General features: G+C 37.3%; 3 protein-coding genes across 11 annotated transcripts in view; all 3 read right to left on the bottom strand.

Annotated features, from left to right (window-relative positions):
- The window catches only part of TRIM36 (tripartite motif containing 36), a 60,173-nt gene extending 58,301 nt beyond the window's left edge, over positions 1 to 1,872 (bottom strand). For 2 of the 3 annotated variants that reach the window (XM_032156642.2, XM_032156641.2), the window contains exon 1: positions 1,527 to 1,872. In XM_032156642.2, coding sequence (XP_032012533.1) covers positions 1,527 to 1,589 — 63 coding nt within the window. In that variant the 5' untranslated portion in view covers positions 1,590 to 1,872. The remainder of the gene's footprint in view (positions 1 to 1,526) is intronic. The other variant, XM_032156643.2, reaches the window with a different exon arrangement.
- A 22,850-nt stretch (positions 1,873 to 24,722) lies between these two features.
- Positions 24,723 to 91,975, bottom strand: PGGT1B (protein geranylgeranyltransferase type I subunit beta). Of its 5 annotated transcripts, XM_032156633.2 has the most exons (11): positions 91,810 to 91,958; positions 76,098 to 76,216; positions 63,924 to 63,991; positions 60,287 to 60,438; positions 58,810 to 58,942; positions 56,331 to 56,378; positions 53,400 to 53,445; positions 44,232 to 44,416; positions 39,282 to 39,390; positions 34,790 to 34,953; positions 27,037 to 34,677 (listed from the first exon to the last, which is right to left on the bottom strand). In XM_032156633.2, exons 1-11 carry the CDS (start codon positions 91,947 to 91,949, stop codon positions 34,648 to 34,650), a joined length of 1,194 nt encoding a protein of 397 aa, XP_032012524.1. In that variant the 5' UTR covers positions 91,950 to 91,958; the 3' UTR covers positions 27,037 to 34,647. The 5 variants fall into 5 exon arrangements, with proteins under 5 accessions (XP_032012523.1, XP_032012525.1, XP_032012526.1 ...); XM_032156632.2 differs by lacking the exon at positions 56,331 to 56,378 and having other exon boundaries at positions 24,723 to 27,129; XM_032156634.2 differs by lacking the exon at positions 56,331 to 56,378 and having other exon boundaries at positions 24,723 to 34,953; positions 91,810 to 91,975.
- A 4,460-nt stretch (positions 91,976 to 96,435) lies between these two features.
- Positions 96,436 to 123,722, bottom strand: CCDC112 (coiled-coil domain containing 112). 3 transcript variants are annotated; one of them, XM_032156627.2, is made up of 10 exons: positions 123,460 to 123,720; positions 113,911 to 114,032; positions 108,758 to 108,879; positions 106,068 to 106,157; positions 105,055 to 105,130; positions 104,277 to 104,667; positions 100,263 to 100,676; positions 98,754 to 98,849; positions 97,934 to 98,052; positions 96,436 to 96,988 (listed from the first exon to the last, which is right to left on the bottom strand). In XM_032156627.2, exons 1-10 carry the CDS (start codon positions 123,574 to 123,576, stop codon positions 96,946 to 96,948), a joined length of 1,590 nt encoding a protein of 529 aa, XP_032012518.1. In that variant the 5' UTR covers positions 123,577 to 123,720; the 3' UTR covers positions 96,436 to 96,945. The 3 variants fall into 3 exon arrangements, with proteins under 3 accessions (XP_032012518.1, XP_058296582.1, XP_032012519.1); XM_058440599.1 differs by lacking the exon at positions 123,460 to 123,720 and adding an exon at positions 122,928 to 123,248; XM_032156628.2 differs by lacking the exon at positions 98,754 to 98,849 and having other exon boundaries at positions 123,460 to 123,722.
- Between the last annotated feature and the right edge of the window lie 20,457 nt (positions 123,723 to 144,179).

The raw sequence follows: 144,179 nt of genomic DNA, 5'->3' as shown, positions 1-144,179 counted from the left end.
CCCTCCTCTGGTTGCCTGCCTCTTTGCTCAGAGCCAGCCCTTTCTCGGGGACTTCTCTCCCCAGGGTCCATTCTTCAGAGGGAAGGGTGGGCCGCAATATGCACCCTAGGCCCGAAGGGTGGTCAAGGGGCTGCTGCTGGGGCGACAAAGAGTTCGGATATACTGGACAGTGGGTGCTGAAGGCCCCTTGAGGTGCAGGATGGTGCCTGGGCTTGGAAGAAAAGTGGAAGGAGGGTTCTCCATTTGTACTTCTGGCCCGGGGTTGTAAATGGTAGGGGAGGCCCAAGACACAGCTCCACTTTCGAAACGTTAATGAATATTCTGTTTCTGATGAATGTATTCAGTGCCTGTAGAACAAGAGAATTCAGAGAGGCGTAGGGTTCATTTGGGACTTTGTAGGCTAAGAGTGCATTAAACCAGCTCCCCAGCCCTGGGGCCATAGGACTGTCGGGCATGAAGCTAAAACTACTCTATATGCTATATCGGCGGCGTTGGAGTTAGTGGGGTGTGGGACTGCAGGGTTTCAGGTGCTCACATTAGGGCTACAGAATCATCCTCCTTCCTGTTAACCGCGCACAGGGAGTCCAGTGCTCCTTTGTGCCATCACCTCTTCTCGAAGCTCCAGGCGCAGAGGGCAAACGCTGACGCCCTTTCCCGCCTTCTCTCCGTCTGTGAGTCCCGGAGGGCAGTGCACTGTGCAGCCTCCGTATTTCCCGACACGTTCCGCCTGCAAACCACTTAGGAGCTTCTGCCGGCAATTTCTCGGATACAGCGCGGAGCCCAGCCTCCCGCACTGACTCAGGCCTGGCACCACCCCGCCCGCTGAGGGCGTGGTCGCGGGCGCCACCGACGGCGCCAGCCTGGGTTCCTAAAGGCTCCGGGACAGGTGTGGGGCAGAAATCCCGCTCCTCCAGCATCTTCCCCACCCTACCGAAAGAAGGCTGCTTTAAATATTCCCGGCCTGGAGCAGCAGCAGCTAAGGACGTGGAAAGAGGCCTGAAAAGGCCAGGGCAGGGCGAACGGAGGTGCTGTCCCTATTTACCCGCCACATGCTCTGACTGCGGGCTGACCCCAATCCCACACTCCGAGCCTATTCACTCGCTGGGCGGACCCTGCCTCCACGCTCCGCGCCCAGGCACGAAGAGGTCACCCACTCGAAGTCACTACGCTTGAGTAGCCCTGGTTGGTGGGGGAGAGCCCCCTTGGCCAACGCCCCGCCCTCCTCTCCATCTTCGGACGCTGGGCTCTCGCCCTTCGGTGTCCGGGAGCCCCTATTGCTGCCCAGCTGGCCCCAAAAGCGTCCGAAAGTCCCCTCTTGTCTTATTTCAGAGATGCCACGCAATAAAGAAAAGGCGGCTACTTTGCATTCCGCAGCTGCTGGGACGCCCGGGCTGCGAGCGCGGCTCCTGGATTCCAGCCTCCCGCCCTTCCCAGGCGCTGGAATGGACACGGACACCCACAGTGGCGGGCCAGGTAGTGCCGGAGTCGGGGGCCCAGGCCGCGGCGCCCCGCGCCTCATCACTTACCTTGCCTTTAGCTAGTAATTCCATGATGTAGCCAAATTCACTCATCTCCCCAGACTCCGACATGTTTACGCCCCTTCACAAACTCTGGAGGACCGACGCGGGTGTATCGAATTTGTCCTTTCTTTTCTCTTTTTAGTCTGAGTTTTGCCGAGCTCCCCGCCCATAAGCTGTTAACCAGGAAAAGTGAGGAAGCGCCGAGGAAAGCAAGAAGCGGGCTTGGGTGGAATGAAGGCCACCGAGGGCTCCCGGGCAGCCTCGCCCGGCTTGCTAGGATCTGGGTGCAGCGGTCGGGGCTGCGCGATCTAACGGAACAAACGAGGGCGGCGGCGGCGGCCGTGAAACCCTCACCAGGCGGAGCCGGGCGCGCGGAGGCTCCGCCTCCTCGGGGGTCGCGGCCGCGGTCGGACCGCAGCGGAGACAAACAAACGCGCACACAAAGCGGGTCCGCCGAGTGCGGCGCAGCCCCAGCTGGACATTCCCCGGCCTTTATCGCATGCCGGCAGGTTGGCCGTCCCCGGCTCTCGGCGCGAAGATCTGGAAAAAAGCCCCATCGCACTGTCTGGAGGTGCGAGGGCAGACAGAAATGAATACAGAGGAGGCGCAACAAAGGGGCTGGCTGCCAGAGCCGGAAAATAAATAAATAAATACATAAGCGAAGGCCAGGAAATGGCAACGGTGCATCTCAAGTCAGCCTTCCTGAAATCCAATAGGTAATAAAGACCAAGCCCCGCGCTTCTGAGATGAGAACAAATACAGGGATTGTATTTTAAACACTCTTAGTTGTGTAAGGTCTATTGTATCTCCATATCCTTTTGATACTCAACTTTCCTTTAACAACAACAAAAAAAAAAAAAGAAGAGGAAAGAAAAGAAAATAAAAAAAAATTGCCAGCCAGGTTCCTGGACACTCTCACCGTTAGTTACCACAAGTCCACTTTTCTAATTATTTGTTTCGTTTGTTGAGTTAAAGCATTCAGTGCAGGCTTCTCACATTTCTATACTTCTTTTTATAACAGCAGCTTCCCTAGGAGGCTACAGCTGAAGTGGCCTCAGACCATACCTGACAATCTTTGCTTCTCTTCAAAAGAAAACTTGGCTGAACAAAGTCAGTCCCAGGCCATCACTCTGCTCTAGGCAGTCTTTGCGATTAAAGGCTTGATGTTTTTTCTTTTTTAAAAAAAAAAAAAAGAAAAGAAAAAAGCTGCCAGCAATAATTAGATTAGACACGAATAAGATTTACTACAAGGTTCGTGAAACCACTTTCCTTAAGCAAGTTGGCGGAGTTTGCGTTGCGCTCAGCACCAGTGGGCAGGGTGATGTGTCGAAATGACCTATTTTACAGGTGTATAAGAGTTTTGCAGGCTTAATGAGACGTAGGGATTTTTCTTCTTTGCCTCTTCCTTTTGTCATTTTCTAATTTCTCCACTTTGGTCCAGAAATCCAGAAGCATACACATTTCTTTCGTTTTTCAGCACACCTCTCCGTAAAGCTCCAATAGTGTTGCTCTGTAACTGTTGTTCTACCAGAACTTTGCTTCTTCAGTGTTTTACTTTCCGGTATGAGCTGGTGCTGAAAACCTCTTAGAACAAGCAGCAAAAGTTAACATGCTGATGTTCACAGTTAGGGCTCTGTAGGAGGCAAGACACAATCATAATGCTTCTTGGATGTACAGCTAGAAGCTTCTTGTCCCTCTTAAGTTCTGTAGAACTTCATGTATACTCTTTGCGTCCATAGGAAAACTAGTAGAATTCAACTAAGGTCTGTAGCATCCATAAATGGGTTCTTGCCTACTATTAGCAACACTTGATGGATTACCAGAAAGAGATATTGCTATAAAAGTGAACAGTTTTTTCACACCCAGAATGGATTCTGGCACCTGATTAAAAACCACAGTGTTAGAACTGAACAACTAATCTTATGTCTGCATTACAAGCAGGAGGGAGGAAGGTAGAGACAAGCACACAGGGCATTTGTTTCCCCTTAAAAAGCTTCCCTCAACCCCATGCAGTGACCTTCACTTATACCTTTGTGAGAAACGGGTAATATGCATCCCCTAGCTCCAAGGAAGGCTGGGGAGGTGATTATTTTGTTCTGGGATCATTGCCACTCTAAACAAAATCAAGGATTTGTTACTAAGGAAGAAGAGGAGACAGATATCGGGTAGAAAGTTGTTAGTTTCTATTAACCTTGAGTAAGTCCATTCAACTTTCAGAGTTTCAGTTTTCTCTTCTATAAAATGACTGGTTTTGACTAAATGGTCTCTAACCCCTTCCTGTTCTTAACCCTAAGATCTCTGATCTGAGGATCCCTTTGCCATCTGGCAGCATTAGCTGCCATTCTCCTTCCTGAAAAAATTGCTGTTAAAAAAGGGCGGTCCACCTGATCACTTGCTACTAGAAAATACTCCAGGCAAAATATCCTTTTCAGTTGCCTAGATTCCTACCCAAGACCAAGAAAGTAGTGGAGGCAAGAGTTTTAGAGAACATAAGTTGGGTCCTGAGGATTTATTTACTCCAGTGCCTGGTGGTATTTACCAGTCTTTATTTTCCTTGTGTGAAGAACACTCTGGAGCATTAAAGACCTTTCAAAGAAGATAGGCATACAAAAATGAAGACCACATTGAAATTTCTTCTTAAATTCTATGCATGCACTTCAAAGACACAGGGTCAGAGTGTCAACAGGTACCAAATAAAAGTTGCTTTATTATTTCCCTTTCTGCTGAAAAAAAGATTAAAATCATATAAATTTAAAACTTCACTCCCTAAAAGAACCAAAATTAAGAAAAATGTTAATTCATATTTCTCTAAAAATAAGAATGAAATTAATGACAGACGCTGCTTCACAGGGGACTTCCCCACCTAAGAGGAAGATATTTAATAGAGGGATTATATGACATGTGAATTTTTCACACTGAGAAGACCAGCAATATTAAAGGGTCCCTTGCTGTGGAAAATCTGCTAATTGCCAACTTTCATCAAATGGAGAAAATTCTTCAACTGCTCTATTGCCATGCCAATTATTGAAATAAGTATAACTTATAGAGATTTACAACATTCTATTTTCTCCTTCTGATGGTAACCAGCATAATACACAATAGCTTTAACAAATAACATCAACAAAATACACAATCCCAAGTTTTCTTTTTAATGGTGACACATAAATTGTATTTTTGAAGGTTTTGAATTTAAAATCTGTGAAGAATGTTCAGCTTTTTAAGAGTTAGAGACTGAAGAAACCTAAAATATCTTACTTTTAAGAAACTCACATTTTCTTAGTTTTTATTTCAAAAATGTAAACCTAAAATTTGACTGATACCTGTACTCAAAAAGGTCATTTTAAAAAAAACCTTATTTTTTGAATAAGCTTTATTGAGGTACAATTTACATACCATAAAATTCACTAATTGTCAGTGTACTGCTTAGTTATTTTTAATAAATTATGGATTTGTAAAACCATCCCATAATCTGCTTTTACAATATTGGAATATTCATTTATTGAGATTTTCTTTAATTTTTCCAAGCAATGTTCTATCACTTTTAGTGTTCAGATATTGTACTTATTGTATTACATATTGCAAGGTACTCCTTTTAATATTATTGTGAATAAAATTGATTTCTTAGTGTCATTTTTTCGATTGTTAATTATTGTTATATAGAAACACAACTGATTTTTGCATAAGGTTGTGTTTTACAATGGGGCAAAATTCACTTATCAATTCCAGATTTTATTTTCAGATTCCTTATAATATCATCTGTAATTAAAGACAATTTTATTTCTTCCTTTCCAGTCTGTATGCCTTTATTTTTCTTGCCTTATTGCTCTGGTTAGAACCTCCAGTAAAACCTCCATTGAATGCATGCAGCAAGTGTGGGCATCCTTGCCTTATTCCCAATCTTGGAGAAAAAGCATTCATTCTTTCACCATTAAGTACTGATTGGTTTGGCTACATTTCATGACTTTTGATAATTTTTAAAATTAAATTAGAAATATTTTTAAAATTTCCTATTGTGATTTTTTTGACCCATGGGTTATTTACAAATGTGTTAATTTCCAAATTATTTCAAATTTCCAAATAGTGTAGATTTTCTATTGTTGTGTGTGTTGATTTCTAATCCAATTCTGTTTTGAGCAAAGATCATCCTTTGAATGATTTTAATGTTTTTAAATATATTCAGGCTTGTTAATTGTCTAATGTGGAAGTCAGCAACTTTTTCTTAAAGGGTAAGATATTAATGAACATTTCAGACTTGAAGCCATATAATTTCTATTACTACTTGTCTTAGTCTGTGTTGCTACAAAAGATTACCTGGGACTGGATAATTTATAAGGAAAAGAGGTTTATTTGGTTCATGGTTCTGCAGACTTTACAGGAAGCATGGTGCCAGCATATCCTTCCAGTAAGGCTTCAAGAAGATTCCACTTATGGCAGAAGGTGAAGGGAAGCTGGCATGTCACATGGCAAGAGGGAGCAAGAAAGAAAGGAGGGGGGTGTCATGCTCATTTTAACAATCCGTTCTCATGAGAACTAATAGAACAAGAACTTAACTCATTACCACAAGGACAATACCAAGATATTCATGAAGGATCCACCTCCATTACCAGAATAGCTCCCACTAGACCCCACCTCCAACACTGGGGATCAAATTTTAACAGTAAATTTGGTGGGGACATATATCCAAACTATATCACCGCTCAACTCTGCTGTTACAGGATGAAAGGGACCATTGACAATAGGTCCACAAATGACAATAGGTCCACAAATAGGTACACAAATGAATGTGGACATGTTTCAATAAACGTTTATTTATGAAAATAGGCAGCTGAATAAGCACATGAAAAGATGCTCAACATTATTAGTCATTAGGAAAATGCAAATCAAAACCACAATAAGATACTACCTCATACTCACTAGAATGGCTAGAATCAAAAACAGAGAGAATAACAAGTATTAATGACAATGTAGAGAAATTGGAACGCTCTTAGAATTCTTAGAACTTAGAATTAACATATGACTCAGCAATTCCACTCCTAGTTATATACCCAAACAACTTGATAACAGGGACTCAAACAGATACTGGTACACCAGGGTTCATTACTACATTTTTCACAATAACCAAAAGGTAGAAACAACTCAAGTATCTGTCAACAGATGGATAAACAAAATATATATACATATAATGGAATATTTTTCAGCCATAACATGTAATGAAGTTTTAACATATTCTACAATATGGATGAACATTGAAAACATTATGCTAAGTGAAATAAGCCAGAAATAAAAGGATAAATATTATATAGTTTCACTTATATGAAATATCTAGAATAGACAAACTCATAGAGACAGAAAGTAGAGGAGCTGGAGAGAGTCTGGAATGGATTATTTAATGGATAGAGTTTACATTGGGAGTGACGAAAAAGTTTTGGGTATAGATAGTGGTAATTGTTGTACAACGTTTTGAATATAATTAATGTCACTCAATTGAACACTTAAAAATGGTTTAACAAAAAACTAGGCAGCTGGCCCTTGGGCTGTAATTTACTAACCCATGGCCTGGAATATCACCTATTTTGGATGATATTCCATGTGTGCTTAAAAACAGTATATATTCTGCTGTGGTTGGATGAAGTATTCTACAAATGTCAGGTAAAGTTGATTATTTCTCTCTCTCTTTTTGTGACAGGGTCTTGCTCTATTGCCCAGGTTGAGTGCGGTGGTGCAATAACAGCTTACTGTAACCTCCACTTCCTGGGCTCAAGCCATCCTGCCACCTCAGCTTCCTGAGTAGCTGGGACTACAGGTGCATGCCACCACACCCAGCTAGTTTTTCTCTTTTTTTTGTAGACATAGGGGGTCTCACTATATTGCTTAGGCCGGTCTTGAACTCCTGGGCTCAAGCAATCCTCCAGCCTTGGCCTCCCAAAGTGCTGAGATCAAAGGCATGAGCCTCCATGCCCAGCCTTAACAGTGTGTTTTCTCCAGAAATTTATTACACACAATCTGTGGCCCAAAGAGAGCAACAAAATTCCTTGGGATTGTTTGTGTCACAACAATGGATCACTCCTTGTCTTAGAGTTGCTCAAATGGTAGAATTAGAACAGTGTGCATATATCCTAAAGCTATCCTCATTCTCAGGGGATGATATTTCTCTAGCAAGCAAGACTTTGCCCAGGAAGAAGCCTAGGATGGCCAGCCCAGGCTATCACAGGAGCCAGTGGCCTCCTAAGACATGCTGTTGATCACACGGCCTTACTGGCCCTCTGTGCCTGAATCTCAACTAGATCTATGGAATCCCAATGTGCCAATAGTATTCATTCATTAAATAGTCCATTAAATATAAGTCACCACCTACTGTGTGCCTGGCAGTGTCTGGCAATGGAGATTCAGCAGTAAACAAAATAAAGGAGACTTTTAAAATACAAATGTCCTTTTAATACCATGCTGTGTTTTGAAAGCTTTTATTTTGTATTGGGCTTTTTGATGCTAAGGCAATATGATCTTGGTAGGTAGGGCAGAACCTTTATTTCCCTGCAGGGTACACAGTGAAATGATATACCATTTCTTTCCTAGGAAATGAGATATGTGGAGATCATCAGGTTGTTTGTCATTAGATATGGTAGAACTATATTGGATAACTAGTGTTCTCTTAACTAAGGTCCTGACTAGCTATTCACCCACTCCCTCCCTCCACTTCTCTCTCCATCAACCCCCACACTTTCACATTAGGTTAAAAATTCTTTGGGCGATGACAACTTCTACAAGTACAAGGAAAGTAGGGTTAAGAGAGAAATCTGCCTCTGATCAATACAGTTGCGGCATCATTATAAATAATTTAACCACTTACTCTGTGTTTAGTTTCTTTGATCTGCTTCTCTTATCATACCTGGTTGTGTTACTGCCACAAAAGTTTGCTCTTTGAGAGGATGAAGAACCTTCTAGTCATACCTCAGTCATCATCCTGGGGCAAAGGCCCACTTTGTATTACTCCTCCTGCCTCATGCCTCATAGCTAAGCATCAATGTTTTTTACCATTCTGAAGCTTCCCGAGTGTTGCTTTGAAATGTTCTAAACCAGAAATAAATGAAGTTTCTTATTAGGCTAACCCTAAGAGCTATCATCCTGTTGTTCTTTATTTATTTTAGGAGATTGCTTGTTATGTGGGTGTAGATGGAGGCAAGCTAGAGAGAGGAAGAGGGATAATTTATAGGATCTCAGATTCAGTTCGAGTATTCCTTTTAGGGGCAATGAGTGAGGAGATAGGTATATTAGGAGGTAGTAATTAGTATACGGTTGGCTACTGTCTGATGGACAAACATGGAGTTCATTGGCTCCAGCAAAATAATAAATCATGTCTATTTTTCTATTTTGCCACTCACATATATTTTAAAAATCTTCTTGTTGTGCCAGGGTTCCTCAATAAAAGGTACAGCTCTTATCTCCATTAAATTGAAATTTAAAATGTTAATAACACCAGTATATGCTACTGACTTATTGATTAAACTGAGTATTTGGTAGAGCTTGAGCATTGTTGTTCTAGCTCTACCAAAAAGAGGAAAATACCTGGGAAGAAATTCACAGAATAGAAAAAAAGTGCTAAGAAAGGATTCTATACACATCACACCATAAAAATAACATTGACTTCGAGAAGCAGGAAGGACAAGTTCTTGGCAGAGAGGCCGGCATCTTTTCATCTGTCCCTAAATTACACACTGATCAGCCAATGTAAGGTGGGGAGCTATGATTTTTGTTTTTTTGAAATGGAGTCTCACTGTGTCACCTGGGCTGGAGTGCAGTGGCGTGAACTCGGCTCACTGCAAACTCTGCCTCCCAGGTTCAAGAGATTCTCCTGTCTCAGCCTCCTGAGTAGCTGGGATTACAGGTGCATGCCACCACGCCTGGCTAATTTTTGTATTTTTAGTAACGACAGGGTTTCACCATGTTGGTGATGCTGGTCTCGAACTCCTGACCTCGTGATCTGCCCACCTCAGCCTCCCAAAGTGCTGGGATTACAAGCGTGAGCCACTGCGCCCGGCCATTTGTTTGTTTTTAAATCACTTTTTTTCTGAGTAAAATCAAGGGTACAAACGGGAAAGTATGTTGGGAATTGTATTTATTAACTGATTTTCTGCCTAAAAAAAATAACTACCACATTCTCCTCCTAGAGAACTATCTTTTTCCAAGTCTTGCTGTTCTTGATGCTTCCCTTCTCACAGACTCTGCTTTACTTCATTAATTTCTTTTCTGAATCCATATTTGAAATGGAGACTTCTGTGTCTTTTGTAATTTTAAGTGAATATACTCTATTTTAAAGACTCAAACCACTTTTGTGGCTCGTTTCCCCAATGTCCACAACATTTAAGCACATCTCTGACTGGTGCTCTGCAGCTCCTAGGTGTTCTGAAGCTCTGTCGGCTGTGCACTCTGGCGAACAAAGATGAAGAGCTCAATAGTTTGAATGGCTTGTCTAGGGTCAGAAGGTAATCGGAATTAATAACAGACTGAATATAACCCACAACAGCCCAGCCACAGCCTGAGGCTCTTTTTCTGAATATATACCTCTTCATTTACTGTGACATGCATGGTTTTGAACGCTATCAGGGGAAACATTTTTATTATATTTTCCATTGCAGAAGAATCTTCTACTATGATTTTCTTCTCAACACATTTCTGGAATGCAGTAGCAATATTTATAAATATTTCCTTAGAGAAATGATATGGATACATTAATATAAGTGAGAAGCATATTTTCTGCAAATATATCTATTTCAGAATTTCACCAGCTTGCTAGGGGAGAACTTTGTGTTTCACAAGGCATTTTTTTAGTCTTGAAAAGGAAAATTGTTGACATTTTCCTTCCAATATGCTTATCTTTAAAGATTTATAATATAAAATATTCTCTGTGTGATAAGTATTTATTTGAACTATTTGAATTTCCTATAATTCCAAAAGGAATTTTACCTTTCTTTTTCAGTATTCTATTAAGACAAATTTGGTTTACCCTTATGAAAAGAAACACTTTTTATTTAACTGTAAAAGTACTCACTGAATAAGAGTAACAAGCTTTAAATAATTTGTTACATATTATCCCATTTTTTGGTTAATAATGAAACAAAAATGACTATCAAATATATAAAGTATTAATATCTAACACATATTTGAGTCCAAAAAGTGTTTACTCAATGAATAAATGAACAAATGAATAAATATACTTACTTTACAATGGGAGAAACTGAGGTCAAAAGAAAAGTGTTAGCCACAGTCTAGTATACTATAATCCAACTAAAAACTATCTAACCATCTAATTCGAATATTGTTTTCCCTTGTTTTATCTAGAAGACAAATGAAAGTTTTAGTACTGAACATTTTGAAAGAGAAACCCGAGAATAATGCCTTGTGGGGAGAAAAGCTTCAGATTAAAATTTCAGAATAAAAATAAGGAGAAAAATAATTTTACCCAAACACCACTTTGCCTTTCCTTTACTCTTAAATTCAAGAGTCTCAAATAACCATTTAAATACTATGAAGTTAAAGAATTTTCTTAATTATAAATAAATTGTGCTTAAGGGAAACCTGGAAGCTTCAGTAAGGTTCTAATTTTTAAAATTATGTGCACCACCTTATTTATATTTTCTAAATGACTATTCCAAGTGGGAAACAAACACAGTGATACAGTTATGTCTTCACCTGCCAACCAACACCACAGTTATAGTCCAAGAAACTGTATTTTATGGTATATGGGTTCAATATTCACTTTTCCTCCTTCTTTGTAACAGAACTTTGAGAAATGTGCCCAACTCAAAAAAAAAAAAAAAAGGAAAACTCATTTTGCAGCTGTCTTTGCAGAAAGGGTTGACCAGTGAGGTATCAATGGGAGTTTTTATGCCCAGCTTCTGGGAGAGCCCTTTTGCCCTCTCTTTCCTTTCCTTCTAACTGAGATACAGTTCTGATACCTGGCATCCAACCACCATCTTGGACTACTGAGGAGAACCTGAGGATAGAAGTCATTCACTAAAATGGCTGGAGAGGAAAGAAGGAGGAGCCTGAATCTAAGGATGGTGGAGCTTCCATTCCAACTGTTGACCACCTACCTTCTATCTTCATTTACTCCAGAGACAATTAAACTATAACTTGATTAATTGATTAAACCATGTTACTTGAGTTTTCTCTTACATACAACCAAGCCTAGTCACAACTAATATAGCCATGTTATAGCTATGAGACTTTTAGCAACTCATTTCTCTATACCTCAGTTTACTCATCTGTAAAAATGGAACCAATAACAGTATTGACTCGGAGGACTGTTATAAGGATTAAATGAGTTAATATATGTAAAGAGCTTAGAATTGTAGCCCACACAGACTAAAGGCTCAATGAATCCTCTATTGTTATTATTCACTTGTACCACCGGTAATATAATACCTGAAGAAAAAATGAGAAAAGGAATATGAAGAGGAGAAATCACATTTGTTTCCCACCATCTTCTTCAGAGATGAAAGACCTGGGTAAAGAGCATAACGGAACACATAATACATCATACTTCTCAATTAAAAACACTTTGCAGATTACAAGTCATTCTGTAAAGATACTCGAGTTGTTCTAATCCTTACCAGAGCTCTGAGATGAGGGTGAAAGTTGAAACTTGCTTGAGTCAACAGGTCATTTGCTTGCTGGCTCAAGAGCTGGAGCCCCAAGTTCACTGTTCCAATAAAGGACAAGTTGGCTTGGTTCTAGTTCATGACCCTAGACACTACAGTATACTTAGCTTTGGTTAATTGTCCTGTGAATAGGATTCTAAATTTAAATCGTGTGGGAGAAGACATGAGGAGGTCTGAGCTATGCTCCTGAGAAACTCCAGGCATCTTCCTTCTCCTGCTGTGAGTGGCTTCACCTGCCAGCAGGTGTGTGGGGGTTGTAACTAAGCCTTTTTGTTTGTTTTTTAAGGGAAATTTCCTGAATTTTTTCAAGAAATCTATTTTTCCCCCAGGTAATTTACTTAAAAGCCTTCTGAGCCTTTGGGTCTTAACTTTAGGATGACTCCCCAGTGAGCTCCGTTCACATCTTAATATAATAATGATAATAGCTAATATTTTTTAAGCACTCATTATAGGGGAGGCACCATTTTAAGTGCTTACTCATATCATCCTACTTAATCCTCACAAAACTCTGCAAGGTACTATTGTATTTGCCTTTTAGAGATAATCACCCTGAGGCACAAACAGTGGAGTGACCTACTTTCTCAAAGTCACTAGGAGGGGTGGTGGCAGAGCCAGGTGAGACTCCATGGTCCTAGCCACCACCCACTACTCTTGTCTCATGTTTAAAAACTCTCCACTATCTGCCTTTACTTTTCAAGCCTCAACCACTCAGAAGGGCCTGAGTGTGTTTCTTTGCTCAGGTGCCTTTGATTGTGGTCATATTTGAATCTTGTTATTCCACATGCCAGTCTTCCATTATTCATAAAAGATAAGAAAATCCCTTAGGTGATGTCTTCCACTGCATCAGCTACCCAGGTTGTTCTGTAACCTCAAACTCCTGGGCTCAAGCACCCCTCCTGCCTCAGCCTTCTCAGTGGTGGGGTATCCTTTTTCTTCCCCAAGCATTGTAAACTTACCCCTAGACTCCACTTTTTAAATCCTCGTCTGGACACTAGGGCCTTTTCATTGTGTTAGAGAGACTCACAAAAGGAAAATGTTATAAAAGATCAGTTTTCCCTGATGGCCAAAGAATTAGTGGTGTAATTTACCAAAGAATTGTAGCCTGTGAGAGACAAGGTGCTGAATAAAGCCAAGCAAATACTTTCTCTACTCTTCTTAGCTTAGGAAAGTGGATATGAAAGGAAGGATGTTAACTGTCTCAGAATATGTTGTGGGCATTTGCCTTTGACGGAAGGACCTCCTAGGATGAGGGAAGGGGAGGTGGTGCTGACAGCAAGCAGAAGGAAGAGGACCCAACAGCTGGCTGCTCTTCATCCCTCAGAGAATGGCATGGAAAGAGAGCAAATAATTTCAAAATATATGGAAAAACATTTAGATAGCACAGGCAATGTATTTGGAAACTCCATGTCAGAAAATTGCTTCTCTAATGCAGTGACTTACTACTGAAAAGAATGAAAAAAGTCTCTCATGTTTGCAGAACGGGCTTTGTACAGTGCCTCACACTGAGACCTAGAGGTCTAATGAGAATGTGGCTTATTAAATTTCTCACAGGGAGGAAAGGGGCCCAGGAAGTGTCTCCCAGATCTGGTTCACAGCCTAGGGAAAAAATGCCTATGCCTTACTATCAAAGGGTAGAAGAAAATAGCATTAATCTCCATTGTCCTGATTAATCACTCCTAAAGGTATAAACATAAAATTCAGGTCAGTTACCACCCTCCTAGGAGTGCCAGCATAATTTACAGTCCACAAAATCCGGCGCAAATCTCCCTTCCCCATTCATACTTCAGAGACACAAGAGTAAGCCAAGTTATTTGAACTATGATTTTGCTATTCGTATATATCAAAGTGCCTTCATGTTCTCACAAAACTTGAGCCCCCGAAAGTAAGATTTATGCCCGGCCAGGAAAACTGGCTTTAAAGTAGTCCCACTACTGCTACTGACTAAACCCTTCAGAATAGCCCTCAAGGCTTAAGAAATCAGACATAGCAGAGTCCCTACAGAACTAAAACACATTTCACCATAACCAGGATTCACCTGCACTTCAGGCTGAGACTTTTTTCCTAGGGCTCAATACTCACCTCCTGCCTGGTGAGGTATCTTTCCTCCCAAGCTCCCTCAACACCTTTTACACATCTGCCATGATACATAACTTCTTGTACTGAAATTGTCTGTTGATACATTTGTCTTTCCCCAATTACACCACACTGTCCTTAAGCAGGAAACAGAATCTTTTTCGGTTTTATTAGGTTGGTGCAAAAGTAATTGCGGTTTTGCACTGCAATTACTTTTGCACCAACTTAATAGCTTCCCAGTGCTTACAATACATAGTAGGTGCTAGTTAATATTTGTTGAATTGAATAGAATTGAATTCATCTGGCCAGTTTTCCTGCCCAGCCTGGAATGGCACTGGAACAAGTACCATACAAGGCTCCATTCCCAGCTGTGCTGCCATTCTGGTGACCTTTAGTAACCACTTCCCTATGGCAGATATCATTACTGTATAACCCAGGAGTCATAAAAGTTGCCACCTGGATAAGTATAAACAATAAAAACATATATCCCTGTCTATAATGTGCCCTAAGCTCTTCAGAGGAAGGAAGGATGTGTTTGGTTCAAGGTTTCTATAAAGAAGACGGTATATTAGCCAGCGCAGTAGAATCTCACAAATAGGACAGGACTTTACTACATGGTGTATACTTTTTTAAAAAAAATAATCTTTAGAAAAGTTTTAGGTTTACAGAAAAATTGCAAATATAGTACAGAGTTCTCAACTATTCTGCACCAGTTTCCCCTTTCATTGACATCTTACATTAGCATGGTAAATTTGCCACAGTTCATGAGCGAATACTAATGCATTATTATTAACTATATTCAGATTTCCTTAGGTTTTACCTGGTGTCCTTTTTCTTTCCAGGATCCCATCCAGGATACTACGTTACAAATAATTCTCATATCTCTTCTTGGCGGTGACACTTTCTCAGGCTTTCCTTGTTCTTGATTAGTGGTGACACTTCCTCAGGCTTTCGTTGTTCTTGATGACTGTGACAGTTTTAAGGAGTACTGGTCAGGTATTTTGTAGGATGCCCCTCTTTTTTCTTTTTTGAGATGGAGTTTTGCTCTTGTTGCCCATGCTGGAGTGTAATGGCGCGATCTCGGCTCACTGCAACCTCCGCCTCCCGGGATCAAGCGATTATCCTGCCTCAGCCTCCCGAGTAGCTGGGATTACAGATATGTGCCACCACACCTGGTTAATTTTTTTCTATTTTTAGTAGAAATGGGGTTTCTCCATGTTGGTCAGGCTGGTCTCGAACCCCCGACCTCAGGTGATCTGCCTGCCTCGGCCTCCCAAAGTGCTGGGATTACAGGTGTGAGCCACCGTGCCCAGCCAAGAACATGATTTTTAAAGTGGACATAGACCAGATAGGAATTAGAAAGAACTTCTTGGTATCTTAAAAAAAAAAAAAAAAAGACAGTGACCAATATCTACATTTTTGGCAGGTAAAAAGCACTGAACAACAATTTATTAGATGGTGTTCATATCAGAAGATGTCTTCTTCCATAACTTATTTTGACATGGTTTAGTTCCTCATTGCTATCACTTTATTATATAAACTGACCATTAAAATACATTAAACCTTCAAAAGATGGACCTTGATTTTATATCTGGTCTGAGTGATAAGAAATGGATTTATATGCTCTCTGGCATTTTGTGAAACTGGCCACAAATCAGAGGACTACAAACAATTATTTTGAAAGGACTTATAAATATTATATACATTATTCTTTTTAAGAGGAAGTAATTTTCCAGCAGAAATGGCCAACAAGATTACCTGATTTCTCCGATAAGCATGAATTGCCTACCTATCATGTACTGTGTTTACCTCCTAAAACTAAAAACTGAGTAAATCAAAGATGCTGACACCAAGAGCTCAGAGACTGCTTGGGAAAATAGAGAATAAACAGAATTATGGTACAATGTGGTAAGTACCGTAATAAAAGCACATAGTCAGAACTAGGAAGCAAGACGAAGCAAGGCTTTATAATAGGCTGGTCGCTCCTTCTGCCTAGATCTGCTGGGGCAGGTGAAGCTTGACTTTTAAATTGAGAGTTGAACGATAAGCAAGAGTTCAAAAGGGCAGGTAAACAGAATTAATTCTAGGCTAAGAACCACCTGTGTAAAGGCACGAGGGTAGAGAGTACAGTGCCCTCAGGTGTTAGATGCTTTACTATCATTGGGTTGGAGACAGGCAGTTACCAAAGACGAGGCTGGAAGAGTAGGTAGGGAGTAGATCTCCAAGGCCTTTTAAAGCATGCCACGGAGGTAGACATTACCCTGTAGACCAACACTTCTTAAATTTTAATGCTCATAGGACTCATTTGGGGACCTTGTTAAAATATAGATGCTAGCTGGGCACAGTGGCTTGCTCCTGTAGTCCCAGCTACTCAGGAGGCTGAGGCAGGAGGAGTGCTTGAGCCCAGGAGTTCAAGGCCCTATTACACTATGATCATGCCTGTGAACAGCCACTGCACTCCAGCCTGGGTAGCATAGATAGGTCTCAGGTGGGGCCTGAGCGTCAGCTTTTCAAAAATGCCCCAGATGATGTGCTGCTACAATAAAGTTGGTCTACAGACCATGTGTTAAGTAGCAAATATTTACAAATTACAAATTCTATTACATGGAATGAATTCTATGTACTAAGACATACCTTCAGCCCTTGAGAGGAACTGGGACATGATTCAACTAGAGCTTCCAGGATGGTGAATTCTGCCTATAAGTTACCTCCTGGGTTTACTGCGGGTGCCCTACAAATGCAATAATTTTTTTCTACATGTTCTATGATGTAAAGACAGTGGGGAAACAAGGTAGCACAAATAATCTAGTCAGTACTATAAGAACCACAATTTGGCTTTTTTGGCTGTGGGGAGAGGAGTTCGAACAGTCCCAGTTACCCAAAGCAGCTGATATTCATTGTCAGCATGGCCCAGGGCCTTTTTCTCCCGGCAGTAATCATTTGGAGATTGAAATCTTGGCTCCAGTTCACCTCTGCAGTGGGACTTAATTCATGCCAGACTGTGGTGGTTTCTGCAGCAGTCCAACTCTGCCAAGGCTCAAAGTCCAAAGATTCTGTCATGCAGTGGCAACAAACGAGGAGTAGAATTAAAACATAAAACTCTTGTTCTATGACCTTTCAGTTATTATTGCTTAATTATTTTTATGAGATTATCAGTAATTTTGCCAAGTCACTCCTTAGCCCTTTTTCAAACTGTGACAACAATTATTAACTTGGTCACTTTTCCTAATAACCTATAGTAGATATTTGGAATAGGAAAATGTCAGACTGTATCAAATGAAAGAAATGTGAATTTCTGTGGAGTCAGTTGTTCTTTAGGTTAACATTGTATATAAGTATGTGTGTAGGAACATAGTCACACATATGAGATTGTACCTGCAGGTCAATTTCTAGAAAAGAAACTGTTCACAGGTGTTGCCTCTGGAGAGAAGTTGGGAATGGGAGAAGGGTCAGCTCTGCGAGATCTTTTGGGCAATAGTACTTCTTTTATTCTGTTTTAAATTTTTTTCTAATATGATCGCTTAAAAATACAAAAGAAAGAACTGTCTCAATGACTGAAAAGTATAATACTTGCAGGTTTGGGTATACGCCATGTAGTAAAGTCTTGCAGGTCTGGGTCATCTAGTATTGAAACTCTTTTTGTACGGTGTTTAAGGAGAAAAGATTAATGCCTTTAGGTCTCCTGCAGTTTAAGCCCAGTTTAAACTAAATTACCTAAAGTTTGTTAGTAAGGAAACCAAATTTTGAAATAAAAAAATTCCCCGCAAGAATTTTTTTCAATTGTTTTCTCAATTGATGATTTTTGCCCTCTCTTCAGACAATGGTGAAACATAAAATGAGATGCAGCATTACAAAACGAAAAGAATTGGAGGGAAAAACATTTGTTTTTAATGCAGTCAAGCATGTTCATTGATGCCCCTCTCTCCACCTTCTCTCTCCCCCCAACTATAGTATCATACAATGCTGAAGGAAAGCACATTCCAGATACATGTTGTATAGACTAGCAACATTTAATGGATAACTTCCATTATGCTATTATAAATTTATAAGCATAGAAGCATTATCTTCCACAAATACTGAGTATTAAACATTCAACAGTCATAACCCAGTTTGCAATCTCCTATGGCTTACATAAAATTTCATCTTAATAAATTGCAGTGAAAATAGATGGCACACAGGAGGTAGGACTAAATTGCATCTCCAACTCAGAGCAGCATGCAGAGGCTCTCATCGTGAATTTTGCTCCAGAACGACTGCAAGAACAAACCAGCAATCCAGAGAGACCCACAAAACATCTGAAGAAAGTGGACTGCTCCTGCAGGACCCAGGAGACATCGAAATACTGTGCTGGAATCCATGGCTGAGAGACCTCTACACGGTTCACATCGCAGGACTCTGTGAAGACAACCTGAAGTACCAGCCCGGAGCCGGGTAGACTTGCTGCATGGCTAGACTCAGAAGAGAGATAACAATCACTGCAGCTCAGCTCACAGGAAGCTGCATCCATAGGAAAAGGGGAAGAGTACTACATCAAGGGAACACCCCATGGGACAAAAGAATCTGAACAGCCTTCAGTTCTAGACTTTCCCTCTGACAGAGCCTATCAAAATTAGAAGGAACCAGAAAACCAACTCTGGTAATATGGCAAAACAATGCTTTTTAATATCCCCCCCAAATCACACTAGCTCATCAGCAATGGCTCCAAACCAAAAATTTACCTGAAAAAGAATTCAGGAGGTTAGTTATTAAGCTAATCAGGGAGTCATGAGAGAAAGGCAAAGCCCAATGCAAGGAAATCCAAAAAACGATACAAGAAGTGAAGGAAGAAATGTTCAAGGAAATACTTAGCATAAAGAAAAATGTAATAAAAACTTTAGGAAACGCTGGACACACATAAAAATGCAAAATGCTCTAAAAAGTCTCAGCAATAGAATTGAAAAAGAAGAAGAAAGAAATTCAGAGCTTGAAGACAAGATCTTAGAATTAACCCAATCCAACAAAGACACAGAAGAAAAGAATAAGAAAATATGAACAAGGCTCCCAAGAAGTCTGGGATTATGTTAAATGACTAAACCTAAGAATAATTGGTGTTCCTGAGGAAGAAGAGAAATCTAAAATGTGGGAAAACATATTTGGGGGAATAATTGAGGAAAACTTCCCCAGCCTTGCTAGAGACCTAGACATCCAAATACAAGCAGCACAAAGAAGACCTGGGAAATTCACTGCAAAAGATCATTGCCTAGGCATGTTGTCATCAAGTTATCTAAAGTTAAGATGAAGGAAAGAATCTTAAGAGCTATGAGACAAAAGTATCAGGTAACCTACAGAGGAAAACCTATCAGATTAATAGCAGATTTCTCAGCAGAAACCCTGCAAGCTAGAAGGGATTGGGGCCCTATCTTCAGCCTCCTCGAACATAACAATTATCAGCCAAGAATTTTGTATCCAGCGAACTAAACTAAACGTCATATATGATGGAAAGATACAGTCTTTTTTAGACAAACAAATGCTGAGAGAATTTGCCACTACCAAGCCACCACTAAAAGAACTGCAAAAAGGAGCTCTAAATCTTGAAACAAATCCTGCAAACACATCAAAACAGAACCTCTTTAAAGCATAAGTCACACAGGACCTATAAAACAAAAATACAGTTTAAAAAGCAAAAACAAATAACAAAAAACACAAAGGTATACAGGCAACAAAGAGCAGGATGAATTCAATGGTACCTCACATCCAAAGTTGTTTGAAAAGACTTAAAAGCAGTGCTTCCTGAAACTCATTTTTCTACTTATATACTATAATCCTCCCATTTAGAAATTACTTTTTAAGGTTTCATCTATAAGGAAGGTAGAGATAAAATATAAACGTTTGGCTGGTCATGGTAGCTCATGCCTGTAATCCAAGCACTTTGGGAAGATGAGGTGGGTGAATCACTTGAGCCCAGGAGTTTGAGACCAGCCTGGGCAACATGGCAAAACCCTGTCTCTACAAAAAATGCAAAAAATTAGTCAGTGTTGTGGCATGTGCCTGTGGTCCCAGCTCAAGAAGCTGAGGTGAGAAGATCACTTGACCCTGAGGTCAAAGTTGAAGTGAGATGAGATTGCACCATTGCACTCCAGCCTGGGCAACAGAGCAAGACCCTGTCTCAATCAATCAATCAATCAATCAATCAATCAATCAGTGTTTTCAATATAACTAACATTGAACCAACCCCACTTCATAATTGTTTTCAATAAAAATATCTTCCTTCTCCAGTATTGAACATAGTAGTCTAGTTAGCTAGGCCTGAAGTAGACAGTCAAGAGCTGCTGGTCTTTACTTTTTTTTTTTTTTTTTTTTTAATCTTCAGGCTTCCTATTACTGATGAACCTCCTAGGAAAAAATACTTTTGACAGAAACTTAACTGCGTCCTAAAGACACTGCTTCAAACCGCTATTTAAGATGCATAATACACACAGTACAATAATTACCAGCCTGAAGTCACCTTAAGATCATGGACTCTCCATGCTAGAAAGGGCTTTATGAATTCTTTAATATAGTGATTCCTAAACTTGGCTTCTTACCACTATTACCTGTAGAACTTAAAAAAAAAATTTCTATCTCCACCATAGCCTTCTGAATAAAAAGCTTCAGAGGTGAGGCCTTGGAATCTGTATGTTTTATAAATTTACTAGGTGATTCTAATGAAACTAACCTTTCATTATGCAGATAGATGTTCAGAAATAATCAGTTCAAAATTTTAGCTGTTACATAAACTTACATGCCTTCAGTGGCCAGCCACTTAACAGAAGTGTGAGAGGCAGCCCTGCGTAAAACCCAAGAAAGTGGTAAAACTGAGACTGATGAGAGCCTGGATTCTAATACAATCAAATTAATATTTTCAAAACTTTGCAGTTATCAGAGTTTTCAAACAGATACAATAGTATAATGGTTGCCCATTCATGCAGATCACAGATAGAACTATTAACAATATTTTGCCATACTTGTTATATCAATCTCTTTTTTCTTCTCTCTCATTCTGTAGTCAGTTAAAAAGACATCTTCACTGGGTATAGAACTCTCAGCTAACAGTTTATTTTAGTACTTTAAAGATACTCTACCACTGTTTTCTCACTTGCATTGTTTCTGATGAGAAATCTGTCATACTTTGTTCTATACATAAGGTATTTTTCCTCTGGCTGTTTTTAAAATTTTCTCTTTATTACTGGATTTGTGCAATTTGTTTCTTGTGCTTGGAGTCTGTAGGATTCTTGGATCTGTGCACTTATACTTTTTAATAAAATTTGGGAATATTTTAGCCATTTCGAATATTCTTTTGAAACTCCAATTACATGTACACTAGGCTGCTTGAAGTTGTTCTGTAGCTCACTGATGTTTTCACTTTTTAAAAAATATTTTTTCTCTCCATTTCATTTTACATAATTTCTATTGTTATGCCTTTAGTTCCTCTAACCCTTTCTTCTGCAATATCTAATATCCTGAAAATAACATCAGTGTATTTTAAAAATCTCAGACACAATAGTTTTCACATCTAGAAGACTGATTTGGGTCTTTTTCATATTTTCCATGTTTCCACTTAACACGTTCAATCTTTCTTCCAGCTTTTAAAACATATGGAATATAGAAAAATGACTATGTTTATGTCCTTGTCTTCTAGTACTAACATCTGTGTCATTTCTGGGTCAGTTTCTATTGATTGATTTCCCTCCTCATTTGGGGTCATATTTTTCTACTTTGTATGTCTGATAATTTTTGACTGAATGCCAGAAACTGTTTTACCTTGTTGAATACTGGATATTTTTGTATTCCTACAGCTATTCTTGAGCTTCGTTCTGGGATGCAGTTAAATTGCTTGAAAACAGCTTGGGTGTTTGGTGGCTTATTTCTGAGGTTTATTGGGTGGAACTAGAGTAGCATTTAGTCAATAGCTAATTATTACCACCACTGAGTCAAGATCATTTGGAGTGTTCTACTCAATTCCCTGAGTTTGGAAGTTTTCCAGTCAGTCTGGTTGGAAAAGAAACTATTTCTAGACCTGGGTAAGCTGTAGGTAATGTTCCTTTTCTCTCTGGTCTTGGGTAGTCTTCTTCCCCCACACACTGAATTCTCAAAAAGGATTCCTTGCAGATATCCATATATGCTCTCTGTGCAGCTTTCTCCTGACACTTTGCCTTGTGAACACTAGCCACTTTGGATTCCCAGAACCCTTAGCGTCACCTTCTCCATCTGGGGTTCTTAGCCTTGTATTATGGCCTAGAAAATCTCTAGGCAGTAAACGAGGGCAATAATAGGGCTTACCTCATTTTTTCTCTGTCTCTCAGGGATCACTTTCCATTTCCTTATGTTCAATGTCTTGATAACCATTGGTTTATGTATTTAATCCAGGTTTTAACTTTTTTGTTTTTTTTTACAAGGGAGGAAAATCCAGTCCTGCCACTTCATCTTGGTTGGAAGTAGAAGTTCCACTACAGTCTTTGAAGTAAAGCTATGACATCATGCCAGTCCAAATTCTGATTGTTTCTAAAAATATGAGAAAATTTTCTTATATAATAGAAATGACTATAACAGCTAACAATTAAAAACAATTCTTTAATACCTAATAGCTAGGTCATATTTACATTTTCTTAATTATCTCAAAAGTGTTTCAGAAGTTGGTTCAAATTAAGACCCAAAGTCAACATGTTGTATTTGATTGCTGTGTCTCTTTTATTTTTAGAACAGTCTACCTTACTCCCCTCCATTTCTTTGTGATTAAGTCATTGAAGAAACCAGACTTGTCTTTAGCAGGTCTGCCTTTAGGATATGCCTGATTGCTTCCTCATGGTGTCATTTTACTTGATCCCATTTCACTTACTAAATCTAGACCAAACTTGTCAAACCCACATCCTGCGAGCTGCATGCAGCCCAGGATGGCTTTGAATGTGGCTCAACACAAATTCATAAACTTTCTTAAAACACTGGGTTTTTTTTTCTAGGTCATCAGCTATGATTAGTATCGGTATATTCTATGTGTGGGCCAAGACAGTTCTTCCAATGAGGCCCTGGCAAGCCAAAGATTGGACATCCCTGATCTAGATGTTAGATCTATCAGACTGACTAGATTCAGTCTCAACTTTTTTGATAAGGATATTTTATAGATGACCTGTGTACCTCACATTGCATTATAGCAGGAGGCATGCAATGTCTTGAGTCACTTTTAAGAGATGGCAGGATTGATCAGTGGATTCAGGTGGTGGCAGCTTGAGCCTTCCACTTTTAAGTTCTCCAACAACCTTTCTCCTGATGGTTTCAGTATCCATTGATTGTTGTAGCCTAAAAATCTATTAGCATTTGCGAGATAGTTATTTTCTAACCCGATTATTGCTTCTCCATTTATGAACTGAGACCTTTTGAAAAAGGAAACTTTCCCTTATCATTAGGATGATTTGTTTTCTCTGCAGATGCAGTTTCTTTAAAACGAGCAATATAATTTTTTTTTTTAGAGAAATGAGTTGATGCTGTATAGTGTGTGTGTGTGTGTGTGTGTGTGTGTGTGTGTGTGTGTGTAACATTGCCCTGCCAAAACCAAATGCCTTCTGAAAGTGAGTCAAGCCTGCCGTCTTCGTGCTCTTTTCCTGATTTCCAGAATGAGCCTCACCTTCTCCAGCAGCAGCAGTAGCAATGGAGAACTTGCTGTGGCTACCCATTCCGGCCTCATGAAGCTCTAATGTTGCAAAGTTCTTTATAGTTCTTAAATATGAGTTCATTTATTAATTCCTTTATTCAACAAATACTATTAGTTGTGCATGCTAAACATTTTGAGAAGTCCAGTTACTGATGAAGCCAAAGTGTGGCCATGGAAGGATGTATAATTAAGATTAACCTGTAATCCTCACCTGCTCTCTCAAAAGCCATCTCAAATGCACAATAAATAAGAAGTACAGTTATATGCAAATCACCTTCATGGCAAGCCCTCTAAGCCTCACTTTCTTACTGATGGCCGCCCCTAAGCCCCTCCCAAACAGGAATTCTAAAGTTGCCACTGAATGTAAACCTTCTTGCAGAGAACAGGCCATTATATATTTGAATGTGAAAAATATGGCCCATTTCTCCTTGCCCTCCTGGAAATCCTGATCTTCTCTGACCTTTTTAATGTGTGGCACCTTGAACCTACTGTGGTACCCGGACAGTACAGAGGACAGTGGGTATCATAACCCTCTTCATTTTAGCTACCCTACTTCTATTAATTTGGCAGGGATACTAAATTTGAAAAATTCGAATGTGCATTTTACCTCTGCATTTCCCATTCCATGAGAGGCATTCATTTACCTTGAGAGGTTTAGAATATTACAGCAAGGATAAAGTGAGGCAATATGCAGCTTCTGAGTTTGCAGCAAAACAAGAATCATAGTCAGACTTTGTCACTTGAGAAAGGATTTTTTAAGTTTCTTAAACTCCAACTAAAATGAAAATCAGTAGTAGAGAGAACTCAGGAAATAGAGAAAAAGGAAGAGTGGAAATCCTCCTACTCCCACCCCTGGAAAGTGTGGGAAGGATGAACGATGGGAAGAGGAGAGGATACGTGTGGAAGTAACAAGGTCTAGACAGCCATGAAGGAAACGAAGAACATAGAGGCTGGCGGCCTGCCAGTGCTGCCCTTAGATCTGGGCAAGAGGGTCTACTGCACTTGAGGATGCCACTCTGGTGCTTCTCTCCATAAGGTAAGGAATCAGTGGGACCCCTTTCTAGACTCTGCCCCACGTACCAGAGATCCTGGAATTCCCTATCTCAGTCCACTTACAGAACCTGCATGGGCTTCCTCCCTGGGTCATTTTTGATTAGGCTGCCAAAGTATGTGGACCCCTAGGTCCAAGGTATGATGAAGGAGCAGTTTGGGGGAGCTGGAGGTAATATGGAGCTCAGACAAAGGGGTTAGGATTCCTTCACCAATGTAAGGGAGCTCTCAAAGCATGGAAGGGGTTCTGGGATGGGAGTACAAGAGCCAGCAGTGGGCTGGGAACTTTATAAGGCCAAGATTTCTAAATGGGAACCTGGCCTTCTAACTTCCGGTTCCTTTAAAGCACCTGAAAGGGTGATGTTGGTGGGGGCTGGAGGCTGGGCACATATTGTGAGTGAAGATTGCCTGACTCGGGCTGGGTGGAGTATAAAGAGCCTGTGCTCAGATGGAGAGGGTGCAAGTGGGCAGAGAAAACTAAGCAGGAGAGAAGGGACCACACCACTGCTCCCTCTGTAAGAGGAAGCATGTTTATCTTGTGGATATGCCCAGTGACTATAGGGAGCCAGGGCTGGCAAGTCAACAAGCCAGGGAGAAATCTCTTCCCTTTGTCTACTCTGCTCCAGCCCAGCAGCAGCCACTGCCAAATCATGGCCTAGAGTGGAAAATGCAGTTAATTTTGAATTTGTGCTATTCCCAGTTATTTGATATGATTTGCTATTTTTTCAATTGTCATTATGAAGATATATTTGCCAACCTAAAAATAGAGAACATACGAATTTGCTAGTTTTATTTGTAACTTAAAAATTAGAATTTAGACGTGGTAATGTGGGGTGGCCTTGTGACCTGCTTCTCCAGGCATAGCCTAGAAAATGCTGTGTGCGGTCCTAAAAGAATCAGACTTTTGGCTTATATATCCAGGGTGTCCAGGTAGCATTAAAGTGGGAAGGGAGGTAGCTATAGGAAGAGGAGACAGTGTTCGAGCATAAACAAGATCTAAGAGTTTCTGCATTTGCCAGATAGTAAATGCGCATGGGGAGGGGAAGTGGGGGAGAGCAGAGGATACTGAGATGGAGTCACTAAGATCCGTTGAATAGAAAGAGGCCTGGGACTGGAGTGAAGAGGCCATAGAATTGAAATCAGAGGTAAATAGTAACCCACCTCAAAAGGCCACACTAGCAGCAGACACCTCAGTAGGCACCAGTCCAGGGACCAGACCAAAGCAGCACTGTGCAACAGAGACCCTCCCATGCCCCAAAAATACTCATATATACCCAGACAGCAAGGAGCAGGAAAAAAAGACACTGTTGAAATCGGAAGAGACTGAGATTGTTAGCGAACACATTCAAATGGCCCTTTTCCTTAGCCTCCCCCCATCCCTTAATAGCCAAAGATATGGGTAAATGAAAAATGAAATCCATTTGAGAAAACAAATGTTATATTTTCTTTGCATATCTGAGTATTTATTATGTTTTCGATCCTGCTACCACACACTAAAACCATATTAGTTTTTTGGGGGTAGGAGTAAAGATCACATTGTTGAATTATACAGAGCTTACTGTTAAGAATCCTTTCTTTTTAAAATAATTTGCAAATAATCAACTGTTTCTACCCAACCTGCTTTTTCTCTATCAGTGATTGGTTCTCAACTTTGAGTGTGCATTGAAACCACTTGGAGGGCTTGTTTAAAACACAAATGTCTAACCCTATCCCCAAAGTTTCTAATTCAGGGGTCTAAGGTACTGCCAGAGAATCTGCACTTTCTAACGAGTACCAGGTGATGCTGACGTTTCCATCTGTAGACCACATTTGGAAAACTAGTGGTCTAAGTCCTGCTTTAGTGGAGAGACATTATTCTGATTTCACTCTCACAGGCATACAGTTGGCATTAATTCATACAGCACATATAAAGAATTAACCTCCCCCCAAACTTATTAGAACCTGATTTCCACACATTATCAAAAACGGAATACCATTTTCACCCACCTAGAATGAAAAAACTTTAAGCTTGATAAAATCCAGTATCACAAAGGATATGAGGAAACAGGCACTCTCCTACCTTCTTGTTGAGTTTATGAATGGCTACACTGTTTCTGGATGGCAATTCTTGGCAGTAACTACCAATATTTTTAAAGCATAAATCCTTTAGTCCAGGAATTTCTTTCTAGGAACACCATAAAAATAAATAAGTGAATAAATGAATGATGTTCATGGCAACGTTTATGAGTTGTAAGTAACCTAAGTTTCTCTTAATATGATAAATATTAAAATGCATCAAGTCATAAAAGTGAAAAGCATCTTCTGATTATTTCTACACGCTAACCACTGAATAATTGTCTATAGTATGTTCTGTAGTAGAAAAAAGATACTCTGTAACAGAATCTCATTTGTGGGTGTTCTAGTGTGGTACTCAATTGCTGAAACTTAAATGACAAGATGAAAATCCATTAACAGACTACCATACTACTTAGTTGCACTTTATCAAATCGATTTTAGTGATTGTTTTCCTTCCATCTTTAGAGATTTCATAAAGCTCTACCAAACTCCTTGACTTGCTCAAGTAGGATTAAATGAGAGGGAAATTGGCTTCGAGCCTAAATTCATGATCTTTTACTTTTTCACAATTTCTCCAGTGAATTATATGTCTTTCATGATCCCACCCATACTTTAAGAAAACTTTTTGACTCATAAGTAGATGCAAACATACATGAGTGAGTTCCCATGTACCAATCACCAACTGCTTTAATGAAGACACCTTATATGCTAGTAGTGCATTACCAGTTGGTTCAGGGAATCCCACACACACTTTTAAGGGCCACGCTTAATTTAGTTAGAGCCTCAAGGTATTAAATGAAAAGTTAGAACAAACATGGAAAAACATGGAAAGAAGAGGGTGGAGAATGATCACCTCAGTTAAAAAAATGTGGCATAAAAAGAATGTTATTTCTGGAGACAGAAAACATGCACTCTAGTTACAGTACTGCTACTAATTGTTAAAGATCTTGTGTGAGTTAATTCATATTTGGAACTCAGATTTATAATTTGTAAATGAGTTTGAGGAAGGAAGCCACAAAGCTCTTTTCTAATACCACAATTATTACAAGTAGACAGTTTTACTATCAGAAACCCATTTTCTGATCATATTTAAAATCTTAGCGTCAAGATAAAAGTGTGCATTAGTACAACCTTCTTAAAAAGCAGTTTGGCAAAAACAAAAACATCAAATTTAAATTGTGCACACTTTTTGCCCCAGTAATTCCTTATCTATAAATTTAAAGAGACATGCAAATGGGCAATTATACATTTTCAAGGATCTCATGGCAATATTTTTGTAGCTGTGAAAAATAAGGCACTGATTAAATATAATCAGTGTCTCATTTGCCATTAAAATGGTAAAAAGTGCAATTACTTTTACACTGACCTAACACATTTATGCAATGTGACACTACGCAACTATTAAAGTATGGCTATTGAAAGGCATTCATAATATATTGTTGAATGAAAAAAATACCACGGAATATTTAGTACCTCAGATCTTTATGTATAGTATACATACGTGTATCTATTTGTGTAAGTATATATTGTATTGGGATGAGTAATACTTAAAAGTACAGATATTTAAAGAATATTCTCTATTTTTATCTCTCTATATACAGAGATTAAAGGTCTGAAAGATGTATGCAACAGTGGTGTTTACCTCCAGGAATATAGGCTGTGGGTATAGTATAGGCTGGGATGGGGAGAGAACTATCACTTTTTCTTTAAATTATAAAACTAAATGTCCATTTTAAAAATAAAAGGTTCAAAGTGAAATAAGCTATATATTTTTTTAAATGTAAATATCTGAATAATTAAGCACCAGTAATCTCAATAGCACTTACTTAAAAGTTCATTTTCTCACTAACTTGAGATGCTGCCTTTACTGTATTCTAAATGCCACTGAGTCTATTTCTGGAATTCCTGTTCTGTTCCATTGGACTTCCTATTTATGCGCCAGTACAAAACTTTTCTTCATTTATTCAACATTACCAATGCCTTCCAATATCCATACTTTAACAGTTGCATAGTATTGAGTTACATAAATGTATCATAATCAGCGTCTTATTTTTCACAATTACAAAAATGTGGCTGTGAGATCCTTGAAAATGTATCATTGCCTATTTGCATGTTTCTTTATGCTAAATCTATAGATACAGAGTATCTGGGCCAAAAAGTATGCACATTAAAAAAATTCTGATAGCTTCTGCCATGGAGGATTTAGAGTATCTTTTAGTGTCAGATATGGCTGGTCCCCTCTAATTCTTTTCAGTTTCCATGGTTATTCTAGTATGTTCTCTCAAATGACAATATAATTTTTATTGGAATGGCATTGAATTTATAAATCAACCTAAGTGGGGAAAGACATGTTTTGATATTGTCTTTCTATCTAAGAATATCATGTATCTTTTCATTTGGTGGAATCTACATTTTTGTCTCTCAAGAGTTTTTTTTAGTTTTCCTCATACAGATTTTAGATGTGTCTTAAATTTACACATTAAGCTTTCTTTTTACTTTCGCTATCACAAAGGTGGTCTTCTCTTCAAGTATCTTCTAACTAGTTTAGGTTTGCATATACATGTATATATATAGTCTTGTTACTCTTTTTAGTAAACACTTTTATTGAGCTATAATTATACATAAAGTGCACAAATCATATACAGCTTGATAAATATTCATAAGGTGAATGCACCTACGTAACCAGCACCTAGATCATGAAACAGAACACTACCAGCACCACAGAAGTCTCCTTTGTACCCTCTTTCAGTCCTACTGAGTTAAAGCCAGTTGAAAAATAATGTATACTATATGGTTCCACTCATACAAAATTCAAAAACAGACAAAACTAATTGATGGTGATTTTGATAGTGCTTACCTTTGGGAAGAGAGGTAGTGACTGAAAGGGGGTGCTGATTTCTGACACCATACATAAATGCTGTCTGTTTTGAACTTCACCGAAATGGAATCAAAGTATGCACTTGTGTCTGGTGAAGCCTACTGATATTTGTATGTAAATTGTATTTAATAGCTACTTTACTAAGTTCTTTTATTGTTTAGTTTTTCAACAAGTTCCTTTGGGCTTTCTAGATACATATTCATATCTGCAAATAGTTTTACCTCTTCCTTTCCAATTCACGTCTTTATTCTGTCTAACTTTATTGGCTATAACTCTCAACACATTGTTTAGCAGAGGAGTTAGTGGGCATGTCTTGTTCCTCACTTCAGCTGGAAAGTCTCTTTTGCTTTGAAATTTAAGATGCTGGCTTTTAGGTAGAGGTACAATGTTAATGGATTATTCATCAATTTCTACTTGTTATATTTAACACAAGTGAGTGCTCGATTCTATCATGTCTTTTCTGCAAAGACGAAGAAATTTTTTAACTCTTAATATGAATATTAACAGATTATCTAGTATTGAATTACTCTTGCATTCTTACAATAAACCCAACTTAGTCATAATTACCTTTTGAAAGTGCTGTTGGATTGTTTGCTAATGTTATCGTTAAAACTTTATTAATATTCATGAGATTGCTCTATAATTTTTTTTGGTACAATCTTTGTCAGGTTTTTGAATCAATGCTATTACATTCACTTTATACAATGAATTTAGCAGTTTTTCTTTCCTTTTTTTTTTTTTTTTGGCACTTTGAGGTTCAAGATTCTCTTCCTAGTGTCTGGAATTGTTTAAGCAAGAACGGGATTATTCAATCTTAAAAGGTTTGGTAGAAATCCCCTTGAAACAATCTGGGCTTGATGCTTCATTTGGTAAGGGGTACTTTTAACTATTTGTTTCTTCTATGGTAATTGGTTTGTTGTGACTTTGTCTACCTAGAGTAAATTTTGGCAATTTGCATTTTTCTCAAAATAGTTTTTTAATTTATTGTGTAAAATTGCTCAAAATAGTCAATTTAAACAAATTTCCTGTTTTACTATTTCCCCCTTGTCATTTAAATTTTTGTATTTGTGCTTCCTCCTTTTTTTCTTAAGTAGATTAGCTGGTAGTTTATCTCTCTCAACTCCCTGCACTACCCATCACCAACTTGGATTTATTATTGCCTCTATTGTTTTGGTTTTCTACTAGTAATTATTTTTTGCTTTTATTAATTCCTTCCTTCTGCTTTATTTTGCTTTTTACTCCAAGTGTTTGGTACTTGGTTAATTTTCACCTTTTCCTACTTTTACTGATAATTGTACTAATTGCTATAAATTTCCTGTCATATTTGCATTTTATTTTTTGGCAAATATTAGGTTTTTATCTATCTTGTGGTCATGTCCTTCCAGTGTGCTTTCATTGTCTGTGAGGATGTTGATCTATTTATTCTCTTATTTCTTATACTAACTTTGACTGGAGTTGGACTGTAATCCTGGCTCAGTTACTCTTTTTTTCCCTTAACTGAAACGAGTTTTTCTGTACTTTTAGGAGGGAGGAGTGGCTCTAGGATGACTTCACAGCCTTAGAGCTCCCATTTTCACAGTGATTTAAAAGAATATATATATATATGAAAATACATATATATATAATGTCTCTGTATCTTGGCCTTTCTTCCCAATACTTACCTAGATCTTCTTTCTTTTGTCCTATTTTACCCATCCTGCCCATTTGGATTCTAATTCTAGAAGTTTGTCCTCAGTGCTGGGCTTTGTCTCATAAGCTTCAAGAGGTACACAGTGTAAAACCCAGACTGCTCTAATGCAATCAGCAGACCTTATCATATTGCTTTAACATTCATCTGCAAATGGGATTCTGTAGTCACTTCCCAGTTTCAGTGTCTGTTCTTAGATTGGCCCACTGCACTTTGTAGTGAGACTGTGGGCAGTGTTGTAGTTCTCCAATTTGCAGAGCTGTCAGAAACCAGCTGCCTTCCTTCTACTTCCTCCCACAGATACTGAAACTATGTGGTTCAGTGGTTTGTCCTCACTTAGTTGTATTTTGAAGTTCATAGAGATACCTTGTCATCTAGCATTGTAATAGTGTCTGTGGCTATCCTAGTTGCTCTGTATTCTTATGGGGAGATTAGAAAACAACACTGTTGTCATCATTTTCCCTGAGGTTAAACTGTTAAGACCTCTTTCTGTTGTAGAAGAGAGGTTTTAACTACAAAAATAATTTTATGGTCATTATAAAGAACCTATAATTTGAAATTTGCTGTATTCCAGGTACTATCCTAAGTGCTTTATCTGTATTATCTCATTTAATCCTAAACTCTGTGTGTTAGGTTTTACCTATTTTCCTTATTTTATCCATGGCAGAATTAGGGTCCAAGATCATGCTGCTGAACTGGCAAATCTGGGATTTAAACCCAGGTCATCCGATTCCAGAGCACCTCCTCATTAACTGTCTCTCAAAAATGATCAGGTCCAACAGTTTTCAAATTACATACCACTGTCAGCAAGATTTCTATATGAATTTAGATTAAATATAAATAACTATTTAAAGATCTAATAACACATATATATTATAGATCAAATCTAAAAACACTGAAATGATAAACAGGTTAAATTATGCCATATGATCTGATTAATCTCATCTGTATGCAGATGCTCAAAATAAAGCTCCACCTCCTACCTTCTAAAAAAAAAATACCACAAAATTAGGGGGCGGGAAGGAGACAAGTATAGAGTAGGAAATAGAGCTTTTTGAGATTTCAGACTTCGTATTTTCCCTCATTATATCACTCCTGCTAAGGAATAAAGTGTATATGTGAAATATTGCTTATAATTTATTTAATCGATAAATACTTTTCTTGTAAATAACTATTTAGAAAAGTTAGAAATAGTTTCTCCACAATTCACACTGGCCTGCTATTTTCTGATCAATTCAGTTGCTGTGGAATGTGAATATTTATTAGTCCATAAAGTTTCACAAGAAAGTCTCCCACAAGTATATCAATTAGAAGCATACTAAAATTTATAATCTTATGGTATTAAATTATAAGGAGTTAGAAAATATTTAGCCTTATGAAACACTTTCAGATTGGAATTTTTCTCTAACTTACATTTATGAATATAGTCACTGTTACTACCTTTATTGCCTTCTAATCTTTCTTGGTGATATAGAAAAAACAATTTGGGCTTTTTATGTAGTCCTAAAGCCATTATATATATGCTACTTCAACTTCCAATGTCTAAGAGATGATTTAGTTTGAGATACAGATGTCTTAATCTGCCAGGATTTAAATAGTAGCAACTGGAATAACCCATAGAAGGATAACATCTGTTATTAAGCTTACTTTTTCCCCCACCAACAGAAGATTTATTTTATTTCTAATTAAAAAACATACAGTTGGCAAACTCAGGTTTAAAACTAAGCATGCCAGTAATAAATGAATCATTTCTCCAAGTACATAGTGTTTCCCTTGGGAAGGCCTGTTATTTCACAACATTTTTTTCCTCTGATTTAGAAAAAAAGATAACACTTAAAGTATTACAATGCCTAAACAGTGATACCAGTAATCCAGTTTTTATACTGATACTTGTATTTCAACATTTATTATCACCAAGACTAACTTAAAGCCAACTCCTTTAGTGAAGAGATTTATTTTCCCATTTCAGTACTAGACTCATAGTTCTGAATGTCACTGAGCAAGCAATGGATATGAGTTATTGATAAATTAATTACTAATGAAGAGTTTTTATACTACCTCCTTTATAATTAGCTAGTTCATAGACTTAAAACAATGAACAAAAACAAAACCCTATTTCTTACCCTCTAAATGGTCGCATTTCCCTTTCACCTACCTGAAAATATGAGAACAAAAATGACCATGTATAGAGTTACACCACTGAATCTATTTGAATGGTTCTGTTTTTGTATTTTTTTACTTATTTAATTTGAAAAAAATTATAAAAGTATTATTTTGAAATTAGAGCAGCTAACACACTGGGGCAACAAATTAAAAAATTCAAATGGCTAAAAATGAAAACACAAAGTATCTTTCCTTCTAGATAAAAAAGATTGTTTTCTTCCTAGAAAGCAAAAAAAAAAAAAAGGCAACTAATGATTTGAGAATAAAATCAAACATAACTGGTATTCACCACAGCAATGTCTAAATAAATGACCCACATAGCACAAAACTTTCTCATTCACAATCACATACAGTTAAGTTGCTTTTCCCTCAGTTACATAATAGTTGTCTTCAAACAATCTCCTTTTAGAAAATTATCATATTAGTTAAACCTATTTATTCTTACTATGAAGTTATTAATTTCATTTATATAGGCCACACAGGTTTAATTGGCTCACTTTACTTAAGAATAAGACAGAATAATTCACTCTTCTTTAAAAAAAATTATGGTCATCTGTTTTCAAAGAATAATCTCAGATACTTAATTCACTAAAGCAAATTTTCTACCACCAGCAGTGAGCTTTTTAAATGATCACTAAGTGTTCACCTGAAGATTATCAATGCTATATGAAGTGGAAACTTGAAAATTTGTGTCCATTTTATAATAAGATACAATTTGCACTGAAGAGTTTTTAAAAAGATAACCTACACACATACAGTTAATTTGCCTCAAACAACTTCTTAGAAATACGGTATAAACATTTAAGAACCACGACAAAGTTGTGGTTCAAACTTCAACAAAGATTTTCTTGAAACCCAGTATGAAGATTACTGGCTCAAGACCATATCCCAAAGTGACATCAGCAGGAGATTTGATTGTAAGACTCTACCTTTTAAAAAAAGAGCACACTTGGTTATACATGGCTTTTAAACTTGAGCTACAGTTATGCTACAAATCCCCCCACCCTCCCAATCTAAAATCAGTCATGTGGAGATATGTACATTCTCTGAGCATTGTTTAGAGTCCTTGGTTTTCCAGCTTTGATGGAGATCTAGAAGGCGTTCAGAAGTCCGTGTGCTTACATTCAGAGCAGGATGAACTTTACAAATTCCACTTTCCTCCATTAGTGACAGGCCACAGATCCCAAAGTATGCATGCAAAGCATCTGAAAATAAGGCATTTAAAACATCGTAACAGGCATTCTTAGTTGTACATTATACAGAATATTTTAGCCACATATTTACCAGCCCATCACTCCATTAAAAGTAAGTTTAGAGAAATGCTAATATAGTTTTAAAAATATTTGCTTTCTCAAAGTCTCAAACACCAATTTAAAAAAAAACCCAGATGATCAAAATAAAATATTTTATTCACGAAAATATCATTAACAAAGGAAAACAGTTTCCAGCTGAAAAGCTGATATTGTCCATAACCTCTGTGATTAAAAGACAGGAAAAGCAGCAGTTATATGTAAGACTTCTCACTTTGGGGAGTTTCCCTTTTTGCTTACTAGAGAACACGGAAACGAGTAGCTTCAATGCTATATCATTAAATTTTTTTTCTTTAAAACAAAAACAAAACTCTGAATCTAAGTTGCAATACCCCTCGCTCCACGTTTTACCTCTGAAAGTTCCTAAACCATATGCAGTACTATCCTAACACTGTGTTAAATAAAAGGAGCTTACACAAAAATAATCCATTCTGGAATGCTGTGCCATATTTAATCCTCCTATTTAGGGTAATGTCAGTCATTGTAAAAATATCTGATCTGATGATAAAAACAAACTCACATTCTATTTGGCTGAAATAATATGAGTGCTCATACCATGACAATTCTGAACTGGCTCACTAGTTTCCCATCTTTCAGGGGGCAGCAATCCTCTTCTATTACAGAGGCCAGTGAAATCACATGGCCATTCCTGCCTAGGAGTCTTATGTAGACTTCTGAAGAGCTCAGAGCTTTGCAGTTATAGGAACATTAAAAAGACAGCTTTGTACCAGCCAAAATTTTTTTCTATTTTTGAATTGGCCAACATTTATGGCCTTAAGAGCTATTAAAGTTCAAAACAGGCTGGGTGTGGTGGCTCACACCTGTAATCCCAGCACTTTGGGAGGCCGAGAAGGGCATATTGCTTGAGCCACAGGAGTTCGATACCCAGCCTGGGCAATACGGTGAAGCTCCATCTCTACAAAAAATACAAAAATTACCAGATATGGTGGTGTGCGCCTGCAGTTCCAGCTACTCAGGTGGCTGAGGTGGGACGCTCACCTGAGCCTAGGGAGGTCGAGGCTGCAGTGAGGCATGATTATATCACTGCACTCTAGCCTGGGCAAAATAATGAGACCCTGTCTCAAAACAACAACAACAAAAAGTTCAAAACATCTTAACATGTCAAACTTTGTCAAAAGAGTTACAGAAAAAGCTTTACTTACAAGAGTATCACTTATTTTTCAAAACAGAAATGACAAATAGCTGTGCTTACTCAATGTCATTGTGAAAATGCTATTTAACTAATGGAGGCCCATGTTGATCACCTTTTAGGCCTTTTCAGAAAATACTTAGGTTTCTTCTGGCTCACTTTCCTTTGACTTTCAGACTATAAAAAATAAATTTGATTTCACCTGTAATATTACATCATTCCATACAGCTATTCTAAAACTACAAAGGGTACAAAGCAACATTAAGCTTTGTTTTCTAGAAACTAGGAAACTTTTCTAGGAAAAAGTACAACAGAAAATATACATCCATAATAACATAAAATAGAACTGTGTAAAACTAAAATCTCTCTGGATAAAGTAACAAATAAAACTTATTTTTTTCTCAAAAAAATTTTTGTAACAGCCAATGAGATCAGAACTCAATTGTTTCAAGACTCATATTGTTTTTTTTAAAAAACTCCTTATCTGTAAGTGGCAACTTACAAGCACTTTAGATGTGGAAATATATGTTTACTCCATAATAAAGCACTTTAGATGATGAAATATATATTTACTCCATAATAAAAGGTCATTCTTTTGAAGTTTCTTTCATAAATGTATATAAAATCCCTTTGTGTCAAATGTGCCACTAAATTCACTAGAATGAAGAATAAGCTAAATTTTAAAGAATCTTGTTAAAATGATTATAAAGCTTCTGGGATCAGATCTTTACACATAAATTCAATTTAGCAAAGCCTTTCCATACTTTCTATTGCATACTCTGAAAACATTGTAATGTATCTGTAAAAAGTAAGTAGTACATCCAAATATTTACACAAATGTTAAAGTTAGCAACTGATCTCTCCAGAAAAAGCCTCAAGAACTTTCTTTTGAAAAAGCTATGGAAACACTGAATGTATTTCAAGTATGTTTACAGAAGAAATGTTTTCTAAGAGACTGTCATTTCCCTATTCCCATTATTTGTTAAAACAGTATCCTGCACTGATTGAAAAAACGGAATGAAGACCAAAATAATTCTCAGTTTTGAGGCACTAGAGATATCAAAAATTTCAAAATATAAGTATTCCTGCTCATTTCAAAATATTATTTGGAAATTTTGCTTGAGAAACTTCTGAAAACATACTTTGGCTTATGACTTTGAAAGCAATGTACACTTTCTCTAAGAAGACATGTTTTACTATTGATTGATTGATTGAGACAGAGTCTCGCTCTGTCGCCCAGGCTGGAGTGCAATGGTGAGATCTTGGCTCACTGCAACCTCCACCTCTCGGGTTCAAGCAATTCTCCTGCCTCAGCCTCCTGAGTAGCTGGGACTACAGGTGTGCATCACCATGCCTGGCTAGTTTTGTATTTTTGGTAGAGACGGGGTCTCACCATGTTGGCCAGGCTGGTCTTGAACTCCTGACTTCAAGTGATTCACCAGCATCAGCCTCTCAAAGCTGGGATTATAGGCGTGAGCCACTGCACCTGGCCATTTATTTTATTTTATTTTTTGAGACGTACTCTTGCTCTGTTGCCCAGGCTGGAGTGCAGTGGTGTGATCCTGGCTCACTGCAACCTCTGCCTCCCAGGTTCAGGGAATTCTTCTGCCCCAGCCTCCCGAGTAGCTGGGATTATAGGCACCCACCACCAGGCCTCGCTAATTATTGTATTTTCAGTAGACGCAATGTTTCACCATGTGGCCAGGCTAGTCTCAAACTCCTGACCTCAAGTGATCCGCCCACCTCAGCCTCCCAAACTGTTGGGATTACAGGCGTGAGCCAACGCACCAGGCCTAGGAAGCATGTTTTATTGGAAAATATAGGCAAGTAGGGGTGCAAGGAAGCATTCCTGCTCATTTCAAATACAAAAATATGATTTCATGAGCTCCTTATTTATATTCTGATTCAAGTACATATTCCAACCATAGCAGTTCTGTGATGGAAGATGAGTCGATGAGGCACTTTCCAGGCTGATAATAAAAACCACGACTCTATTGCAATACTGGCAAAAAAAATCATTCCTTGTGTCTAGTTTCATATTTGTAACTAAATCTTTAACTACTTGCTTATCAAAAGTGTCGGTATTTGAAATTATTTTAACACACACTTAAATGGATTTTTATAGGGAAGCTGTATATAGACTCATTTTGCTAGAGGTGAAAACATAAGTCGGGTGAGGTGTAGGCTACAGAATGATGCTAGAGGTGGGAGTGGAACCAAATTTTGGGAGGGCCTTGAGTGCCATGCCATTTATATTGTCTGAATCTGTTGAAATTTGGAGAACAAGAGTATGGGAAGTGAGAAACACATATATTCAGGATTTGAAATATTTTATTTAATGACTTTTTTTTTTTTTTTTTTGAGACAAAGAGTCTCGCTCTGTCACACAGGCTGGAGGGCAGTGGTGCAATCTCGGCTCACTGGAACCTCTGCTTCCTGGGTTTAAGTGACTCTCCTGCCTCAGACTCCCGCACAGCTGGGACTACAGACACGCATCAACACACCTGGCTAATTTTTGTATTTTTAGTAGAGTCGGGGTTTCAACACGTTGGCCAGGCTGGTCTTGAACTCCTGACTTCAAGTGATCCACCTGCCTTAACCTCCCAAAGTGTTGGGGTTACAGGCATGAGCCACTGCACCCGGCCTATTTAATGACTCCTGAAAAGAGTAAGAACTGATTCCCTTCAGGATTGGGAGTAATTTATTATACTTAGCTCAAGTCATGACTAATAATCCTAATGGCTTTGGATGGGCTAAATAATTCTCTTCTTTGGAAAGGACCCATTCAGACCATCTACATTATTGCTGCAAATGAAATAAAACATTACTAAGTAAAATATTTGTGAAAAAATGCACACTATTCCCATGCATCTTGATAATAAACTATTTCCTTTATACTCCCCAATACCCTAAATTTATCCTAAGCTTACACAATATACCTTTTAAAAAATATTATTTAATGTAACTCTGCAACTGTGGATATATTTTCTATCATATGCCTTTTCTGATAAAGATGCTTGAAGATCTATTCAGGAAATAAAGGTTGTTCTGGATTCACAAAGAAAATAATTACCTGGATGACTGTCTGGCCACTTGGCAAATCCCCCTACAAGGCGATCTTGAGTTGATAAGATGTAATTTCTATTTTTCTCAAAGTTAGTGTATTGGAAGATTTTTAGAAGCTGAAATGACATGACAAAAATTTACTGACATAAAACTCGTATTAACCTTCGGCTCAAATTTCAGATATGTGTCATTTAGATATGCTTTTCTTTAGCTAAAGTGCTCAGACCAAGTCTCTGGGGCCTTGAGCACTTGAAATGAGTAAATCACATTAACTTTAATTTTCTTTTCAAATCTACTCTCCTTTTCTCGACCCTCTATTTCCTTCTTCTTAACCAGGCCAACTGAACCCTTTGAAACACATTAAGCTAAATTCAAAAGACAACTCGAATGCACTCAACATAATCAGTCATTTGAAAAAGCATAATTTTATCTACCCATATTTTAACTCATGATAAGCTCTTGAGCTATTAGTTATAAACTAGTAATAATTGGAACTAAAAATATTTTTTAAAAAAAGAGCAAACAAAAATTACTAACCAGATGCTACAGACAGTTTTGAAAATAGTAAAAAAGTATAGCTCTTTAATTAGGAAAGAAAAAGGTAAGACAAAAATGATTGCAACATAAAAAACTATATAGTTTTTAATGGTTTACGACATGTACTTGGCTTTTCTCTCAAGATCCCATAAAAGTAAAATACAAATAAATAAATAATACTGTGAAGTTCAAGATGAGGTGCGCAGTAGGTAAGAGGGTTCAAGACATTTCTGACGATACAAAGCAATTTAATACATGTTAATGAACCAGAGAGAGCCACAGCTTTTAGTGACTGATGAAGAAGCATTATTTCTCAAAAAGAAAAGCTAAACTCATAAGACAGTTATGCTACAAACAAGAAACAAATTTATTCATTTACATTGATTTAATTAATAAAATATAAGAAAAAAACCTTTTTGAATCTTGATGTTAGGAATATTTTCCATCAGTGGCACGTTGGTCATTACATAAAAATGAAAAAACTATAACAGTAACACTGCACTTGGCTTAGCAATAAACAATATTTTCACTATCCCATAATAAGTGTTGATTACTGGTTTTCAAATTTTAGAATCAACCTATAGGCAAAGGCTGAAAGATGTGATTATTAATACTGAACAAAAATACGAATGTTTCCTAACTTGACAATATAAAAATAAAGGTAACGTTATATAGCATCGGAAGGTAGAAGATGAGGAAAAGATTCAGAACTAAATATAACGGGTAACAATCTGTTGGAAAAGTGAGAGGCTAAATCTTAATTTCTCATAGTTGGTAATCATCGATAATGTCTAAAGGTGATAAGAAGTCAGTCTGTGATTTAAAGTTATGGTAATGTCCACAAGAATTAAAACATTTTTAAAAAGTTTAAAAGTGGTTGCTTTCAGAAAGCTGTCAAAGATTACGGATGTCAAATAAAAAAGACTTGGGTCAACTTGAAAGGGTTCCTATAGACTAAAGATGGGACAATTTAAGCATAATATATATATATATATTTTAGTCATATATAACTAATATATATTACATATATGACTAAAAAATGTTAAAATCTATGTGTTCACAAAGATTCTCAAAAAAAAAAAAACAAAAAACAAAAAAACCCAAACTCTAAAATCTAATATTTTATTGGAAAGGCTGAGAGGCTGGTAGGGAACCAAGTCATTTTGTTGAATACTATTAAGGGAAAGAATGTGGTATTTATGTGTCCTTCTCTGCACAAAGTATATCTCAGGGTAAGGTAAAATTCTTCTTTAAAAAACAATGCTAGTTAATAAATTGAGAAGGAATGAAAGAATACCACTGTTTTGTAACCTCTTAATGCCATAATTGATTTAAGCAATGATCCTTAATGTCTGTTAAAACTATTCCATAAAAAGTTGATAGTTTCTATAGACTAGCAATGAACAATCCAAAAGGAAATTAAGAAAGCAATTTCATTTACAAGAGAATCTAAAATGATTAAATACTGAGAATTTAATCTTAACAAAAAGGTGAAAGATTTGTATGTTGAAAACTACAAAACACTGCTGAAAGAAATTGAAGACCACCTATATAAATGGAAAAGCATCCTGTGCTCATGGATAGGAACACTCAACAGTCTCAAGATATCACTACTACCCAAAGTGATCTACAGATTCAATGCAATTCCCATCAAAATTTCAAAAGACTTTTTTGCAGAAATGGGAAGTCAATTACCGGATTCATATCAAATTGCAAGGGGCTCCAAATAGCCAAAACAATCTTGAAAAAGAAAAGTTGGAAGTCTCAAACTTCTTGACTTTGAAACTTACTACAAAGCTACAGTAATTAAAACAGTACAGTACTGGCACAAGGGCAGCCATATAAAACAATGGAATAAAATACAAAGTCCAGAAACAAACCTCACATATATATAGTCAACTGACTTTTGACAAGGGTGCCAAAACCATTTAATGGAAAAGGACAGTCTTTTCAACAAATGGTGCTAGGAAAATTAGATATCCACATGTTAAAGAATGAGGTTGGATCTTACCTTACATCACATACAATAATTAACTCAAAATTGATGAAAGGCCCAACATTAAGGCCTAAAGCCATAAAATTATTAGAAGAAAACACTGGGGAAAATCTTTATGACAGTGGATTCAGCAATAATTTTATGGACATGACACCAGTAACACAAGCAATAAAAAAAAAATTTAGATAAAATTGGACTGCATCAAAAAACTTTTGCGCATTAAATGACACCATCAACAGAGTAAAAAGGCAACTCAAGGAATGAGAAAATATTTGCAAATCTTATATCTGAGAAGGGATTCATATCCAGAATATATGAAGAACTCCCACAACTTTATAACAACAAAAGAAACCAGATTTAAAAATAGGCAAAGGGCTTGAATAGATATTTCTCCCAAGAAGATATACAAATGACCACTAAGTACACAAAAAGACACTCAATATCATTAGAAAAAAACAAATCAAAACCACAATGAAATGACACTTCAGATCCATTAGGATGGCTATTATATTAATATACATACATAAAAACAAACAGAAAAAACAAATGTTGGTGAGGATGCAGAGAAAATGGAACTCTCATACATTGCTAGAGGGAATATAAAATGTTGTAGCTGCTGTGGAAAAGTTTGGCATTTCCTCAAAAAGTTAAATGAAGAACTACCACATGACCCAGCAATTCCACTCCTATATACATACAGTACCCCTCAAAAATGAAAGCAGGGACTTGAACATATATTTATACACCCATGTTTTCAGCAGTATTATTTGCAATAGCCAAAAGGTGAAAACAACGCAAGTGACCATCAACAGATAAATGAAGAAGGAAAATGTGGTATTTATATACAATGGAATATTATTATTCAGGCATTAAAAAATGAAATTTTGATATATGCCATGTCATAAATAAACCCTGAAACCATTATGCTAAGTGAAATAAGCCAGAAACAGAAGGACAAATATTGTATGATTTCACCTATATGAGGTACCTAGAATAGACAAATTCACAATGACAGAGAGTAGAGGAGAGGTTACCAGGCTGAGGGGAAAGAAGAACAGGGAATTATTGTTTAAGGTATACAGGATTTATGTTGGGTATAATGAAAAAGTTTTGCATGGTAGTGACGATTACACAACATTGTAAACGGGATTAATGCTAGTGAACTGTATACTTACAAATGTTTAAACTGGTAAGTATAATGTGCTACATATATTTTCAACTCCGGAGCTCTTTGATTAAAAGGAGAGATAATTGGATATTACATGCCTCTTGATGTGATACAATAGGAAATATACGTGATACAACAGGAAATCACTGGATATTTAATGATAATAAGCAATTATGGCTAATTGTTTAGATGTGATAATGACACTACGGTTCTGTTTTTTTTTTAAAAAGTTATTTTCATTTAGAGATTATATTAAAAAATTTCCAGAGAATATACAAAATGATATATGGGATCTGCTTTAAAATAATTCAGTGAATTGAAGGGAATTAGAGTATGGATGAAGAAAGGGTAGCTTTGGGTTGATAATTGTTGAGACTGGTTGATGGACACATGGGTGTTATTACACCTTTCTCTCTACTTTTGAATATGCTTGAAATTTCCCACAGTCAAAAAAAATTGAAATGCACCTGAGAAATGGTACTACAAGTGAGGAGAGACAGGGAGCCTACTGTCATCATTTTAAATCATCCTTTTCCAAATTTTTTTCAACTTTATACATAAATTTTAAGAGAAAAGATTAGGATATTATGGAGAAGACAAACATGGACTCCTCTAACAGACTCCTGTTAGACGGCAGAATATCAGAACAAAGTAACAATTCTTGAAGACGAAAAGGAAAGTTTAAGACAGAGAAAACTTGTGTGTATTTAGTGACTAAATAACCTTATGGAATTAGGTATATTAAAAGGTAGTAGAGATGGGAAAAAATGTGCTGGCATGTCAATTGATGAGTTTCAGAAGGTTTAAACAAATAAATAATAAAAAAGTCCTTACATGGTTTTTGAAGAAATGACCCATGGTTTGCCTTTTAAGATTAATACCTTCCCATAAAACCTTTACTGGTGTCATTTTCAGACAGCTCCCTTATTTATATGAACTAGTCAGTTCCAAGTTTTTTATTACCTTATACCCACAAGAAAGTAAGTATTTAATATGTTCTATGTAAGGTTTAAGTAGGCATAAAACTCAAGTTCTGGGTTACTTGAGTTTTCTAAGAATGAAAATTTTCAAGCAGCACAAGAGATCATTGAATTCTATGGAAAAACCATACAGAGACTAGCTTTGGCGGAGCAAAAGAGAAAATCCAGTAGCCTAAACCTAACAATATTTGATACACATTACAAAGATCAAACCTTTTTAGCACAATTTATATGAACACAGAATATAAGTTTCTCATTTTTTATTATTTCTCTTACCTTTAGAGTTGCTCCCACCCAAAAAGAATAACAGGTGTCTACAGGCTTATTAGGTCTTCCATGATAACCATTTTGTTGCCTCATTATACACCACCTCTTTATCCTGTTCAATTCTTTTTCTGAAAAAACTTCTTCTAGTTTACCCATCAGACATAGTGAGGCAATGCCACAAAAAGTAGATCCTCCTGTTAATCGAAACCACACAATGTTTTAAACTTCCAATTAGATGCTTATGAAAGTAGTACAAAATGTTTGAGGGGAAAAAGTGGTTATATAATTCTAGAAAATAGTGAAATAAAATTTAAATTTAAAAGATGAGATTTTAAAATAACCACTAAACACAAGTCTTCAATATGTGATAAAACAGAGAATATAAAGCTATAAGAAACATTTTACTTATGAAAAAAAGTAAGACTTGGAACAAGATTAAGGAACCTGTTTAAAATTACATGGTTAACGGCAGATTTGGAACTAAAGTCTGGGACTAGTAACTCCCTGTCCAGGACCCAATCACCTGAGACTGATTTTTAAGTCCCTTAAAGACAGTATATTGCTTATGAATTGAGGTTCCATCAACCCTAAGCTACAAACAAGTTTTCACAAATAACATAGACAAGTTAGAAGCTGATACACAGATATTACAACTAGTCAGCTTAAGAATTTTAAGGAAGTAGTTTACAGTCCCACCAACAGTATAAAAGTGTTATTTACTAGTTCAACCATTGTGGAAGACAGTGTGGCAATTTTTCAAGGATCTAGAACTAGAAATACCATTTGACCTAGCAATCCCATTACTGGGTATATACCCAAAGCATTATAAATCATGCTGCTATAAAGACACATGCACACATATGTTTATTGTGGCACTATTCACAATAGCAAAGACTTGGAACCAACCCAAACATCCATCAATGATAGACTGGATTAAGAAAATGCACACACCATGGAATACTATGCAGCCATAAAAACGGATGAGTTCATGTCCTTTGTAGGGACATGGATGAGGCTGGAAACCACCATTCTGAGCAAACTATCGCAAGGACAGAAAACCAAACACCCCATGTTCTCACTCATAGGTGGGAAATGAACAATGAGAACACCTGGACACAGAGTGGGGAACATCACACACTAGGGCCTGGTGTGGGGTGGGGGGAGTGGGGAGGGATAGAATTAGGAGAAATACCTAATGTAAATGACGAGTTAATGGGTGCAGCACACCAACATGGCACATGCATACATATGTAACAAACCTGCACGTTGTGCACACGTACCCTAGAACTTAAAGTATAAAAAAAAAAAAGAATTTTAAGGAAGAAAAGAATGGTGGGGGATGGGGGTGGTAGGAAAGAGGGAAACGAAATATGAAAGCTGATGCACAGCATTACTTCAAAACATATCCACACCCACTGTGTAGGCTGAATAATGCCTCCCCGATATTTAAGTCCTAATCCCTGGAACCTGTGAATGTTACTTTATATGGAGAAAGACGCTTTGCAAATGTGATTAAGTTAAATGATCTTGAAATGGGGGAGATTATTCGGTATTATCTGGGTGGGCCTTAATTGTACTCACAAGTGCCATTATAAGAGGAGAGAAGGAGATTAGACTAACAGAGAGGAGGTGGCAATGCAACTATAGTGCCAGAGATTTCAGTGTTGTAGCCAAAGGCAAGGAATGCCAGCAGCCACTAGAAGCTGGGAAGAGTCAAGGGACAGATTCTCCTCTGGAGACATTGTTGGCGAAAGGAGCTGTTGACATCTTGATTTTAGCACTGTAAGTCTCGGTTCAGACTTAGTCACAGATGTACAGCTCTGGCCGGAAATGGAGAGAATAAATTTGTGTTGCTTTACACCCCTATATTTGTGCTAAAATGTTATGGCAGCGATAGAAAACTAATACACTCACAAAGGCACTTTCCTCAGGAAATGAAAAGTCAGTATTTTTCCATATAAAAAAAGAAACAACACTTTTTACTGGCACTATTTGTTGTCAACTCCAAACAATTTGAAAATACTTATACTTGCAATTTATTATGACTTCACCTAGTGATTTTTATTAATTTCAGCAATTTAAATGTCTTGTTCCTAAAATATCTCTTGCCTTAACTTTCCTTTTGTTGTTACAAATCTTGAATGTATTCTCTGGCAAAGGAAAGGTGAGCATTCCCTCTAGAAAACTCAAGGTAGCTATCATATTAGAAGTGTTACTGTCAGTTAAGAACTATTTAATCTTCAGAATTAGTTGGGACATCTTTGTTAGTCTTGAGTGAATCAAAAGAAAAGCTAAAAAAAATTATTACAACCTTTTAAAATAATTTCTATTAAGCAACTAGTAATCTTATTTCCTTTTCAAATGACTCACTAGTTTCAATTTTTCTTTCATGATAACCAAGCCATGACTTCAAGTTTTATTATATCATTAAATATAAAGTCTCTAATAGACAGTAAGTAACCTTTCAAACTCCTGAAAAGTAAAAAGAGGTAATTAAGGATTACTCTTCAAACTACTTATTAGGATTACTTAATGCAAACTGGCACAACTCAAAGAAAAAACACTCTTTATTTTGTCCAAACTACTGGATTTTGAAAATACTAACTCTAGAAGTAAGTGTGGACTCTGGGTTGCCAGAAACATTTACAAAGTCTATGCTTTAGCATTCATTTACCAACAGGTAAGCCTGTTGCTCCTAAAGTCTCTTGTTTTACACAAATCTCTAAAAAACTAGTTATAAAACCCTGTATAAAAACTAGTATGTTAGGCTAGGCATGGTGGCTGATGCCTGTAATCCCACCACTTTGGGAGGCCAAAGTGAGAGAACTGCTTGAGCTCAGGAGTTCGAGAACAGCCTGGGCAACATAAGGAGACCCTGTCTCTACAAAAAAAATTTTAAAAATTGGCCAGGCATGGTGGTGTGCACCTGTGGTCCTAGCAACTCGGAAGGTGGAAGTAGGAGGATCGCTTGACTGCACCCCAGCCTGGGCGACAGAGTGAGACTATGTCTCAAAAAAGAAAAAAAAAAGTAGTAGTATGTTAGAAGAGTGTTACAGGCAGACATAAAAACAGGAAGAAAAGAAAAGTGACATCCTGATAATAAGTAGATTACAAAATTCTATTTAAAAACAGGCACAAGAACTAAAATGGAATATCTTTTTGGGGCTAAATGGGGTTAGATCAATGATCTGTACACACTTCAAAATACTTCAAGAATACTATATTATTACATTAAAAGTACAATACTAGAATTGTTCTTTATTATAATGATTTGAATTCACCAAGGAAAGGTGAAACTGTGCTCATTATGCCTTAGTTGAAGACACAGTATGAACAAAACTTTAAGGATAATAGTAAGAATATTAAGGCAAATACAAATAAAAGAACAAGAAAGATTTTCATCTGAAATGGTTAGAAGTTTGCCACCTACGTGATGTGCTTCAGTTATATGGAGAATTAGCATATGCAGAATACCTCAGTCATAAAACATCACAGATGAAAGGGACCATAGAGACTCTCTCTTAACCTACCCCAATTCTTCCAAGTGCAGGGTAAAGGAGGTGTTCCTGACTTCAGCTCTGTTATGTTATGATCTACTTATATTTTAACAGTGTAACAGTTATAACTTATTTTGCTCCCACAGGTTTTCCAGCTCAGTTTTAGAGATTCTCTTAGTACTTGTATATAATAAGTTATCAGAAGGAACCCATGTCCTCTGAAATTTATGGTAGTCAACAATCATATAGCTAAAGTAGAAAACTAAATAGGCACATAAATAAGTACATCATTTTACAATTAAACACCATATTAAAAAGGTGAAGTAAATTTTTTTTTCTTTTTTTTTTTTTTTTTTTTTTGAGACAGTCTTGCTCTGTCACCCAGGCTGGAGTGCAGTGGTGTGATCTCGGCTCACTGCAACCTCCGCCTCCTGGGTTCAAACAATTCTTGTGCCTTGCCTCCCGAGTAGCTAGGATTACAGGTGTGTGCCACCACGTTTCGCTAATTTTTTTTTGTATTTTTAGCAGAGATGGGGTTTCATCATGTTGGCCAGGCTGGTCCTGAACTCCTGACCTCAAGTGATTCACCCACATCGGCCTCCCAAAGTGCTGAGATTACAGGCAGAGCCACCATGCCCAGCCAAGTGAAGTAAATTCAAGGGAGTTGAATATTTAGATTTAACATTTACCTTTATAATTAAGAAGTAGAGATATTTTAAAAGAATCATGGAACCAAATTAATTTATCTGAACTTCTGCATTATGAATCCTGAGTTGGCGGGGGTGGGGGTGGGGGCAGCAAGAATAGTTTTATCTCTAACAAAGCAGGAAAATTCAATTCTTCCAAAACAAAAGGAACATTTTACCCTAAAACTGTACAAGATGAGTATCCCTAATCCAAAATTCTGAAATCTGAAATGCTCCCAAATCCGAAACTTTTTGAGCGCCTGCATGATACTCAAAGGAAATGTCCATTGGAACATTTCAAATTTCTGATTTCTAGATTAGGGAAGCTTAATTGGTAAATATAATGCAAATATTCCATAATCCAAAACACTTCTGGACCCAAGTATTTTGGATAAGGGATACTAAACATGTACTATCTCAAGGGAATCATGGGGATAAAGAGAATCACTACATTTGATGATCACAGCCTAAAAGGATAAAATACGTCTGTTTAATTTTCATGAAAAATGGGCTCCAAGCTAAGCAACAGTTGGAGAAGAGTAGTTAAATTAAAAAATATATATATTAAATAATATTTAAATTGGGGAATGAGAAGCGCACATGAAGAAACTAAATTAATAACAAACTAACAGAAGTACACATTCCAAATTCAACTTTCCAAGCAAGAGATGCAAAGTGGAATACAGGATAACTAATTCATCAAATAGTACATTGTACAAGGGCATATGGAATAAGACATATATGACCAGCTTACAATCCAGCAAAGATAAACAGAGGTAAGTATCATAAAAATGGCATGAATGAAGTATTATGGGAATACAGAAAAGGAAAATATTGCTCAGAACTAAGGGGGACAAAAGATGAAGAAATGTTTTATAGAGAAGGTGACACTTGAACCCCTGGAAACAGGTATAGTAAGATCGATTAAACTCTGACGGTTATGAAAAGAGAAACAAGCAGAAGCAGGTGGAAAGGAAGCATTTCAAGCAAAGGAAAAGGAATATTAGCAACGTCCAGAGGTGAAAAGCCATGTACAAATGTTTGGAGAGTATGTTTTCTTACAACCTAGAGTGCATGGAAGGGGTCACTCAGATGTGGGTCTACAAAGCTAGACTGGAATCAGATTACAGAGGAATAAACTAAGGGACTTAAATGTAGGCAGGATGAGATTACTGAGTAAGCACAGGGTTTTAAAGTGGGTTATAACACCTACCTGATATGTAACCCTACTAAGCAAGTGACTTCTCTGAGTGAAATAACAATAATTATTGTGGTTTTGTACTGTGTCAACTTGGCTAAGCTAGAATTCTGTTCCCCAGGATCCACTTCACTGTATGGTCAAAAGTTTGAGAAATCTGTGTGAGACTTTTAAGGTGGAAGTCAAGTAGCACTCATTACCCTGGTTATGGTTAGAGGAGGTAAGCAACAAAGGCAGTAGTGCTGGTACAGTCCAGCTTGCCCTCATTCTCCCATATACTTGGCATCCGAATTCTTCTTACTCTTGCCCTGGTTACGTCAGGACTACATACAGATGCAGGAGCACCAGCCCTTCACAGACTTATCCACCACAGTCACAATCTGGCAGGTGACTGTGTCTGGCTTTCTAGATTTCCCTGTATGGCCTGACTTGTCCACCTGTGCCACTGCTTCAGGGGGCTTTGTCAGTGATTTTCCCTGACCCTCCAACTACCCCTTTTAGGTTCTTCTCCATCTTCTTCCACAATTGTGTATAAAATCGTATTTCAGCCTTTATTCTTTAATACTCATAATGGTTTTACCTCTCTGAGTTCTGACTAAAACAAAAATGTCTATTCTCAGAGGGTTGATATGGGGATTCAATGAGACTGTATGTAAAGTATCAGATGGTAGTGGGCACACAGCCGCTGGTTAATAAATACATTATTTTCCTCTTAGTCTATAGATCAGGGATTATAAGTTGCTAATTTATGGAGGACAACTGGTGTAACTGGCAAATTAAAAACAAAAACAGAAAAGGAGATTAAAATTAAACTCAAAATTCCAGATTGCTGGCTTCCCCCAGGCCAAAAAAATTAAAAAAAAAAATCAATAAATCTACATTATTTCTGAATAGCAACAACGGGCTGAAGAGGAGAATGATGGTTTTAAAAATATACAGTTTGAGATACTGAAGTCACATCGAGAAAGATGCTTGGCAAGCAAATGGAAAGGGGGCTATGCAGCACAGAAGTAACAATACAGATTGGGAAACACAGTTTTGGGTGCCATCAACACAGAGATAATTAATAAAGAACCATCTGTTAGTTTGTTCAACTATCTGCCAAGCATGTTACAGGTGTAGAGGATACATCAGTGTGTAACATAGGCAAAAATCTCTGTTCTCATGAGGTTTAAGTGAGAAGAAGCAGACAATAAACAAACAGATAAAACATAGGTCACTTATAAAATAGTAAGTGATATGGAGAAAAATAAATCTAGAAAGGGGGTTAGCGAATGGGATGTGTACGTGTAGTTGGTTTCCAATTCTATTATAAATACTGCATGTGTATCTGGGTGGTTTGCAATTTTAAATCAGGAGCTTGAACCATGATCTGAAGGATGTGAAAGAAAACCAGGTGTATGCTGGGGGTGGAGGATGATGGAGGAAGATTCTATGTACAACGAACAGCATGTACAAAAGCCTTGAGATTTAGGAAGAACTATTCAAAGAAAAGAAAGCTGAACTGAGGTAAGGAAGTGACAGGAAGAAACAAAGACGGTGAAGGAACCAGAAGTAATTCATGAGGAAGTAGGGCAAGTGGAATGTGATGTTTTAAGAAAGAAGTGGGGAGGTTAATAGCTCAAATGCTTCAATAAATATAAGATGAGGAATGAGAAAAAGATACTGGATTTGAAATACAGATCACTCATGACTTTCAAAGACAAACTTCCTAAGTTGCTGAAGGCTTACACTGAGAATTACAGAACAAGTCATTTGTGAAGAAAGGTGAATAGTACATTTGGACAACTTTTCCAAAGACAGTAACAATAAAAAAGAAAAAGAGAGAACACAATGACTTGATGGGTTGCCAAATTGTAGGACCACTTTTTAGAAAGAGGTTTCACTTGCTAGTATAGGTAGTGATGAGAAGGGGAAAGAAAATTAAACCAAAATCCTTTAGGCTAGCACTTCCCAGCCTATCTAACCTCATAGCACACAAAGAAAATTATAATATTTGGTATTTGTAGGCCATACTGTAATACTGAGGAAGATGCTCCTGGTCAGAGACAACCTTAACCAGAGACTCCAGATACCCAGGTCCTGCTTGGTTGTTCCAAAGGCTGAAGGGGCTATACACTGGTATAATAACCTATTTAAGATATACAAATACACTGTGACACTATGATTAAAAGGCCTTCCTCTAGGGCTTTAGGCCTCAAACCTGCCAAGCCAAACTTACAGATAGAAAGAAGACATACATACGCTTTGGGCATGAACTATATAGCCCATCACTGATGATCCTAATGGGTAGAGCCTATTCAAGTCATACCAATTCAAAATCATGACTTGCATAACTCAGGAAGATTTTTTTCCTGACAGGACCCATTAAACAGTGTCATGTTTGGGCAGCCCCTCTGTTTCATATTCCAGAGAATATAATCCCAATGTCTTGGAAATAATATCAGCTGTCTCACAGGTGAGGTGACTCCTTAGCCAGAGTGTACATTAATACCACCTACAATAGTAAACACCAGATCCTGTCTTCTCAGAAATTCTTAGAGCCGCGAGATTTCCTCTTTGTACAACTATAACTATATCCCTCTTGATCATGTGGTGATGACTAGTAACATAATTGTTATTGCCAGCTCCTCCCACCCTCCATCTCATAGAGACTCAGGCATACACAAAAACTACAGTGTCATAATTATAGTATGGCTTCAGAGGAAACTCCAGGACAGTGTTCTATATACCCCCTAGAGACACATACTCTACAACTACCTAAATTGAAGGAGGGAGTGAACAGGTGAGAAGAGGAGGAAATACTTGATAGGACAAAATCGCAGAGTATATACAAGGCTGTGGGGTTAAGGAATATTTGTTAGAAATACCTTTTTATACAGGCTTATGATTTACCAACCACTTTCCCCCATATCTCTTTTAATACTAACAACAATCCTAAAGAAAGATGCAATTCTTTCTACTCTGTTGATGAGGAAACCCTCCGAGAAATTAAGTAAGGAGCCAAGGTAACTCAGTTGGTGTCAAGGCTGAGACGAGGACACTGATCTGTTCTTTCTGCTACATTATGCTAGCAAAGGGATGGAGGTAACAAATAATTATATGGAAAACTCCTGTGATGAGGAAGAAACTGAAATTCACTTAGAGAGGCTCCATGACCTGGCCTCTTTCTTTTTAGAAAAGAAGAATGGAAGCTTATTTATTTCCAAATGGAAATTTCAACTTGAGAGAATTCAGGCTATTGATGTGCTGACAAACTTGTGACTATCACATCATTATTCTAGTTCTGCCAAAAGTGGAAAAAAACATGAAAGAAAAGACTGTATTAATGTTTGCACTGAATATAAGCTAAGCAGCAAAATGTTTTACAACTATGACTAATAATAATTTTATTAAGGAAGGTAAATAAAAATGTTCATTTCTTCATGAACTTGTTCATTCATATTTAATATTCTATATTTGGTCTAGCCTTTTAGAGTTATGCCAAAGAAAACCTGTTGTTTTCTAACAATAGCGTAAGAAACAATCCCAAGATATTTTCATGCAGATAAAACATGAATAGATTACTAGAAAACATATGAACATCCCAGCCTGAATAATACCTGAATGATTACTGACCAAAGAGGCTTCAAATAGACAAAATGGTGACAAAAGAGAATCAGGAAAGTGACAAAGAAGAAAATTATGCTGCACCAAGGGTTGAGAAAAACTTCTGAGGTTTTCCATACTGAAGACACCAAGATGTTGTCTAAGGGAACAAAAGAAACTACATGTTCACTTATTTAAGATGTCTTACCATGAGATTCAAGTCCAGCTCCCTGTGCCAGTCCATTGTCATAGGACTGAAAAAGAAAAACATTGTTCAGTTTAATAGGGAAATAATAATAATAATAAATGAAAATAAGTTGCCATTGCACTAAGTTTTTTTGGTCTCTTCTAACTTTATTTCTCCTTTCTATCTTCCAAAATATGCATTTTTTCCCATGGAGAAGTAGAATTAGGCATTTTCAAATACCTGATTTTCTCTTCTTATTCACCAAGCCAAATCACTAAATGCACACACTAGGCACATTCTGAGAATACACTGCTCAAAGTTATCTACATATTCAATCTCTACTCAATAAAAGCTCCAAACCTTACTCCTTTCCCATTGCAAGTATACATGAGTTGGAGAAAATGTAAGGATTTCATACTGACGGAACATTATAAACATGAAACAAGTCTATTCTGAGGCAGTCTGGGGTCATTGAGAATAATGGTAGCCATTATTGGGTACCATTATTTGAATCTCCCCACATACACTCCAAAATCAAAACACAAGAAGAACAATAAAACTTTGAAATCTCAAACCTTAGCAAACCAAGAAGACAACACACTCAAGCTTCAGATTACCTGTCTACAGAAAAAGAAACATCAAATCCCAGCAAGCCATCTATTGCAACTCTACACACCTTTGCAGAGAGCAAGGGTGATTTATGAAAAATCATGAGAGGAGGGGAGCTAACAGTAGTTCTGAGATTGATCTAAAATCATTGCCTAAAAGAGGAAATCCACCCTAAATATGAGAAATACAGGCAGTTCTCACTTTGCACATTTCTCTTATGCACACATTTCAGTTGCCATGCTTTAGCTAAATAACACAACAAACTTCAGTAACCACAGCAGCATATTAACCATAATTGCAAAAAGTACAAAATTCTGTTGCTGGCTCTTCACTCTGCAAATCACTATATAAATAACAGATGTGCATCACGATCAGTGATCAATCATACCTTTTTCAAAGTCTGTTAGGAATTGGTCATTGCTCATGTTATTCAGTTCACACACAGATAGCAGACTGTGGTTGTGCTCTTTGTCTCTCAGTGATAAACCCACATGATGTTTTATTAAAAGACATAACAGAAAGAGGGGCTTGGCCAACAAAGATAAAGTGCAGTAAAGAAATAAAAAGCATTAACACTGGGTATTAACTTAAAATTAGAGTCATAGAAGAAAAAGCTATTACGGGAATGTTGATAATATTGCTGTTTGAGACTCTAGATATACCGTCAGAAGAACTAAGTGAAGGTGAAACATCTATAAGCAACGGAAGAGCTCGTGATAAAAAAAGATGAAGATGTTCTAGGGAACTGCTATGGGCAAAAAAACTTCACATAAAAGGAATTCTCAGAGATTTCACAACACTGAAAACACAAAACACACAATGCTGGAAGCTGATAGAAACTTAGATTGTGGTCATTTGCCAAGACACAGAAAAAATACTCCATGTTATAACTTATATAATGAGAAGAAGGCAATATTCTCAATATTTCTAATGTTTTAAATTATAGTATACCATACACTGATTTTACTATTTAAAACATTATAGTATACTATATACTGATTTTACTATTTAAAACATCATACAATTATATCTGGCAGGAAGAGTTTTCAATGTTTTGGCAAAAATTTTAAAGGTCACAAAACAATCATAATTTTTCCCACTGATGATTAAAATCACCTTGTATCATTTCAGCTTGTGTGGTTATCATTATAGTATGGCACTACCATGCAAAATGAGGATAGCCTGTTCAGAAAGAGGTAAACACAGCACTGCCTATATGGAAGGCACTTAAAAGAATGTGCAAGTCGAGGTGGCAGGGCTCAAAGAGTATAAATTTTGGTGAAGAAAGTTAAAAAATGAGGGAGAAGCCCTTTGAAAATCAGGTGATAAAGGAAAGCTCAAAAAAGCAAAATTTAGATACCTGAGAAACAAAAGAGAACCTTTATCCTACCAGAAAAATCATAAAACAACCCCAGCTACAAAAAAAAGCCACCATTAAAGAAAGCATACTTCGTTATAATGAAGAGAACAATCTTAAACTAGGAATTCTTATCAGAAAAAAAAAATTACTAACATACAAAGTAACTCTGAGATGAAAATACAGCAAATGAAACGCAAACACCTAAGTATATGAAAATCTGCCTCTACTCCCAAGAAATAGGCATGAATCAGAAGAAAACTGCAATGTAGCACTCCACACTCAAATGCATATTCTCAAACAAGCATTAGGAAATAAAAAAGGAAATAAAAACTTAAAAACAGATGAACAATAGAAATAAAAAGAGAAATATTGTTAAAAAAGAAATAGAAGAAAAAGACAAAATAAGAAATAAATTTTAAATTACAGGATGACTAAGGAAGAAAATCTCCAATGATAATACAACAAGGGACACTGAAAAAAGGAGAAAACATTCAAGAGAATGAAAATGAGATAAATAAGTCAAAAAGGACAAAGAGAAAGTGGCTGAAAAGAAGGACAGGCAAAAAAAAAAGAACAGACACTAAAATGGAATTCCTAAAAAGAAAAAAAAGAAGGAAAAAAAAAAAAAAAGCAAATGCAAAATAACGGACTAGAACTAGGGGTCAGCAATGGCCCAAAGGCTAACTCTGGCCTGCAGTCTGGATCTGTACGGCCCTCGAGTTAAGAAAATGGTCAATTACACTCATAATAAAAGAAATAATAAAATGAAAAATCATGAGAGGAGGGGAGCTAAATAAAAAATATACTGAAATATCACTTTTCGACTACCACAAAAAAAGGTAAAAACAAAAAAAGTATAACACTTTTTATTCGTGAGGCTATGTGAAAACAGGCACTCTCCTATATTGGTGGGAAAACAAACTGGTCTATCCTTTTTTGGAGAGAAAATGGGCAATCTCTAACAAAATTACATAGGCACTTACCTTTGGATCAAGCAATTCCACTACCAGAAATTTACCCTGAAGATGTATCTATAACAACATATAAATATATATGCAGAAAGTTATTAATTACAGCATTATTTGTAATTGCAAAATATATGCTCTAAATGTAGAATAGCTGAAAAAAACCATGGTATATCCACATATCCACACAGTGGAGTAATATAATAGGAAACTATAAGAAAAAGAGAAAAATCTCTCTGAACTGATAAGGAATAATCTTCACATTGTATTGGTGTTTTTTTTTTTCTCCCAAGCTATATTGTTAAGTGAAAAAAGCAAACAGCAAAAAAAAGAGTACGGTATGGCACCTTATGAAGAAGGGAAAAACATTCAAAATATCCATATCTTCTCATCAATAAGAAATGTAAGAAAGATAAACTGAAAACTAATGAGAATAGTTACCTACAGGGTGACAGGGAACAAGATGTTAAGTATGGGAGTTAAGAAGAGGGTGGAAGACAGGGAGGGTGAGGGGCAAGGAGTCACACTTCTCTGTATATATCTTTTTGTATAGTTCTGACCTTAAGAACCAAACTAGTTTTTCACATATTAAGTAAATAAATAAAGTCAACAAAGTTGTGGGCAGGAGAGAGCTAAGTGAAGGAAAAGTCTAAAATGGAATTCAAAGAGAAACAAATAACATAACTGTACTTCAAACAGATAACATAACCATATTAAAGGGGGGAAATAAAATAAGTAACTGGAGTACTTCTTAAATATAGTTTTCTGACTATATGCCCTCAGACTCAAAACAAAAAGAACCAATCTATTCTGGGTAATAGGAGCCAGGATTGCTTGTCACTATCAGAAATGGAGTCACAAATGAAAGGACGAAAGTTAAAATGAGCCCTGTGATGTTAAGACTGAAATCTGAGGCATCACGATAGATTCATGATGTTAATATATAGATATATAAATAGATACAGAAATACAGATTCTGTGTGTCTATAAGGGGATGCCTATGTACACATACATTTCCTATCTCTGCCTGAGAAAAGGCCTAGAAGTAATGACATCGCTATACCAATGAGCATACTTAGTACCCAGATTCTAGTTTCTAAACCCTATCCTCCAACAAGAATAACCAAGGCTCCTAAAAGAAATGACTGATTCCAGAGCTGAGGATGGAAAAGTAGAAGATAAACCTGGAATATCTTGTGCCAGAAAGCAAGGAGGTCTTCAAAGAATGAGGGTAACAGGTCAAAAGGGCATAGAGCCTACTAAAAGGGGTTCCACAGGCCTAATCTGGGACAATCTGAGCATCAAAATAATGACAGTAACAGATTACAACCCATTGAATAAAATAAGAAACTGAAGTCCATAGAGATATAAATAAGTAAGTATAAGCAAATAAATAAATGCAGAGAGAAAGTTCTTTTCAAACAGTAGAATTTTAACTGATATTTATAGGAAGGATGCTAGAGCTGGAAAATCATCAATGCATACTAACAACACTATTGGATAAAAATTTGATTAGGGACTCACTGAATATTTACAGTCTCCAGGTATCTCACCACAAGATATTCAGTAATTACAAAGGGAAAAGCACTAACTTTACAGAGAAAACTCTGGCATATGCCACCTTAACCAAGTGAGCAGACATAGGGCAAATCAACTTGCTCCACCTCCAAATACAGTGCACTGAGAAGACAATATTACTTCAGTACTATTCATACCAAAAATTCTTATCACCCACCCTCCTATCAAACATAAATCTCTTTTCCTCTTAAAACTCCTTTAATGGTCTCTTCTTTCTGTATCCAGAGGCTTTTTAAAATTTGTGCTGTTGTAGATTCTACAAAAATCTAACCCACAGTTACACACTCACTTAAACGCAACTCCATTCTTCTTAGGAACTCACAGATATTTTCATTTTGAAATATTGCCTATGAAAAGTTGAATTAACAGCCTAAAATATTCTAACAGCCTCAAAATAATCTATAAAATGAAAAACTTCATATTTGGGAAATAATAAACCTGGGAAGCAGTAGTTTTATTTCTCCTTTTATACAGAGATGACACAGTAGAGCAAAGGATAGTTCTGGCTAAGACTAAGCTTTCCTTACTAATGCCAATAAAAAGATTAGAGAAATAGTCTCACCAAAGATAACATAATCTTCCAGTTTGCTTGTCAGGACTCTCTACTAACTCCTGCTAGAATAGGCTGTCAATATTTGACTTTCAGATTTTACTTCTTTTTCTTTTAAGTCGACTAATCCCTTTCTTATAAAGATACTGCTTCTTTAAATAAAATCATATTAAATTTTAATGGTCAAGGAGTCCATCTGCACTTTAAGATTATTTCCTTATTGTGTTCTGATACACAATTTACCTAAAAAGCAATCTTAATGCTCTTATTTACAAATTGTTGGCAAAAGAGATGAGACATACACTATAATACAACCTTCATGTACCAGCAAAAACCACCTAAATAGTCAACTTTATCAACAGAACTCACCATACTTCTTCTAATATAGGTGATAGCTTTTTTCATATCCATGCCTGACCAGTTGTTGAGCATATAGCAAATACAGGAAGCACAGTACACAAATCGCATGTCATTTTCACTGCCTTCAGGTACTGCACAAAAACTGAAAATAACAACAACAATATGATTTTCTATTAATACTGGACTCTTGATTTTTTTGCATGGGGGTTAGAAACACCTCCTGTGTGTCTTTACTCACAGAAAAATCTGTTGATTATTCTACTTTTATTATTCAATATTCTACTTTTATTATTCAATAAAGAATAAGACTACTAACTTGAATAATATAAAACTTTCTCTAAATCTTCATTCTACTACAAACTTTTGACTTCTTGGTAGTTTTACACACTACCATGTTACTCCCTCCCAGATGCTTACTCAGCATAAGCTTATTTGATCCTAGCCAGGGACAGCTGCACACTGGCTTGAGAATGGCAGAAAAAGTAAAAGGTAAAACCTGAGACCTACTAGGTAGTAAGAAATTTCCAAGTCCAAGTTTTTCTATGTGAAATTTCTTCTAAATGTATACATAGATAACCATTTAATCGATTGGTCATATTGTATTTTAATTTTACATATTAGTTGTAGAAAGGCAGCAATCTATGTTGTGTATGTATTTATAAACAAGAATAAGGAAGCAATAATCAAAGACTACACTCAAATATTGAGACATAAGTCATATATGTACTGGTTGAAGTAAACATTTAGTTTCATAGCATTTCCAATTAATGTCAATTTATTCTACTTGTCTACATTTATTTTCCCTCATCAAGAGCAGTGTTTTGAAAACACTGACAGGAAAACAGAGCTAGTAGTAGGTGGAGCACAAACAGTTAACAGCACAGCAGGATTTGTTTGCAGTCTTTTCCTTAACCTTTTCACTACTGCTTTATCCCTTCTCAGACTTAAAAATTTGTTTCTACCTTAAAGCTCCAGGAAGATTCATCTTTAGACACACCACGTGAATTCACCTTTAGAATCACCAAATATTAATGAACATACGAACTCCTTTTTCTATCCTTTAAAAATGTCATGGAAATTACCTACTCTGGAATATAATATTCATTGTTCACCCCTTTCTTCTCTAATCAGAATAAAGCAAGAACTGAGGTTCAGACTAAATATATACGTACTTCAAAATATCAATTTTTCATGTAGAACGTAAATTAGATTCCAATCCTGTAATTATTCAAACATTTATTTATGTACCCATTGTTGTTAAGAAGGAAGAGAAAGCTGTTTGGCTATTGTAATTACTATTATTTTCACTCACAGAGGAAATCTTGGGTCACTTTTTTGATTATGCACTTAATTATGTACCTCGTAAGCTCTACGGGAGGTTCTAATAGAGTATGATCCTCTAAAGATTTAGTATAGCATTGTATCCATTTTTTAGTTCCAAAATACTTTTGTTTATTACAAAAAAGTAACAAAGAATCACTCATACCTGCCATCTTCCAGCTGAAGGGCTCTCAAGCCTGCTAAGCAAGCTTCTTTATTTACTCGGCTTAAGTCGTCTCCAAGAATAACTAAGCATGAGAGGCCAGTGTAGGTCATTGCAATGTGGCCACTATCATAAGGATGAGCTGTTCCGGGAGCCTAAATAGAAAATTAATATAGTACTAATTAATGAAGTGAAATGAAAACTAATTTCATTAAGAAATCTGACATAAGGTTTTAGTAAATAGTAAAATTAAACGTGGCTTATACTGATTTGTATAGACATCTTATTGAGAAAAACAAATCTCCATTTTATGTATGTCAACATGAATATGATTGCACAGGCTACTTAATTTTTAAATTATTTGATACCTCAGGCATTATGGAAGTAGCTATGACATTCAGGTAAACCAAATTATTTATTACTTTTTTTTTGGATTTTTTTTTTTTTTTTTAGTAACAGGTTCTTACCTGTCACCCAGGCTGGAGTGCAGCGGTGCAATCACAGCTCACTGCAGTCTCCAACTCCTGGGCTCAAGTGATTCTCTCCTGCCTCAGCCTCCGGAGTAGCTGGGACTACAACAGGCACAAACCACCATGCCTGGCTAAATTATTTAAACCTCATACTTAACGCTATCACTTATAATTTAAGTCTTATAAAGTCAGAAAAGCATACAGCCTTCCAGAAAAAAAGATTTCTAAAACAAAACTTACTTTATACAGCACAAATCTAAATTAAATACCACAGTAGTGATCACCATATAAGAAACTAAAAAACGATACAATTAAAATAAACTCTGCCTTCTATAATAAATGTAAACTTTTACAATCATTGAAAGGCATAAAATCCTGGTTCTATTTCTCACTGGCTTGCTTAATATTCCTGATTCTAGAAAATGAAGATATTAGTACCTCACAAGGTTATTGTGATGATTAAGTAAGTTACTGTCTAAAAAGCTGTTACTTATCTTAATGATGATTAAGTGCAAGGCAAATATCAGAGGGACCAGTAGTTCTTTGGAGTCAAGATTCAAGGGTCTTGAAATCACCCATGAACTGTAAGATTTTCTTGCATACTTACCTTCTATGGTTCCTCACAGAATGAGTTTGAATGGTGTTCACTACCCTTTTTATAATAATCTGAACTCACCCCAACTACCCACCTTTAGATACACATTTTTTTTTCTGAGATAGGGTTTGCTCCGTCACCCAGGCTGGAGGGCAGTGGCACAATCTCGCTCACTGCAACCTCCGCCTCCAAGGCTCAAGCAATCCTCCTGCCCTGCCTCAGCCTCCCAAGTAGCCAAGACTACAGGCACGTGCCACCACGTCCAGCTAATTTTTGTATTTTATGTACAGACCAGGTTTTTGCCATGTTGCCCAGGCTGGTCTCAAACTCCTGAGATCAAGTGATCCATCCTCCTTAGCCTCCCAAAGTGCTGGGATTGCAGGTGTGAGCCACTGTGCCTGGCCAGATACACGGTTCTTTATATGGTCTCACAAATGTACCAAGCAAATTTCCATCTTTACATCTTTCATTCTAAGTTCCTCCTTAGAACTCAAGCTCTAGTTCTCCTGGCTATCCTATTCCACATTTACAAATGACTTCTTAGAATTCCTATTGCATATTGATACTTAAAGTAAACACCTGCTATGTTAAAAGAACTGCAGAGAAGCCAAACATAAATTAAATGTGGACCTTAACCTTAAGAGCAGAAGATAAATCTACTCAAATAATTACAATAGAATGTAATGAGCAGTCATAAGGGAGGGATAATGATAACATGGGTTTAAATAGGAATTCTTTTCTGCAGAAGAGGAGCTTGGGCAGGTGTAGATGAAGAGGAGGTATTACAGGTAGAAGAAAAAGTAAAAGCAAATTAGAGAAGGAAAATTCTGGGGTGCACATTAAGGACAACACAAAATTTGCTAGAAAGCATGGGATTTGTGAAAGGAAATTGTGAGAATAGTGGGAGGATCCATCAGTGTTTCTCAAAAAGTGCTCTACAGCCACTGAAGTTCCCAAGCATTTATCAGGTAAGTCAATGAATGGTCCATAGGTAGTTTGGTGGTTTCAGAAGAAAACTCAGTGACAATATTTTATTTATATACTGTACTGGACAATCCAATGTGCCTCCGCACATTCTCTTGGCCTAATCTGTCTCCTAGATGCTCAGCCAACACTCTCAGTGATGGCTCTATGAGATACCACTTGGAATATCTAGTTCCTTTTACCACTCAGAATTCAGATGAAGGTAATACAGCATGAAGTGAGACCTAGCTTGCCCAGAAGATATCAGGGTCCAGGTGAATGAAGGTCCAAAAAGGAGTTTCAGGAGACTCTGTGAACCAAGGGCAATAATGATTTTTTCTTCAATTTTACTCCTGTTATTTTGAAAATGTTTTGGTGCAGGCGTCGGTTGGGGGAAGGATATTTTAAAAGCAATGTTATCAAAGCACTGCAACAAATATAGGTAGACATCTATATATAGTATAGTACTATATAACGGTGATCATAACTAGTGGCACGATATTCTGTTCATTATGACTAAATGAAGACATTACCTGTATTCAGGATTAGCTTAAGTTGGAAAATATGGTAGGCATGAAAAGGGACAAATTTTCTGAATTCTTTGTTTTCTCATTCCCTGCTAAATGCAGTGGGCACCCATAATTGGAGTCCTGCTGGTAAATTCATGACCTTGACACAGGCAAGCTGGTTAACAGCTTAAGGCAGAGGAAGAAAGCTGAAGTAGTACCTCTATCGAAGTATGTCATCTTCTCCAACATTACTGCTATTTATTCCAAAAATTTGAAGCTGATTATGGAAAAACTGGTAGCTCTCCATTTACCTTGCAAGTGGATACTCAGCCCAACAAGACACTGGCTTATAACCATTACATAAGCAGGCTGGCCCCATCAGGGAAAAAGTTTCTATGTTGTGAGGCCGCTTTAGACAAAATGATGCTTTTCTCTACTTTCTACTGTGGAAAAATACTGGTATTTTGTTTACATAAGGAACACCTACAAAGTTTCTTCTGGGTCTGCTCCTTTGAAGAAGAAATAAAGCTCCTCCCTCTGTTAGGGCTCACTGTTTTTATATTGGCATGTGCTAGTATCATGGATATAACCATGAAGAAGTTCTGCATATTCTCATAAAAGTCATTAAAATAATCACTGCCTAGGTCTTCAATCACTGCTTTTAGAAGGGCTTTTTCTTTCATTCCTAAGAAATGTGAGCTAAATGTAGAGTCTTTCTATAACACAATGAAGTTCACTGGCTTCTTAGACAGCAAGTATCAAAACACTTCAGTGCTCTATTTTCCTTTACTCAGGAAATCACCAATAACTTTCACATACAGACGTATGATACTGAGACAATTTTTTGTAACAATTAACAGAAATTTCTGTGTGTTTATGTACTGCATGTATTCTTCCTGGAAGAAAGTGCACTTCTTTGAGGAAGTAAAGTAGGTATAAGTTTCCTTTAAAGGATTTCAGTTTATAATATATATATTATTAGACAACATTTAGCCACATTGAAACCTGGAAGCCTGTTTTTTTCTGTGTAATTTCTTAGTTTTCTCTTTTATTAAAATATCCCTACATCCCTTCTGCTTCCTTCTGAACCAAACAGAACCAACCTTTGATGGATTGAACGGAATACCCAGGTATGAAGAGCCTCGGAAACCACAGCGATTTAGATTTGATCCTAGAAAATAAAAGCATGTGCTTATTTAAAGTACGCTTTATTTTTGCACAGTTTGTAAAGCAGTTTAATTACACAGTCTTTCAGAAACAGACTATTTTAGTCTCCATTTTCATACTGGCTAATGCTGAATGCTTACCATGTGCCACGTCCATTCTAGATGCTTATGGGAATTTCCTCATTTAATTTCCATATGAGTCACAGACAACATAATGATTTCTATCATGTACCTTTTTTTTAACAGCCCACCTCACTGCCTATAAAGTCCTTTCATACTTCTCTTGTCAGATCAATTTTTATGTGATCAACATATTCCATCCCCCTTTCTATAGAACAGAAAACAGAAGCCCAGAGGTTAAGTGAATGTTCAAGGAAACAGTTAATAACACAATAGGGTCTAGTGTCTTTTTACTTTGACTCATTTAGTGTCTTTTTACTTTAATGCTTGCTTCTTTACATGGGAGCAAGCTAAAGGTTTAAAGCTGCAGAGAAAATATGTACTTTGTATTTCCATATTAGCTAGAACTTCGTTCTGAGTCCAGTAATCTACTTGGCTTTGAAGTATGTAGAACACTGTAAGTTAGCACTTAGTCTCTCTCTACTCAATCAAAATATGTTTATCCAAACTTTTTTCTATCTAAAAATTTTCATTTCTCAAGATATCAATGGAATATAAGTTGGGAACTTGAAGGAACAATCAACTATACAACAATTATGGTTTTAATAGCTATTAGAAAATCAGTATGATAGATGCAGAAAATAACAATGCAGTATCAGCAGACTGTAAATGCACTGCTCATAAAAAAAAATCAAGTTGGTCTAAAAATAGTCTCTGATATGTAGAACTACCTTCATAAGAGATTATGACTTGTGTATGACTAACTTCATTATAACTGTTTTCACTCTCCTACTTCTTCATTAGGTACTATACTTTTTCAGCCTCTCATCCCCCCAAAATACTTAAAATAATAGCTTATACATTACTTCTTTGAACAAATTAGGAACCAGGAAATTTAAACGCTCCACCAATTATCATCTCCCTACTGGCAAAAAATGTATTTTAAAAAGATACTAGCAGCCAGGTGTGGTAGCTCACGCCTATAATCCCAGCACTTTGGGAGGCTGAGGAGGGCGGATCACCTGAGGTCAGGAACTCCAGACCAGCCGCGTCAACATGGTAAAACCACATCTATACCAATAATACAAAACTTAGCTGGGTGTGGTGGCACCTGCCTATAATCCCAGCTACTGGGGAAGCTGAGGCAAGAGAATTGCTTGAACCCGGGAGGTGGAGGTTGCAGTGAGCCAAAATCGTGCCACTGCACTCCAGCCTGGGTGACAGAGTGAAACTGTGTCTCGAAAAAAGAAAAAAAAGATACTAATGGTGATTATGATTTCAGTGATTATGGTTCTCTTATCCTAAGGACTTTTAAATTGGTAAGCTACTTAAAACTTGCCAATATATAACAGAAGTTATAAAAACACTCATATCTTTTTGACCCAGTCATGATATATCTGAGAATCTATTCCAATAATTTCAAGTATGAGAAGAAATGCACACTGCAGTTTAATAATAGTGAAAATCTAGAAGCACCATAAAAGTCCAGCAGGTTAAGCATATCATGCCTCATGTACTGAAAGAAACACTATATTCCTATTAAAAGTAATAATCAGTAGAACTATGTAGCAACACAGAGAAATGTATTTGATCAAGGTAAGCAAAAAAGAAGGATCCAAAAACAAACGTGCATTATTATGTTTATAATTAAGCAAATAGCACATATCAACAAAGACTGGAAGGGAATAAACAAAATAATATTAATGGTGTGAGATGATATGAATAAGGCTGAAATTTGTTCTCTGTATTAGTCACTGTTGCCGTAACATATTACCACAAACTTGGCAACTTAAAACACCTACTGCCTTACTGTTCTGTAAGGTCAGAAGTCTAACACAGGCATCATCAGGCTAATGTTAAGGTGTAGGCAGGGCTACCTTCCTTACTTGGAGGCTTTGGGGGAACAATCTGCCTCCAAGCTCATTCAGGATGCTGGCAGAATCAACTTCCTTGCAGTTGTGTGACACAGTTCTCCATTTCTTTGCTGGTAGGTATCCCTTTTTGCTCCTAGATCCTCTCTTGCCATTTCTCATATATGGGCCCCATATCTCAGAGTAGCAATGGCACTCAAATCCTTTCCATTAGACCCTCTCTGACTTTCTCTTCTCTCTTCTGCTCCCTTTCTCTGCAATTCCATGACGAATGTTTCTGTGTTCTTCTGCTGCTCATGTGATTATACTGAGCACACCTGCACACGTGTCACCTATGGATAATCTCCGTATTTTAAGGTCAGTTGATTAGTATAACTTTAACTCCCATCTACAAAGTCCCTTCACAGCAGTACCCGGATTAGTATTTGACTGAATTACCAGGGAACAGAAATCCTGGGGCAACATCATTAGAATTCTACCTAACACAGGCCGGGCGCGGTGGCTCATGCCTGTAATCCCAGCACTTTGGGAGGCTGAGGCGGGCGGATCACGAGGTCAGGAGATCGCGACCATCCTGGCTAACACGGTGAAACCCCGCCTCTACTAAAAATACAAAAAATTAGCCGGGCGCGGTGGCGGGCGCCTGTAGTCCCAGCTACTCGGGAGGCTGAGGCAGGAGAATGGCGCGAACCTGGGAGGCGGAGCTTGCAATAACCCGAGATTGCGCCACTGCACTCCAGCCTGGGCGACAGAGCGAGACTTCGTCTCACAAAAAAAAAAAAAAAAGAATTCTACCTAACACACCCCCCATATTCCAAATTGTACATAAATGCTATACTTAAAAAAAAATTAAAAGTTATCTTTCTCTTACCAAGTTATGAATTCATTTATCCTTTTTATTGTTGGGACAGAGGCTTGCTCTGTTGCCCAGGCTGGAGCGCAGGGGCATGATCTTGGCTCACTGCAACCTTGCCTCCCGGGCACAAGCAATTCTCCTGCCTCAGCCTCCGGAATAGCTAGGACTACAGGCATGTGCTACCACGCCCGGCTAATTTTTGTATTTTTAGTAGAGAAGGGGTTTCATTGTGTTGGCCAGGGTGGTCTCGAACTCCTGAACTCAAGTGATCTGCCTGTCTTGGCCTCCCAAAGTGCTGGGATTACAGGCAGGAGCCCACTGCACCCAACCTATCCTTTCATCATCACTTCTTTTAATCCTTCTCTAGTTGGATGAGGGGCAGTATCAAAAGGCATATTTTCCTATATGATTAATTTTTTTTTATTTTTTATTTTTTTTCTTGCTCTGTCACCCAGGTTGGAGTGCAGTGGCACAATCTCGGCTCACTGCAAGCTCCGCCTCCTGGGTTCACGCCATCCTCCTGCCTCAGCCTCCCGAGTAGCTGGGACTACAGGCGCCCGCCACCAAGCCCCGCTAATTTTTTGTATTTTTAGTAGAGACGGGGTTTCACCGTGTTAGCCAGGATGGTCTCGATCTCCTGACCTCATGATCCGCCCGCCTCGGCCTCCCAAAGTGCTGGGATTATAGGCGTGAGCCACTGTGCCTAGTCTAAAAAATTTTTAAATCTTTTTTTGTTTCTCTTTTTGTTCTTGGGATTGTCTTTTTTAAAGGGTATCCTTTCAAGTTACTAATTTGCTAACAGTCCTCCATAAAAATGTGATCCCATTTCTACTTTGGATGGAAGACAGCTCTGATACTATCTGTCAGTTCTGAATTTATACTTGCAACTGGACACCTTTCTTGAGTCCCCCACCAACTTAAACAACTCTGTCAGGTGTTTTACATAGAGACAGACATATAGTAGTGGTTCAATAAAATATCTGCTTCTGAGTGAAATAAATGAATTTATTCATTTTCTTAGAGGTAAATCAATAAATGACATTTCTGTTTGCTCACTTCTGTTTTTAGCCTGATTAAATAAATAACTTTTCTGAAAAGCAGCAGAAATATCAATACTTAAAAGTACCATATAAGTTTAGGAGATTATGGTATGGACACTTGGAATCAAACTCAGGATCTATTCTTCCTATCAATGAGTTCTATAGGCAAGTAACAACCTCTCTGAGCCAGTTTCTTCCATTTATGAACTAGTAACAATAACATATTGCAAGTAATATATTTCAGGCTTCTTGTAAAGGTTAAAGGACATGTTTAGATTGTACTTAGCAAAGTGAAACAAGGCTTAATAAACAGTAACCATTCAAAATCAGTTAATTATATTTTATCAAAAGTGAAACAGGAAGAAATTAATAGCTTTTGTTGCAATTTATCAAGGAAAGCTTTTTTAAAGTAAAAATTTTTTTTTTTTTTTTTTTTCCCAGAAAGACTATATATTGTCATGAAAAAGTGTTTGGATCTTAAGCACCACAGTCACAGTATAGGGAAAAGACAATGTAATATTTTTTACCCTCTTCTTAATCACCTGTGGACTATGAAACTGGATAAAGAAGCTTATTCTTTATTTTAAAGTTTATACTTTATTCTACAGTAAGAGAATTCTGCTGTTTCTTATGGAAAGCTAAGATGAAGTAACTAACAAATCAAGAAAATTACTCATTCACTAAATTGAGTTATCAATCAAACACTTAAATCCTAATGTTTTAAAAAATGATGCTCATTAGGAGGTAACATTTTCACCACTTAAAATTTTTCACCACTTAGGCCGGGTGCGGTGGTTCACGCCTGTCATCCTAGCACTTTGGGAGGCCGAGGTGAGTGGATCACCTGAGGTCAGGAGTTCGAGACCAGCCTGACCAACATGGAGAAACCTCATCTCTACTAAAAGTACTAAAATTAGCTAGGTGTGGTGGAATGCGCCTGTAGTCCCAACTACTTGGGAGGCTGAGGCAGAAGAATTGCTTGAACCCGGGAGGTGGAGGTTGCAGTGAGCCAAAATTGCGCCACTGCACTCCAGCCTGGGTGACAGAATGATACTCCATTTCAGAAAAAAAAAAAAAAATTCACCACTTAAAAAAATTTATTAAGTACTCTTTTGTGGTTTCTGTCAATATTTGTCTGCTCTTGTGTGCTTTCCTTTGGAATTCTAGCAAGCATACCTTTTCATGATAATTAAGAAAGTATACACACACAATTCATTGTAAATTTATCACCAAATGCATACTCTGGGTACAGTATAAATTTCTTTCCAGGTTATCAAACAACACCATCTAGTGTTCCTATTTAACAGTCGCAAAACAAACTGAAAATTCTTCGTGTGGTCTGGCTGCCCATCAGAATCAATTGCCTATTTTGAAAAAACAGAGATGCCTCTTGCATCTCCCCTCCCATGACTGCTAAAAAGCATGAGCATAGGGCCTGGAAAATTGTATTTAAAAAGAAAAACAATCCCGGTTTGACACATAGTCAGAATCAAGAACTACTGACTTGGTAAATATACTTTTGTAGAATTATAGAGTCAAACTTGTTTATGCTGTTAAATAGAAGTACTTTAGATAGCACTATATCATAAAAATTGCGGTTACTTAAAAATGAAAACTGGGTAGATGAGAGAGGTAGCAAAAATGGGAGTACGTACATGGATGTAATGTGTGTGTGTGTTCATGTGTCAGTATGCAGGAGGTATGTTATTAGATAATATAATGTATTTATAGCTATCAACTATAAGGAAGAATAATTCATTTATTTGCAAGTTTGCACATGAAAGAAATTTATTAAGCTGACTCTTGCCTGATGACTGAGTCATATGTCACTTTAAAACTTAGTGTTTTACTATTATAAGCTCATAAAACCAACTATATATCGAGCATTGAAAGATAGTACATTTAGATATTCTTTAAAAAACGGTTATAAACTTATGGAATATAAAAGTTTGAGAGTTTAAAGAGGTTTTTTTAATCAGGGGAGTTGCTTTTCATAAAAAGCAATAAACTGTATTGTGAAATATAAAATTACATTCAAAATTATATGTAGGTATAATAAAGGACAGCTCTTGGGCCAAAATATCACCATACTATTAATGATGATTATGCTTCTTAAATATATTTCAAAACTGATTTGCTCATGTTCTTAACTTTCTAATCCTTGTTTTAAAAGTTTTTGCCCTAAGCAAACAGAATGCAAGTGAGGATTGTGGCTACTTTCTGATTTTAAAATGAATATTTATATTTTATGGATAGAGAAATAATTCCGCATAAATCTCAAGAAACACAATTTCCTAGTAAGAAGACATGCCTTACACAACTCCTTAAGGATGTCAAGAAAGTACCAGACAAGGTAAATGAAACATTCAATAGCTAAAAAAATTTTTTAAATATACCTATTTTCCACATTTCACAGATTTGTTTTAGAATTGGACCTACACCAATTAAAGAAAAGGCAGACAGGAGATATTCTTTCACAGAGATTAGAGACTTAATAGTATTTCCCTCAACAAGATAGCAAATTGAGAATTCAGAATTGCAGCTGAACTGTGAAAGGGTCTGTGGAATGGTCTAGCAGACATCTGACCTGGGAAAGCTGGATATATAAATGAACATTGCAAAACTATTTTTGCCAAAATGTCTTGATCTATAATATTTCCAAAACAGATGACTTACAATTTTTAAAATATGCAACATGCTTGACTTAGCCACATGAAACCATACTTACTTCCACCCTGTTATTTTTTTAAAAAGTGAGCAATCTGAAGAATCCACTAAAAATATGAAAGCATTAAACATTTTACCCTTTAATATTAAACCTTCTTATCTATGTTTCCAAACACTTAATCCTAACACTTTATGGGATCTCTTAAGGAACAGATACTAGATTTTCCTTTAAAGCTATAAGACAGGCTCCGAGTTCCCATGAGAAAAATCTGTACCTCACAGAAAAACATGCATGGTAAACAGAGCACCTAATGCACTGAATCAGCACATATAAGTAAAATATCCAAAGGACTAGAAAACTGCATTCTAATCTTGTCTCTAGCATTAACTAGCTGTATTATTGCAGACAAATTATTAATCTCTTTGAACCTTAATGTCCTCATTCGTAAAATGATGGACTGTAATAGTCCTCACTCTGTTCTAAGTCTAAAATTCTCTGGTTGTGCCCGCAAAGAAGGGCACACACAATTCCCAACCTGTCCCCTTGTGTTTCCCGAATACTTCCCTCCTGAAGTGAATGAGAAAGACCCGATCTCCCAGTGGTCTCACCATACACTTATTACTAGGAAACCACTAGGGTCTGTATAATCCTAGAGTTAAGCGGAGGCCAGGGTTAATTTTAATTAAATATTCACAATGTCCTTATATGCCAAACATGATTGTCTCCACTAGGGACCCATATACTTAAACAGTAAAACAACATTGAAACTTGGAGTCAGAAGTGCCAGATGTCGGCCGGGCGCGGTGGCTAACGCCTGTAATCCCAGCACTTTGGGAGGCTGAGGCGGGCAGATCACGAGGTCAGGAGATCGAGACCACGGTGAAACCCTGTCTCTACTAAAAATACAAAAAAATTAGCAGGGCGTGGTGGCGGGCACCTGTAGTCCCAGCTACTCGGGAGGCTGAGGCAGGAGAATGGCGTGAACCCGCGAGGCGGAACTTGCAGTGAGCCGAGATTGTGCCACTGCACTCCAGCCTGGGCGACAGAGTGAGACTCTGTCTCAAAAAAAAAAAAGAAATGCCAGATGTCAATCCGATTCTATCTCTTATCATCTGTATGAGGTTTCAGACAGGTCTCTGAATCACTTTGCCTCTCAGTTTCCTCTTCTTGGGACAGGCCAATTAGGTGAAGAAAAAATCTATCTGATTATGTATTTGGCAGTGCTTTGAAAATTATAAAATAGTAAATAATGTATTGCATTATTTCTTCCATTAGCAAAAATATCAATATTTATGTATAACTATGAACTTTTAGTTTTTATTTTTGTATGTTTTGAAGAGAGGTTAAGCTAAGTATTTTTCTAGTTTAAAACTTTAAATACAGAAACATATTTACTTACGGTAAACATTCAAACAATTCAGATACATAGAAAAACAGTAAAGTATCTTATCTTGCCATCCCCCACCTCTGTTCCCATCTACTTCCCCCTCCACGAAGATTTTCTGTGTATCCTTTCTGAGTTTTTCCTGTACATTTATATACATAGATTGTTAAAGCACCTCTGTATATGTTTTAAATTTATCATTTAATCATATATATTATAAGTTTTGGTGCCACAAAAGAAATAGCACTCAAATATAAAATTTTCTTTTTTCTTCTCAGCAAGGCGATTTACTTCTATAGGAGGGTGTGCCCTTACAGATGGAGCAATGGTGAGCGCACACTTGGACAAGGGAAGGGAAGGGGTTCTCATCCCTGATGCAGGTGGCCACTGCTGCTGTGTCATTCCCCTGTTGACAAGGGTTAGACCAAACAGGCTAAACTAATTCCGACTGGCTAATTTAAAGAGAGAGACAAGGTGAGTGTTCTGGTGGGAGTCAGGGTAGATCAGAATGAGTCAGGGTGGAGCAGATAATCGGAATGAGTCAGGGTGGGACAGATAATCAGAATGAGTCAGGGTGGAGCAGGTAATCGGAATGAGTCGGGGTGGGGCAGGTGATCGAAAAAGGTTGCATTACGAGGAAGTTAAGTTTAAAAGTAGAAGGCAAAAAATTGAACATACTGACATATTGATTCTTTGAAAAGAAATTTAAAACTCATATCTAATATATATGATAGACAGTTTCATGTCAGTATATACACAGAGATCTACCTTATTTATTGCGTAATATTCTTTACTGGGCCATAGTTTACGTAACTTTCACTTTTGATGAACATTTATCTTGTAACATTGTTTTGATTGAATTTCCCTGATTTCTAGTAAGGTTAATCATCTTTTTATGTATTGATTGACTATCTGTACTTCTTTTGTTAACTACTTAATAAATTTTGTCATTTTCTAAAGGACAATGTATCTTCTTCTGAATCTTTAACGATTCTTTATAGTCGATGTTAATATTATACAAGCCATAATTTTCTGCAAATTCATCACTTATCTTTTACTACATAAAATATTTAAATATTTATTTAGTCAAATCTATCAAATTTTTGCTTTATAATCCCCAGGTTTTGTTTAACATTTTTAGATGTTATAATACCCTAGATTTTATGTGGTATCTCGAAGTAGGACAAATACAGACCTATGAGTTGCAGAAAGCATATTCTATCAGTTTACAAATGCTTTATGAATTAGAAAATATTTGAAGAGCCAGACAAGGTCCTAGGCTAAATGTGAAAATATATAAAAGAGGAAGAGAAAAAAGTTGGAGAAGGGGCAGGTGATTTAACAGTCTAACAACTACTGATACACAATAAGCACTGAGAGAGAAAAGAAATAGAAGACACATTCACTAGTCTCCCTTCCAGAAGTTTGCAATTCAGGTGGAGGCAAAAATATTTTAAGTAACTTAAGCAGCAATGACTGAAGAAAAAAATTGGCAGTAGGTTTCAAACCAGTGAAGTCCATGGAGTTAACAGTTTAATGGGAAAGAGAATTCTGATGGTTCTCAAAAGGAGTGGTGAGCTGCAACTCTTAACTCCGAAAAAATGTTTAAACTTTCCCTGAAGTGTAATAAACATAAGAAAAGTACTCCTATAATAATTAAAAAGCTCTATGAACTTTTGCAAAATAAACTCACCTGTATAACCAGCATTCAGCTCAAGAAAAAGTACATGACTAGCACTCCGGAAGCCTCTCCCACTTCCTTCTAGTACTCCCCAAATGCCCAGACTGGTTTGACCTATTTTTGTATTTTGTAAAAATGGAACGATATACAATGTACTTCTTTTCTCTCAAAAACATGCTTGTGACACTCATTGAAATAACTGCATGTAGTTGTAGACTGTTCATTCCCATTACTGTATCATTTTCCATGGTGTGAATATGCTAATATATCCTTTATCCATTATACTGAAGAGGGGTAGTCTGTATAATTAATACTTCTAGGCTCTTATAAAAAATACTGTTATAAACATGCTAGAACATATCTTTTGGGGAACATGTTTTAATTTCTGCCGAGTATACACTAGAACTGTTGGGTCATAGAACATACATATGTTCAGCTTTAGAAAATATAACCAAATAGTTTTCCAAAGCAGCTGTAAAACCTTTAGCAGTGAATGAGAGTTCCAGTTTGCTACGTTTTTGTGAACACTTGTTATTTTCCATCTTTTTCATTTTTAGCCATTCCGTTAATTATGTAACAAATAAAATTATTATGGATAATGTGAAACTCCAGATAAGAGCAAATCTCTTACAACACAAGATTAAATAATGAGAAGAAGTATGTAGCTTTTTAAAACAACATAGATAAAATAGCGTTATAAAAAACTCATTTCACTAATAAAATGGTAGGGGGAAGTAAACACTTATTAAAGAACAGACCAAAAAATTGCTCAATCACAGAGCCACTAAATAATCCTTAAAAGTAGGGGGAAATAGAAGAAAAGACAGAAAGTAAGAAGCATGGTGAGTAAGTGACCAATGGTCTGGAAACTATAACCTACAGCTTGAGTTCTCTCATTAAATGTTATGGTCCATCCTTTTCTATAAAGTCAATAGCTATTTTATTTCAGGGGTATGAGTTTCAGTAAATTTTTAATTAAAAAATAATATAAAAATATATTTCGGCAAGAACTTAGGGAATAGCTTTCCTATGTGCCACAGTGCGTATATGATTTCCTATCTGTATCATGTAAGATACATTTCTTTAAAAATCGGGCATGTACTTATAATTAAAAAAAAAATACCAAGCACCATCTATAATAATTCTACCTTATACCTCAGTCTAATAATCAACTGTTTAAAAAATCCCAGACTTTCACTTAAACTATTAAAAAACATCCTGGCAAAAAGGGAAAACAACAAATGCCATGTATTTTGCAAGTGACTAGGACTAAGATGTGGCCTCAGCCACATGCTCCTGGAAAATGAGGACCATAACTTGCAACTTATCACAGCCCTTCTCTACAGGTTTAGAAGAGTAGTACTCTTAGCAGAAATTCAATAAATCCTACTCGTCAACATGCTAGATCTGTAACTATTGACCAAACTCTTATAAATGCTTTCACTGGGGCCGGTAAAAAAGTGATTAGATATTTATATATTTAATTCTGATAGACCTAGTTCAAAATGCTTAATCATTTTTTAATAAGACTTTGTAAACTGAGGCGTAGATTTAAAAAGTTACACAAAAACAAACACTACGAAATCCAAGAATAAAATAGCCACAAACTATGTTCAAGATCATCTGTCAAACAGAGAAAATCTTTCTTTCCAAGTAAAGTTTTAGCTTATTATTTCTCCAAAGTTCACTGAATGAGATTTACATATGATTACTCCAACCAATGAATCACAAAATGGTGACTCTTTAAAGACAGCTAAGTGGTGACCACTAAAAAAAAAACAACAAAAAAAAAACAAAAAAAAAAACAAGCATGATTTTCTAGGAGTTTATTTGTTTGATGTTTTTAAGGTTAGAATTTATAACACGTATAAGTTATATCTATCTTAGATATTTTATACTTAATAGAGTGAATAACAGTTTATAAAAACTGGTATATTTGCAGTTGATTATGTAATTTATGAACTCTGAGAATTCATTTAATTAATCGAAAGTTTTTAAGTGTTAAGAAGTGTAAAAATGACTGAAGCATACATAAGAGCTTTAAGAAACCATTAAAAATGCTAATGAAACATTAGAGGGAAAATAACCAGGAAACTGAAAGAAAACTTTTTGATGGCAAAGAGTTTTTCACTGAAAAGACAAGAATTGTTGGGAATGAAAATCAGAGTTAATGCTACAGAACTAATCATACATAAATACTGACTATAAATAATCAACAAGCAGTCATCAAAGGGGAAATATACAACATAGTATTGTGCCACAATTGTGAATCTCTATTAAATTCCAGATTAAATTGTTTTCTTAAGAGATTATGATCAGATTTGTTAAGTATTGTATTTCAACAGAATGGCAATGCTGCATTACAAGGAAATCACAGATAAATAAAATATGTTAACAGTATACAAGTAAGTACTACGATTTTCTAGTCCAACGCATGTTATGTCAGGTACAACTAGTCACACTACAAATAAAATGCTAAAAACTCACTCACTGTCTTCTGTGGGAAGGACCTGCAGGGAGTAAATCCACTCTATTATATCATCTTTGTTCACCACATCTAAGGAATCCAACATATCCAGCCCAGAGAGTGCAAAAAATGCAATTGTCAACCTAAAAGAAAAAAATGTAAAATTCCATCTTAACTATCATACCACTTAAGTCTGAAGTCTTCCTGGTCTAGAAAATAATAAAATCATTCTAATTTTCCGATAATTTAAACAATACTTCCACCTTGCAAAAGCAAAATATATATATACGTATATATATATACACACATATACGTATATATATATATATATATATATACACACATACACATATTCTTGTAACTTAATGCTATCAGTCAAGACTTTTGTTTCAATTTTTCAAAAGGGGACATTTGGGGGTTAAGAAACCAATCCTACCCCATTGACACAAACAAGACCCACTGAAGCCAGAATATCACCAAACTGAAGGCTAAAGTAGATTTAAAAAAGGATTCTCTACAACTAATCAGTACAAATAGTACAGGACTTAGAAATATATGAAAATGTCAATTTTCACTAATCTGTCAGGATCAATTATACTTATAGCTTGTATTTAATTCTGGAGGAATATGAGAATAATATCTTAATTCAAAGGTATTAACAAATAACATGACTTCTTGGGAAAAGATTTATAATAACCTTTGAGAAATACGAAACATTTTAAAAAATACAAATGTACTTACACTGTTTTCCCAGAGAGGAGCATTCTTTGGCAGAATGAAAAACTATAGAGCAAAACCTTCCCCCTCTAAGACTGCACACTATAAATCAGAAATCTAAACCTGTGCTTTCATATAAAAATCAGTATCTTACTGACTGCTTTGAACACAATTTGTTATATATAATTCCTTTCATGTTGAGAAGCAGTCTCCAGTATAGCTTGATTGAGTACTGTTACATCATTTCTGTAATCTAACAATTCATATGACTAACAGTAATAAATTAACACTCCAAATTATCTGATCTAAAATTTTACAGCAGAGCTACCTGATGTATTCTGCAACCTTTTCAATGAAGACTCTAAGAAAGAATTAAGCCTTAATGCCCTGAGGTATCCACTGTATGTAATAAATTTACTTCTCTCCTGTGCATCTAGAATAGTATTATCTAGAATAGTACTACAGGTTGAGTATCCCTTATCTGAAATGCTTCAGATTTCAGATTTTTTTTTGATTTTAGAATATGTGCATATACATAATGAGATGATACCCCACTGGGATAGGACCCAAGTCTAAATATGAAATTCATTTAAATTTCATATACATATTACACACAAAGCTTATTTTATACAATAGTTTAACAATTTTGTGCATGAAACAAAGTTAGTGTTAAGTACTTATGCGTGGAATTTTCACTTGTGGCATCATGTCAGTGCTCAAAACGTTTCTGATTTTGGAGTCTCTCAGATTTTTGGATTAGGGATGCTCAATCTGCACCAACTTTAGGAGAGATGAGAAAATAGTGATTTCTTTCTTTTTTTTTTTTAGGGCAAATTATCTTTCTGGTGGAAAAAGACTAGCAGCATCCATTAGATAACAGGAGGAGATATCAGAAAGTAATTTAATTCCAACCAAAGCTTAAGGGCAAAAACTAAAACTACAGAGATCTGGGTGCACTTAAGAACAATAAATATTTGGGAAACATCTTATTGAGAGACTATTACCATGTATTAGACACTGAGCTGGGATATTTCTCATATATTATCTCAATTTAAACCTAATAACACACTGAGATCTATCTGAATTAGAGAGGTAATTTATCTAGGTAAGATCAGGATTATATTAAGGGCAGTGGAACTCCTTTATGTGGGAAGCAGTGTTGCACAGTAGTTCAAAGCTCAGACTCTGCAGTCAAATTCCAAGTTGGACAATTTCACTAGAATGACCACATGACTCTGGGCAGGATACCTAAACTTTTCTAATCGGCTTCCAATAATTATTTTAATCATTACTATACCTTATACAGTTATTGTGCTTACCTACTCACAATAAGCACTCAATAAATGGAAGCCATTATCATTAGTCTTCGCCATGATTTGGAGGGACAAGAGTAACAACGACTTTAGGATCTAATCACAGTCTATAACACTACAGGCCTTTTCTATAGACTCTTGGTTGTAACCATTTTCCCCAGAGGAATGTGCTTCTCCAAACACAATGAACCTTTAGACATGGGAAAAAAACCTCTAGATAATAGCAACAAAGTGTGAAAATCACTGCCCTTGGTGGTAATTATGTCTCATGAGATAAGGTCCACTTTGTTTGTATGCACTGAAATATTTACTGAACTAATACAGGACCAGCGATACCACATCTAACCCTCCTGGAGAGCTCTAACAGGGTTTTTGGTTTTGATGTAATACATAAAGTAAATGATTATATTTATAGTCAGGTACAATTAAGCATCTACTAATATAGTTTATTAAAGCATTATTAAGGAAAAGGGCAAAAAGAAGACAGAGACAAAAGTGGAGGAAAACATGAAGGACTTGAGGTCAGATAATGGATAAAACAAAGATCTTCCTGTCAGTAAAAGCCATGTAGTAAGAGAATTTATGCAAAAGGCTATAAAAACAAGTTGGCATTTTTTTCAAAATTAAGAAATTCAGAAATGATCTAGTCCATCTCTTCGATTTTCTAAATGAAGAATATAAAGTCCCCAAAATTCAAGTAATTTGCTTGAAATTTCAACCCTAGACAATCAAAACTACTCAAGAAGTCTCAGTCCCAAAGTGGTATTCTCCACAGGGGTGCTTCTCAAACCTGGCTGCTCATTAGAATCTGCTTAAAAACAACAACCAAAACACGACCAACATAACATAGAGATCAAGGTCCTACTTCACAATCAAATCTATGGGTGTAAGGTGGGGTCTCGGCCCTTTGGGTTTGTTTTTGTATTTAACTTCCCAGGTAATCTTAATGTGCAGGCAGGTTTCAGAAGCACTGTTCGACAACAGTGGTTCTCTACTGGGAACACTGCCCCTAACATAATATATCATAATCAAACATTCTTGGTTGTCACAGTGGAGGAGGGAGTTACTGGCATCAAGTGGGTAAAAGCTACGGCTGCTGCTAAATGTCTACAATGCACAGGACAGGTCCATACAACCAAGAATTTTCTGGCCTAAAATGTCAATAGTGCTGAGGTTGAGGAAACCTGCTTTAAGGTCATACTCTTATCTGTATATGTTATCTGAATGATCTGTTTGTCATGTTACTTGCTCCTGGATATGAATGCACTTTATATGTAAGTACCAAACACAAGAAATCAGCCATGTGACGGTATTTTAAAATCTTGCATACTTAATTATTAAGGGCTCCTGAAAGTCCAGCATTTTCAACTCATAGGTGAAGACTTAGGTTGAGACTATAAGGTTTATGAGATTAACAGAGTTATGGTGAATGGCTTATGTTTATAAAAAGAGGTCCCATCAGAAATGCTTGGCAGACAGAACCAATAAGTCACTTTGGGGCAAATATCTGGCCCCCTTTAAAATAGTCTGGGAAACCATTCCTCTTTCGATCACATCAGAATTCTCAAGTAGTCCTAATACTGAAAGAGAGAGAATTAAAACAAGCCACAAAAAACAGAAAGGAACTCTGGGCTGTGGGCCTCGGAGAGAAATAGCATAATGCAGGGTTTTATGGTTCCTAGATGACTTCTACTTGGGAATAAACTGCTGAGCAACCTGACTCAGCACAGGTGTATAGAGGGGTAATTGTGCGAACACATGCACCTAAAATCAAGCCAAAGAAGTTATTTTTACTTTTTTACTTCAGAGAATATCTGTTTATTCTCTTTCTTCTTTTCCCTAGAACTCAATCTGAATCTGCAGCCTGAGAAGTGTAAATAAGCAAACAATATCTTTCTGTTCACCCCTCTTCTCCCACTCTGAACAATATGTATAAGAAGTTTATCTTACAAGGATGAAAAAGTAACATCCCCCAACCCCCAATCAAGTCTCTTTTCCAAAGAATCAATTCACAGACAAGAGAGTTAACCTAAGTGTCTCCAAAAGATGTCAAATATTCCAGGCTTAAGAACACACATACCCCAAAGATTAAATAAGAACAACAACAAGGCTGGGCACGGTGGCTCACTCCTGCAATCCCAGCACTTTGGGAGGTCAAGGCGGATGGATCAACTGAGGTCAGGAACTCGAGACCAGCCTGGCCAACATGGTGAAACTCCGTCTCTACTAAAAATACAAAAATCAGCTAGGCGTGGTGGTGGGCGCCTGTAATCCCAGCTACTAGGGAGGCTGAGGCAGGAGACTCACTTGAACCCAGCAGGTGGAGGTTGGAGGTTACAGTGAGCTGAGGTTGCAGTGAGCCGAGATCGTGCCATTGCACTCCAGCCTGGGCAACAATAGCAAAACTCCACCTCAAAAAAAAGAATGAAAAACAGTCTATAGTCTGGACAGTGGAAAAATGAACTTCGTCATACTGATATAAGAAATATATTGAAAACACTAATTTATGAGAGTTGACTAGATTCCCAAACTTTGGATCCCTTGTCCTCACCCTTTCTGGTGCAACCCCATCCTTCACCAAGTGTCTTAAACAATGGACTACATTCCTGCCTAGATACCAGATGGGCCTATGACTACATCATATTGCATCTAAAATTATAAATAAGCATCTACATTAAGAAATAAGAACACAAATAAAATTGATAACCATGTCAGTGAAGAGAGAGCCTTAGAGGATACATTAGACTTAATCATGAAGTTAAAATACTAGCACATAGATGCTGCCATAATACTTCGAAACAAATGACTGAAAGACTGCACGAATTCTGGAATTTTAAGCATTATTCTTCATTTATAATTATTTTTCAATGGCTGATTCATCTGGCAAATACTTTTAAGTAGAGTCACATATCTGTGGAATTATTTAACTTGTAAAATAGTTTTTCTACTATCATACTTTTCCAATAAGAAACATCTACAGAGAGGAACAGCTCCGGTCTTCAGCTCCCAGCCCCAGCGACACAGAAGACGGGTGATTTCTGCATTTCTGCTTGAGGTACCGGTTTCATCTCACTAGGGAGTGCCTAACAGTGGGTGCAGGACAGTTGGTGAAGCGCACTGTGCGCGAGCTGAAGCAGGGCGAGGCATTGCCTCACTCGGGAAGCGCAAGGGGTCAGGGAGTTCCCTTTCCTAGTCAAAGAAAGGGGAAACAGACGGCACCTGGAATATCGGGTCAGTCCCATCCTAATACTGCGCTTTTCCAACGGGCCTGGAAAACGGCACACTAGGAGATTGTGTCTCGCACCTGGCTCGGAGGGTCCTATGCCCACGGAGTCTCGCTGATTGCTAGCACAGCAGTCTGAGATCAAGCTGCAAGGCGGCAGCGAGGCTGGGGGAAGGGCGCCCGCCACTGCCCAGGCTTGCTTAGGTAAACAAAGCAGCCAGGAAGCTCGAACTGGGTGGAGCCCACCACAGCTCAAGGAGGCCTGCCTGCCTCTGTAGGCTCCACCTCTGGGGGCAGGGCACAGACAAACAAAAACTCAGCAAGAACCTCCACAGACTTAAATGTCCCTGTCTGACTGACAGCTTTGAAGAGAGTAGTGGTCCTCCCAGCACGCAGCTGGAGATCTGAGAACGGACAGACTGCCTCCTAAAGTGGGTCCCTCACCCCTGAGCAGCCTAACTGGGAGGCACCCCCCCAGTAGGGACAGACTGACACCTCATTCAACCGGGTACTCCTCTGAGACAAAACTTTCAGAGGAACCATCAGACAGCTGAATTTGTGGTCTCACGAAAATCCGCTGTTCTGCAGCCACCGCTGCTGACACCCAGCCAAACAGGGTCTGGAGTGGACCTCTAGTAAACTCCAACAGACCTGCAGCTAAGGGTCCTGTCTGGTAGAAGGAAAACTAACAAACAGAAAGGACATCCACACCAGAAACCCATCTGTACATCACCAGCATCAAAGACAAAAAGTAGATAAAACCACAAAGATGGGGAAAAAACAGAGCAAAAAAACTGGAAACTCTAAAAAACAGAGCACCTCTCCTCCTCCAAAGGAACGCAGTTCCTCACCAGCAACGGAACAAAGCTGGATGGAGGATGACTTTGATGAGTTGAGAGAAGAAGGCTTCAGACGATCAAACTACTCTGAGCTACGAGAGGAAATTCAAAACAATAGCAAAGAAGTTAAAAACTTTGAAAAAATATTAGAAGAATGGATAACTAGAATAACCAATGGAGAGAAGGGCTTAAAGGAGCTGATGGAGCTGAAAGCCAAGTTTCGAGAACTACGCGAAGATTGCAGAAGCCTCGGTAGCAGATGCGATCAACTAGAAGAAAGGGTATCGCTGATGGAAGATTAAATGAATGAAATGAAGAGAGAAGGGAAGTTTAGAGAAAAAAGAATAAAAAGAAATGAACAAAGCCTCCAAGAAATTTGGGACTATGTGAAAAGACCAAACCTACGTCTGATTGGTGTACCTGAAAATGATGGGGAGAATGGAACCAAGTTGGAAAACACTCTGCAAGATATTATCCAGGAGAACTTCCCCAATCTAGCAAGGCAGGCCAGCATTCAGATTCAGGAAATACAGAGAACACCACAAAGATACTCCTCGAGAAGGGCAACTCCAAGACACATAATTGTCAGATTCACCAAAGTTGAAATGAAGGAAAAAATGTTAAGGGCAGCCAGAGAGAAAGGTCGGGTTACCCACAAAGGGAAGCCCATCAGACTAACAGCTGATCTCTCAGCAGAAACTCTACAAGCCAGAAGAGAGTGGGGGCCGATATTCAACATTCTTAAAGAAAAGAATTTTCAATCCAGAATTTCCTATCCAGCCAAACTAAGCTTCGTAAGTGAAGGAGAAATAAAATACTTTACAGACAAGCAAAAGCTGAGTGATTTTGTCACCACCAGGCCTGCCCTAAAAGAGCTCCTGAAGGAAGCACTAAACATGGAAAGGAACAACCGGTACCAGCCACTGCAGAAACATGCCAAATTGTAAAGACCATCGAGGCTAGGAAGAAACTATAGCACTTAACGAGCAAAATAACCAACTAACATCATAATGACAGGATCAGATTCACACATAACAATATTAACGTTAAATGTAAATGGGCTAAATGCTCCAATCAAAAGACACAGACTGGCAAACTGGATAAGGAGTCAGGACCCATCAGTGTGCTGTATTCAGGAAACCCATCTCACCTGCAGAGACACACATAGACTCAAAATAAAGGGATGGAGGAAGATCTATCAAGCAACTGGAAAACAAAAAAAGGCAGGGGTTGCAATCCTAGTCTCTGATAAAATAGACTTTAAACCAACAAAGATCAAAAGAGACAAAGAAGGCCATTACATAATGGTAAAGGGAACAATTAAACAAGAAGAGCTAACTATCCTAAATATATATGCACCCAACACAGGAGCACCCAGATTCATAAAGCAAGTTCTCAGTGACCTACAAAGGGACTTAAACTCCCACACAATAATAATGGGAGACTTTAACACCCCACTGTCAGCATTAGACAGATCAACGAGACAGAAAGTTAACAAGGATATCCAGGAATTGAACTCAGCTCTACATAAAGTGGACCTAATAGACATCTACAGAACTCTCCACCCCAAGTCAACAGAATATACATTTTTTTCAGCACCACACCACACCTATTCCAAAATTGACCACATAGTTGGAAGTAAAGCTCTCCTCAGCAAATGTAAAAGAACAGAAATTATAACAAACTGTCTCTCAGACCACAGTGCAATCAAACTAGAACTCAGGATTAAGAAACTCACTCAAAACCGCTCAACTACATGGAAACTGAACAACCTGCTCCTGAATGACTATTGGGTACATAATGAAATGAAGGCAGAAATAAAGATGTTCTTTGAAACCAACGAGAACAAAGACACAACATACCAGAATCTCTGGGACACATTCAAAGCAGTGTGTAGAGGGAAATTTATAGCACTAAATGCCCACAAGAGAAAGCAGGAAAGATCCAAAATTGACACCCTAACATCACAATTAAAAGAACTAGAAAAGCAAGAGCAAACACATTCAAAAGCTAGCAGAAGGCTAGAAATAACTAAAATCAGAGCAGAACTGAAGGAAATAGAGACACAAAAAACCCTTCAAAAAATTAATGAATCCAGGAGCTGGTTTTTTGAAAAGATCAACAAAATTGATGGACCGCTAGCAAGACTAATAAAGAAGAAAAGAGAGAAGAATCAAATAGATGCAATAAAAAACGAAAAAGGGGATATCACCACCGATCCCACAGAAATACAATCTACAATCAGAGAATACTACAAACACCTCTATGCAAATAAACTAGAAAATCTAGAAGAAATGGATAAATTCCTCAACAAATACACCCTCCCAAGACTAAACCAGGAAGAAGTTGAATCTCTGAATAGACCAATAACAGGTTCTGAAATTGTGGCAATAATCAGTAGCTTACCAACCAAAAAGAGTCCACGACCTGATGGATTCACAGCTGAATTCTACCAGAGGTACAAGGAGGAACTGGTACCATTCCTTCTGAAACTATTCCAATCGATAGAAAAAGAGGGAATCCTCCCTAACACATTTTATGAAGCCAGCATCGTCCTGATACCAAAACCTGGCAGAGACATAACCAAAAAAGAGAATTTCAGACCAATATCCTTGATGAACATTGATGCAAAAATCCTCAATAAAATACTGGCAAACCGAATCCAGCAGCACATCAAAAAGCTTATCCACCATGATCAAGTGGGCTTCATCCCTGGGATGCAAGGCTGGTTCAACATACGCAAATCAATAAATGTAATCCAGCATATAAACAGAACCAAAGACAAAAACCACATGATTATCTCAATAGACGCAGAAAAGGCCTTTGACAAAATTCAACAACCCTTCATGCTAAAAACTCTCAATAAATTAGGTATTGATGGGACGTATCTCAAAATAATAAGAGCTACCTACGACAAACCCACAGCCAATATCATACTGAATGGGCAAAAACTGGAAGCATTCCCTCTGAAAACTGGCACAAGACAGGGATGCCCTCTCTGACCGCTCCTATTCAACATAGTGCTGGAAGTTCTGGCCAGAGCAATCAGGCAGGAGAAGGAAATAAAGGGTATTCTATTAGGAAAAGAGGAAGTCAAATTGTCCCTGTTTGCAGATGACATGATTGTATATCTAGAAAACCCCATTGTCTCAGCCCAAAATCTCCTTAAGCTGATTAGCAACTTCAGCAAAGTCTCAGGATACAAAATTAATATACAAAAATCACAAGCATTCTTGTACACCAATAACAGACAAACAGCCAAATCATGAGTGAACTCCCATTCACAATTGCTTCAAAGAGAATCAAATACCTAGGAATCCAACTTACAAGGGATGTGAAGGACTTCTTCAAGGAGAACTACAAACCACTGCTCAATGAAATAAAAGAGGATACAAACAAATGGAAGAACATTCCATGCTCATGGGTTGGAAGAATCAATATCGTGAAAATGGCCATACTGCCCAAGGTCATTTATAGATTCAATGCCATCCCCATCAAGCTACCAATGACTTTCTTCACAGAATTGGAAAAAACTACTTTAAAGTTCATATGGAACCAAAAAAGAGCCCGCATCGCCAAGTCAATCCTAAGCCAAAAGAACAAAGCTGGAGGCATCACGCTACCTGACTTTAAACTATACTACAAGGCTACAGTAACCAAAACAGCATGGTACTGGTACCACAACAGAGACACAGATCAATGGAACAGAACAGAGCCCTCAGAAATGATGCCGCATAGCTACAACTATCTGATCTTTGACAAACCTGACAAAAACAAGAAATGGGGAAAGGATTCCCTATTTAATAAATGGTGCTGGGAAAACTGGCTAGCCATATGTAGAAAGCTGAAACTGGATCCCTTCCTTACACCTTATACAAAAATTAATTCAAGATGGATTAAAGACTTAAATGTTAGACCTAAAACCATAAAAACCCTAGAAGAAAACCTAGGCAATACCATTCAGGACATAGGCGTGGGCAAGGACTTCATGTCTAAAACACCAAAAGCAATGGCAACAAAAGCCAAAATCGACAAATGGGATCTCATTAAACTAAAGAGCTTCTGCACAGCAAAAGAAACTACCATCAGAGTGAACAGGCAACCTACAGAATGGGAGAAAATTTTTGCAACCTACTCATCTGACAAAGGGCTAATATCCAGAATCTACAATGAACTCAAACAAATTTACAAGAAAAAAACAAACAACCCCATCAAAAAGTGGGCAGAGGACATGAACAGACACTTCTCAAAAGAAGACATTTATGCAGCCAGAAAACACATGAAGAAATGCTCATCATCACTGGCCATCAGAGAAATGCAAATCAAAACCACAGTGAGATACCATCTCACACCAGTTAGAATGGCCATCATTAAAAAATCAGGAAACAACAGGTGCTGGAGAGGATGTGGAGAAATAGGAACACTTTTACACTGTTGGTGGGACTGTAAACTAGTTCAACCATTGTGGAAGTCAGTGTGGCGATTCCTCAGGGATCTCGAACTAGAAATACCATTTGACCCAGCCATCCCATTACTGGGTATATACCCAAAGGACTATAAATCATGCTGCTATAGAGACACATGCACACGTATGTTTATTGCGGCACTATTCACAATAGCAAAGAGTTGGAACCAACCCAAATGTCCAACAACGATAGACTGGATTAAGAAAATGTGGCACATATACACCATGGAATACTATGCAGCCATAAAAAATGATGAGTTCGTGTCCTTTGTAGGGACATGGATGAAACTGGAAAACATCATTCTCAGTAAACTATCGCAAGGACAAAAAACCAAACACCGCATGTTCTCACTCATAGGTGGGAACTGAACAATGAGAACTCATGGACACAGGAAGGGGAACATCACACTCCGGGGACTGTTGTGGGGTGGGGGGAGGGGGGAGGGACAGCATTAGGAGATACACCTAATGCTAAATGACGAGTTAACGGGTGCAGGAAATCAACATGGCACATGGATACATATGTAACAAATCTGCACATTGTGCACATGTACCCTAAAACCCTAAAGTATAATTAAAAAAAAAAAAAAAAAAGAAACATCTACTGAACACCTACTACAGACTAGATGTCACGACAAAAATGAATAAAGCTTCCTAACCTTAAGGAGGTTACATGTTAAGTGCTATTACATAAATCATCTTCTTCCTTTCTCAACTGGCTCCTTTTGCCTTTTATTCTCCAGACCAGATGGTAGTTCCAATTCAAGAATCCTGGGACTCCTCCTTTTTCTTCATCCTCTCTTTTCTAGCCCTACTTCCACTGCCTCAGCATCTCTCTCCTGGACTACCACATCAGTGTCCTCATTGGTCTCCCTGGTTCTGGACCTGTACCATGTGATATATGGCTATATAAATGACTATTCCTGTCACTTACATGATATCCAACTCATGTTTCCAGACAAGCATACAAAGCTTTCCATGATCTGATGCATGCCTACCTCTTCAGATTACATTCCTACCATATCCCTTTACATTTTGAACCAGTACTAGAGAACTAATTGAAGTTTTCTGCTCAACACTCACTTCTCCAGCTTTATTCTTCTTATTGTCCATTTGCAACAACAACAACAAAACACTGGAACACATTCTTTAAGATTTAGCTCTGGGGTTACTTCTTCCAAGAAGCCTTCTCTAGTCCCTGTCTCTCTTCAGGTTGAGCTACTTAGGTACTTCCAGAATGCCCTCAGAATATCACAATCATTTTGTCTAGTCAGGGGATTAGCCATATCAGAATCATCTGGGCACTTGTCAGAAATGCAGCATCTCCGGCTCACACTCAGCATCACACTCCTCAGCTATTGCAATATACTTTAAAAGGCTGCTTCATGCAACACCGCACCTCTTTCGCCTACCATTAGATTTACAGTTCCCGTAAAGTAAATTTCTAAGACTTAGAGGTTCTCTGCTGCTCCTACACATAAAACACCATATAGACACTCTATTAAGACTTAATAACTTTACAGAGGACAGGCATGCACAGGAGTATTCATCTAAAAATACAATGACCCAGGCTTATGCAATCAGAATCTATATTTTAACAAGATCCCCAAGTGATTCACATGCACATTAGAGCTGGGAATCACTGCTGTAATAACTGCGTATTTGTTTCTCCTATAAGACAGTCTCTAACTTTAGCCTGCTTTAGAACCACCTGAGATGCTTGTTATAATGCAGACTCCAAAGGCCCACACAAAATCCAATGAAGGTCTGGGAAGGGGCCCATGTATGTGCATTTTTATAAGCACATACAAGTCATTACTTAGAGCCTCCCACCACTACACTTTGAAAGATGTACTGCTAGACTGTGATATATTTAAGATAAGGGGGCCGGGCACGGTGGCTCACGCCTGTAATCCCAGCACTTTGGGAGGCCAAGGCAGGGGGATCACAAGGTCAAGAGATCGAGACCATCCTGGCCAACATGGTGAAACCCCATCTCTACTAAAAATACAAAAAATTAGCTGAGCGTGGTGGCACACACCTGTAGTCCCAGCTACTTGGGAGGCTGAGGCAGGAGAATTGCTTGAACCCAGGAGGCGGAGGCTGCAGTGAGGAGAGATGGTGCCACCACACTCCAGCCTGGTGACAGAGTGAGACTCTGTCTCAAAAAAAAAAAAAAAAGATAAGGGAGGAAAGGAAAGAACAAAGTAGTTGCAGAATGGGAGGCAGCAGAGAGGTTACAACACAGGATACACAGGGGAAAATAGAGGGACATGAGAATACAAAGACTAGCTAGATTGTAAATGCTTTGTGAAATAAAAGCTAACTGCCTAAACCCTTCTTCTAGAACAGTGGACTATAAAAATAACAGAAAATTGTCACTACTTTGTTCCTTAATAAAAAGGACTACTCTAATTCCTATTACCCAAATACAAATGGCAACAATAACTCATAACCACACTAAACTCCCTAAACTACTTATAAAAGAAACCTGGTAATAGATAAAGCTCCCAACCCAAGATTTAATATTCACTTGGATTATAAACTAGTAACTATCATTTTAAGAAGTCAATACAAAAGAAAAATCTCTGATGAGACAGCAGACAATACAGTTTTTATTTTCATAAAATCATTGTCACTAGAAAAGTAAAAATTATTCCTATTGGTCAGGCTAAAAGAAACAGGAAAATAAGAGTAATTTTGCCAAAATAGTGAATCAGAAAATAACTCTCTAAATATCCAGTCTAATATTAGCCTTCTCAAAGCTTTTTCATACCTACTGGTAAAAAGAAATGAACAGAGGAACACCTGAATCATTAGTTTAACACCGTATCTCTGTAACTAGACACATGGGGAGGCACTCTGTGAATGACTGTGGAATTTAACTGCAATACCAGGTAAGACTTGTGGCTTGCCCAATGTACTGTTTTGTCTTAAAAATCAGCAGAAACTTTGTGACTAGTCACCTTTGCTGAAAAGGTTGGAGTTTCTTCACAAGCATTTTAAAGTCAGTTATGAATCACATGCAGCACAAAAGAACTTAGGGCTAAAGAAAATAAAGTCTGTGAGTTAGGAAAGAGAAAAACTTAAAATCACTACAGAAACTGACATATGTAGTTACCTTAAATGCGGTTAAGTGGGCTATAAGAAAACCAAAATGATGTAAAAATTCTATTCATGTGACAAACATTAGACAAAAAAGGATACAATATTGCTTAACCAATGCACCAAGGTGTTATATAACACCTGGTGTTGATCCTATGCTCATACTGAAGTTAAATAAGTCAGAAAATTTGTGCTGTTTTACTTGTGCTGTGAATAGAATTACACAGTTTAATGCCAATGTGCATTATTCTATATGGATTTGTCCAAGCTGGAATTTTATAGAACAGGCCAAACACATTGGCATCTGGAAAATGCAATCACAAACTTATAGTGATAGCTGCAAGCAAAGTTCAACTGTTTAACAATCACAATTTAATCAGCTCACAGGACTTATACACTGCATGTATCTAAACAGTGTATGTATACGATAAATATGCACATTATGTATCAATAACAAAAACAGGATGGAAGACTTTTTATCCAAACGCTTTAAATTCACATAAAATGAACCCCTATTAAGATATAAATGATTTATCAACATTTTAAAACATCTCATATCACTACAATCATAACCTTTCGGTTTGGAAATCTGAATCTTTCAGTGAAGGTATAGGCTCTGCTAATCGATCAACACCTATGAGACGAGGAAGGAATATAAACGTTTCACTCTTTCTTTTGTAAGAATCTGTTCATCCTTCAGGGCTCAGCTCACATTATTCAACAAATATTCCTCAGTGCTTCTCAGATACCAGATACTATTTAAGGTCGTAGCGCAATGCTGACCAAAAGGACCAAGCTGTTGCAAATGTTGAAATAGAAACAATTGCCACTGGCCAATATGGCAACTGAGTACTTGAAAAATGGTGGCTACTACCAAAAGAATAACTTAATTTTTAATTTGATTTAATTAATTCAAATCGAAATAGCCAAATGTGGCTAGTGGCTACCAGATTGGACAGGGCAGCCCAGTCCCAAGTATAGAGGTAAACAAAACAGACAAAAAATGTTACCTTTGTGAAGTTTATAATCCAGTGTAATAGAAAGATATTAAACAAATAAACCAATAAATACGTAATGTAAGGTGGTCATTGGGAGTGGTCCCTTTAGGAAGGGTGTTTAAGGAAGGCCTCTCTGAAGAAATCTGGATTATGTACATGCCTGTCTATATACTCCTATGAACACTACACTAACATATAGCACAGAACTCTATACAAATGCTTGTCTTGTTCCGCTATACTTTGGCACCTACCATAACGTAGTTCTTGACCAAGTGTGCAGAAGTAATCTGCAAAGCTTCCCAAACTGATCCGGTCATGCAGTGTTCAAAATACACCAGCAACTCAGAATTTAGAAAATGTGGGGAGAGAATACAGCAAAAACAAGCTGCTCTTTCCTCCCATCCAGTCTCAAGCAGCTTTTGAGCCTCACTTCAAAACACAGCAATGCGAAGCAAAGATCGCCTTCTCCTTTCTTCTCATCCCCAACTGTTACTGTAAACGAAGTCGCTTAGTCTCTGCCGCATCACACTCTTCAGCTATTGCAATACTTTTAACAGGCTGCTTCACGCAACACCGCACCTCTTTCGCCTACTATTAGATTTACAGTTCCCATAAAGTTTCTAAGACCTTAGATGTTCTCTGCCGCTCTTACACATAAAACACCATACAGACACTCTATTAAGAGTGAATGACTTTACAGAGGACAAGGATGCACAGAAGTATTCATCTAAAAGTACGACGACAAACTTTGTCCTTTTCCTTTTACACTCGGAAGTAACGAGGCAAAGTGATAGGCTATGGGAGGGGGTAAAAAAGCAGCTCAGAGTTGCCAGAAAAAAAGGGAAGTGAAAAAGGCAGAAACTGGAGATTCTACAGCCCTCGACGTACAGCCTTCCAGACCTTCCCACCGTACGGCGGGAGAGTGGGGGTAACCTCAAGCCCGCTTGAAACCAGTCAGTGCCAAGTGGGCGGCCGCTCAGCCCCCTTCCGGCGCCCAGTTTGCGGTCCGACTCCGCCGCGCCTTTCCGCTGGGGCCCGGGCCTTGTGCCAGCCTGGCTGACTGTGCCACGAGTTACCTGCTTGTCTCGAGTGAAGAATAGCGCTCTGGCAAAACCTGGAGGCAGCGCTGGAAAAATCGCACGTGCCGATCCCGCAAGAAATCCAGCCGCTCTCCCTCACCGCTCCCTGCTAGCCTCTCGTCCTCAGTGGCCGCCATGCTGCTCCGGAAGCGACGTCCGCCGCGACCCGGAATCAGTGCCCGCGGAGAGAAAGAACCCTCCTGGGCTGACTCAGAGGTGCCGGGTGGGGGAACCTGCGCCCCCCGCAGACTAATCCGGTATTAGAAACCGCTATCATCTGGGTCCTGTACAGCACTTCCTCTCTCCGATATCTCCCTAGCTAGCGCATGACCCTACCTTTTCTACTCAAAGCCCTCGAGGCTTGTAAACACCTCGCAGGCCTTGTGAAAATCCAGTCCACAAATCCCTCCGTCAGAATTTTTATCTTGGGAAGCGCAAGGTCAAAAGCATCAAGTTCTCTTTGAGACAATTCTGGCTCTGTAGAACCTGAGGATGGTATATCTGAAAACGGGGATGGATCAGTATAAACTTGCTAACAGATTCATTTTTGAAGGGCCAGTTTTAAGCTGAACAGTTAGGGAAACAAAAAGAAAAACAAACCAGTGGAGATAAATGTTTATTGACACTACAAAAGTTCAGAGACTTTCCTAATCTTAATCCTTTCTGGATACCAAGAATCACTTAAAAATCTGTGTATAATGCCCCCAAACATATACAACATGCATATTCATACCTGTATATGACTGCTTGCGTCATTCTTTTACAAATCTTACAGATTTTACTTTCCTTGAGTCGACGTGTTATCAAGAATCAATGGTGCATCAATCTGCAACAGCAAAATAAGCTCAACATCTTCTCCAATTACCTGCATTCTAAAAAATTTAAACATGCTTCTAGTTCTTTTTTCCAAAAATAGGGATTTAAGTTGTTTTAGCCGTTATACTATGCCCTTTAAACGTTCGTGAGGCATTCCTGAGTAGCGGGTGGGGGGATCCACCCAATAATATAACTAAACTAGGTTCCCTGTAATCAACTTAGGTAATAAAATTTCGGGTATGACTTTGTTAGCTTTCTTAGAAAATGTAATTCTTATACTCTATGGGCTGGGGTAATCTTACACTTATTCGACGATCCAAAGTGTTCTGAGTAATTTTTGGTACTATTAACTACTTATTCACAGGTATTCCTGCATGTCTTTACAAAATACTGCATTAGCAAACAGCCAGAGATAGATTCTAGGCTGTCCTCGGTACTTCCCTACAAATACAGAGCTCACATCCTTGCCCTTCAGGTGTGCCCAGTCTGGACTTTCCACTGTTATTACGATTAAGATCTCTCACTTAGCACACATACCCCCAAATGCCTGAAGATTTTTAAAGTGGAGTCTTATACACGTTTAACTTACTGGAATCAGCTATGGACACTCTCTACGTTCTCAGAAAATTAATTCTAATAAACATGGCCATTAACTTAGGGAAGCCAAATATTTCACCTGATTCTCAGCTCAAGGACTAGCAATCTGATCCAAATCTAGAGGAAAAATTTGCGATGTGGGACTCACTGAGAGATAACATAGAATACCTCCTAGGTCGGTAAAAGGCTTTCCATGAGTGATTTTATCCACACGAGATTTTTGGCGTATGCATAACAGAATGGGAATGATAGAACATCTATATAATTGAATATTATTTAGCCATTACATGATGTTTAAATTATGCAGAAATGTACGAAAATACGTGTAATGCAATTATAGCATAGTAATTAATGTGTACTATATGACTGTAACAATTTAAAAATATGTAGGTATGTTTTTTGAAAAAGTTACCCTGGAATTATGGGTACTTTATAACATTTCTTCTTTAGTGTTTTTTCTATATTTCTTATTAATGTACTTTTTTTGTTTCCAGGCTTACTTTGCTTTATTTTTCTTGTACAACCCTATGTTGTAGCTACCGCTGGAGCCTGGGTCCTCTGCACGGAGACTCTGGTGTGGGTCTTGAGGAGGTGGTCAGTGAATTCCTGATAGGGAGACTCGGTGAATACAGTCTCCTTCCAGAGGTCAGGGGTCAGCCTGCTGTAGGCCTTAGAGATGGCATCAAAAATGACCATGATGAAGTTGCCCAGGATGGCAGTGCAGCCCCCGGCTGAGATGTAGCAGTCATTGATACCAGTCATCATCAGCAGCTACTTGGCCATGGGGGCCAAGATGATGCCAGTGCTCCTGGGCGCAGGGATGACCCGTGCCAGCACAGAGCCGTGGCAGCCTGTCACCTTGCAAGGGATGGTGTGGGGCTTGCCGATCTTGTTCCCCCAGTAGCCTCTGCGCATGGGCAAACGGAGAGCTTGGCCAAGATGATGGCCCCGCAGATGGCAGTGGCCACCTCCTTGGAGCACTTAACACCCAGATCAGTGTGGCCATTGTCCCCGATGGCAACAAACGCCTTGAACCTGGTGTGTTGGTCGGTGCAGGTCTGCTTCTGCACTGGCATGTCTTCAAAACCTCCTCGAGAGAGGCCCCAGGAAAAAGTCAATGATCACAGACTCCTTGATGGGCAGGGAGAAGAGATAGATCTCCTCCAGGGACTTAATCTTCATGTCCTTGACCAGGCGGCCCAGCTTGGTGACAAGCATCTCTCCTTGTCCTTTGTCTTGCCTCCGCGAGCTCCGCGGCTGGCCCCGGCCCCATCCATGGCCGCGACCCGAGTTCCCCATCCCAGGGCCCCCGGCGCCTCCAGGCCTCCCAGGCCCCCCCCGCTGCACCGGCATCATCTGCGATTTGGTGTTTTCTCAGAGAAAAAGCTAATGTACTTTTTAAATCAGTATAAGAAATATTTATTTGACATCTTGTTTATGAACCTGTAACTTCTATGAACTCTGTAACTGAAGATATTTCTGTTTATCTTACATCTTTTATATAAAGGATCTATATAATAAATTCACCATTTATTTCAGATTCAGCTAGAAAAACTGATTTCTTCAGAGGAACTTCCATACTTTTATTTAAAAAAAAAAAATCAAAAAACAAAGCCGTAAGAATCACATCATCCAGAATGCTTACCTTAGATACAGGAATTTGAAAGCTGCATTTCGGTGCAACAAAAAGCAACACGTAAAAAAGCAATATGTAAGAAACATTTTCTGTATCTTGTAGCTTCTCAGTTCTGCTTTTAATTTCCTCATCTTGCTCTATGTTTTATTTATGTATTTATTTTTTGAGATGGAGTCTCACTCTGTTGCCGAAGCTGGAGTACAGTGGCACAATCTCAGCTCACTGCAACCTCCGCCTCCCAGGTTCAAGCGATTCTCCTGCCTCAGCCTCCCAAGTAGCTGGGAGTACAGGCGTGAACTACCACACCAGGCTAATTTTTGTATTTTTAGTAGAGATGGGGTTTTACCATGTTGGCCAAGCTGGTCTTGAATTCCTGACCTCAAACGATACGCCCACCTTGGCCTCCCAAAGTGCTGGGATTACAAGCCTGAGCCACTGCACCCAGCCTCTATATTTTATCTCTGAACTACTTCAAATCATTCCAAAAAAGTTTTGGAAAACAAGTAACAAAACCAGCACTCCTGTTTAAGGATCTTTTATGTCAATTTTCTCATTCTGCACCAATAACTGTACAAATCAGAATTCAGTTTCTAAAATTTGGAAGCCATCTACTTTGAATATTAACTGTAAAATAAGAAAAGATTTTGACCGCTAGTCATAGTACATTTCTGAGTCATTTAACCTAAATGCATCACATTAACAATCAAAGATAAAGATAAAGATAAACAATGAAAGATAAAGATTATCTAAGACAAAAAAGATTCATGAGAAATAAATTTCCTGTGTTTTTATATATATAGTATCTTTCCTATGAGAACAAATTAAAGTTAGAAAGGAATATTTTATAATAGGAAAAGTTGAACTATATTCAATTACATTGTGTTTTCATGTATAAAAGTTTAGAAATTTAAGAACTAACTCTTTTGACCAAATATGTTAATCTAACAGCTTTAAAAGATCTTATTCATTCATTCCTTCATTCATTCATTTTAGAGACAGGGTCTCTCTCTCTCACCCAGGCCGGAGTGCAGTGGTGCCATCGTAGCTCACTGCAACCTGGAACTCCTGGGTTCAAGTGATCCTTCCACCTTATCCTCCCAAGTAGCTGGGACTACAGGTGTGTGCCACCATACCCAGTTAATTAAATTTTTTTTTTTTTTTGTAGAGACAGGGTCTCCCTGTGTTGCCCAGGCTAGTGTCAAACTCCAGGCCTCAATTCTCCTACCTTGACCTCTGAAAGTGCTGGGATTACAAGCATGAGCCACCATGCCCCACCTAAAACATTTTAAGTACCATCAAGAGAAATCACAGTATTCTAAAGCTGGCTTATTTCAGATGATGTTTCAGAACAAAGAATTTTCCTATTTTGAGGCAAACAGAAGCAGAAAAGAAAACTGCATTAGCCAGGAAGATGTGAAAGACACAAATATTTTATAAATCTGTGAAATCCAGGAAGGCTGAAGGAAAATTTGGAATTGAAGGAAACCAAAATGATTATATCAATAACACAATTAATAGGGTATATGAGAGACATACTTTTAAAATAAATATTCTCTATATAAAACAAAGCATGCTTCAGACAAATACAAAATATTTATTACACAAAAATGTCATAACTGACAAACTGCCAATTTGTTAAACATAGAAAAAGTACTAACATTTCATAACTCTAAACAAAAACCACTTTACCTTTTTGTTACTCAAGCTAACTTAACTCCAAGTTATAAAAGTTACAAAATTTTGGTTTAAAAAATGTCATTGTATGATTGTTCCAATTTATTTTGCTATGCTATGACAAAAACAAAATCTCTTGGAAATATTTTCAGTATTTAAATTGAATAATGTTTCTAACATTAACTTACTTAAATAACTTTTACATCAATAACAGGCCAACACATATATTAAATACCTTCTTGGTAGAAGCAGGAATACTAATGACAAAGCCTCATGAAACTTAATACCTCTCAATTCACAATATAGCACAATAATCAATCTGACTAAGCTATTGATATTTAGAGAACATGGTTAGTCACTCTCTCCCTGGTATAACTTAGTATGTTAACATTCTTATCAATTTCATTATCTCATACTCTTCTCTGTATTCCTTGTCTCCAGGTTGGAATAGCCCTAAGGAGAAAAAGAGAAAAGCAACTGTAAATATATAGGAAATTAAAAAGAAAAAAACCCTATCTGATTAAATGCTAAGTTTAAAATATATATATAACCTACCCTGCCTGTTGTTTGGCTGGTTCATATGGGCATGTAGGTTTGCAACCGTCATTAAGGTTTTATTTCGGGCTCTAGCTCTCAAACTGATTGACAGACAAACCAATCAGTTAATCTACTGATTAATCTATCAATCTTTCATTCATTCTTTTTCAATACTACTCTCCTTATAAAAATAAATATTAATGTGAAAAAGGCAGAAAATGGCATCTACTAACATGAATGTAACATCTAATAGGGCATCAGGTACTACTTTTACTTTATTGATTTATTTATTTTTTTGAGACGGAGTCTCACTGTTGCCCAGGTGGCGTGATCTCGGCTCACCATAACCTCTGCCTCCCAAGTTCAACTGATTCTCCTGCCTCAGCCTCCCGAGTAGCTGGGACTACAGGTGCACACCACCATGCCTGGCTAATTTTTTTTGTATTTTTAGTAGAGATGGGGTTTCACTATGTTGGCCAGGCTGGTCTTAAACTCCTGACTTCGTGATCCGCCCTCCTCGGCCTCCCAAAGGGCTGGGATTACAGGCGTAAGCCACTGAACCTGACCTACTTTTACTTTTATCTACTGTTTATTTTTAAATCAAAGTGATCTGAAAGGCAAATATATATATATTTTTTTATATATATGAAAAAATATGTATATTTACATATATATTATATATTCTTATATATTATATAAATGTTATATATTTATATAAAAAAAGATTTAGGTAAAAAACATATTATATACACATATTTTCATATATATATGAAAAATATAATTTACATATAGTAACTGCATAAAATATAAACACGCAGCAATTAAATTGCAAAATGAACACCAATTCTAACTCTTGCTTACCTACGTGGGATATGTAGAAGTGGCCCAGAGCCTGTTGGTCCTATCTTTTTGGTTCGTTCTTCCCAACCTTTGGTGGGTTTGTAAAGCCTAGAGGGATCTCTACTAACATTGTTTTCAACCTGTAATCAGAAGTAAAATAGTACCAGTTAATTATACAAACTCAGTTTGTCTAGTAAATAAGTAAAAGCCTTAGTGCAGTTTTAAAAGACATAGTTGATATTGGTTAATAAAACCATTAATAACCTCAGTAAACTTCTCATTGGGCTCATATAGCTAACAGAAAATTTAGACTACATCAATCTATTCATAAACTGTTAGTTTATTTCTTTTAGTTCTATTATTTTATTCTATTCCTATTTTTCTATTTCTATTATGAAAGAAACGTAAGGCAGCTAAGTATGCTAATGATAAAGCCAGACAAAAAATTTAGGATAAGTAACTACCAATAAGTCTTCTGTTTTATCCATGAGGGTCACCAACATCTCTAGCTCTGAGTACTGCAAGAGAGATTAAGCAATGCTCATAGCTGCCATTGATCTAAAATAGAGGTTCATATAGAAACAAATTTTTAAATGACAAGTAGGGGGAACAATAATTCAGAGTGAAAGAAAATGGTGCTCAAAAGGTAAAATGACAGAATTCAAATAATGGTTGCTTAAATTGTACCAAGTTATGATTGCTAATATGTAAATAAGTATGAAATTTAAAGTACATGTTATAGAAACAAGGTGAGATATAAAGGAAATAGATTTGATGTCAGTATCCTTACAAATGAAGGAATTAGGATAATAACAATGAAAATAATCTCGGTGCAGAGTACCTTTTCTTTTAATTTTGCCAGTCTTCTTTGTTTTTGTGCCTTTTCATCTTCCTTTGCCTGTCTATCTAGAATTTTCAATTCAAGTTTATGTAAATCCTTAAAAAAAAAAAACCCATAGCATTAAGAAAGCATTTGAACTAGAATTTGTTCAAAATTTAGTTGTTCACAAGTAAAATTAAATTACCTTACCTATCAATATTCCTTCAATATTAATTCTTTCCAACAAAGCCTAAGAGCTTTATTTTCTCTGAATATAAATGTTAACACATACACATCCTTTCTGTATTATTTTATTTTAGGCATCTCTTGTTTTACTTTAAGGTTCAAACTAAAACTCTCTTTTAATAGGTGAGTTAAGCCCATTTTCATTCATCAATGCAGGTATGTCTGATTTCAGATCTCTCTTATTATTTTGTATTTTCTGTTTTGTGGGTTTTTTTTTCTTTTATTATGTGTCCTGCTTATTTCTGGGGTGTATGAGGAGGAATGGAAACTTTTGTTACTTAGGAAGATTTTTATATATGAACTAAAAGAAATGAACTAAAATTTTCAGTATTAATGTGCTTTGTCTGTGTTTTTGTCTGTTATTTTTCTTTGTACCTCCCTTAGTTTTTGCTTTACAAACATTACTGCTATATATTTTGATGCACATAACAATTCATAAATTATATCTCATTTGCACCCTTTTTCATTTTAAAGTCCCCTTCCTTGTCTTAGCACTTTTTGGAATGAATTATGCCAGTATGTCTTTATTAGCATTTTTCTTGTATATGTTTGTTTAAAATCACCTTTAATTTGACTACCCAGCAATAATCTCGATTCCTTTAAGAAGACAAGTATCTATAATGCACTTAACTCTAGGGTACAGGGATGCTCAAAAAAACACACCACTAATGCAAACACACCACTAATACCCTCATGGAGCCTACATTATGGTGGGGAAATGAACAAATAAGCAAGTCATCAATATGGTGAAGCCAGCCAGTTTGGCAGAGAAGACAAATCATTCAGTCTTGCCTATGGCTACCTTTCTAGTCTCATCATCTGTTGGTTCCCCTTTCCTGCTGAATGCCCTAAGAATATTGAAGTGTTAATAGTTTCCATCACGAACCATACTGTTACACTCTTTCAAGCTGCTATTCTTGCTGTTTCCTCTGCTAGGAAGGACCTCATCTTTTCTTCCCTTCTTCAAGACTCAACCTAAGTATTACCTTCTCTCTGCCACTCATAGCTGTGGTAGTGTCCCTCCCTGTACTCCCTCCTAACTACTCTGTCCATACCTCAATCACCACACTCTTTAACACATTATACTGGAATCTCCTACTTCCACATATCTTTCCCACTAGACTATAACCTACTAGAGGTTAGGGAGCACGGCTTACTCATTTTGGTATACTAATGCTATATACAGCTCCAATATACAACTACTCAATTTTTGCTGAAAGGAATTTGGAAGTAATACCTCCATGTGTAGTGTTTAAAAATTATTTAGGAAATAGATTTACTCACTCTTTCTTGAAATCTGGAAATTTCATCAGCAGCATTTTTCCTTTTTTCTGCCTTTTCTGCCTTTTCCCTTATCTCCTTTTCAAGCCTCAAAAGTTCTTCCTGTTCTTTCTTCTGCTGGGTATAACTTTCTAGTAGTAATTTTAACTTAAACTGGCGCTGGCGTTCTTTTTGATGTTTTTTCTCTTTCTGTTCTTCTTCTTTTAACTGGGAAGCACATTTCATTGACATTTCTATACTTTTCTGTTTCTTCCAAGCTTCAACTGCCAATTTCTGTTTCTTTCTTTGTTCCTCTTTTTGCTTTTGATTATCCTCTTGTTTATTATGAAAAAGCATAGGTGTGTTGTCTGCCTTTTCCTTTAGCTTGAAAATTTCCTCCTTTTTTTGCTGCTTTTTAGTTTTCCAACTCTGAATTGACTACATAATTTTTTTAAAAAAAGAAAGCAAGAGAAAAAAGTTTTTTAATAGCCAAAAGTATTTTAAAATACATCAATTCCATCTTTCTAGAAAGAATGTTGATTGCAGGATGCTGGATGCTTAGGTTTTTCAGCTTTGTTTTATTTTTAACCAAGGCAATTTTTTTCTACTTCTGTTTTTTTAAAAATTGCTGTCTCTTAAAACTCTGAATAATGGGTTATCCTTTTGGCCTTCCTCTTTCTCTCTTAATCACCAAGTTCACAAGGACTACGGCTCATGAATGATCCTTCTCCTCTTTACCTGCTTTTTTTTTTTTTTTTTGAGACAGAGTTTCGCTTTTGTTGCCCAGGCTAGAGTGCAGTGCCGCGATCTCAGCTCACTGCAACCCCTGCCTCCCAGGTTCAAGTGATTCTCCCGCCTCAGCCTCCCAAGAAGCTGGGATTATAGGTGCCGGCCACCACGTCCGGCTAATTTTTTTGTATTTTTAGTATAGATGGGGTTTCATCATGTTGGCCAGGCTGGTCTTGAACTCCTGACCTCAGGTGATCCACTCACCTTGGCCTCCCAAAGTGCTGGGATTACAGGTGTAAGTCACTGTGCCAGGCCTACCTGCTTCTTTTATTCTCATGGGCAACATGTCCTTTCCTCTAATCATCTCATTTCTGCTTCCAAATTCTCTTTCTAGGCTTAGAATACTTTCTGAGTCATCTTTATCTGGCCAAATATCAGAAAAAGAATTAAGAGTAGGGTGGTTAAGAACATGAGCACTGAAGCCAGACTATTTGGGACTAAATCCTGGCTTTGCCATTTACTAGGTGGGGCGTTGGATGAGCCACTAAACTTCTCTGTCCTCATTTTGTTCATCTATAAAGTGGTAGGTAGTATTTCTTGCACAGTGTTGTTATGAAGATTAAATGAGTTAGCGTCTAGCACATAGTGCTTCCAAAGTATGTATAAATAAATAAATAAAACAGCTCAATAGCTACAGAGCTGTCTTTACATATGCGTATGTAAAAGTTATTTCAAATTCTAGCAGGTTTCTCCATGCCATTTAGGGCATATTCACTGAATTACCTTCCCTCCAAGTCAAGAAACTATTTCCTCATCTTTCTTTATGGTGTATCATTCAATCTACTCAATAAATCTTTATGGTATGTATATATACTATATAGAAGGCAATGTGATAGGAACAATGAAACAATATTAAAACTATACCAAATGCCATCTAGTACAATGCTACTCAAAATTTATCAGTCTGCAAAAATATCGGTAATTTGTGTCAAAAGGCAAATCAATACACTGCTTCTTTCAATGCGAAAATTTTCTATGGAAAAAAAAAGTCAATTGAACTAAACAGTGCTCACTGCATAGTTAATTCTGGTGCAACTATTTTATCCCACTGTAAACCAGTAACAGTTTGCAAACCCATATTTAGTCCATGGACCAAGTCTGAGCAGCACTGCTCTAGGTGAAATTCAACATGGGCATACCACAACACATCATATAAAAGGTGTAAGTGTTTATGAAATCCTGAGGGAAGCTACTTATGTTTGGGTGGGCAAGGAGGAGGCAACATGTGATCTGGGCCAATTTTGATGAGCTGGGATTGGAGGGGGAAAGAAAGAATGGAGGTTCCAGAAAGTGAGAACAAGATAAGCAAAGGCATTCAGGCCAGAAAGTTCAGAGCATGTCTGAAAATGTCAGTATAATATCTTCACTTATTAAAAACACAGCATATATTAAAGGAAGTGGGAGATAAAAATGGTAAATTTCCTACTCAACATCTTAAAACTCCGTAGATTTAAAACTGAACTCCTGATATTTTCCTGCAAACTTCCCTTTTCTCCTCCAACATGCCCTACTTCAGTAAATGACACCTCCACTTTCACAAACCCTTCTATCTCACCCCTACATCCTGCTTATATCCTATCAAACTGATGATATATCAGTCATCAAATATCAGGAAATACAGCAGATGGGAACAAAGAAAATAAGCTAGAATCTGAATGGTTTACTTTTATCACAAGAAGCAGCATGTCTGTTTCTTTTTCCTAAAGGTGGTTTTCATTAGCAGAATAAACTAGAGGACTTGGTAAAGCACAGATTGTTGGGCCCTACCCTCACAGTTCTAATTAGGTCTGGAGTTGGAGCCTGCTAAGTTCTAATAAGGTCCCAGGTGATGCTGATTTTGCTGGTCTAGGGACCACTTTGAGAATCCCACGTTTTCAGTATCTTGGGGAAAAAAGCCCAGATGACTTATGTTTCAAACATTTTTCTTAAAACCTGAGAAGTCAATTTCCCTACATTCAATTTATTGCTGGGGGGAGGGAGGGGAATGACAAGAACAACAAAAATGCAGCTATTCCCTCTAAAACTTTAGACTAAACATGGACTCAATTATTTCTTTAATACTCCTTAGGTATACCACCTACAGAATAAACACAACCTTTTTGTTAAACCAGGTAAGTCAAACTTCGTCATTGCTGAACTATACAAAAAAAAAAAATGACTCTGACTTACTGTGGTTCTCAACTAGGGGCTATTTTTCCCCTCCAATGGACATCTGGAGGAGAAAAATACAGACATTTTTGATAATCACAATTAAGGAGATATTATAAGCATCTACTCACTGGAAACCAGGGATGCCGTCCTATAATGCACAGAACAGGCCCCCACAACAAAGAATTATCTAGCTCCAAATGTCAATAGTATCAAGGTTAAGAAATCCTGATCTAATGCAAAGCCAGAGTAATATTTTTGTAAAAATGGAACTTTTTAGGTATCTGCCACAATAAGGCATTATTTTTTTTTCTGGGGTAGCTAACATTTTGAGTCTTTAAAATAAGCAATATGGTTGAATTTTAAAAATCTCAAAGAAATGTTTACTAGTCAAAGCATTTTTTCTACTGCCTCTCGATTTTTCTATTCAAAACAATGTGGCCTTTGCTGGTAAGATGACTTTTTTCAAAAGTCTCAGTGGATCTGGATTGCTCACATTTCTCAGAAGTGGATATACAAGACTGGACCCATAATCAGAGGCTTTTTGTCCCATTATGTTATTTGTGAGGGAGACATGTTTGGCTATGAGGAAGTCCAAATGTTGTTCTATTAATTGGGCAAAATTACTTAACTTTCTTTTTTTATTTTTATTTTTTCTTGAGACTAGGTCTCGCTCAGGCTAGAGCACAGTGGTGCAATCACAGATCACTGTAGCCTCAACCTCCTAGGCTCAAGCAATCCTCCCACCTCAGCTTCCCAAGTAGCTGGGACCACAGGTGCGTGGCACCATGCCTGGCTAATTTTTCTGTATTTTTTGTACAGACAGGGTTTTGCCATGTTGCCCAGCCTCGAACTCCTGAGCTCAAGCGATGCATCCGCCTTAACCTCCCAAAGTGCTGGGATTACAGGTGTAAGCCACTGTGCCTGGCCAAAATTACTTAACTTTCAACGCCTCAGTTTCATTTTCTACTAGATTGTCGGAGGAGGGGAACTATAAACACACTTCATGGGAGCTGTAAAGTTAATGAGACACGTTAAGTGTTTAGTAAAGTGCCTAGAACATAGAAACACAGAATGAATAATAGCTATTATAATTATTACCTCTTTTTTTCTTTCTTCTAGAGCCAGAAACTTTTGATACCATTTTTCATGCTGTTGAACTTCATCTTGTGTTTTTCCAGGAAGGTGTTCTAGAATTTCTTCCATAAATGTTGGCTTCCCTTTATGTTTGTTTCTCACCTTTACAAAGTTCTGGTGATCATAATCATCCCAGCCACCTTGTCGCCCTCCTGCTTGCTGAAGGAATTTTTCAAAATCTAGTACCTCTTCTGGAAGAGTACTTGGTGTTACTTTGTCTACAGGAACTTTGCTTGAGATTGCTCTGAAAGCTTTCTCTGTTTCTGAATTACCCAAAGCCCATGTGTCAATTTTTCTTGATATGGCACTCAACTCATTATTAGTTGTCTTCTCTTCTTTAATTAGCTCTTCATATCTAAAATTTTAAAAATAAAGTTTGAATAAGAAGACAATCCATATTAACCCTTCATTTTCCATCAAATTTAAGATACCTGACTCTTTATATCATCTTCTCCACTTAACATTATTAACATTTATAAATTTAAGCCTTAAAAGAGTCTCCTCAGAGATAAAAACAATCTTTCAAATTCTTATTTGGGATTTTATAGTAACTAAATGTGAATAAAATTTCACTTTAAATATGAAAAGCCACCTAAAACTGAAAACAAGAAAGATATTATATTGCTTTTGTATAAGACTTAAATACATAATAACAGAATGCATTATATACAAAAACCTACTGGGGCCAGTTATTAAAAAATAAAGGTCAATAATTTTATATTAAAATGAGTTTAAAACATACATCAACCTCTGCTCTTCTTTAAAAGTGTTAATTGCATTTTCAATTTCTTCCATCATTTCTCTGAGCTTCTCAACAACTGTAAAAGAAACATGGAAAATTATTTTATGCCATTTTCCCATATGGCTAAAAGTTAAATATTAGGAGGAAAAAGTGGAATGTTCCCCTAATTTTAAAATATTTCTTAGCATAAGGCATAAGAAAGTTGTGCCCAAAAGTGAATTTTTATGATTGCTGTTTTTTCTGATTACAGACATTTTCCCTATATACTCATATCATAATTATCTCCATTTTCGAGCTGAGGAAATGAAAGCTCAGAGATATCAAGTAACTTGCCTAAAATTACATAGCTAACAAGTGAAAGATCAAAGGTTTGACCGAACACCTGTCTGATTCCTATGTCCATACACCCGGAGCCCTTTAATTTGTTGCTTTGATTCTCAGGAATGAATATTATGGTAAGCAAGGAGGTAGGGATATAATTTGTGGGATTTTTTTCCAAAAACTAGCATTTGTCCTAAATCAGTTTAATCTTTCCTTATGTATTAGAAATGCCTCCCAAAGATAATTATTTCAAAAAGCAAATGAAGGGAAAGTGCTGGGACAGGATTAAAGAAATCAATCTTTTTTCCCCTTAATTAGCTGTTTTTAAACCTTTCTATAACATAGATTCCCAATCCTGTAAATGACACTAGTATGTGTTCTGCCTACCTTATAATTTCTAAGGACTTGATAATACTTTAACAGATATACACAGAAATGCCTGATTATAGTTTTCCAGTGTAAACTTACTAAATCCTAACCCAGAGAGTTTAGCTCTATTAATAAACTTATTAAGTCCTAACCAATAAAGTAGAGTTTAGCTCCATTAATAAACTTAAGTCCTAACCAATATAGTAGAGTTTAGCTCCATTAATAAACTTAAGTCCTAACCAATAAAGTAGAGTTTAGCTCCATTAATGCCAAATAGAAAATACTAACACATAAGAAAGATTATAATATTTAAATTTACTTACAATCAGGTGTAGGCTTCACATCTTTTAATTGATGCTGAAGTTTCTTTACATTATTATGTATTTTGGCCAATTGTTGCTGGATTTTTGCTCCTGTAAGGAAGAAGTATGCACTTTAAAATAATTCTGTGACAAATGTGGTTACAATTCAGGATTCTACATGCAAGACTGATCACTGTTAGTAAAAGCCAAGAGCAATTAAATAAAGAACAAAAGATAGTTATTTATGTCAAAACATTAATACTTTCAGTACCTTTGCTCTAAATAGAGCATTTTCGATCTCTTCCAATATTTAAAAGCATAATGGGTTAAGTCTTACTATAACCTGTGCTAAGGAAATATCTTTTATTCCCCCTCTGTGTAGACTGAGTTATTGGGCATTGTTTTAGATGTAAATATTAGCAGTTTCAGCATAGTTTGTTTTGTTCTTTAATAGTGTTTCATTTCTTTTTAATTTGTTATAATTTATGGAAATAGAATTTGGTCTTAACTCTATTGTGGGAATATTAAAACTATTTAGTTAATTCTGTGAATACTGAGAAACTTCTCATTGAGAATTAATTTCATCCAACCAAATCCTCTAGGAAAGGGGCAGGTGATACTCATTGATATCACTGGCAGGGCCCTGAGGAGGTGCCTCGGGTATCATTCAGTGGTATACTATGCCACAAGTTGCTAAGATCAATCAAAGGACCAGCCTGGAGTAAAATATTAGGCCCACAATAAAGCCTGAAAAGTAAATGAGAGTCTCAACGATGTTTTCAAACCGTCTTTATCAGCATAAAGGATTCTTCTTTCATATTTTTTTCTAAAGGAATAGTCTTACTTTAATATTTACTTAAATTACTAGGCTAATGTCAAAATATTCACATTCTTATAATAGTAATACTATCATTTTATCATCTTGGGGTACTTTATGCACCCTCCTCTTTTTTGTTTTTGCAACTTTTCCACAAATGAGCATGAAGCACCAAAGGCTCTGTACGAAAGTCCTTAAAAGTAATTATTTTTTAAGAAAAAGTTTACCTATAGGTTTGCAGTCAGTGTGAATATCCAAAATAAACGTCTTAATACATACCTGACAACTTTGGCTTGCTCTGTGTTTTTCATCAAAATACAAGAATTCCATAAAGGCAGAAACTTTTTGTAATTTACTTTGTAGGGTCTTACTGTTGAACTTTAGGTCAAGAAACCTCTCTAGTAATTAGGAAAGTGTTCTTTGTTGTTTCATTTTAGCCTTAGTTTGATCAGCTACCAAAATATCACTATAGGGCTGATAATCTTTTTATTTTATTTATTCATTTCGATATATAGACAAATCATTTAAGTACAATACGACATAAATGCAGGCTAAAATTGAGGTATAATATTTGAGGTAGGGAATAGGTATTTCTACTGCTTAGCTGTAACATATGAAGGGAAAACTTCTCTATCATTGTACTAAGACAAGCATTCTTTACTCTCCTAGACAGGAAAAACATAAAGTGTAGTAACACTACACTTTATAAAAGCAAAACTTATAAAAATAACTTAAAAAATAAGAGCAAAACTATAGAACAAAAGGAAATAGATTGGTACAAATAAAGTTGCCATAATAAAGGGAAAATCAAGTGACCTAAAATTTGCACAAAATTTTACTTATTGGCACTACTGAGACATAGAAAAATCAGCCTCTAAGTTGTCTACAAAAGAACTGAGGGAAATAAAGAAATATTGAATCAGGGGTGTCTACGTTTTTCAATGTATCAAAGAAGGAAAATGATTCCTGCCACTGCTTGACAAAGGATAACTTTTTAAAGTAGTGTAATCTTTTCTTTTAAAAAATAGTACAACCTTATATTTTGAAAGAAAAAAACACTAGGAATTTATTTTAATTGATGATAAGGGAGTATCATGAGCAGTCTCATCTCTACATAGTAAGTCTTAATATTTTATAAAGCTTAGTCATTTGATAACCATCATCTTTCAAGAAATGCTAAGCAGCTTTTTTATTATAAAGATTTTACAACAGACAGAATCTAACGCTACAATGAAACAAATATTCTCAAATTCTTTAAAGGTAACATTCACAGTACACTACTGACAATGATTAATATTCATAACAAACAGAAGAACATAGTCATGTACAATCTATCTATAAGGTACATTTTTAGGTATTATCTCATCAGATGCACGGTACGGCTCTCCTGAGGTAGAAAGGACAAGTTTTAGAATGTAGACAAGGAAACTCAGGTTTATGCAATTATATGACTTGATCACTTCATACAACTACTAATTATAGTTTTGAATCTGTTGATGCCTACTGAGTCCAGGGCTCAGTCAACAATGCCAGGGTAATGACCTAACATCAGATAGCCCAGAAATCACTCTGCTTTTAAAAAATTTTAATAGCATTTGCTGGTTTGTCAACCAAAACAAAATCCCCCAAATCCTCTCTTTCTTGTTAAATTGGAAGAAACATACAACAGAAAACAATCCAGTTGGTATGACTAAATAGTGACCCGAAAGAATAAACACATGTCCCTAAAAGACAAATTTTACCAGCTAAAATACAGAGAATATAACACAGTCAATAGAGAACTGACTCTATTGATAGAGAACACAACACAGTCAATGCAAAAAGACAAAGCACAGGGTTAAACTACAACTTTATATCACTCAACAGTTTTTAGTTCATCACAAACTCAACTTACTTTCTGTTTTCCTGCTGTGAATCAATTTATTTTCCAATTCTTCTAGCATACTATGCTCAATTCTGAAGTCACTTTTTTGGTTGTAGAAATGACTGTGTTTATCTTTTTCCATGTTAATTACTCTTTAAGAAAAGAAACAAATAGTATAAATATGATTTAAATATATTTTTAATAGTTTAAAATATGAAGACACTCAATAATCAGTATTTTATATTTGGATTAATTCATCTATGGAATAAAAATAATTACTTTGGTTAATAAGGCTAAGGAATCAAAACATTAGTCAAAATAATAGCTAGAAGAGTTAATTTCAATCAAAAACAACTATAATTTGAACTGCTATTTAAATCATAAAACGATAATTTAAGAAAATGTGGATATACATTTGCTTTGAAAATGCATAAGCTTTTGACTATTGATTCCAACTCAATCTCACTGGAGCCTGAAAATGGCCATCACTGCTGATGACTGCTTTCCGTAGTAGATATTATTAATTTTGTAACCTTAGCTAAGATGGTTAACCTCTCCAGGTATGAACCTCCTCATCACTAAAATGTGAATAATAACAGCTCTCCACTTAATAGGGCTATTATTCACATCAAATGGGATAATATATGTAGGAGATCTCTGTACAGTACAAGTATACTATGGAAATGCAAGTTATTAATATTATTAATAAAACTAAAACTTCAAGAGACTAACCATCTACAAAGACAGGAAATTTCGGGTATTTAATGACTATTGTCTACATTTACTTCAGGGCTTCTTTCAGCACATCTTTGCCCCTTTAATTTAGTCTATCTACCAGTAAGGAGTTCTCATTGTTAGTTTGCACCCGAAGAGAAAACAAAAACAAAATAAAACACTACTGAGAAACTTTTTTGATTGGGCAAAGAAATTAATTTTCAAATTATCTTTTTTTTTTTTTTTTTTGAGACAGGGTCTGGCTCTGTCACCCAGGCTGGAGTGCCATGGTGCCATCTCAGCTCACTGCAGCCTTGACCTCCCTGGCTCAAGCAGTCCTCCAACCTCAGTCTCCTGAGTAGCTGGGACTACAGGGGCGCACCACCATGCCCAGCTAATTTTTTTTTTTTTGATAGATATAGGGTTTTGCCATGTTGCCCAGGCTGGTCTTGAACTCCTAAGCTCAAGTGATCTGCCCACCTCGGCCTCCCAAAGTGCGTGAGCCATCATGCCCAGCCAAAATTAATTTTCTTAATGTGTTTCTTTCTCCCAGAAGGTGGAAATTAATATGAGTATTTCTCCACTAATCTTGGACTTAATAAGTGGTGGAGCATCTCTGGCCATTTACTTAACTCACACAACCTGAGAGGCAACTATCTATACCATAGAGTTTCCCAATCTTTTCCACTTTGCCACATATAGAGAATTTTTTTTTTTTTGAGACGGAGTCTTGCTCTGTCACCCAGGCTGGAATGCAGTGGTGCGATTTCAGCTCACTGTAACCTCCGCCTCCCTGGTTCAATCAATTCCCCTGCCTCAGTCTCCCGAGTAGCTGGGACTACAGGCGCCCGCCACCATGCCTGGCTAATTTTTGTATTTTTCGTAGAGAGAATTTCGCCACGTTGGCCAGGCTAGTCTCAAACTCCTGACCTCAAGTAATCTTCCCGCCTTGGCGTCCCAAAGTGCTAGGATTACAGGCATGAGCCAACGCGTCTGACCGCCCATAGAGAAAAATTTAATATTCATAAGACACATGGGGGTAGGCAGATGAGACTGCCCCAGAGCCCACTGCACTGCACCAAAGGCTGAGGGGATCATGTCTTAGCCTGTGTGTTTAGATAGCTTCTATCGTCTGTGAGAAGAAATAATGGGTAGATAAAGATATCAAATAGATTTCAGCGCCACCTGACAACTCTAATGGACTGTGTCCTGTGTTGAGGACTGGGAAGTTCATCTAGGCTCTGGTTGCAGATGGGGAAAATTACTATGATAAAAAGAAACATCTGCCATGGACACGGGATATGTATGCTACAACTTTTTATCACTTAACAGTTTTTAGTTCATCACAAACTCAACTTACTTTCTGTTTTTCCTGGATTAGAAATAGTAACCTTTAAGGATATTCAAAATATGCTAATGAATGGAGACAAGTTGACAAAAATGAAAACAACCTCCTCAATAGAAGAAATGCAAATTAAAACTATATCACAGTAACACTGCACACCTATCATATTGGCAAAAAAATCACAAACTTAATAGATTTTGTTGACAAAACTGTGAGAAAAACATGTCTTCTCATACATTGTTGGTGGAACTGTTGTCTATGGAGGGCAATTTAGCAATATTTATCACATTTGCAAATTCATTTATCTCTGACCCAGTATTTCCTTTTAGGAACTTATCCTGAAGATATACTTACAAACAAATAATGTTGACCTATGTGGATATGGTAATTAATTGCAGCACTGTTTGTTATTGAAAAAAGATTGAATATAACCTAAATGTCCATAAATATGGGCAGGTTAAATAAACCATATTACATTCATACACTGGAATATGATACAGTGGTACTCTGTTCTACGTACTGACAGGAAAAGATCTCCACGATAACCTCTTTTTATAACAAAGTTTTTGTAGGAAAATGTTAGACATATTCAAAAGTACAGAATGGTAAATTGATGCCCCTCATATGATATGAATTTTATCTCACCCTGATTCAGCAGTTTTACCTCTCGTTTCATCTATCCATCTATCTTTGCTTTGCTCAGTTTAAGTATTTTCAAGTAAATCCATTACATCTACCTTTGCTTTGCTTAGCTTAGCTTAAGTATTTTCAAGTAAATCCATCACATTATGCAATTTCACCCCAACAAACTTTTGTGTGTGCCTCTAGAGAGTACAGATATTTGACTTACCTAACTATAATGCCATTATTGTGCCTAGCAAAATCCACGATTCCTTGTTATCTAAGATATACACTTAAAAAATGCAGAGCAATGTGGACAGTATGCTACCATTTACACAAAAAAGGAAAAATCTGAATATATATTTCTATTTCTTTATAAACACATAAAATATCTGGGGAAGGATACATAAGAAACCAAAACTAGTGGGTTATCTGAGTGGAAAGGAACTGGGTGGCTTGGATCAAGAGTAAAACTGAGACTTTCCACTGGGTACCCTTTGATTTGTTTTGATTCTTGAACCATGTAAATATATTACCTATTTTAAAAATACAACAAAATGATATTATAGATTGTGGTTTTTCGTTTGTGTTTATGTGAATTGTTAGACAGAAACACTCTTACAATGAGTTTTTCAAATATTCTTTCAGTGAGTTTTTCCAGTGCCCTAAAACAGATGAAGAAGCCTACTCAGAACTGTAAAACACACTGGTTGCTGCATCTATGGATATTAATCATTTGGTGGACATTACCCTATCTAGAAAGAAACATAAAACAGAACCTCTAACCTAGAATCTAATTCTATCTAGAGTAATGCATTTTGGAAATTTTAAAGAATTGTATTTTTTCAAATTCTGAATACTACAGATACAGGTATCAGCAACTTCAAGCATACAATACATTATTATTAACTATAGTCAACATCCTGTACATTAGGTCTCCAGATCTTTTCTATTTTATAACTTGTACCCTTTGACCAAGATCTCTCCATTATCCCCACTCCCACCTCATCATCCCCAGACTCCTGGTAATCACCATTCTATTCTCTGTTTCTGAGTTTGACTTTTTTAAGATTCCACATATAAATGAGATCATGCATTGTCTGTCTTTCTGTGTATGGCTTATTTCACTTAACATAATGAAAATCTCAGCTCACTTTTCTAAGAAAGTTGATCTTAAATATTCTCAACCCTTCACGCACACACAAAGTAACTATGTGAAGTGATGGATATGTTAATTAGCTTGATTGTGGTAATCATTCTGCAATGTATGTGTACATCCAGACATCACACTGTAGACATTAAATATATATAATTTTTATTTGTCAGTTATACCTCAATAAAGTTGGGGGAAAAGACAAAAGTATTATATAAATACAAAGAGAATTTAGTCTCCAAAAGCTACAATATGGTATAGCTTTTCAAAATTCTAACAGTACACTTTTTCATTGGTAGAATTTCTAAATAGAGAACTGCCACCAATTCTGATCCAGAGACCATTCCTTATAATAGGCTCCTTTTCTCATGTCCTTTGGCAAATTGATACTATGTAGGTTCAAAGCAATGTTTTGATAAAGCTCTCAACTGTAGGGCAGAGTGGGGTGCCTTGAGTTCTAATTCTTTTTAACATTCCTCATATTTATATGCTGATACTGCTGACAACACTGAACATTCGATAAATATCAATAGTTGTTTAAAGAAAAAGTTCATATATATTGAAAATTTAAAATAAATGGAAGCTTCTCAAATAGCTTGGTCATAATGGGCAGAATGGATCTGAAAGGGGCAGAAACCAAGGAAGTGAGATCAATTAAAAAGCCACTCAAAAAATAAAATGTAAGAGCACAGACTTTTCATTAAAATGATTCACTGTGTTCCTTAGTGAGATCACACCTACATATTCAAACAGGCTTGCTGGTGAACAGCACTTGTTAGTAAGAAGAACAATGGCTTTCAGAGTGGCTGGAGCCAGCCTAAGAGTCCCTCAAACACCATTTATTAACCATGTAACCTATGGAAAGATGTTTATCCTCTATGATCCTCAACATCCTCATTTGTAAAACAGGAAGAAGAGCAATTTAAATATATGATGTCCGTCATTTATAAAACATTAAAAAACACTTTCATACACACACAATAAAAAAACACATAAACTATTCACTTCCTCAAAAGCATTTACCAGGCGTTTAGTTATAAAGTGAAAATAGATTAAGTCTGTTATATGTTATATAAAATCTAAAGAAACAGCTATTTTGTTTCCCTTGAAATACACAGATTCAAAATTGTAAAAATAAAGAAAATTGAAGTAACTCTACTTACAATTAACTTTATATTAAACAGCCTATTATTTCATACCTCCCATCGTTCTCTTGTTATATTTGACAGGCTAGTGATTACAATTTTATAACTTAATGTGAGCCTAGGTAGGGTAGAGTAGAATTAATTTTTTATTGTCCATTATAAAATGGCTAGTAATGTTATTTGAAGATAATACTCTTATACTTACTGATTTTTAAATTTTTCTGCTGTGCGTACAAATTCTGCTTTCTTAGTCTGATTAACTTTCTGCTTCCAGTTTTGAAGATGAAAAGGACGAATTCCACCTGAAGTACTAAAACAGCCATCACTCTGCATTGAGAACAAGAAAAACTTAACAGTAATGAAAATAGTAAGACATAAATGTGGAATTTTTTCAGAGAGATAAAATGTCAATAGTTGAGTTTCTTGAAGGATAATTTTGGGGCCAATCTCACTTAACTCTTAAAAGTACATTTGTGGAAGAAGAAGTATCTATCAAATGAAGGAATATCTATCTTAAAATGCTAAATTGAGTAAGAAATGTTAAATATCCAGGGATTATTTGCAAAATAATCTAATTCATTTAGTCGGTCATTTAACAAATATGTATTGAACACTATGAAGTGACACGGGCTACATTAGACACTAGGGAAACAATGATGATCTATAATAATATGGTCCCTGTCTGAAGGTCTAGTGAGGAAAAACAGATTTAAAGAGATAAGAGTAAACAGGCAATAAAATGAAAACTCCACCAGCTGCAATAAATGCTATTAAGAAAATAAATATTAAGGCTCAGATGGAGAAAGCAGAGCAAGGGTTTGCTTTTTTCAGTTACAATGGTCACAGAAGGTCTATTTGAGGGGATGACTTTAAGGAAGATTGAAGCCAGCCATGACAGGAGCAGTAGGAAAGTGTGTTCTAAGCAAAGGGATCCACATGTGCAAAAGCCCTAGAGCATGAAAGACTTTGCTGAGTTCAAGCAGAGAAAGGCCAATTGTGTCATGAGATTAGTAACGGTGCAGATCTTGGTAGAAGATGAAAGTAGAGAGGCAGGTACGTGCCAGATCATACAGATATTTTAGGTCACTTAGGGGGTCTGGATTTTATTGAAGAGTTTTGAGCAGGGAAATGCCATGATACATTTAATTCTTTAAGAACAATTTTCTGGCTATTTTTTTTGAGAATAAATTGATAGGAGGTGTGGGGGTGGAGTGAGGCAAGACTGGAAGCAGGAGATCAATGAGGTACCTAGTACAGCTACAGAGACAAGGAATGACAGTGTCCAGGACTACTGGGCTGATACAAAATAAAAGAAGACTCAATGAATTTTGGAGGTATCACCGAAAGGGATTGCTGAGCAACAAAAATGGGTTGTGGGGGATGAGGGGAAAAGGAAACAAGGCTTTAAATTTCCAGGAGCAAAAAAGAATAAAGTAGTAAATCTAAATCTAGGAAATATATTTTAAGTCAAAATGTAATTCACATACCATAAAATATGTCTGTTTGAAGTGTACAATTCAGTGGTTTTTGGTGTATTCACAAAGTTGTGCAACCATCACGACTATCCAGTTTCAGAATATTTTCATCATACCAAAAAGAAACCTCATACCTATTAGAGGTCACTCCTCATTCCCCTTCCTCCCAGCTCCTGGCAACCATAAATCTACTTTCTGACTCTATGGATTTGCATATTCTGGAGAATTTATATAAATGGGCTCATACAATGTATAGCCTTGTCTGACTTCTTTCACTTCACATGATGTTTTCAAGATTCATCCGTGTTGTACCATGAATCAACACTCTATTCCTTCTTACGGCTGAATAATACTCCATTATATGGGTCTACCACATTTTCTTTATCTACTCATCAGTCATTAGCTGATGGACAATTGGGGTGTTTCCATTATTTGGCCAAATTAATCTGAACATTTGTGTACATGTTTTAATGTGAATATATGTTTTCAATTCTCTTCATTATATACCTAGCAGCAGAATTTCTGGATCATAAAGTAACTATTTTTTTTTACTTCCCCATTTTGAAAAACTGAGTGGCATAGCGGGGCCTGGTGGCTCATGACTCTAATTCTAGCACTTTCGGAGGCCAAGGTGGGAGAACAGCTTGAGCTCAGGAGTTTGAGACCAGCCTGGGCAACACAGTAAGATCCTGTCTGTATAAAAATTAAAAAAAAAAATTAGCCAGGCATGGTGGTGTGAGGCTACCAGGAGGCCACCTCAGGAGGCTGAGGTGGGAGGATCACTTGAGTCCAGGAGATGGGCTGCAGTAAGCCATAACCACACAACTGCACTCCAGCCTTGGGGGACAGCCTTCATCAAAGGCAGGACTCTCTTTGGTTTTAGTTTCTTCGTTTTCTGCAGGTAAGTCTTTTTTAGTTTCTTGGTTAGCCACTTTGGCCAGTTTTCCTTTTGTTCCCCTTTTCCCTTCGGTTTGCACTTTGTGTCTGAAGATATATCCTTTCATGACTGCCTTTTTTGGCTTCATTTCTGCTTCTGTAGGAGCAGGTTTAGAGGACAATTGCACGAATCTCGTCTTGGGCTCTTCCTTCACTTCCCCTTCTGCTCAGCTGACCTTCCACTTGGGCTTCTTGGCAGCAGGAAAGGCACCTGCCTGGTGCTCAGTGCTTGCAAGCCCTGGTGTGTCAGCCCCTGTGGAGCTGGGCTACCTGGCTGTTGCCGCTCCTCCTGCCACCCCAGCAGCTGAGATCCCCACTTTTTTCTATTGTTTCTGGGTTTTTTGTTCCTACTTTACAGAACCCACTGTTCTGTCATGCCCTGTGGAAATTCTTACTCTATTTTATAGAATGGGACGCTGCCCCAATTCATGAATCGCAAATAAAAGCCAATTCGATCTAAATTGAACTAAATTGTTGTAACTTTGCTCAACATATATTTTAGATGTAAGACTCTTATCAACATATAATTTGCAAGTATTTTCTCCCATACTCTGACTTATATCTTAACTTTGTTAATAATGTTCTTTTGCAGCGGCTTAATCCCAGCTCACTGCAACCTCTACCTCCACCTCCCCGGTTCAAGTGATCCTCCTGCTTCAGCCTCCAGAGTAGCTGGGATCACAAGCACACACCATCACGCATGGCTAATTTTTGTTATTTTTAGTAGGGATGGGGTTTCGCAATGTTGGCCGGCTGGTCTCAAACTCCTAGCCTCAAGTGATCTTCCTGCCTGGGCCTCCCAAAGTGCTGGGATTACAGGCATGAGCCACTGCACCTGGCCTGAAGCAGAAAAGTTTTTTAATTTTCATGGAATCCAACGTATCTATTTGGTCTTTGGCTGCATGTGCTTTAGGTGTCATACAGGGGAAACTATTGACTGACCGAAGGTCATGAAGACTCATGCCTGTGTTTTATTCTAAGTTTTTTAGACCTACATTTAGATCTTTGATCAGATTAGATATTTTTCAAATATGGTGTGAGGTAGTTCAGCTTCTGTAGGTGGTTATTCAATTGTCCAAACATTTGTTGAAAAGACTATTCTTTTCTTATTGAATTGTTTTGGCACCCTTTTGAAAATCATCTGCCCATAAATCTGTAGGTTTATGTCTTGACTCTCACTGATCTATATGTCTATTGTCTATCCCTATGCCAGCACCACAGTTTGATTACTGTGGCTTTGAAGTTAAATTCTGAACTTAACAAGTGTAAGTCCTTCAACTTTGTTCTTCTTTTTCAAGACTGTTTTGGCCATTTTGGTTGCCTTGCATTTTCCATATTAAGATCAACTTGTACATTTCTGCAAAATAATTTTTTAAAGGCAGCTAAGAGCTTTATAGAGATTGCACTGAATCTGTAAATCAATTTGGGGATTATTGCTATCTTAACAAAATAAAGTCTTCAAAATCACAAACATTAAGTATTCATTTATATAAGTCTCCTTTAATTTTTTTGAATACTTTTTGTAGGTTTTAGAGCATAAGTTTTCTGCTGCTTTTGTTAAATTCATCCCTATGTATTTTAATCTTTATGATACTATTATAAATGGTATTTTTTCTTAATTTCATTTTTGAATTTTCCATTGCTGGTGTATAGAAATACAACTGACTTTTGTATATTGATCTTGTATTCTGCAACCTTGCTGTACTTGTTTATTAGTTTTCTAGTAAGTTTTTTTTTTTGTTTTTTTTTTTGGGTGTGTGTGTGCGTGTGTGTGTGTGTGGATTCCTTAGAACTTTTAATACATATTAGGTCATCTGTGAATAAGTATCATGTTACTTCTTCCTTTCCAATATGAATGCTTTTTATTTGCTCTTCTTGCCTAATTGCCCTAGTTAGAACTTTCAGTGAGTAAAGTGGTAAGAGTGGACAATTTTGCCTTGTTCCTAATCATATGGAGACAGCTTTCCATATTTCACCATTAAGTAATCTGTTACTTAATGATGCCTCTCTCAGGTTGAGAAAGTTCTCTTCTACTGACAGTTTGTTGACTTGATAATCTGAATTGACCTATCTTCATGAAAGGGTGTTGGATTTTGTCAGTTGCTTTTCTGCTTCTATTGGGATGATTATGCAGTTTTGCCCTTTATTCTATTAATATGTAGTATTATATTAATTGATTTTCATATATTAAACCAACATTGCATGTCTAGAATAAATTGCAATTGATCATAGTGTATAATCCTTTTCATGTTTTTAGATATGCTTGCTAGTATTTTGTTGAGTATTTTAACATCTGTATTTATAACAGATACTATTCTGTATTTTTCTTTCTTGTGATGTTTTTGTTTGATTTTGGTATCAGGGTAATAATGGCCTTATAGAATGAGAAATGTTCATTAAAAATGTTCCTTCCTCCTCTATTTTCTGAAAAACATGTGTTACAAACAAAAATACATTTATGCTGACTTTCATATTTACCTCTATATTTGCAGTACTCTATTCACATTATTCTTCATGTGGATTCAAGTTACTGTCTAGTGTCCTTTTATTTTGGCTTGAAGGACTCCTTTTAATGTAGGGCAATTATGCTAATGATAAATTATTTTGGCTTTTGTTTGCCTCAGTATGTCTTAAATTCTTCTTCAATCTTACAGAATAATTTTGCTGTACAAAGAACAATTGGCTGGCAGTCTTTTTCTATTTTATGTCATCCTCTGCCTTTTGGTGTCCATGGTTTCTGATGTGAAATCAGCTGTTAATCTTATTGAGGAACTCCTTATATGCAATGAACTGTTTCTTTCTTGGTGCTTTCAAGACTTTTTGTCGATATTTATTGGCAGGTTTATTATGATGTGTCTAGATATGAATTTCTATGAGTTTATTCTACTTAGACTTCATTGAGCTCCATCCATATGTAGGTTAATGTTTTTCATCAAATTTGGGAAGTCTTCTATTATTTCTTCAAATATCTATTTTCCTCCTTTTTTCTCCTTTCCTTTCTTTCTGGGACTCTCATTATGCACATGGTAGTATGCTTAACGGTATCTCACAGCTCTCAGACTCTGTTCATTTTTCTTCACTCTTTTCTTCCCTCTGTTCTTCAGTCTGGATAATGTGAATTGACCTATCTTCAAGTTTGTTGATACTTTCTTCTGCCAGCTCAGATCTGGTGTTGAGTCTCTCTAGTGACATTTTCATTTGAGTTCTTGCATTTTTTAACTCCAGAATTTCTACTTGATTCTTTTTTAGATGTTTAATTTCTTTAAAGATTTCTATTTGATGAGACCTCATTCCCACACTTTCCCTCAGTTCTTTAGATATGGTTTCCTTTAGTTCTTTGAACATATTTAAATAACTGTTTTGAAGTCTTTGCCTAGTATGTCCAACAGCCAGGATTCCTCAGAGACAGTTCCTTTTTACTGTTTTCCCCATGTGTGAACCATACTTTCTTCCCATGTCTCATAATTTTGTTAAAGACTGGAAATATAAAATAATATAATGGACAACACTAAAAATGAGATTCTCTCCCCTTAGCAGGGTTTGTTTTGTTGCTGTTTGTTTGGTTACTTTAATTCTGTAAAGTCTGTAGTCTTGGTCAGGTGTGGCAGTGAAATCTCTGGTTGGTTAGCTCAGTTGTCAGCCAATAATTGGTCAGAGATTTCCTTAGATGCACTGAACCACTATGTGTCCTAGCCTTTGCTACCTCTGGGAAAGGGGGTCGGTATGCATGCTGAAGCATACCTCCTACATGCAGGCAGGCAGTTTACAACCCTACCTTAGTCTTCACTTTCTGCCAGCACAGTGTTTCAAAGACAAACAAGGATGAGGACTGAGAGCTTCTTAGGTCTTTCCTGGTGTCTCCTGTTGCTGCTGTAACAAACTCACCATAAATGCAGTGGCTTAAACAATACAAATTTATTGCCTTATAGTTCTGGAGGTCTAGTCTAAAATCAACGTGTGAACCTGGAGGACATTATGCGAAGTGAAACAGAGATGCAAATCCTGTATAATCTCACTTAGACTGCACGTGGAATCTAACACAGAGTAGAACAATATTTGCCAGAGGCTGGTGGGGAGGGCAAGGAAGGAAATAGGGAGTTGTTCGTCAAACGGTGCAAAGTTTCAGACAGACAGCAGGAATGTTTTGAGATATACTGCACAGTAGGTTAACCATACTCAGTAATAATGTATTGTGTATCTCAAAATAACAGAGTAAATTTCAAATGTTTCACCAGAAAAAAATAAGTGAGGTGATAGATATGTTAATTATTAGCCTGGTTTAATCATTCCACATTGTATACATATATCAAAACATCACATTGCACCCCATAAATGTATATAATTATGATTTGTCAATTAAAAATAATGTTAATTAAAACAAAGGTGTTAGTAGGGCTACATTCATTCTGGAAGCTTCAGGGAAGAATCCAACCCCTTAACTTTTTTTCAAGCATCTAGAGCCACCTTAATTCCTTGGCTAATGGCCCCTTCCTCACATCACTCCATCCTCTTCCTTCCATCATCACATCTCCTACTTCTGACTCTGATCTTCCTGCATCTCTCTTACAAGGACCTTTGTGATTACACCAGGTCCACTCAGATAATTAAGGTATTTAATTTATCTTAATCACATCTGCAAAGTCCCTTTTACTATGTAAGATTACACAGTCACAGGTGAAAATAGTTATTATTGAAGGGTTATTTCAGGCAGCCAAGGAACATAAAATTCAGGTCATCAGAGGGAAGGTCCTCAGAAACAAAACAGAAGACAGAGCCTTATGCTGGTATAAAACCAGCATCACAGTAATGTGATGCTGTTAGATATAATTCAAAAAAGTCATAATTCAATAACTACAATGATCAAGAGAACAGCTGGGAACAAGAGGGAAATGACATTGGAGTGGAGGATAGAGATTTGCGGTCTTCAGTTTTGAAAGGCAATAGCTAAGAGGGGTTATGAACAAATAGTATACAAATATTAAAAAGCATGGAAAAGTAACACAGTTACTTTTCATAATGAGTGAGGAATTTATGAGATTCCATGCCCTGAGGATATTGTAAAATAAAATACAATATAAAATAGTTTTAAAACTTCAGAGATAATTACTCCAAAGTAATTTAAAGAAACTGTGATGGACGGAATTGTGTTCCCTCAAAATTCCTATGTAGAAGGGCTGATCTCCAAATAACTCTATCTGGAGATGGGGCCTTTAGGTTAAATGAGGTCATTAAGGTGGAGACCTAATTTGATAGAACTGGTGTTCCTATAAGAAGAGATGCCAGAGATCTCTTTTTCTCCTCTTGCAACAGAGAAAAGACTATGTGAGGACACAGTGAGAGAAGGTGGCTGCCTGCAAGCCAGGAAGAGACGCCTCACCAGAAACCAACCCTAAAGGCAACTTGATCTTGAACTTCCAGCTTCTAGAGCTGTGAGAAAATAAATTTTTGTTGTTTTAGCCACCAAGTCTGTAGTATTTTGTTATAGAAGCCCTAGCTGACAGGAACTTTAGATATTTTGGTAGACATCTCTAGTATCATGAGATTGCCATCAGGAAAATTATCTCTTCTCAAGAAAATACTAGTTGGTTTCAGTGTTAAAGTCAGTAGGAATATTCGTTCATTTAATCATATGACAAATACTCAAGTTCAGTGTTAGGCTGTAGAATTTGTGTATATAGGTATGTGCGTGTGGTATGCTGGGGGAAGTACAAAAATGGATAACATGTAAACTCCTAAGCATTATCACAATATAGCATGCAGTAATTCTGTTTTTTTTTTTTTCAAAAAGCCCAAACACACGTGAAGAATTCCACCTAACTACGCTGAGGAAGATTCTCAACAATGAGGCTCTGCTTTCCCTACTAAAGTGGTAAGAAAGTATACACCATGGTTCTCAATCTCAGCACTACTGACTTTTGGACCAGATGATTTTTGTTATGGGTGGCTGTTCTCTGGCCTCTATCCATTAGATGCTAGCAGCCCCTCAACACCGCCCTGCTCCCCACTCTGACAGCCAAAAATGTCTCCAAACATTGCTAGATATCCTCTAGGGGATTGATAAAATATCTGAAAGAGCTCCACAGGTGATCTGATCCAACCCCTGAGAAGGCAAACACCACAAAAGTGTGCATCAATAACAACATTAGGCAACTCGCAAGAAATGCAGCTCAGAAGATAAAACATTGCTACAAGAATTTAGAGAACAAATGATGGAGAAAGCCAGCAACATGGGGTCACACATTTTTTGAAGCATAGTACTTAAAAATACTTTATGTATTATGTATTTTTATATATTTTATATTTTTTTCTGAGATACTTGGGCCAGAGTTAGAATAACAAAGAGAATTATAGAGGATGTGTGAGAAAATCTGCCGTAGGTGGAATTTCCTGAAGGTCTACGCGTAAAGACACTGTATTTCCTTAAAGGAGGAAAAAGATGGAACCTGTCCTCAGCTCATGACAGCCTTCCTTCAGGTTTATATTGATCCACAAATTATTTAGTAAGTGCATACTACGTTCCAGGCACTACACAACAGGCATAGTTCTTGGTGCTGGGAATACAATAAAGAATAAAATTTCCAATACTTTCTGCCCTCATGGAGCTTACATTCTCATGGAGGTGCGAGGGAGGGTGAGGGGTGTGAGGAGAAACATAAACAATAGAAATAAAATATGTAATATAATATATGGTACTAAGTGCTACGGGGAAAAATAAAACCAGAAACAGGGACTGGGTGTGCCGCGTAAGAGGATTCAGTTTAGAGAGATCATGAAAAGTCTCGCTGAGCTGATAAGATCTGAACAAAGATACCTGGTCCTCACCACCTGGAAAGGGGTCCTAAGCCGATCACTGGAAACACCTCTGCCTCCGACCACCCCATATTGTCTTTCTCCTTGTGTTCCCAGCGCCGGTACAGTAACAGAGCTGCCACCAATTACTGAGCACAGAGTCCCCCTCCAACCAAGCACTGTGCCAGGGGCTCCCCAGACATAACGTTAGTCCAAAGCTCGGGAGATGCATGTTACTATTCCCAATTTTTAGAGAAGAAAGTGAGTCGCCGACAGCATATGTTCTTATCACGCGGCTAGGAAGCGGCAGAGTCGGGTTCCCACCCAGGTCTTCCTCGACTCCAAAACCACATGGAGGCGGCTCTGCAAAAGCTGTTAAACGCACAAGCCAACAAAGAGCAACGCCCGGCGCGTGCCAGGCCCCAAGCAGGGGAGGCGAACGCCGCGCCTCCCGCCTCCCGTTGGCGCTGGAGAGGGCACCTGTTCAGCCAGGGCCTGCAGCCCCTCGGCCCCACGCCTCCCGCCAGGGCAGCTCTCGGTTCTCCCGGATTTACCTGTTGAGGCGCTGGCGTCGCTCCCACGCCGGTCCCGGTGGCCGCGCCCGCCCCTGCCACAGCTCCGGCTACCGCGGTGGCCGCAGCCGCTACCACAACCGTCGTCAGTGCGGCCATGTTTACCCGCGGAGCTGCTCGGGCCGCGGCGGCCACTGGTGCCTGGGGATTCGTGACCGGCGCACCCTGGCCTCTGCAGACAGCTCCCTGCGCTGCGGGCTTGGCCGGGATGCAGGGCGGGGCCGAGATGTAGGGCGGGGTCGGGATGCAGGGCGGGGCTGAGATGTGGGGGTGCAGGAAGGGCGGGACTGGGGTGCAGGGCGGGGCCGAAATGCGAGGCGGGGGCCGGGATTCAGGCGGGGAGGGGCGGGGCAAGGGAGGGGCAAGGTGCCGGGCGGAGCCGGGATGCAGGGGAGGGGAGGGTCTCGGGTTCTGGGGCGGGCGGGTGTGGGGGCGGGGCGGGGCGGGGCTGCGCTCTGCCCTGTCGCGGGTTTATATACCCTTTGGGCACTTAACCGACTCTGCCAGCCCAGTCCCATACCTGTTAAGAAAATTCATTGTCTTACATTGTCCTTAAATTTTATTCGTGTTAGTCAATATATACATATTTTTACCTAATATACATCCACTTTCTAGGTTTCTACTTAGCTGCTGAGACTGAGTCTAAATGAAAAAACATTATCAATGGGTTCTAACAATAAATCATATTTTAGATTTTTAAAGAAAAAACCCAGCTTGCTCCACAGAACCATATATCAGAGGCGGGAATGCCACAGTTGCATTCCTAGGACTTGGTCAATGAGAAGACAGATTCCAAAAATACATTGCTGGGAAGTTGGAAAAAAGCCACAGATGACGCTTCTAGTCAAGACAACCTGTGGCAACTGAGCTGATTTCTGTAGGTACTACCTTTTCCCGCTTTATAGAAATCGATTCATTCAGTCAGTCTATGGAGCTCCTAGCATATGTCAGGCACTGTTCTAGGCCTTGGGAATTCATTGTTGAATTAAACACATAGGTAAGATTCTTTCACCTTTAACAAGTAAACAAATAGGTATTTATTGAGCAATTCCTTTGTGCTAGCGCTGCTATAAGTGCTTTATATGCACTTTTGCATTTAATGCTCACAAATAACTTCATGAAGTAGGTACTATTATCATCTCCATTTCAGTGATAAAGTTACCTGTGTGGACAGGTAGAGGGTAGGATACCTATCAAGACAGCCTGACTCCAGAGACCATCCTGGTAGAGATATTAAACAGGCAGCGGGATAAACGCCTCTGGAGCCCAGGAGAAAGAGAGCTAAAGATATGAATTTGACCTTCCTATAGAAAATATTTGAAATAAGACTGAATGAGCTCACCCAGGGTGAGTATAAATTGAAGTCTGAGAACTAAGCCTAGGCCACTCCAAGAAGGTGACCACAGACAAGAGGAGAAGGGGACTGATATGGAGAGATCTGTGAGAAGGGAGGAAAACTAGAAGTCTGCGGAGGGAAGTTTTTGCAGAAGAGGCTGGACGCGGTGGCTTACGCCTGTGATCCCAGCACTTTGAGAGGCCAAGGTGAGTGGATCACGAGGTCAGGAGATCAAGACCATCCTGGCCAACATGGTGAAACCCCGTCTCTACTAAAAATACAAAAATTAGCTGGGCATGGTGGCGCGTGCCTGTAGTCCCAGCTACTCGGGAGGCTGAGGCAGGAGAATTGCTTGAACCAGGGAGTCGGAGGTTGCAGTGAGCCAAAATCGTGTCACTGCACTCCAGCCTGGTGACAGAGTGAGACTTCATCTCAAAAGGGAAGAAGGAGAAAAAAAAGGAAAAGGAAAAAAGGAGAAAAAAGGAGAAAGAAAGAGAGAGAAGAGAAGAAGGAAAAGGGAGGAGGAGAAGGAGGAGGAGGAGGAGAAGGAGGAGGAGGAGGAGAAGGAGGAGGAGGAGGAGAAGGAGGAGGAGGAGAAGGAGGAGGAGAAGAAGGAGGAGGAGGAAGAGAAGAAGAAGGAGAAGAAATAAGAAGAAGAAGAAGAAGAAGAAAGAAGAAGGAGGAGGAGCAGAAAATAGTCAGCTGTGTGGTTCCCTGCCTAGAGGCTGAGTGAAGGGGTAACAAAGAAATGATGGTTGCATTTGGCAACAGGGAGGCCATGGGCTTATGGGATGGAGAGACCAAAGCCTGCCTGACTGCACTGAGGAGATAATGGAGGTGACAAGGTAGAAACAGTGTTTTTCGCTATGATTTTGATGGATTTTGTGGTGCAGGTGATCAGAGAAATGAAGTGGTAGCTGGGGGAAGATGTGTGATCAAAGAGGGTCTTTGTTGTTGTGTTGTGTTTCAAGGTAGGGACTAGTAGAAGGAGTTTTTCATGCTGCTGGGAATTATCTAGTGGAGACAGAAGTTTGATGCTGCAGGACAAAGGCAGTCAGACCTTCTTGAAAGTAAGGCTGATGGAGTCCAGAGCATAAGTGGGAGGTTTGGTCTTTGATAGAAGCACAGACTCTTCTGACACAGGGAGGTAGTGGGTGGGGACTATGGGGAGGCCAGAGAGTCCTGCATACACGGGTTGCAGCACAAGGTAGTTGGGAGATTTGGAGGGAGGAGATGGTTGGCCCCACCTCCCCACCTCTGTGTGAAGTAGGAGGAAGTAAGTCGCTTGGGTGTATTGAGAAGGTAAAACTTCTTTAATTTTTGTATTACCTTTTGTCCAAATGAGCCCTGTTACTATAGCACTGTCTGAATTCCTATAATTATTAGTCCAGAATTATCTTGCAGCCTCGGAAAAAAACAAGTCAACCAACGCTTTGAGTTGAGTGGTCTTTTACAATTTTAATACTGCCGCTAAAAATAAAGTGAAGCCTAAGATCATTTTGCACTTCGTATTGTTTTTAGAGTATATCCTGCATTGGATATCTACAGTACTGTGTTCAGAAGTTTTCTGAAATCACCCTTTTCTCTATGTGCTATGGAATCAATTTGATATATATTTCAGTTCTTTTGATTACATTTGTGTTGAATTTCAGTGTTTCCTTTTTTGTTTTGTTTTATTTCAATTTACTTTTTTAAAAAAATACGTAAGTTATGTATAACATATATAAAGTCAAAACTATGACAAGGTATGTTTAAAGAAGTCTTACTCCCCAGCATATCCTCTCCATGGCCTTTCAACTAATCCTCTATGGTAAATAATTGTGTTAATTTCTGGTTCTTTTATGTTTCATTTGCAAAAGAAAAAAAGGTAAATAGACAAATTTTCATTTTTCTTTTTCTTACAAAAACATCTAGCATATTATATTAGTGTTCTAGGGCTGCATAACAAAGTGCCATAAACTGGGTAGTTTATAACAACAGAAATTTATTCTCTCATAGTGTAGGAGGCCAGAAGTTCAAAATCAAGGTGTTGGCAGGTCTGGTTTCTTCATGGGGGCTTAATGGGAAAATCTGTTCCATGCCCCTCTCCTAGCTTCTGATGATTGCCAGCAATCTTGAGACTCCTTGGCTTGTAGAAGCATTACTCCAATTTCTACCTCCATCATTGCACAACACATATCTGTGTCTCTGTGTCCAAACTTTCCTCTTATAAGAATACCAGTCACTGGTTTAGGGCCCATTCTAATGCAGTATGACCCCATTTTAACTTGATTACATTTGGGAAGACCCCATTTCCAAATCAGGTCACATTCATAGGTACTGGGGATTAGGACTTCAGCACATCTCTTTTGAGGACACAATTCAACTGATAACACATGTATTATACTCTTGAAATTTTTGCTTAACAATATATACTGCACCTTGAAATTTTTGCTTAACAATATATACTGGAACTTGCTTCGTGTCAGTTCACAGAAATTTTCCCAAATTTTAAAAATTAAATGCATAATCCTCCATTATTTTATTCAGCCAGTCATCTGCTAATAGACATTTAGGTGATTTCTAAACTTTTGTTGTTGCAAGTAATGATTCATAAGTATTTCATATTTGGGAAAGTGATTATCTTCAGTAGAATAGCTAGGTCAAAGGTTACATGCAAATGCAACCTAGTTAGATATTGCTAAATTCCTCTCCATAGGAGTTGTACCATATTGCACCGCCACTAACAATGTGTGAGAGTGCTTGCTTCTTTGTTACTTGAGATCTTAGTATTTAAGTTGTTGGATTTTTGAAAATCTAAAGAGATGAAAAACGGTATCTCTCAGTAATTTTAATATGGGCATATCTGTTTTTATTGTGCTCCACTTTATTGTGCTTTGCAGGCACTGCATTTTTTACAGATTGAAGGTTTGTGATAATCCTGTGTCAAGCAAATCTATTGGCGCCATTTTTCCAACAGCATTTGCTCACTACATCTTTGTGTCACATTTTGGTAATGTGATGGTATTTCTCAAAATATGCTCACAATATTTCAAACTTGTTTCCTATTATGGTGATCTGTGACCAATGATGTTTGATGTTACTATTTTAATTGTTTTGGGACACCATGAGGCATGCCAAACTTAATAAATGTTGTGTGTATTCTGACTACTCCACCAATTGACCATTCTTCCATCTTTAATTTTGAAAGAAGTGTTACTACCAGTGAAATGCCATCAAAAAGCATAGAATGCTACAGAGAAATCTTTTGTGAAAGGAAGAATCAATTGAGGTGGCAAACTTCCGTTGTCTTATTTTACGAAATTGCCACAGCCTCCCCAGTCTTCAGCAGCCACCATCAACATAGAGGCAAGACCATCAGCAAAAAATATTATAATTCACTGAAGGCTCAGATGATTGTTAGCATTTTTAGCAATAAAGTATTTAAAAATTAAGGTATGTACATTGCTTTTTTAGATGTAATGTTATTACACACTTAATAGACTGCAGTATAGTGTAAACATAACTTTTATATGCACTGGGAAACCTTAAATTTGTGTGTAATATTTCCTGCAATATTTCTGAGGGATGTCTGTATGCCTTTATGTTATTATGAGGACTTTTTCATAAGTTTAAGGACAATTACTTGCTTTTTTTTTTTTTTAACTGTCTCTTTACATCTTTTCCCAACTGGTATTTGGTGCCTTTCTTCCCAGTTTTTAAGAGCTGTTTATTAATTAGGAGATTATGATATATTTTGTAGTATAAATTGCAAATATTTATTTCAGGTTTTAAATTTGTTTTATGACATTTCCTTTTTTTTGCTTTGAGCAAGTTCTTTTTATTTTTATATAGTCAAATTTGTCAGTCTTTTATTATTTTGTTCAATGCTTTTGGATTTGTAATCATCTCTAGAAAGGCGTTTCTCACTCCAAGTTTATAATGAAGTGAATTCCTGTTTTCTTCTGTGGTTTCACCTTTCACATTTAGATATCTGGATTATTTGGATTTCATTCTGATATTCACTGTGAAATATGGACCCAATTTTTACTTTTACCAAAATGACTATCCAGTTATTTCAACATTATTCTTTAAAAATATACGTTTAGTGGTAATTTTTGGTGTCACTTAACTTTTCATATATAATTGTCCTATTTCTCCTGAATTTTTCTATTCTCTTCTATCATCGTATCTGTCTACTTATGTATTAATGAATAGATACTTTTTAAATTATAAGGACTTTGTGAAATGTTTTAATAGCTTATTGGAATAGTTTCTCTCATTCTTCTTTTCCAGAGTTTTCTTAGCTTTCCCTGCTTGCTCATTTTCCATAGAAACTTTGAATCAATAGTCTACTTTGGGGAAAAAAGCTTGGTATTTTCATTGGAATCACATTAAATTTATTAACTTGGAAAGAATTATGGCGGTGTATGAGGTGCCGTTGTCCTATCCATGAAAGAATATAGGTGGTGTATGAGGTGCCATTGTCCTATTCACGAACAAAACATATTTACATTTGTTTACATTTGTTCTAGTCCACTTTTGCATCTTTGAAAATTAAAGATTTTAAGTTTATTCTTGAGTTTAACAATATTTACTGCAACTGTAAGCTGGATTTCCTCTTCCTTTATATCTTCTAGCTTATTTTTCTTTGAATATATAAAGACAATTGCTTTTCTTTATTGCTACTTGGATCATTTTTCTTAATTTTGATATTATTTTTAGAATTATTATCTTAGGGTTTCCATTTATAGTACATACTCTCTAAAAATAGATATCATGCTATCTCTTTCTATCCAATTCTCAGACACATTCTAGACAGGAAGAAGGAAAAGGGCTGTCATAGTTTGGGTTCCCATGAAATTAGATCACGAGACAAGGACTTGGGTACAGGAGGTAGGTTGTTTGGGAGGTGATCTCAAGAAGCCAAGTGACAGTGTCGAGAAAGTGAAATAGGAAAGGGAGAAAAGCCGACAGAGAGTGTTTTAGTGGTTAGTGCTGTGGGCAACTGGGCCTCACTCCAGCTGGGGACGTCTGAGGAATCTTATAGGACTGTCCTCAGAGTTTCCCTACTAAGGGGTGGGAAAGCTGAGTTATCTATCTACCAAATCCCAAACCTCACTGGTTAAGAGTTGCTGTGGGGACATTAAACACCAGCTTTTATAGGCTGCCCATACAATGGCTAAACAAGCTTCTAGAGAAAGCTGTTGGGTCAAGAAGTGGAACAGCATGAACACAGGTGGAGGCTGTCAGTGTGGATGGGTGAACTCAGAGGCAGGACATCTACAACGTGTTGCTACAAAGGCAAAGAGCAAAAGGAGGATGACAGCAGACCTGCCACATTTAAAAAAGCTTTGCTATGAGTCCTTCCTACCCAATGCCCTCCACTTAGGTATCATTGACTATAACTGAATCACACAGCCACCCCTAGCTACGAAGCATCCTGAAAATATACTTTATTGGGGTTATTATGAGGATGAGTGGGTTAGTTGCTAGCATTGCCTGCCATACCAACCTGTCTTTTTAATTGTTCTTGTTTCTTGATTCATAAGGTTCATAAAAATAGGCTTGGGTGCAAGCCAATTCTGCTTATTATTAAAATACTATTTGAAAATATTTTATAGTCAGTTTTACTGAACACATTGTATTCCCTCCCAATCTTCACTTAATTTTTTGAATTCTTAATCTGTCTTAGTCTTCTGATACTTATGTTTCTATTTTTTTCTTCTTGTATCTCCTGTAGTCCTTCTAATGAATGTTGATGCTGCGTTATTTAGGGTATAGAATGTATAACTTAGATTTTCATTGTGGATAATACCTGTTATTATTGTAAAGTATACTTCCTGTTTAATTATTTTTGCCCTGAATTCAATCTTATATTTAAAATCACTGTCTGGTGATTCCATTTTGCTCACATTTGTTCTGGTACGCCTTTGCCCAGCCTTGTAGTTTCATTTAAGAATCACTTTGTTTAGACCTGGCTGTCATCTGCACCATATAACTCAGTGTTGTTTCATGACCAGTATGTGAGTGAAGTCACAGCCTTCTATTTTTTCTATTCCACTTCATTGTCAGTTTTTTGGAAAAAAAAAATACTTTACATTTACTGTCACCAATTCCGGACTTTTCATTAGCTTCTCAAACCTTCCTTGATCCTGAAGTATTCAGTAGCAAGGTGTTGAATGCAGAAAGGGGGTAGGTCAAGGAGAGTGAAAGAAGAGCCTCTACCTCTCTTCTCCACTGCTGGTTACTGATTCTGGGTCAGGAATAAGGAAAAGCTTTATGTTGGACATGATATGATGGTTGTGATTTAGGCAACGCTGGCATTTCAATACTTGAAAATGAGTAGTACTCAAGGCGATCAGAAAATATATGGGCTCCACCTAAGATTATCTGAGAGAGGGAAGAGATATCTATCAGATTAAGTTTAAAAAGCAATCAGTAAGAGGAAAAAATAGGCTATTTTCCAATTATAACCAAACAAGTTCAACCCAATTAATGAACTTGTTGCCCAGTGTTGCAACTAGTGATTTTCAAATGTTTTACATAAGGATCACCATTGCAAATATGCTGAAAATATGCTGAAAATGGGTGGAATTGTTCCAGAGAGTCACACAAAATCAAATGTCTTTGTGTGCCTGGAGACTGGATTTTTAAACAAGGCTTAATTATAACAAAATATTTGTATTAATTTTTCAAATACACCAACAAATGGATGATTTTACAGTGCCCTCTGGGATTCACCAGTGTAAATGGACAAGGCAGGAATAAATTTTTTTTCACTGACTAGTGAAATCACAATGCAAGCTAAGCAATATTACGTATCAGGTGATAGCTCCCTCCACAATTCTCTCTCTCAGGTAAAAACAATTGAATGTCTTCTACCAACTTTTCACTATTTCCATATAAAATATTCTATTGTTTAAACTATATTTCTGGATATGAAGAAGAGAAAGTTATTTAAATAATTCCCAGTCATTTAGCTTCTATTTTACAATTCCTTGGTAATGTTAGAATTCCCTAACCAGACACTCTCTAACAGACTAAAGTTCCCCAAGGATAGGCCTAAAAGATGGATTCTTTAACAACTGTAACAGCTGCAGCAACAACCGTGAATCTTCAAGTGTAGCTGTTAAGATAAGACAGTTTGAGGGCACGTATAATAAAAGGAGAAAGTTTATTTATTTAAAAAATAATAATTCCTACTTTTGATTGCCTGTTATGTGTCAAACATTCTTATTAACACTGATAATCTCCTTTTGGTGTAAATAAATTAACTTTGAGAGCCTAGTAAATACATTTTTTTAAAACAATATAGCTAAAATATAGCAGAACCAATCATCAACCATGAACCTGCCTTTATCATTAATGCTTATTTTCCTAAACCACCAAACCCTCAAAGTCTATTTTTCTTCTTTTGAAAAATAATTATTTCTTGGAGGCCAGTAGAAAACAAAACAATCAATTGTGTTTGAATGGATGTTGATTATTCTGTTGCTGATAGTATCCAGTTTATGCCCCTCAGACCATCTTCAGAGAAATAAAAAAATCTTCAATGTGGATGATAGTTTTATGACTACACCACTTAGTCCCAATAGAGTATTTTTCTTCGAGAATTCAAACCTATATGATTGACCACAAACCTACCATTTAAAAATTATTCCAGTTATTATATCATAGAGTCATTTATTATACAGTTAGAAAATCAAATGCATACAGTAGATCATCTTTCTACATATTTCCTTAGATTACAGGAAAATTCTCAGAAACTTCTAGCTCATAGGTACAAAATAAGTTTTAAATTATTTACTCTTGCTTGAGAATTTTAAATAAAAACCAGGTCCCTATATATAAATATAGAAGGTAAGAAATGTACTTCAAGAATATAGAAGATAAGAAATGTACTTCAAGAAATGATAAAACATCAGTGGATGGGTGGGACTTAGGTAATGCTGGGAATTTTTAACAATTATTGTGCACTAATTTTAACAGCTGTACTGACTACCTCTAATCGCTTTTTATGTGAGAAAAGTAATTATTTTTTCAACCACTGCTTTTGGATTTTTGTTATACATAGCCTGCGATATAATAATCCCAACTGATACTGTTAGTTTAATATTAACTGGGATCTAACAAAAAGGAAATGTCTAGTGATGGGTGTAATCTGGAGCACAGAAACTTTTTTTTTTTTTTTTTTAATTTTTTGAGACGGAGTCTCGTTCTGTCGCCCAGGCTGGAGTCCGGTGGCGCGATCTCGGCTCACTGCAAGCTCCGCCTCCCGGGTTCACGCCATTCTCCTGCCTCAGCCTCTCCGAGTAGCTGGGACTACAGGCACCTGCCACCACGCCCGGCTAATTTTTTGTATTTTTAGTAGAGACGGGGTTTCATCGTGGTCTTGATCTCCTGACCTCGTGATCCGCCCGCCTCGGCCTCCCAAAGTGCTGGGATTACAAGCGTGAGCCACCGCACCCGGCCAGAAACATTTTATAGCTTGTTCATGTTGGAAGGAAAATCAACTAACATTAGGCTGTTACTAAGCATTAAATCTGCAGATACCGAACCAGTTTGCCTACTGCAGAGAAATACAAGGAAGTGGATGTCCCACCCTGATTTGGGCATGGAAGCAGGCCATGGTGAGAGACTGCTTAGGGTATTACAGGTCAGTCTGAGGAAAGTGCCTAGCGGAAACCTTGGTGGAATCAAAAGAGAAAGCAAAAAAGTGCGTGTAGTTGGGGAGGTTTGTATTTGTATAAATATGCAAATAAATATGCAAATATGCATATAAATACGCAAGCATGTGCTTGACCTGGCTGCCAGTCAGTGTAAATGAATGAGAGGTAATGACTTGTTGATTTTTTTTTTCTTTTCCTATCAATATTTCTGCAAGGTTTGGTTCTTAATATTGGAGGCAGGTATATTCACTCTCTTGGCAGAGGTTGAAGCTATAGCTGTTAGACACCTGTCACAGAATTGCTGATCTTCTTTAAGGCTGCCGTGGGGAGACTACCTGAAGAAGGGTATAAAGAGTGGGGTTTCAATATAGAGTAGACTAAATGATATGTTTTATATGGTAGGTCTAATTGACACATATTGACTCTATGCACTGAAAACAAGGATTATACCTTTTTTTCTAACAGTTTCACAAAAATTTAGGCCCCAAATCTTCAGTAAATGCCAAAAAGCAGAAATAATGTGAATATATTTCATTGATCACAAAGCAAATCAACTGAGAAGACAAAAAGACCCTATTATCTGGAATTTTAAAACTCTCTTAAAACTCTAGAGTCAAAGATGATATCAAAACTAAAATTGCAGCTTGATTAGAAAATATTGATAACACTACATACTAATATCCATAGAATACAATTAAAGCAACCCTCAGAAGAAACAGTGGCTTTCAATAATTGTATTAATAAATACAAAAGAATAAGAGTAAATGAATTAACTACCCAGCTAAAAAATATAGAGGAAAAAAACAGCTACCAAAAAGGAGACAAGGAAAAATGAATTATAAAAGAAAATAATAAAATCAAACTAAGAAAAATGATAATCCCAATGAATAAATTTAACAGGACGGATAAACTACTAGCTAACTTGCTCAAGAATAAAATTAAGAAAGCACAAAAATACATAATAAAAAGATACAAAGGAAAATAAAATAATCATAGGAGCCTATTTCCCTCAACTGGCTGCAAATAAATTTGAACATTTAGGTGAAATTAATCTTTTTTCTAAGAAAACACAATTTACTGAAATTGGTGAATTAAAAATATAAACATTAAATATTAAATGTCCAAGAAAAATAAAAAGAAAACAGTTGTCAAGGACATAGGCTCCCAAAGAGCATTAGGCTTAGAGGGCTTCACAGGCTAATCTTACAAAATCTTTATGGAAGAAATAAATAGGCTCTAATGCTATTTTTTGTCTGTTTTTGAGACAGGGTCTTGCTCTGTCACCCAGGCTAAAGTGCAATGGCATGATCACAACTCACGGCAGCCTTGAACTCCTAGGCTCAAGTGATCCTCCCACCTCAGGTAGCTAGGATTACAGACAATGCACCACAATGTCCAGCTATCTCTTAATTTTTTTTTTTTTTATAAAGATAGGGTCTCCTTATGTTGTCCAGGCTGGTCTCAAACTCCTGGCCTCAAGCAATCCACCTGCCTCAGCCTCCTAAAGTGCTGGGTTCACAGGCGTGGGCCACCATGACTGGCATCTAATGCTTTTTAAATTGTTCCAGAGCAGAGGCAAAAGAGGAAAGCTTCCAAATTCTATTAATGAAAGTAGCATATGCTTGTTACCAGAAACTGACAGCACAAAAATCACTTATGAATACTGATTTTAAAATGTTCACCAAAGTTTTAGCAAACAGAATCCAGCAGCACCTTAAAATAATTAAGGGAAAAAGAATTTTTTCCCTATGGTCTCAAGAATGATTTAACATTATTCACTATTTTAATAAGTGGTTGGGTATAGCAACATGGTTCATTCAGTATCTACCCCAATCTCTCTTTTGTATGCCATCCTATACCATAAAGGCTGGAAAGTTCAGAATCTTCATTTCCTAGGCTCCATTGCAGCAAGGGTCTTCAATATGAATTACGTTTGACAATCAGGCAGATGCATTTGTGTGAAACTTGTTTTCAGAATACAATTGGTGGCACCTGAGGCAGCCATTTTGCTGGGGTAGCTTGTAGCAGACACAGTGAGACTCTGGAGCTGGTAGTCCTTTTATCGGTTTTCTGATCCAGAGGTGAAAGATAAGAAGGTGTGTTTCTGGAGCTAAGAATTGTGGTGGCAGACTCTCATTCCCAGATCACCTTAAGATGACATGCTCACGAGCTGTGGGATGGGAGCATGACTTCCTGACTGTGACAGAAGGGGCAGATCCCTGGGTGGGCCAGTTTTGCAGTATGGTCCGGGAGCTACTACTAGACAGCCTGCTCCTCCAGCTTTCTACTGATTTATATGCAGCCAATTCCCTGTATTAAACCCTTTTCTGTTTTCTGCAACTGAAATTTGTCTGATAAAAGTGATTAAAAAAGAAAAAAAAAGCATGATTTTCTCCAAATATGCTGAAAAGGCATTCAATAGATCTCAACATCCATACTTGATTTTTAAAAAAATCACAATAAAAGAGGAAAGATGGCTATTTCCCAAAAGCCAGCAGTCTGCTCAATGAGGAAACACTAAAAGCATTGCTATTAAAATGAACAGCAAGACAATTGTATCTACAGTCATCACTGTTATTTAGTTAGTTATGGAGGTTTAACCAATGCAATTAGACAAGACAAAGACATAAGAGTTATAAACATTGAAGGAGTGGTACAATATCACTATTTACAGATCATTGTATACCTGGAAATCCCAAGAAACTCAATTATACATCTGTTGTGAACAATATGAGAATTTGTGGAATGGATGGGTACAAAATTAGTGTGCAAAAATGAATCACCTGCATCTATACAAACAACAAGCAGTTAGAAAACATAATAAAAATGAAGACCCAATTTGACATAGTGAAAAAAAAAAAAAAAACAATGTAAGCTCCATTCTGGAAAGGACTTTGCCTGCCTGCTCACTGTTATGGTTTTTGAATATGTGAAAGAATACAACAAAAACATAAATATTTTAAGTAGACAAGCTGATCTTATAATAAAAAGTAAAGAAAAAATCCAGAAATTTTCAGGAAAAATAAACCAGTAACAGTGAGGGACATGTTCTAATAAATACTTAATGGAATACACTCACTTTCCCCAAGTAGAAACATCTGACAATTGAGTAAATGACAAAAATAGCATTTTAAATAGTAATTCTTTCAAAGAGAACGTGTGCAAGGTTAACTTTCATACCCATCCATGTCTGAAAATGCCTTTATTTTTACATCTGTTGGAGAGTTTGGCTCAGCAGAGAACTCTAGACAGAGTAAAAATTCTCTTCAGAATATTTAAGATACTGTTCTCTTGTTTTTTCTATTTACTGTTGTCACTGAGACGTCAGATATTAATCTGATTCTTGTCCCATCTGTAGCTAATCTGTTTACTCACTTTGAAAACTCCTAAAAAAACAAAATTAAATCAGGCCATTATCTACTCATTGCCAGATGTTCGAGCAGGACCCAAAGCCTACCAAATCTACTAGAGCACTGAAGTGTTCTTCCCATCAAATCTCATATTACAATTTCTACTTACTGAGAATAACAGGATGCCAAAAATATAAGCAAAATTAATCATCAATCAGTAAGGCTCAACTTCTTTAATGACTTCCTACCAATGGAATTTGAGAACCTCACCTTTCTTAAACTATATAAAATTGCATTTCAGTTTTTATCCACCAGATGTCACCTGAGCAACAGTAGAAAACATACAGTTCATATTTGATTCTTTCCAAAAGAAAAAAATATTTTCATCTTTTAGGCATGAAAATTAGAACGTTCTTGTTATAATGTATCAGTAATAGAAGTAAGAGCAAACCAGTTGAAATCCTGGCAGATAAATAAAAACATTTACTTTCATATTAAGACACACAAATATAGTCAACTGACATTTAGTTTCTTAAATGGGTTGTTCCCAAAATTTTATACTAAATCTAATAATTATTTTTAGCAAAAATGGTTAGAATAGTTTTTAATGCTACCAATTTCTATGTGATACAGTTTTTTAAAAAAAACACCTCAATACCAGAATATAAATCAAAACCATAGATACTAGCAACTTTGAAGTTTGTGAACTAATTTTTACCTGCAATCTCATTCAGCCTCCATTAGTTATTCCCTAATGTGTTTGAACAGACTTCTTAAATGACCTGTAAAACCCTGCATGATATGGTCCCTGACCACTTTTCCTGCTTCTCTCTCCATCTTTCCTGGTTCTCTAGCTACCCTGGGCTTTTTTAGCTCTCATAACATGCCAGCATCCCTTAACCTGTATTAGTGGTTATGTCTGGAGGGAGCCTCTAACCCTCCCTTCCTGACACAATTCCAATGTCAGTTCCTAGGGAAACCTTTTTTGGCCACCTCCACCCACATCTAGATTTGGATCCCACCTAATCTTATTTTTTCCCTTTATAACAGTTATCATAGTTCATTATCTATTTGTGTGATGATTTGATTAATATTCTTTCCCTTCTAGAGAACAACCTCCATGGGGCACCCCTGTGTCTCTGCTATTCAGCACGGAGTCCATAGGAGCACTTAATAAATATTTGTTGAAGGAAAGACTTGCTGAATACAGATTATAATGTTTATACTCCTCCCCCATTCAAATGCAAACTCCACAAGAGATGACGTTTGTTCCATTTACTATTGCATATCTATGCCTGAGACAGCCCATCTTAGACATCAATTTGAATTTGTTAGATGGCTCCATGAAAAAATAAATGAGTATATATTTTCTAAACTAAAAATTAGGACATATTTGGACAAGTATTTGGAATGAGGGTCAGCTTCAGATATATGGGACAGAGAACTTCTAATTATGGGGACGGTTAAATGTCATTTCTTAATAACCATTTTTGTTCCATTGGTGAAGTGAGATGGAGATGACAAAAACACTGGTCATCTAAGGCAAGTCCTAGGTATATACATTTCACTTATTTTTTTTTCAATAGTAATTTTTTTTTATTATCCTCACTCACTCAGGAATCAATCAAGAGCATGACATTGAGCCTTCTTTCCTAGGGAAATTACAGGATTTTTCAATTGGGATGGCTCAATGTAGTTATCGGCTTTATCTCACAGGTGGGTGGAAGGATGAAGCACTCTTCAATCCAGGGAAGGGGTTGGATAGATTTTTTATTTTATTTATTTATTTATTTAGAGATGGAGTCTTGCTCTGTTGCCCAGGCTGGAGTGCAGTGGTGCAATCTTGGCTCACTGCACGCTCCGCCATTCTCCTGCCCCAGCCTCCCCAGCAGCTGGGACCACAGGCACCTGCCACCAAACCCGGCTAATTTTTTGTATTTTTTTTTAGTACAGACGGGGTTTCATCATCTTAGTCAGGATGGTCTCAATCTCCTGACTTCGTCATCCACCCGCCTCGGCCTCCCAAAATGCTGGGATCAGGCGTGAGCCACCGTGCCCGGCTGGATAGATTTTTTTTTAGCCACTGCCACAACATGGCACAGGGACCCTGACTGGTGTAATTCAGTAATTCCATAAACATTATTTATTCATTCAAACAGCTTTTAATTAGACGATCATTATGTGCCAGTTACAGTGCTTGCTGCTAGGGCTACAAAGCCAAATGAGGCATGATCCTTGCTCTCAAGCAGCTATCTTGTTAGGGAAGACAGGTCAATAGACCAATAGCTGAAGTCCAGTTTGGCCCAAATAAATACAATGCACAGGGTATTATAGGAATATGCAGTTTGGTACAAATTAGAGTTGTGGGAGGGGGTCTTCAGCAGGGCTTCCTTAAAGAAGTGACACCCAAGCTTAGTTTTCAAGGACCAGACGCAGTTAGCTATAGTAATAGTGGAAAGGAAGACAGCTTCTTAGGAGAGAAAACCTGAGATAGAGAGCACGGAGAAATGATACACAATAGTTTGTTTAGGGAACTAGAAGAAATTTAACATGGCTATAACAAAGCATGATGCCATTTGATGTAGCAGCAAGGAGACTCTCATTGAATTTGAGAGAGCTGACCAGTTCATTCATCTACCCCTCACTCTCACAACCTGAACCCTCAATGAATAACTCTTTCTTTGCACATAAGACAAAACTAGAGATAGTAGAAAAGAAGTTTTTAGTATGAATAACAGTTAGGGCAAATGCAGCTTACAAATTGGCATGAGCTTCTGTTACTAGTTTTCTAGGAAAAATAATTGAAGCTTGTCACAGAGACCAGGCAAAGGCTCTAATAAGAATACTTTGCATCTGCAATGAGATGCTTTTGCACCCCTAGAAACCAGAGCCTAAAGGAAAGGCTTATGTGCTGCTGTCTTTTTTGGGGAGTTACATTCCCAGGGAAACAGAAGTGAGGGAAAAGGGGCAAACATGAGGGAAGTTTGAGTCAGTTTCTTGTTGGCAGCAAGTATAGTTCATGTTCCATCACATGCAATGTGCTCAGTAAGGCCAAAGGAACTCTACATCTCAAGGAAGCCCCTCAGGGGAGAGGAAGGGAAAACAATTTATCTGCCAGTCCATTTCATTCTATATATGCCCTTGGTCAAGAGTCTGCCCATGGGCATTAACTCCCCGGGAAGATGTGACCCAGGCTTTCCAGGTACCCAGGGAAGCTGAGGTTATACTACTTGAAGTGGGCATTGCCACCCATTACCTTTGAGCCCATTTTATATTTGGAGAGTTTCCTGATTTCTGAGAGTTTGTTCTTCAAAGATGAACTCAGAAACTCTCTTGACATCTTCAATTTGAGGATCTAGGGTCCAGGTTCTGCCAATTAGACCCATCTGATTGAGACCTCCATGCTGAAGTGAATGAGGCACCTCACAGAATCCATCATGGCAGATAGATGGAGAGGCTCCACCTTCAAGAGATGTTGCCAGAGGTTCTGGCCAGAGTTTCCAGTGTCCACCACTTGGGGCAAAAGCTGGGTTGTCTGTGCCCAGGCACAGCAGCAATAGAGTGCCCCCTGGAACCATCCTACTGTGTAACTTTCATATGGCTCCCAGCCTCAGAGCAGCCATGGTTTATTCTGTAGCCCTCACTGAGATTCCAAGAACTACTTAAAATCTTTAATACAATCTTTTTTCTTCCTAAACTAGCTAGAGGGAGTTTCATTGTCTGAAATCAAGAACTCTGAAAGATTCATGTAGCCTAAAAATAAATTTTGGGTTGCCTTCAAGTTATAACGTGCTTCTAACCCTAAATCTGCTTATGTGAAACAGATTCCATTAATTTTTATACTGTATCGTAGAATCATAGAATTCTTGAATTTTAGATGTAGAAGTATCCTTTCAGAGCCCATTTTATTTTATCATTCACCTTTGGCTTTGAGCGAATTCTCATATGACAACCACTTGAGGGAACCAAGTTTCTCACAAAACCAGAAAAAAGGTAATTTATGTGGGCTGAAATGTCTTTGTGCCAGTCATGAGTAGGGCTGAGAGGACACCCTTGGGTAATGTTATTTACGTGAGAGACAGGTGAAGGGCCTGCAGGATGTAACCTAATTTAGTCAGACATTTCTGGCACAAAAAAACCAGTAACCTATAAACCAGTACTTTCCTGCAATTTCTAGTGAAACCAGGTCACTATTTCCAGCCCTTACTTTGCTCCCTGGACTCTTAGCATTGAGCTATGTCATGAATTTCCTTTTGATAAGGGTGATTAGTAAATTTATAGGAAAAAAATTTAAGTTAAAGCTCGCAAGAATCTTTGGAAAGTGTCACTCTATAAAGTGTTCACTTATGTCCCAGTAAGTCATGGCTGTATTATACTAGGAACACAAATTCTTGGAATTGTTATGGCAGTTTTTGTTCCTTTTAGCACATTGAGAAAAATCTGGTGAAACTCTCCTTTGATTCAGTTTAATTTCCCCCTCAAGTAGAAGGCTATATAATGACCGAATGGGCCACCAGTTTGATATTTGATTCTGAACAATTTATTCACCAAGAATGGCTGCCTGAATGAGCTAATATAGATATTAAATTGGACTTGGTATCAGAATCACCAAAGGATAGTATTGCCCCTCTCCTTCCCCGAGGTTTTCATATGCTACCCTTTAGATTAGGATGGGAAAGAAACAGGATCCTATATTGGGTTTAGCTGAGGCTGATCGGAAGTATTTTAATGCAAAATGCGTTAGCTGGCAAGATGGCAGTAGCAAGCACTGTAACTGGCACATAATGATCGTCTAATTAAAAGCTGTTTGAATGAATAAATAATGTTTATGGAATAACTGAATTACACCAGTCAGGGTCCCTGTGCCATGTTGTGGCAGTGGCTAAAAAAAAATCTATCCAGCCGAGCATGGTGGCTCACGCCTGTAGTCCCAGCACTTTGGGAGGCCGAGGCAGGTGGATCATGAAGTCAGGAGATTGAGACCATCCTGACTAAGATGGTGATACCCCATCTGTACTAAAAAAAAAATACAAAAAATTAGCCGGGTTTGGTGGCAGGTGCCTGTGGTCCCAGCTGCTGGGGAGGCTGAGGCAGGAGAATGGTGGAGCTTGCAGTGAGCCAAGATTGCACCACTGCACTCCAGCCTGGGCAACAGAGCAAGACTCCATCTCAAAATAACTAACTAACTAACTAACTAAATAAATAAATAAAATAAAACTGTGGGTTATTCATATGATGAAACACTATACAGTAGTTAAAGTGACTAGATCTTTGTATGTACCAACATGGAAAAATCTGAACAATAACATGGAGTGAAAAAGGTGGGTTTCAGAAGGATGTGTGCAGGATGATGCCATTTTACAAAATTGTAAAACACATAAAACAATATAAGATTGTTTACAGACATATAACTGTACAGTAAAATTACCAAAACATGTACAGGAAGGATACATTCAGGTTAGTGGGTAGCCCTAGGGGAAGAAGAAGAAGAAAATGAGGTGTGGGATGGAAGAAAGCTTTAGCTATAATGTTAACTTGTATTCATTTTTAAAAGGAGAGTTCTGAGTATGGTCAAATTTTAATGTTGGAATTTGAGGAGTCCCTCAAAATAGCACCCTTCTACTCACCTAAGTTCTGGACCGAATAGAAGGCAGTCAAAGTCAGACAGGTGGACAACAAAATGTCACATTTATTACTAGCTAAATAGATGATGCAAATTTGGCTCAGATCTGGACTTCAAAATATTGGACCCATAGAAATACACAGGAGTGCTCATCCAGTCACCAACAGGGCTAGCCCTCCCACACGGGGGCCTTTGAAATGCAGCTTATCACATCGCAGAAAGCAATTAAGAACATATGTACCCTGTGGGCAAGCATGCTCTCAAAAGGAAGGAAACAGCAAGAGATATGAGTAGTTCCTGCTCCCAAACCTTAGAGTGCATTAAAATGCCCCCCATCCCCACCCCAACAGTTAGCATCTCCTTAATCTTGGAGGTGGTTACATAGGCATCTGTTACGTTATTTTTCTTTCTTTTTTGTTTGTTTGAAACATTTCCTAGTTAAAAATTTAAATTAGAAGCCTCTTTAGTGTAAATGCCTCCTAAGTATCCAGGAGCCCTCCTGTGATACAGAAATCATGCATCAATGTCAATACTTCTTTTGCATTAAGGCTCATAGTGAAAAACAAAAGCACTAAGACCAAATATCTTTGCTGGGCATTGTCAAAATGAGTTCTTCAAATGCTCTGGAGTTTGTCCAGTGGATCTAGGCACTTCACTTTAGGAAAATAGCCAAGTGGACCATAATACTGTCTAGATTCAGATTTATATTTAAATGACATTTCTCAACTGAGAGACCCCAGTGAAGTGGTTGAATGTTTATAGACTCTAAAGTCAGACCTAAATTAAAATCTAGGCTCTCCCACTGACCTACTAGCTATGTGAATCTTCACACATCACTTAACTCTCTGAGTTTCTGTCTGTTTTCTTACCTGCCTGGTCAGATTGTTCGCAAGGTTTAAATGAAGTAATGATTCCTGGCACTGGGCAGAGACTGTGCAGTTGACAGGTAGAGCCCAGAGTCTTCCTATGTATGTGTGTGTTCTTCAGAGATGGTCTCAGGGCATGCTCTCCATGCAAACAACAAAACGTGTTGCTCTGTGAACACTAATCTTTCTTATCCACCAAATAGGTAAAAGCTATTTTATAAACTCCATTTAGAAAATGCATTTTGTTACATGATTAGAACAAACGTCCAATATTTAATAATTTGTTTCAGTAAAATCTGGGTACAATCCTCTTTCAATTCAATAAAAATATAATCCTACTGGAAGACATACTTCTCATCTGCCCCACATACCTCACTGGAATCTGTATCTTAATGAAATTCTGAATTCTTGCTAGAGTTAATGTTTCCTAGATCTGTCCAGATAGGTATAAAATAATCTACATGAAGAATATTAAAGACTGGTCAGGACTATTATTTCAGAGATCTTGCTTGACATTTAGAACCACCAGATTTAAATCTGGATTAAATTTATTCGTTTACTTTATAATTGTCTGTTTGCCTCCACTAGTACATAAACTCTGTGCAACCTTGGAATTTCACTTAGTACATAATAGGTACTTAGTAAGACATTGTTGAATAAATGAATTAAAAGATTTTCACTACTCAACTATAAAAATAATGTCTGAGCTAGAAAATAAGGTTGGCATTCAGGCTGTCTTTCATTTAAATGTAATAAGAGTTTTTCTCTAAATTCAAAAAATTATTTTAACTTCCCCCTTTTTCATCTCTAAAGTTAAATCTAGAAACTTTTGCATGTATGAACTGCGTACATTTACGTTGTATGTACACATGAGTC

This window comes from Hylobates moloch, unplaced genomic scaffold (genome assembly GCF_009828535.3).
Source record: "Hylobates moloch isolate HMO894 unplaced genomic scaffold, HMol_V3 SCAFFOLD_6, whole genome shotgun sequence".
Lineage (NCBI taxonomy): Eukaryota > Metazoa > Chordata > Mammalia > Primates > Hylobatidae > Hylobates > Hylobates moloch.
Note: the sequence above shows the minus strand (reverse complement) of the source record. Positions and strands in the feature narration are given on the sequence as shown.

Coding starts and splice junctions, on each gene's coding strand:
- PGGT1B (XM_032156632.2), bottom strand. CDS start 91,949: ATGGCGGCCACTGAGGACGAGAGGCTAGCAGGGAGCGGTGAGGGAGAG. Junction 76,217..91,809: donor TCTTCACTCGAGACAAGCAG/GTAACTCGTGGC, acceptor TTTTTCTTTTAG/GTTGACAATTGCATTTTTTG. Junction 27,130..34,789: donor CTAAACAATGCTCAGAGAAT/GTACATATCTCC, acceptor TGGTGTTCCTAG/AAAGAAATTCCTGGACTAAA.
- CCDC112 (XM_032156627.2), bottom strand. CDS start 123,576: ATGGCCGCACTGACGACGGTTGTGGTAGCGGCTGCGGCCACCGCGGTA. Junction 105,131..106,067: donor TGTGAAGCCTACACCTGATT/GTAAGTAAATTT, acceptor TTTCTTTTACAG/TTGTTGAGAAGCTCAGAGAA. Junction 104,668..105,054: donor AAAGAAGAGCAGAGGTTGAT/GTATGTTTTAAA, acceptor TTAAAATTTTAG/ATATGAAGAGCTAATTAAAG.